At 55.8% G+C, this 138,441-nt stretch overlaps 6 protein-coding genes across 7 annotated transcripts; 1 reads left to right on the forward strand and 5 right to left on the reverse strand.

Moving 5' to 3' along the window:
* Positions 1-14,633: 14,633 nt before the first annotated feature.
* SHCBP1 (SHC binding and spindle associated 1) lies at positions 14,634-28,788 on the reverse strand. The gene is made up of 13 exons (XM_090260420.1): positions 28,662-28,788; positions 26,359-26,526; positions 26,111-26,226; positions 24,741-24,949; positions 23,479-23,571; positions 22,443-22,676; positions 22,123-22,291; positions 21,757-21,877; positions 19,303-19,434; positions 18,331-18,449; positions 17,515-17,601; positions 16,905-17,046; positions 14,634-15,676 (listed from the first exon to the last, which is right to left on the reverse strand). The coding sequence occupies exons 1-13, from the start codon at positions 28,768-28,770 to the stop codon at positions 15,369-15,371; spliced, it is 2,007 nt and encodes a 668-aa protein (XP_090116546.1). The 5' UTR covers positions 28,771-28,788; the 3' UTR covers positions 14,634-15,368.
* A 1,507-nt stretch (positions 28,789-30,295) lies between these two features.
* On the reverse strand, positions 30,296-50,783 carry VPS35 (VPS35 retromer complex component). The gene is made up of 17 exons (XM_090261356.1): positions 50,700-50,783; positions 45,851-45,949; positions 44,977-45,073; positions 44,329-44,452; positions 43,688-43,870; positions 42,247-42,460; positions 41,247-41,330; positions 40,730-40,839; positions 38,708-38,804; positions 38,471-38,619; positions 37,105-37,312; positions 36,632-36,787; positions 34,800-34,922; positions 32,981-33,160; positions 32,287-32,526; positions 31,268-31,411; positions 30,296-30,660 (listed from the first exon to the last, which is right to left on the reverse strand). Exons 1-17 carry the CDS (start codon positions 50,700-50,702, stop codon positions 30,481-30,483), a joined length of 2,391 nt encoding a protein of 796 aa, XP_090117482.1. The 5' UTR covers positions 50,703-50,783; the 3' UTR covers positions 30,296-30,480.
* An 84-nt stretch (positions 50,784-50,867) lies between these two features.
* ORC6 (origin recognition complex subunit 6) lies at positions 50,868-55,471 on the forward strand. The gene is made up of 8 exons (XM_090261357.1): positions 50,868-51,322; positions 52,316-52,445; positions 53,201-53,364; positions 53,558-53,647; positions 53,955-54,067; positions 54,574-54,585; positions 54,686-54,751; positions 55,239-55,471. The coding sequence occupies exons 1-8, from the start codon at positions 51,258-51,260 to the stop codon at positions 55,364-55,366; spliced, it is 768 nt and encodes a 255-aa protein (XP_090117483.1). The 5' UTR covers positions 50,868-51,257; the 3' UTR covers positions 55,367-55,471.
* A 3,714-nt stretch (positions 55,472-59,185) lies between these two features.
* Positions 59,186-78,950, reverse strand: MYLK3 (myosin light chain kinase 3). The gene is made up of 13 exons (XM_090259423.1): positions 78,286-78,950; positions 72,904-72,994; positions 71,727-72,126; positions 69,906-70,360; positions 68,206-68,311; positions 67,624-67,717; positions 67,121-67,230; positions 66,349-66,490; positions 62,985-63,055; positions 61,627-61,755; positions 61,197-61,349; positions 60,190-60,322; positions 59,186-59,344 (listed from the first exon to the last, which is right to left on the reverse strand). Exons 1-13 carry the CDS (start codon positions 78,760-78,762, stop codon positions 59,285-59,287), a joined length of 2,421 nt encoding a protein of 806 aa, XP_090115549.1. The 5' UTR covers positions 78,763-78,950; the 3' UTR covers positions 59,186-59,284.
* A 14,528-nt stretch (positions 78,951-93,478) lies between these two features.
* On the reverse strand, positions 93,479-115,580 carry HDIP1 (HDAC and MIER1 interacting protein 1). 2 transcript variants are annotated; one of them, XM_090259449.1, is made up of 4 exons: positions 115,419-115,580; positions 109,929-110,025; positions 100,339-100,521; positions 93,479-94,489 (listed from the first exon to the last, which is right to left on the reverse strand). In XM_090259449.1, exons 1-4 carry the CDS (start codon positions 115,482-115,484, stop codon positions 94,371-94,373), a joined length of 465 nt encoding a protein of 154 aa, XP_090115575.1. In that variant the 5' UTR covers positions 115,485-115,580; the 3' UTR covers positions 93,479-94,370. The 2 variants fall into 2 exon arrangements, with proteins under 2 accessions (XP_090115575.1, XP_090115574.1); XM_090259448.1 differs by lacking the exon at positions 100,339-100,521 and having other exon boundaries at positions 115,419-115,506.
* A 3,842-nt stretch (positions 115,581-119,422) lies between these two features.
* On the reverse strand, positions 119,423-126,328 carry LOC149993915 (histone-lysine N-methyltransferase SETMAR-like). The gene is made up of 3 exons (XM_090259447.1): positions 126,188-126,328; positions 124,061-124,157; positions 119,423-121,005 (listed from the first exon to the last, which is right to left on the reverse strand). Exons 1-3 carry the CDS (start codon positions 126,251-126,253, stop codon positions 120,623-120,625), a joined length of 546 nt encoding a protein of 181 aa, XP_090115573.1. The 5' UTR covers positions 126,254-126,328; the 3' UTR covers positions 119,423-120,622.
* Between the last annotated feature and the right edge of the window lie 12,113 nt (positions 126,329-138,441).

The following is a 138,441-nucleotide window of genomic DNA, read 5'->3' on the forward strand; positions in this document are numbered from 1 at the left end:
AGCACATCCGCAGTCCCCATGTGTCACCCCTGTCAAGAGCTGTCACCTCGTGTGATACCATGAGGTTTGGTCCTGGGGGCGGGCATGCCCAGGGCTCCCGAACGCCTTCCCAGGGCGCCGGCTCCACGTTCCCTGAATGCTTCCTCGCAGCGCCTGCTGAAAATAAAGTAGCATCTTAGTAACCTCGCAGCCTGCGGCTGTGTCCGCAGCAAGAGACGGAAATTGCGCTCACGCTCCCTCGCCCGGTCGGCAGGGCTGGGCCGGCGCGTCTTGACAGATGTGATGTCCTCCTGGGCAGAAGTCAGTTTCAGCAAGAACTGGGTCACCTGGGACGCAAGGACCTAAGATGACTTATGGAGGTCATCTTCGCTCTGCAAATGGCAGGTTTGTCATTTGAGAGGTTTACTATCATGGAAAAATCCTGCTTCTCCTCTTTTTTAAAAAAAAATTCTTAAAAACTGCCATACCGATGCTCTCAGAACAGAGGCTTAGAAATGAGAATAATGGCCTGAACTTCAGAGAAACAGACTCATTGTTCTCCGCACAGATGCTGAAGAACCACGCCGGCACCAAGCATTTACTTCCCCACCAAACCAGCACGTGCAGGCCGAGCAGCGGGCCCACGTGTCGGGCACAGAGCAGGCGTCCAATAACCACAGAACGGGAGGGAGGAGAGAAGGATGCGGGGGGTGTGTGGGGGGACAAACATATGGGCAGAAACTACGGCGGAAAGCCCAGCACCCTGTTGGCCGTCTTTCCCACACACCAGACACCCGACAGCACACAGCCTTTGGTCACAGTTCTCCCGTCACGCGTGGGGGCACCGGCAGGAATGGGGAGCCCAGAGACGCAGGCAGCACGCGTCTGGAACAAGAAGAACGGGTCAGGGGCCGGGCTCCTGAGCCAGTCCCACGTGTCCCGCCCCTTTTCTTACCAGCTGGGTGACAATGGGTAAAGGTACTTCATCTCCCTGAGGCTCCATCTCCTCCTTTAAAAAACTGGGAGGGTGACTATTTTGCTAGACACTGTTAGTTCCCCGGAGACCCATTCCTAGCCTGCCTCTCCCTTGTCCTTCTCCGTGTTAAAGGTAGAAAACTCAACACTCCATCACTCGTCCTCCAGCGGCAGCCCACTTCCCCCAGGCCCGGCGGCCTGGCTGCATGGGGCGCGCTGTGGCTCTGCGTCCGCCGGGGTTCTCTTGGTGGCTTCATCCTGCTTCTCAGCCCCACGGTAACGACGTACACACACCAGGCTTCTCTCGGGCTCTGCTCTGGGAGGGGATCCCAGGCGCAGGCAGGGACCCGGGAATTTCTGGTTAATGTCACAGGTGTGGCCCTCTATAGACATTGAACTTGGGGTTCTGAGACCCAAATAGCATCCCACGTGGGCAGAGGCCGGCAGAAAGGTTCCGGGTCTCCCCGTAGCTTCTTGGTGTTCTCGTTTGCCCCTGACACCCAGCCAGGTGACTGCAGCAAATCACTTCTGCCGTTGGTGGTGCATCTCCTCAAAATGCGGGACCTGGGGCCACGTCTGAGAAACACAAGGGGGCTCCTGTCTCCGACCAAAGTCAAGTGGAAGCATCTCGCCTGGCGGCCTAGCAGGCATTTTATTTCCTGACGCTGCTCCTCCCGCCTGAGGGCGATCTCGGCAAATGAGAGTCCAGCAGCTGCAGGCGCAGGAGCTGAGGGCTGAGAATAGCCTCACTTGTCTTCCTAAATCTTAAACAACTTAAGGAAAAACACCATCCACGGGGAGGGAGAGAACCCCACGCAACGCTTACGCCTACGCTGAGTCCCATGAAGCTTTTCTGCCGGCGGCGGGAGACGACGAGGTACCAGGATTTCTCAGGGACCGGCCGCCCGCGCCTCCTCAGCCCCTCACATCGTCCCCCGACTGTACTCCTCAGACAGCCCCTTGGGTGGCGCCTGTCCTCGTCACCCCCGTTTTGTGGCTGGGGAGCTGGAGGCCCAGAACGATGGGGCCCGTCCACCCACGCGCACAGCCGGATGCGTGCAGGGCACAGGCCCCCGCGCTGCCGTGATTCAGAGTTTGCCTCATCCCGCGGCGTGACCGCCGCCTCCCTTCCGAGCGGACGACACGGGGTCGCGGAACACGGGGCTGGGAAGCAACGCCCGCGGGCATTATAAGCCGACCCCAGTGCGCCCCGGGGCCGCTGCGGCGAGAGAGACCGGCTAGAAACGGAGGCCGGGGGGGGCGCACCCAGGAGATGAGGTCAAGGGGGCCGGCGAGGGCAGACCTGCGGAGGGGTTTCTCCTGAGAGGCAGCGTGGGGGGGCGGGTAAGGAGGAACGTAAATTCTTCTCGGGTTTTCCACGTGGGCAGGAACACCCCCTGCCTCCCCTCCTGCCCCCTGAGCCTTATCAACAGCCGCACGCACTAGACCTTGCTCGGTCTGCTCTCGGCGGGAAGCACCCGAGCTCCTCTGGAAGAAGGGGGGTAAATTCGTGCTTCTAAGGCCACGCAGGGCAGATCTGTTACTAAAATTGTTCTTAAATGGCTCGTGCCGCTTCAAACTGTTAAAAAATTGATCACAGAGGTAGTTCGATGCCTTTCAACAGGGACAAGACAAGAAGCACCTGGGTCCTCCGGCTGCCTGACGGCCGGCGTCAGCGGATTAACCCGCACTCAGTGGCGGGCGAGCTCCTGGGACCGACCGCCCACGCTGTGCGTGCAGGTTCCGGACCCGAACCTGCAGACAGACCACGGCCCGCATCCCAGACGCACGCGCAGGGCAGAGCCACAGGACGGCAAAGCCTCCAAAGGGAGCCCACGTAGAGACCACAGCCCAGGACACTCGGCGCGCCCAGCCTGAGCCCGAGCAGGGCAAGCACCTGCTGAAAGCCAAACACCTGTGTTCTCCACAGGCAGAAACCAGACCCAGCGTTGTGTGGCCGCGTTCAGAGTGCCGGGATGCACCCCAAATTACCCGGCGCAGGAGAAACCAGGGTCACCTCAAACCGCGCGGGGGAAACGGTGAACGGGTGCCAACAGGGGGATGTCGCAGCGCAGTGTTAACCGTGTCTGACAAAGATAACGGCCCCCCTACGGTAGGAAAGTACTCCTTTAAAGAAACAAACTCTAGAAAGTCTCAGCCAGAAATAAAACAAAACGTACATAACCACATAGATCACATATAAAAAATCCAAACAGAAATGTTAGAGCGACAGGGAGCCGCGGCGCCCGCTGGCCCGCCCGTCCCACGAGCACGCTCGGAACACACCTGAACAGGGAGCCGTTACTCCTGGGGACACCCGAGCGCTGAACGCCCAGCTCCTGACACCGAACAAAAGAGGCCGAACGCAGACACTTGGGAAGGAGCGGGAAGTCCCCAGCCAGAGGAGCAGGGCAGCACCCCTTGATTGCGGCCCCCACCCCTCCCCCACAGGGCAGGCGGTGCTGTACTCGGGGCGCTGGCCTACCTGCCCGCAGGTCCCCGCAGCCGGCATCGCCTGGATCCCCCGGCCTCCGAACCAGGGAGCGGGAGCAATAGGACGGCCCCACGCGCACCTGGCCCACCCGCCTGCTCCAGGCAGAGGCGGGGCCCACGCTCCGGAGGCTGCAGCTCCTGCCCAGGTGTCGCGGGCTCCAAGCCGCTTCCCAAACTACCCGGCACGAGGCGCCTGCGCAGGGGCCGCTTCTGCGGGGGGCCGCTTCTGCGGGGGCCCACTTCTGCGGGGGCCCGCTTCTGCGGGGGCCCACTTCTGCGGGGGCCGCTTGCGGTACAACGGACGGACGAGAGACCCCAGGAGAAGCCTGGGAGCCGCAGGAGCTCTCCAGGGACTGCGGGGCGTCCCGGGCCCCAGGGGCGGATGGGCACCATGGTTTAGTCCTCTCCCCTCCACAGGCCAGGCGGGGGCCCCAACCAGGGGCTCTGGCCTCCCCAAAGGATCCCCTGGGTGTGTTCACAGCGACGTCACCGGGAGCCTCCTGCCCCGGGCAAAGGAGCAGGCAGGGCCCAGGGCAGCATCACTGCACGCACCTGCCCTCCCCACCGGGAGCTGCTGCGGCTCAGAGGCCTTAAGCACTGCTTGGTTCTTACCGGCCTTCCAAAACCACCCAGCTCACACGGGTTAATTTCTATTCTTCTTAAACTATTTTTAAACATTGGAGAGGAAGCAACGCTCATTTTGTAATATATTTGTAATATTACCTTGATACCAAAACCAGATGAAAGACGTCACAAAAGAAGAAAATTACAAGCCAGTATCCCTGATGAACACGGATGCAAAAATTCTCAACAAAATATTATTAAACCAGATTCAATAACACATGAAAAAGATTATGCACCATAAACAAGTGGGATTCATTCCAGGGTTGCCAGCTTGGTTCAACATCCATAGATCAATGAACGTGATATATCACATTAATAAAAGAATAAAAATAACATCGTTCTCTCAATACATGCAGGCAAAGCATTCAACAAAATCCAACATCCTTTTATGATAAAAACTCACCAGCGTGAGTAGAAGGGACAGATTTCAGCGTAATCAAGGCCACGGATGACAAGCCCACAGCCTACATCATCCTCAGTGGTGAAGAGCCGGCAGCCTTTCCTCTCAGATCAGGGACAGGACAAGGAGGCCCGTCACCGCCTCTGTTCAGCATGACCCTGGATGTCCTGGCCACAGCAATCAGACAAGAAAAAGAAATGAAAGGCGTCCGATTGGAAAGGAAGAAGTAAAACCCTTATTACTTGCAGATGACAGGATCCTATATGGGGGGAACCCTAATGACTCCGTGATAAAAACGATTAGAATGAATACATGACCAGTGAAGTTGAAGGACACAGAATCAATACACAGAAATCTGTTGCATTTCTATACACCAGTAACAAACGATTAAAGAAGAAATTAAGAAAGTGATCCCATTTACAAATGCACCAAAGGCATAAAATACGTAGGAATGGATTCAGCCAAAGAGGTAAAAGACCTGCACTTGGAAAACGATAAGACACTGAAGGAAGAAACGGAAGAAGCTATGGATAAACGGAAGGATGCGCCTAGCTCGTGGGTCGGAAGGAGTAATGTTGTTCCAATGTCCTTACCACCGAAAGCCGTCTGCAGACTCAATGCAGCCTCTACGAGCATCCCAATGGCTTTCTTCTCAGAACTAGAGCAACGACCCTAAACTTCATACGGAACCACGAAAGCCCACCCCAATGAGCCCAAGGAATCTTGAGGAAGTGGAGAGCGGCAGGCATCCCGCCCCCTGGTCTCAGAGCGCCCTGCGAAGGACAGCGACGAAGCCGGCACTGGGGGCGGGTCTAGGACTGGAGGGCGGCCTGGCGCCTGCTTCCTCCCACGGGGCCACGCTGTGGAGCGGGTCTGTGTACTGTCCAGGTCATGGCTTCAGGGCTTCCAAGGGACAGAACCAAAAGCCACCATCTCTCTGAAGGCTGGGCCCGCTCAGATCCGAGGAGGGGACACAGACCACTTCAGTCCTGTTTGTGCCGGGAGGGGAGGCGGGGGTGGCAGGCCCCCTTGCCGTCCGTCCACGGATAGATTAATGCAGGCCCGGAGCGCGCCTGCAGGAATACACAAGTCTGCCGGTAAGGACGACCCCGGGGCCGGCAAGGAGGAGGGGAGAGCACATTCTTACTCCCAACCGCGGGCGCCCAACACACCGTCGGAACGACTGGTTTGGGTCCGCAGCTGGTTGAGTCTGCAGGTGGGAAAGGCCAGCCGCAGAGTCAAAAGTTATACGCGGATTTTTGACCACGTGGGGGTCAGCGCCCCTAACCCCCAGGCCTGGCCATGTGACGCGGCCAGAATCCGGGCTCAGGCAGCAGCCGGCCCTGGCTCTGTCCCCGCCTGGAGAGGTTGGCTTTGTCACCCCCAGCATGAGACAGGGCAGCTGGGCGGCCTTTCCATCCACCGGCCTCAGACTGAGCCGCCCCTGTGGCCTGGGCGGGAACGGGGTCTGAATTGTAGGTGAGCAAACGTTTTGGTGGGGTTTCCCCCATTTCCCATCAGCGGTTATGACTCCGGGGCGGCCGTGACCTGCTTCATCTCCTCCGTCAGGAGCTGCCTCCATCTGCTGGGGCTGTTATTCCGCTCCCCCCCCCCCTCCACACTGCCCCGTCCCCGCTGAGGTCCGCACCCACCAGCCCTGTCCCCGGAAAGCAGGAGGCAAACCTGATGTGCGGGTGCCTCCCCGCATCCGAGGGCGCAGACGACCTGCCAGACAAAGACGACAATCCAGGGTCCAGAGCGCGGTATACACAAGCCCCGCCTGCCCTGGCCCATCCACAGCCCAAGCCCAGATCTGGTCACATTCCTTGTCAACCAACACCGAGTCCCTTCTGGTGGGCGCCGTCGGGTCCTGCCGCCTCCTCACGAGTTTACCACGCCTTCACCTAACGGGTGAGAAGGTGCCCGGTTCAACCGCCTCTGCGCCTCGCTCTGTGATCCGAGCACTGTATCCCGCGTCTCCCGTGCGCGCGTATTGAATCGGACGTCCTGTTCCTCCGGGCTGTGCCAAGCTTATCGGCGTAGGGCTGGTGCCCCGGTGAGAGCGGGCCTGGCACAGAAGCAGCGATTCTTACGCACGGAGAACCCCATTAGGGCTCTGGGCCACGGGACCCAGCAGGCGCGGCCCCGTCACTTTATGGCTGCCCTCTCGGTGGCCTCTGCATGCTCCGAGGTCCTTCAACGTCTCTACGTGGCTGGTGTCGTTCCAGATGCGACCTCGGATGCGCGTGCGAGGCCTGTCTCTGTGCTTTGGCAGACCCTCCCAGCAGCCGTGGGGGGCAGAGCAGGGCACCAGCCTGTGGGAGGGAGGAGACCGAGACCCGGGGAAGTGGAATCAAAGGGCCCCCGCAGACACTTGCTGCCCCAGCCCCCTGCTGCGCTCCCTGCGGAGCCCTCCTCTCATGCTCCCAAATGTAGTCTCATGAGTGTGCGCCCCAAATTCAAGCGTCAGGCTGATAGTGACCCGTTGCTGCGTGTCTGCCCGTTAGAGGGTGGCAGTCCCTCACCCGGTCATGCCCTCTTCCCCCAAAGCTGTGCCGTGAACTGAAGAACGTGTTCTGACGTAGCCAAGAAAGTGTTGAACCTTTTTAATGGTTTATTGATTCTCAAAGCTTGGGTTTCACCAGAAGATTCCGATTGCGACATTAACAACCTCATTGATATTCTTTTAACAAACCCTCTGCGGCTGGGGCGCAGCGTGGGAGAGACGAGGCTCCCCCCCGCCGGCGATTGAAGCGCCCAGTGCGTCTGCCTAGAAAACAGGTCGGTGAGGACTGGGGTCTCTGCCCAGGTCCCCCCGGGGGCCGGGACACCCAAACCTGGTCAGCAGGGCTGCCGGAGCCTGGGCCCGGGCCCCCTTGGGAGAAAGTCGGGGAAAGAAGGGAAATATTTTCCTGCACGTCGCCCCCTCTAACCCCTTATAACCAGTGCGCTCCTTGCAAAGTCAAGCTGGGCTCTTCACAGGCATCTGGGCGCCCTCGGGTGGCTTCAGTCACAGTTGAGACCTAAAATCCTGGGTGAGGCAGGCGGGCCGGCCTGTCTGCGTGGCAGCCACGCTCAGCAGCTCCATCTGAAGAGTTTGGGGTGAGCTGTGAAAGCCCCCGGGGTCACTCCAGCGTGTAGCCACGTTTGAGAGGGGCTGACATACAGGTGCGCTCAGAAAAGCGATAGGAATCAAATGTGGAAAACGCAGGAGACGTCGCACACAGAATTAGAAGCAGCGACGGAAGTCCTGCCTGGAGAGACCAGAGAAAGGAGGAAATACTTTTTCAAACGGGGATTGAGAAAGTCTAAGAAGAAAAGAAATATTCAGGACCTCGGGCTGATATACAGAAAGAGCTCAAAAACATAGATTCTTTTAAAAATTACACACGGAAACAGTATATTGGTATCTGGGAACATTAAGGGCAAAGAGCGACCTTCAGGAGCAGCAGAGTGAGAAGGCAGGTCGCCCAGACATGACCGTGAACGAGGGGCCAGGTGTCTCCCCGGCTGCGCCTCAGGGCAATGCCAGGCCTTCCAGGCATCAGAGGGGTGAGGAGCAAGGTCTGAACTCAGCACTGTGTGCCCCGCTGAACCAGCGCTTAACCACGAGGGCCACAGAGCACACGGCCAGCCGCACGGGCCTCGGGGCTCCCCACACAAAGACCCCACTTGAAACAGCTGGGTCGGCTCAGGCTCAGGCGCGGGCGGGCAGGGCTGGGGGCTCAGGGGCCGTGTGGGAAGCGCCGGGAAAGCCGCCTCGGGGAAGGGACAGACAGAATGACAGCAGGGCAGGGCCAGGGCCTCGATGCACAGGAATGGCCGCCATTGTGCCCATCGTGGACTTTTTTGTGTTGACTTGATGTTTAACATCGCGTTAAAATGTTGCTCGTCTTTGCGGAGTCCTTGGACACCCCTCTAAATTTTGCGCCCGGTGATGGTCTCACCCACCTCGCTTACCTTGCCCCAGCCCCGGCCCCGCTGCCTCCAAGCCCACCAGGATGGGATATTTGCAGAACCGCCCCAGCCCATCTGGGCCTCCTACCCAGAGACCGCTCAGGGCCTCGTGCTGCTTTGTGCGGGGAGTCAGAGACCAGGGAGCACCCAGCGGCGGGCCGGGACAGCCACCACCCGGCAGGCTGACATTCAGCTCAAGAGCTCTGTGGTTGGAGTCGCGTCCTGCAGCGAGAAGGGACTATGACAGATGGCAGAAGACATTACAGCAATTTTACTGACGAAGCACTAAGCGTATCACAGAAGAAGTTCAAAATCGATTCATCTGCTTCCCGGCAGCGGCGAGGCTAAGGGGCAGCAAGGCGTACTCTTGGTAATGCCGTTGTTCCGAAAGGAGGAAGAATTAACGAGGCTACCCTAAGTGTGTCTGTGTGGCGCTCTCTCTGCTTCTATCTCCCCGATAAGGACTGGAACCCCATTTGTATGGAAATACACCGAGGTCTGCAGTGAGACTCCAGTTCTGGGGCGAACCCTCGGGAGGTCCCCCGCACTCCTCTCTGCAGCTTCAGCTTTGTCGTTCAGGAATAAAACGCACTCTTGTTCCAAACGCTCCAACGGCGGCTTCCGTGGGCGCCGCAGTCTTTAAGGTTCCTTGATGGCAAAGAAAACCAACTCTGAGCTGCCTGGTGCCCTTCCAGTAAGGTCTTTTTCTGTGTGAATGAACCTAAGAACCAGCTGAGCTGCCGAGCCAGGTTTAACCAGGACGTGGACCACGTGGTGCGCGGGGTGGACAGGGCAGGCCCGGTCTAGGCGGCCGGCGACAGTGGACAGCCTGCTCAGGGCCCGTCAGTCCAGCAACGGGCCCCAGTGCTGTCTTGCATTCCTGCACCACTTCTCCGGGGGGTCAAGGTCAAGTGCCTGCACCGTTTCTCCTCTCCCTCCCCCTCTGTCCCCCTTCTCCACGGAGTGCAGTGCGAATGGAGCGCGTCTGCCAGGAACTTTGTGACAAAGAGCACGTGGGTCTTACACGTCTAAAAACATTCTTTTTTTTTTTTTTTTATGCCCTCTGGTTCAATTTTGCTCATTTGTTTGTGTTGTTCATTAGTTTCCTGTAATAGGTGACAGCATAACGTATTTTTCTTTCGTTACCTGGCTTATTTCGCTAAGCATAATTCTCTCTAGTTCCATCCATGTTGTTGCAAATGGTAGAAGTTCCTTCTTTCTTTCTGCTACATAGAACTCCATTGTGTAAATGTACCACAGTTTTTTGATCCACTCACCTACAGATGGGCATTTAGGTTGTTTCCAGCACTTGGCTATTGTAAATAGTGCTGCTATGAACATTGGAGTGCATAGGTTCTTTTGAATTGGTGTTTCAGGATTTTTCGGATATAATCCCAGTAATGGAATTGCTGGTTCAAATAAAAGCATTCTTAACCAGTCCTTACACTGGCCCCATAGCTTGGCTGGAGGTAGAATTCTAGGTTGGGACTCCTGACCCCCACAGCCCCGCCCTGATCTTCAGAGACCCTCAGCCAGCGTTGGCTCCCAGCTTCCGGTACCGCTGACGGAAGTGCGAAGCATGGCCCCTTCCCGCGGGTGGCGCAGGGCACAGCCTCTCACTCCCCAGGCAGTCCCGGCCCAGGAGTGAACAATCGGCTCAACCAGGACCAATCAGAACCCTTCCCTGGGACTAGTATATGGTGCTGGGGAGACCACCTGCCTAGAAAAGGGGCTTCTCAGAGGAAACGGGAGCAACTCAGAGCTGCCAGTGGCTCTTTCCCACCGCCCACAAAAGGCCTGGATGCAGTGAGGAAAAACAGGGCCAACTAGAGAGGAGAGAGACGGAGACAGAGCAAGTGGGCCCCGGGCGGCGGCACGGAGGCGGAGCAGGGGATTCTGGGTGAGGCAGGAGGACGTCTGTAACAGACTAGTGGCTGGTGTCTGCCGGTGGGAAGCGGAAACGCCAGCTGAGCTGAGGCCAGGGCCCCAGGTAACCGGCCCACGGGTGTCAGCAGCCGGGAGAGCGGAGGATGATGGGAGGCCCAAGAGAGCGGGGTCTGCAGACAGAAAAGAACGAAGAGCAGAAGGAGCTGAGCTTCACTGTCTTTCGCCTCTTTGCCTCCATTAGCAAAGCAGAGCCCCCAAGGCCGTCAGGCGTCCATTGTGAGCCGAGCTCCCTCCGCTAGAGAAGGGGGTGACCAAGGACACCGTCGGTCTCCCCAGTGGTTCCCCCGAGTGACGACGAGTCTCACTGTGTCCTGACGGTCCTGACGCCGTGTGCTCTGTCCGTGAGCGGCCCCTCCTCACGCACCCAGAGAAATTACCTTTCCCTCCACAGACTCACACACCAACGTTGAAAACCACGGACTTGGCCCGTTGCCGCAGTAACCAGCGGCGTTAACGCCTGCTGCTGAAATTTCATGAGCCGATGACCTCAAGTATTCACGCATAATTGTATCACCTAAAGAGAGGTTTTCTTTCGTATCCAACGTGACCGCGTCTCCGGTGAGATGGGTGTTTACAGCACGTGGCCGTCCGACCAACGGGGCCCCTGCCCCGCCCGCCCGCCCACCCTCTCCGCCCTGCGCATGGCGTCCAGGAGGAAATGCAGGCACAGCAGACAGGACAGGCCGCCCAGGAAGCCCCTGGCCCGACGGAGGCAGGGGTCCTTCCGGGGACCTTCAGGGGCTCCGGGCTGTCTACTTCCCAGATTGAGGGGCAATTCCTGTTCACTTCCACTTGTACGACCTCGGGCATATGCTGGTCCCTGTGATGGGCAGGTTCCTGAGCCAGAGGCATCGCCCAGCACATCGGCACGGAGGGGCTCACACACGGTCAGAACCCTTGGTTTTGCAGGTGCTGGGTGGGGAGGGGTGGGAACTGGATGTTTCTGGAGGTGGGAGTGGCCAGGGCAGGTGGCTCAGTCATGGGCTTCCTGCTGATATTCTAGAGTCGCTTCCACAGACGGGCTTCCTTCTGGGCAGGCTGTGCAGGCCCACACCCGACAGCGACCCAGCCCTCCAACACGGAGCACTGCTGTGACCACCGCCACACAGGGCACCAGGTGCCACTCGGGGTCTCAGCAAACTTGTGAAAGAGCCCCCCCGTCATCCAGCACTCGGTTCTCACACTCAGGACCAGGAGCAAGAGCCTCATTCAGTAACTGAAGTTTCATGATGGTGTCTTCACTCGCATCTGCCAAGAGCTTCCCAGGGAAGGCAGAGGCATGAAATGAGAATGTCCTCATCCCCATAATTCTGACCCGTGGCCAGGGTGACACTGTGTCGCAGGGGCTGCCCCTCCTCCTGTGCTGTGGGATGGGGGGGTGGACAATGGTGGTGACAGCCCTCCATTGGCAGAAACACAGGGATGGATGAATGAATGAGTGAGTGAGTGAATGAATGAGCAATGAATGAATGAGTGAATGAATGAGCAATGAATGAATGAGCGAATGGAATGAATGAATGAGTGAATGAAAAAATGTGGAATGAATGAATGAGTGAATGAATGGATGAGTGGATGAATGGATGCATGAATGAGCAATGAATGAGTGAATAGTAAGTGAAGGAAGAAGTGAGTGAATGAGCAATGAATGAATGAATGAATGAATGAGGGAACGAATGAGTGGCCTAAGAAAGGAGGGAAGGACTGAGGGACAGTTAGAGCCCAGACAACCCTGCAGGAACCGGGCAGGCTTTGTGGGGCACTTCCTGGGTCCAGGGCGGAGCCAGCTGCAGCCAGCCTGCCCTCTGCCCCTGCCCCGCCGCAGCGCGCTCTGGGGCCACACGCACCGCAGCACCTCTGCCCCCCGAAGCTGCGGAGCCCCGACTCAGCTGGGCGCCCTGCTTCAGTGCCAGGAGGGGAAATGAGAAGAGAAACAAGACCCAACATGATTTCCACTGCTGGAACAAGACAGGTGCGCCGGGGGTCTGTGCACCCAGAAGGGAAGTTGCGGGTCACGGCTCAGGGACAGAGCCGTTTGTTGGGCACCTGCCGGGGGCCTCACTGGGCCTGCACCTGTGGCGTGAGGCCCTCAGCCCACTGAGGGCTCTGCCCAGGCGCCCCCTCCCCCACTGTGGCACAGACCCCCCCACCATGCCCCAAAACTGCAGTGGCTCCGTCCCTGCGCTGCCCAGAGGAGGCCCCCCTGACTCCGGCCTCCAGCACCCTCTTCCTCCTCCTCTGGTGGCCCCCGCCCCTGCCCACCACAGCACGGCACGTCCACAGACCTGTCATATGTGCTCCGGCCAAGACCAGACGGTCAGCCAGTCTGGACATGCGAGTTTCACACCAATTAACATAAGAATTACCGCTGTGGACCCTGCTTTTCAAATTAAGGGACAACGTCTATGTGATATGGAAAGACGGGCTCTTGGCTTAACAAAATGGTGATTTAAAAGAACCGGAAATTGGCTTTGGAGGAAACCCCTGGGACCAAGACCGTCTGTTAGCCCCTCCCAGCCCCTGCAGCCTGAAGGGCCCCAGGGGACCTCAGCTCTGACCTGGTGTCTGCGCGGTGTTGACCAGCCATTTCCTCCAGCACCGAAGAGGACGCCTCAGAAGCAATTGTCAGATGCGAACCCCCAGTCAAAGCGATGCTCTGATGACCGAGCATCTCGCCAGCGGCAACCGACTGAAATGCGCTTTAGAAGCAATGACGGGGGGCTAAGCAGATTTCTGGGGCTGGAAAGCGTAACATCGCTTAGAAAGTGTGAAACCGCCCGCCCCTTCGCCGCCTCGGAAGCGCTGAAGGAAAGCTCAGTGCGGGGCGCTGCAGAAACGCACCGAGCCGCCGCGGCGGGCCTGGCGCCGGGACCTTCCGCCTCTGAGGCTCTGGGAGGACACGGGCGCGTCCCGGCGGCCCTGACTCGCCCGAGCACCACCTGGGGCCTTGGCCGCCCCGAGTCAGACCCCCTGACCCTGTGAGAACATTCTGGCTGCCATGGGTGATGCCTCCCCTGAAAATAATGCAAAGATTCTCATTAGCTCTTAATTGCTTGCTAAATTGGTCTGATTTTTATTCAAAACGGATTTTAACAAGCTCCGCACCAAGATGCTTTCCAACATTTTAGGAGAATGCGCGCCCTCCGCCCACCTGGCCCAAAAGCAGAGCCCAACGCCGGAGACCTTTTTTGCCAACCAGTCTTGACCTCACTCCCCTTTATTTAAATGTTCCAGAAATGTCCTTATGATCCAATACCAACTGTTCTAGCAAAGCTTCAGACAGAAACAAGCGAGTTACTTGGAAACGTGACCTGGTCAGCAACTGGATACCGCTGACAAGGGAGTCCCCCACTTCCTTTGCAAATGGTTCCGACCCAGAGGAAACCGAGAGGGGGCCATTCTAGAGTCTCAAAGAAAACAGTCCAGTCAGGGAACAAGACTTTGCCACCAGCCATATATCCACGGTCACGCCAGGGCAGAGAGCAGGGCAGGTCACGGGGAGGTAACCCCCACAGGAGACGGTCCTTCCTCACGTCTGTGTTGGCTCCGCACCCCTCGGCCTCCGGCCCCGCTCCCTGCACCCTGTCCCCCTCGGGGCTCTGCGCTCCACCTCCGAGGCACAAGCGATGCCAAGTCCCTCAGCGAGATCCCGGGCTTGTTCACCAGCACGATCACGTGAATAGAAAAGCCGGCAGAAGCCTGATTTGAGCTTAGAAAGGAAATCTGAAAACACGCAAGCCGTGAAAAGGCGCGGAGCAGGCGCGGACGTCACGCACCTGCTTCTCGTCACCGGCGCGGCTCTGCAGCAGGCCACAGGACAGCATGCAGGGTCTCAGTTCCGGGAGGACGTGGACATGCCAATGGAAAGCCAATTCAGTGTTTTTAAGTTGGAGAAATGGTTTTTAAGTCAGTATTTGGCTAAGTTGGTGCAGAATTAAGGAGCATTACTTTTGCAACAGGATTTTAAAATTAAAAAAAAAAAAGCCTCTCAATGGTCAAAAAGTCTAATGTGAATTCTTTCACATTTAGTAGCATCTAAAAAGAATTATATTCAAATTAAAAACGAACAACCACACTAAGGAGAAAATTTAATATCATCTGAAACACCAAAAAGTCATCAAACCATTGTTTATACTTCAAAGGATACGCTGGCCCATAATGCATTTGGAAAAACACAACAAGATTCTATTTATTAGCTTATCAGCATAATTTTAATCTGTAAGCATATTAATGTCACATATAATCTCTTTTAATATAAATATTTTTAAAAGGTGGGATCTACACGTGACGTCAAGAGCACAGAGCTGACAGTCTGCATAGGCTGTCATTGGTAAGGGGTCTGATCAGAACACTGTTACGGTCAAGGAGCACCTGCTGTTTGCCTGTCACACTCAGGGACACGGCCCACGGACACACTGGCCCCGAATAACACGCTTCACTCCTGCGCAAGCCTGCTTCACCGTCTCCTCCGTGTTCATGGTGACACCGCTCAACACAGAAACACGGCCCTGCAGACCCTCAGGCCGAACTTGCGAGGCAGGGAACAGCCCGGTCAGAACAGCTGCCGAGACAAGCATGGCACCAGGGACGCCAGGCCCGCCGTCGCTGGAAGCAGAAGACGCCGCCGGCTGCATGTCTGTGCCCCGTCCTGCGCTCTGGACGTTCTCTGCCTCTCTGAAGCGCTGGAGCAAAGTGCAGCCACCCTGGGAAGTTACTACTAGGCTCAATATCAGAGAACCGTGCAAGCCTTTCTAGATACGAAATCCCCAAGTGTTTCCTATTTCCATGATCTCCCACCTTTCTATAAAGATGGAATGACCCATGTGCACCTGCAGGCAGAAATTCGCACTTCGCTCAAATGCAACCGAGTGGATCACGTACGGAGCCTGGACAGGAAGCGGCGACAATGGTGGTGGTGGCGGGTAGCGGTGGCGGCAGCGATCTCGGGCAGACAGCGTGCGCAGGAGCCTGCGTGCGGCTCTCTGCTGACGTCAGGTCAGAAGAGAAACGTGCCAAAGCTGCCCTTCCCATTCCACCTGAACTGGTTCCCCACGATGTGCACGAACATCTCCTGCGACATCAGGTTGTCGTCGGCCTGCGTGATCCCCAGCTCACTCAGCCTCCGCCTCTCCATCTGGCCTTTCTGGGTGCAGGCGGCCACCAGCTCGCTGACGATCTCACAGTTGCCTGCGGCCTGCTCCGGGGGCCCTGCCCTTCCGGCCCCACACCCTGTCAGCTCCTCCAGGTCCACTCTGGCCGCTGAGTCGGCCTCTCCGCTCGTCTGGGTTTTCAGGGCTTTGTTTTCTGGAGAAACACACAACGTTAAATACACAAAAGGACCCAATAAAACCCGCATTTCCACAGCTGACTAGAGCTTCCCAGTGTTTCCTGCTCGGGAACCCTGCTGTCCCCTCACTGGGAGTGACGAGCGGCGTCGGTGTCACGAAGAAACGCGCTCTGACCCCTGCAGCAAGGCCCCCGCCCTCGGGCAGGACCACCGACTGAGCTGCGTGCGGCCCTCTTATCCTGGAGGCTGTGCCCACCAGGCTGCCCACACGGCGCCCTCTGCTCAGCACTGTGTCAGCAGCTGAGTGGCTCCCAGGATGCTGGCCCCCACGGCCACCTTCTAACAGCGAGACAGCAAAGGGGTAAGCAGGTGTGACCGAGGGGGACGCACCGTGGCCCTCAGCAGAGAACCCGGGGCCGGTGTGACTTCCACACATGGGCCTGCACGGGCAGCTCCCTCCGGCCGGATGGAGAGGAAGCATGGGGACCGCAGCGGGACAGTGCCAAGGTTGGCCTCTGGCGCCGACAGGGTCCCCGCCAGCAGCCAGCAAGTACATGGGGACATCAGTCCTGCCCCTCAAGGACACGGATTCTGCCCACGGCTTGAATGAGCCCAGAAGACCCTCTGCTAGAGCCTTCAGGGGAGTGCCCTGCCTGGGGACAGCTCCACGTCACCTGGTGAGACCTCGAGCCCCCCGCATGGGAAAACAGAGCCGGCAGACCTGGCTGGAGCAGACCCTGGTAAGGGGCCTCCCCACATGAAAGCTCGGCCCTTCTTTACGGCTGAGACCCCACAGCCATCTGGGTCACGGCCTGAAAGTGATGAACTTCCCACTGGGGCAGCTCAGCTTTGCCGCCGAGGACAGTCCGCAGGAGGCCTGCGTGTGGCCGATAAGGAGCAGCGGCAAACCCCACGGCCCCCTCCAGGAGACCCAGCCCCCCGCAGCCTCTGCCTTTCACACACCATGCAGGGGCCCCGTGACTCTGGCCGGGCACCCTCCTCTGCACGGTCACAGAAAGCCCAGCGCGGTGTGGAGGGGACCGCGGGGCCCGGAGGCCGCACAGCGAGGTCCTGAGTCGTCGGAAGTCCCTGTCACCCCAAGTTCCCATCGTGCTCCCCTCTGCCAAGCAGCCCGCCTCCACGCCCAGCCAGAGGCCGGCCTCTCATGGAGGGAGGAGGCTCGGGCCCCGGACCCGAGCTCAGAGCTGACACAGCCCCAAGGCCCCCCGGCCCGGCGCGGCACACCTTCAGCGCCGTCGGGGGCGCCCTCCTGCAGGTCGGAGAGGATCGTGGGCTTCACCAGGACGACACCGTAGCCCTCATTGTTGTGGACGACGTTGTTCACCAGGGAGATTTTGGGGAGGTCGTAATGCTCGTCTAAGAAGTCCTGTGGCGTTGGAAACAGACGTGTTACCGACGGCGAGTCACAGGGCTGGCTGTACACCCGAAACCTGCATCATGTCATAAGCCAGTGCCACCCCAGTACGTAACAAAACTGAAAAAGGAAAAAAGAAAACTGATGCTTGAAACAGCCGTCACGTGCAGCCACCACGGCCTGCCTTGAAGTCGCAGTTCTCCAGACGACACTAAACACTCGGCCGGAAGCTGTGCTTGTGCCATGGGGCCGCGGCCCGAGCGCCGGGGGACGGGCGCCCTGTCACTCCTGCGCGTCCGCCCGCAGCACAGCGCTCCCGCAGGACGCCTGTGACCACCAGGCGCGCCCATCATCAACATCCACGTCCTGCTCCTGCTTCTCCAAACCAGAAAGCGCCAGAACCCGACCCGGGAGTTCAGCAGACACAGCCAGCCCGGGAGGAGCCGTCCGAGCCCCTGGGGTGGGGGACGGGGCGCCCACCTTGATGAGGATGCCCTCCTTGCAGTGGTGGATGCCGCTGTCGCTGAGGGCGCAGGTGCTCCCGGGGTAGATCTCCACGCCTGCTCCCTGCGGGGCGCAAGGCGGGGCCGTGAGGGCTGGTTCCCAGCGACGGGGCCCCACCTCAGGCTTCCATGCAGCGCAAACGCAGAGTGCACACAGAACGCGTTTTACAGAACACGGCCTCCGTTTCTCTAACGGACACTCCGTTTGCTCCTCTTGCAGCAAGCTGTCGTCTGTCACCTCCAGAAACCCGTGTGCACGGGTGACGCGCACACAGCGCTGGCGGGAGTCTCAGCGCTCCGTTCTCTGACCCCGCCCACCCGTCAGTCAGCGAGCACCATGTGACTGTATCAGATAATGCCAGGAGGCTGACAGACGTGAACACACACACATCACAACAGTCCTCAGAAATCAGAAACAGAGCTTCCTCAACGGGATACACGGCGCCTACGGGGAAGCCACAGCGGACCCCCGGTCAGAGGACAGTGTGCTGCACCCCCCGTGCACCCGCCCTCCCCGCCCTCACTCAACGAGGAGCCGCAGCGGCACGCCGACCGGAAGGAAGAAGCAGGACTGTCATCACGGAGAAAGCACGCGGTTACTGTCTCCATCCCTAACCTGCTTTGCCAACGGTAAACTGGGGTCTCACACGCTGAGTCTGGCTGACTCCGTCCCGAATGTTGGGACGTCTCTGAGAGGCAGCGCTGGAGGGCGCATTCCCACCTTCGCCCCATATCTTGTGGCACAGGTACAGCCTCAGCCCGATGACCCCCTGAAAGGCCGGAGACGACCCACCTTGGCCCCATACAAGTCCGAGGTCTTCATCAGGAACTCGGCGGAGGTGCGCACAGTGACGCCCGTGGTCTCGCACTGCAGCACGCAGTTCTCCACGGTGGTCCTGCCCCGGTGGATGACTGCGAGGAAGACACGGAGTCAGGCGCTCACGCGGGCAGTGGCCCAGGGCCGGCGCTGGGTGGTCTGCATGGTCCCAACAGCTACCACTCACACGTGGTTACTAAAATTACAAATTCAGCCCCGGCTGGTGTGGCTCAGTGGATTGAGCACCGGCCTGTGAACCAAAGGCTCCTGGCTGGACTCCCAGTCGGGGCACAGGCCTGGGTTGCGGGCCAGGTCCCCAGCTGGGGGGCACGTGAGAGGCAACCACACATTGATGTTCCTCTCCTTTTCTCCCTCCCTTCCCTTTTCTCTAAAAATAAATAAGATCTTTAAAAAAGAATAAAATGACGAATTCAGAACATATGAAGCAATGACTACTTTCAGCTTGTGTCTCAGATCTAAAAGCAGCACGCTTGAAAAAGAACCACCTGACCTCAGAAAAGAAAAGTCACGTTAAAGAGCACTTTTCATTACACAAAAACAGGGTATCCGACATCCCTCTCCTGGGTGCGCGTGCAGGGGCCAGAGAAAAGGAGGCGCAGCCCCAGGAAGGGGACGTGGGTCCCGGGGAGGCGGCTGGTTTGGGTCTAGGGCTAAAACCGACCCAAGAGCACAGACAACGACCTCGGAATGTTCTAGAAGAAAAAAACGATCTCACAGAAAGCAGTTGCTTTACAAACCAACTTCCAAAACAGGCTGAACTACCTTTCCCTTGGGCATCAGCTTCCCAGTCGTCACACTGTGCACACCAGTGTTTAGTCAGCCTCCCACGCACCCCAGAGCGGTCTTTCACTAACTTGTCTCTTCCAGGGGAGTCACGTGTCCTCCAAAGCCAGGAACCGACCACGCGCGAAGTCTGCGGCTACTCACCCAAGATCCCCTCGACGGCGTCATGCTGAATAAACTTTATGTTGGAGATTCTGACGTCCGCGCCCGTACAGTCCACGAAGGTGTCCCCCTTGCCCCTCTTCTCGATCACGATGTCATCGGGGAGGCCGTACCCTGGGAGAGAGGGCCGGGCCGCCTCAGACAGGCGCGGGAGACGCCTAAACCCAAACCGCCACGGTGTCCCCGTCAGGGAACTCGCAACAACGCCCGAGACCCACCGAGCCAGCTGCGCTGAGATAAAACCTGACTCTCGCCCCACGTGGCGTGTTCAATTTGAACCAGAGCACACAACTTTTAATAGTAAGCCTCGGTTTGCTCGATTTCAGGGATACCACCCAAAAACCCACCTCGGACCAGCTCAGCACCAAGTCCACTTACAAACCTGCTGTTAAAAAGCCATCATCGTCATCGTCCAAGGTGCTCACAGCTGGGCCCCGGCGCTTTAAAGCATTTCCCACTTAGAAGTTTTTTTCCCCAACTCTAAGATTCTACTATTTTAATATAAATTAGGGTTCAGAAAGCCAGAGCATTTTTCAAGTTTATCTAATTTTCATATTCTCTTACACAGACTGACTTAATATTTGACCAACTGACTTGAAACACTTTTAGCTACTGGAAAAACAGGTCTGCCTTGTTAGCCGGTGAAAAACACCGGATCCCCACAAATATCTTAATCAAACGAGTAATGTGGCCGGGCCTCTGCATGCGCTCGCGGAGCTCGGGGCGTCAGAAGCCTGAGGCCCAGCCTGACTCTCCTCCCCAACAGGACCCTGCAGACGAAGCCGCACGAAGGGCCCCGCGGCATGAAGACCACCTCGCCCTACCGGAGGGAAAGCAGCGACCACACTAACCGCCCAGCACACACACCCCCCGCCCTACCCCCGCCCGCTGCAGGGCACAGGCCGGCCTTCGGGGTGACAGGAAAGGCCGGGCGCCCCCCGCGGAGCGCCGCCCATGGCGACTTTGGGGGCTGCGTCGTGAGCGATTTCTTTCTCACTCATGCGTCTGCCTCTAAGTGGCGCATTTTCCACAATAGCCATTGTCTTTTATTCTCAGAAAAATTAAAAGTGATTTTTGAAGTGCCATATTGAGGAAAAAACTGAGATTCTGGGACACATAAGTCACGCCTTCTTAGCAGTGTCAACTACAGAACTGTCACCCCAGTGAACGGAAGCTCTAAGCAAGGAGGAGCCCGAGCCTAGGCGCTGCAACCCCGCACCCAGGACACCGGCTCCTGGTCCCCAGGGTCCCCTGCAGGCCGGCCGGCAGGTCAGCTCCACCCCGCTCCCTTCTCACGCCAGGGCCACCACCGCCAGCCCAGACTCTCAGAGATGCCCTGTGAGCAAATGCGCCGCTGTCACGGGCACTGGTGACCCTTGGCCATCACGTTATCATGTCCTCGCCGACCTAGGAAGAACTCCTGTTCGCCATATGGCTGGAATGTCAGTGCTATTTCCCCCACACCAAACAACAAAGTGTTTCTATGGCAGTGGCCGGTCCTGCAGATCTGTTCTTTATACACACACCTCTGCGACATATGAAACTCCGGAGACGAGAGAATAAAAAACACGCACATAAACAAACAAGGGGGGCAGTGGCGTGCGAGGGAACAGCAGGAAGTGAATGCGGCCTCATTCGCATGGAGGAGTTTTGACAAAATAAAGGACGCAGCTGACGCAGCTCGGAGCCGCTGCACGGGGCCCAGCACGTGTGACAATTTTTGGCATTACAGCTTGATTGCCAACTTGAAGCTCTTCCGGTAAATAGTGGAGCAGGTGCGTCTAAACCGGACACATTATGGAAATAAACGGACGGAGGGAAAGACGGCCAAGGAACCTGGGTTTAGGAATCATTCTAAACGCACAAGAAGGCTGTAACCTCTAAAAAGTTATTTCTAATAGAATCCTTCAACATTAATGTTCTCAAAAGTACACTCTGGTTAAGATCCAAAGGGGAGAATTTGTGACATTCAGCAAGCTCTTAAAAAATTAAGGCTTTTGGTTCAATTTCACAAAAATAACTTAAATTTTTAAAAAAGGCACTGATATAGTCACAACATTTACAAAATAAGAATAACCATTAAGTAAGAGTATTTTTAGAATATATTGCTGGGGGTATCTTTTTATTCTAGAAACGAGGTCTCCTTTCCTTAAACCACGCACGATCAGGTCGCACGCTCCTGACGGCCCCGCCCCGCCCCGCCCCCCACAGCCCGCGCAGGGTCGCGCAGGGCCGCACAGCGCCGCAGGGAGGCGCCCACGCTGCTCGCCCCACAGTGTCCGCGCCAGCGCCCGATGCCGCCAGTGTGCGCGACCTGTGCGCGGCCGGACGGGCCACAGCCGTCCTTACCCCGGGAGCACCGACGAGACCGGCGGTCCGGTCTCCGAAGCCCACCCTGCGGGGCCGCGGCAGGGCGCCGTGGTCTGCGACACTCACCTTCCAGCTCCAAGGAGTCCGCGAGGGCGAAGGCGCCGTGCACCACGTAGTGGCCGGGACAGACGATCACGGTGTCGCCCGCGTAGCAGGCGCCGAGGGCCGACAGCGGGTCCCTGTGGAACTAGAGGACGGCAACGCCACGCTGCCCCCGGGCCACCTCCAGGCGCCCCACGCCTCCGAGGAGCACCGCGCTGCCGCCCTGCGCCCAAGGCCACCTGCGAGGGGCCGGTGTGACCCCAGGCAGGGCCGTCGCTCCTGCGCCACAGAGAGCCGGCTCCGGGAGGCCCTGCTACGCGCCGCGGAATTCAGGGCGCCCGCCCCGGACGACAGAGGAGGGAGCCGCGCGAGCAGGCGCGCCCCTCTCACCTGGACTTCCGTGTCTTCCTGACCCGGCTGCGGGCCGAGCCTGTCCCTGAGCAGCGACTGCAGCAGCCCCGTCGTCATCGGGGAGGCGACCACGTGGGTGACCTTGTGGCCGTCTGGGCGGGCGCCCTTGGCCTGGATGTTAGAATTCTTCTGGTACCCGAACACGTACCTTGAAGAAAGCAAACAGGGCCGCGCGCGCTCAGTGCCCCGCGGCTCAGCAGGACGCCGCGGGCGGGCAGGTACGTTCGCAGGAGGGCGGGCGGGCGGGCGGTGGGCGCGCGGGGCGGGCGGGCAGGTGTGTGCGCGGGGTGGGCGCGCACCTCAGCAGCGGGCTCTCGATGAGCTTCAGCTTCTGCTTCAGCTGCTCCATCTCCGAGTACAGCTGCAGCCCCTCCACCATGGACACGCTCTCCCGCTCCGTGTCCGAGTCGCAGGCCGACAGGCTGCTTCTCAGGTTCAGGAAGCTTCTGTAGATGTCCTCGCACTGCGATAGCAGGCTGCGGTAGTCGGCCACCAGCCCCGAAGGCACGCAGTCCTCGAGGATATCGTAGTGCCTGAAAGTTGAACGGCGGCCTGAACCCTGTGCCCGCGGACACGGTCCCCTACACCCGGTGGGGGGGCGGGGGTGCCCGCAGCGGCCTAGGTGTGCGGGGCACTCTGAGCTGTGGGGAGTTACCGCACCACTTCAGGGAGCTCCCCAACTTTTCTCCTTTTGAGAAGTTGCTTCCTTTCCTTAGATCCAAGCATTTGTGCTATAGAAACACTGAAAGTTCATGTCACCATTATTCAAGAAGAAATTTTCTTCTCCGCCTGAATGGTGGGGAATGGGGGGGTCCTTGTATATGGAGGGGCTTTCCTACCAAGTATGATAACACAGAAGAAGGTGTTTAGGGACTTCGGCCATGCAGGCTCACTACCACGAGCTGTCCCATACTCTGTCCCCACGTCAGCTACACTGTGGGGACAGGGACCTGACGCTTCATCCCAGGCAAGTCCACTGGGGGTGCTCTCCTGTGCAAACTTTAAAGTAAACTGTGCAAGGACGTCCTATGTAATTCATTTAAGTCACTGTTTTTCCAATAATTGCCTTTGAGTTTAACAAAGATTTTTTAACACATGAGCTCAAGTTTAACTCAGGTTTACAAGCCCCTGAGCTGGTGACTCAGGCGTCACCAAACTTGGTGAGCTCCCTGCTTCCAGACCCAGACTGCAAACGCCACTGGCCGGTCTCTGTCGAGGACCGTGCGCGCCGGCGGCCTGTCCCTGCTGGGCGCCTGGAGCGCACACACCGCTCCGGCCAAGGCGGACCACAGGGGCTGTTTCTGCCGCGTGGGCAAGGCCACGAGCGACACTCACAGTCTCAGGCGCGGCTCCACGCATCTGACAAAATAGTCATACTCATCCTCCTCTTCTTCATCCCAACTCCTCCAGATGTGCTGGTAGAAAAACCTGGAACAGAAATTAGTGCCATTCAGTCCTCCCTGGCTCGAGGCGTGAGGGTGTGGCGGGCGGGCGCGAGGGGAGAACCAAAACAGTGCATTCGCTGCGGCGGGACCGGGCTTTGCCGCCCGCGTGGCCGCGCGTCACAGAGGCCCTGTTCTGAACTGGCTCTGGGCGCTGTCCACAGGACTTCCCTCCTCTCGGCGCTGGTCACTGACTTCCCGTGAGGGGGCAGGAGGGCCATTTGCTGGGGGGGCGGCCACTTCCTCAGGAAACAACCGCAGAAGAGCCAGACGGGGCCTGGTGACCTTCACTGCACTGACTGCCGCCCTCAGTGTCCCCTGCTCCCTGGCCGGGGACCCAATGGGAGCCTCACGCTCAGTCGGGACCCAGGGATGAGTGACCGAATGGACCCTCCTGACTCGGCCTCCCCGGGCACTGGCCAGAGGCGGAGCCCTACAAACGCAGGGCAAGTTCAGCAGGCTCGTCCCCGAAGGGTGACATCACAACTCCCCGACACGGAGGGTGACGTCACTAATCCCAGACACGCGGCTTTGCACCAGCTTCCACGCAGAGCTCCGCTCCCTGGTCCCCAGTCCCCTCCAACACTTCAACTAACGCAGTTTTTAAGTGAGACACAAGGGACTGGTTTTGGTTCTGGACAGAAGCCGGTTCTGGAGAAGTCATGGCGCGGCCTAAGGCTGACCAGGTCAGGGCAAACGTTCTTGCCTACGGTGGGAAGCTGTCCGTGGAACTGTCTTACGGAAGGTTTACCTGGAAGGAATTTAAAAGCGTGCGTGGGAGCCCGCAGTGCCGGGACAGCAGGCCGAGGAAGGGCCTCCTCTCCGGCCAGGGGCGCCGGGCCCACGGCTTGCCTCTCCTCGTCCACTCGAGGGTGCTGCCCGCAGGCTGGGCACCCGGACCGGATTCAGAACCCCCATCTCTTGCTGACACACGGGGACACCGTGGGAAGGCTACACAGGAATTCTCTGTACTTTTCTCAACTTCCTGTATGTCCGAAATTACCTCAAAACAAGAACTTTAAGCATCTCTTCACACTGCTTTACTTTAGAAAAGGTTCACCTGTCTTTGAGGATTTTAAAACCGCAGCGACCGAGGCGACGGTCTGCGTGCCAAGGGCCACACCCGAGCGCAGCGCAGCCCGAGTCGCCGCCTACCTGACGTGCTCGATGGCCAGAGCCGTCTGGTCGAGGGCCCCCGAGTCGTCGAACGCCACCCACAGCTCCGGCAGCGGCAGCCGCCACGCCTTCAGGCCCAGCAGCTCCCGCACGCACTCCGGGGTGAAGGCGCTCACCGGGGACTCGCAGAGCAGCGGCTCCGCCAGCCGCACCACGGCCTTCAGGGCGGCGAAGTCCACGTCCGTGACCTCGGGGGAAGGGCGGGCTTAGCACACGGAAGGAGAGGGGGCACCCCAGCGGCACTCCCCGCAGCCTGCCGCACTAAACCTGAGACGGGAGAGGGAGCCTCCTCCCCAGCCCCGAGGGCGAACAAGGCGGGCCTACATTCGAGGGAACAAGTAAACTGACAAGATGGTGACAAGCATGTGACAGAGAATCGCCGGCAGGGCGGGAGGTCAGGGGCCACTGCTGGGAGCTGCAAGGGGAAGGCGGGGACGGGAGCGGCCGTCGGAAGAGCGAGGACGGGCAATGGGCCCACAGGCAGGGCACGAGGCGGGGGACCAGGACGTGAGCGCACGGGCAGGGGCCCGGGCTGGACAAGCTCTCCAGCGGGCGGGAGCCGGGAGCCGGGGCCGGGGGCTTCGGGCCGAGGAGTGGCACTTCTCCCTTAGAGCAGTGACCGCGGCTGCTTCCGGGGAGCTGGCTGGGGCAGGGGGCACGGCGGGTCGGGGCGGGGGGGCCCTCCCCACCTAACCTGCAGGCCAGAGCTGCGGCCACAGCAGCACAACCCAGAACCGGGGAGTCACAAGGAAGTGGCGGCCCGCTGCCTGCCTGCGGTCGCTGCAGGCGGGACGGCCCCACCCACGGGCCTGCGCCGTGACCAACGACACGCCCGGCCCGACAGCTCGGGGTAACGGGGCTTCTCCGTGGCCCAGCCAGCGAACGCTGAGCGCCCGCAGCTACCGTCGAGCGCGGGCTCCACGTGAGAGGCCCGGCCCGGCGAAAACGGAGGCTGCTCTCCTCTCCGTGCCTCTGTGCCGCGGTAGCAAGAGCCTCAGCCCGGGCCGCGGTCTGTGAGGCAGAGGCCAGGCGAGTTTTTAAGATGCCTGTTTGGCTTGAGCTCTTAAATAGGCTGCCACTAAGGTAAAAAAATTAACTGGAACTCCACTGACCTGATGACTAGGGCGCACCCTCCCCACTCCAGGCCCCAGCGTCAAAGGACATGGGAACGAAAGCCACCCCGACTCCCCGGCAGCCCCTCCTCGGGTGTCTTTAAATGTGCGGAACACTTCACACTCCCTGGCAATTCCATGTGAAAAAGCCGCTATTTCCAATCAGCTCACGAACTTTAAAGAAAGGAAAGCGCTCTCGGCGCGGGGCCGATGACGGCGCCACGGGATTGACCTTACCTCCACCAGCACCTTGAGCATGTCGGTGTGCCAGACCGCCTGCCATCCGGACGGCTCAAGGACCTTCTCCAGGAACTCGGCCGTGAACTCCCGCACCTCGGAGGCCTTGCAGTCGGCTGCGGACAAATCCAGCTCAGTGGGGGCCGCGGGGAGCCCCTCTGCTCCCCCTTGCCCGGAACCAACAGCGGCGGCCCGGGGGGCGAGGAAGGACCGCGCCCTTGCAGGCGAGAGGGGAGAGCGGCGCTCACCTAAAATGTAATCCTGGTAGGCCGCGAACCGCTCGTAGAACAGCAGGTGGCCGGTCTGGAACAGTTCCGGGAAGGGCGTCTTCCCTCGCAGCACGAAGCTGGGCAGCCGGGACCCTGGCTGCCCGTCGCTGCTGCAGCCGCTGCACGAATCCCCGTCTTGGAACAAACCTGAAACCGCCACCAGAGTCAGCCAGCCGCCCAGCGGGACGCTCGGGCCTCGCTCAGAAACCCCGAGGACACACAGACACGGGCTTGGAATGACACCCCCGCTCCCCACCGCCGCCGCCAGAAGCGGGCAGCTCACTCAACGCCAGCGTCCCGCGCACCGTAAGAACGCGGGTGCGTGAGCGGAGTGGTTCCGAGGATTCCCCGGGCGCAGAGCGGGGCTGCCCGGGGCTCAGGGGCCGGCTCCCTGCCCTGGACAGCGATGATCCTCACGGCCGCCAGCCACGGGCCACGGGCCAGCCTTGGTCCCTTCTGCCCAAAGCAACTCTAGAGCGGCCTCGGGTCAGCCGCGGGCTTCCTGTGCTCGCTCTCAAACGAGCCACAGTGCCCGTTATTTTCTACAACGCGTCTGCCAACGGCGCCCCCGCACATGGCGGGGGCGAGGGCCCAATGCGCATCGGGCCTGCTTTGCCAGCCACCAGGCCCCTCCTCGCTCACTCTGTGGCTTCGTCGGAGGAGAGTGGGGAACGCTGGTCACCCCCGCTGGGCTGTGGGCAGCGAGCCCGAGGCAGGACCCGGCCAGCTGGTTCCGGGGGCTCTGAGACGGTTCCAGAGACGGCCCCCCCCCCTCCACACCGTTCTGCTCCCCCACTTCCATCAGCCTCTCGGTCCCTGTTGAGGCCACGGGACCGACCCGCTCCCACCGATGGCCAAAGCGCACGGGCTCAGAGGACACCCACAAGGACCAGCTGTGACAACCGAGTGCGGGAGGGGATGTAGACACGGGACGCCCGTGCACTCCTGGTGGGCACGGCAGGCGGGGCAGCCCTGTGGGGAGCAGTGCGGAGCTTCCTCAGGAACTCAAGTCCAGCCCTGGCTGGGGCGGCTCAGTGGACTGAGCACCGGCCTGGGAACCAAAGGGTCGCCGGTTCGATTCCCAGTCAGGTCACATGGCTGGGTTGTGGGCCAGGCCCCCGGTTGGGGATCAGCGAGACGCAGCCACACATGGATGTTCCTCTCGCTCTCTTTCTCCCCCCCTTCCCCTCTCTCTAAAGATAAATAAATAAAATCTTTAAAAAAAGAGAAAAGAAACTCACAAAATACAGCTGCCACAGGAGCCAGCAATCCCACTCCTGGGTTCTGTCCCCATAAGAACTGAAAGCGGCATCTCACAGAGACACGTGCGCACCCGCTACAGGGACGTTAGCACCGCAGCCAACCGCGGAGGCCGCCAGTGTCCGGAGGCAGACAGGCGGACACACGACCCGTGGTCCGTCCACACAACGGGAAGGCAGTTCTGCAATCGGCTTCGGCGCGGGTGACCCTCGAGGACACCGTGCCGACTGACACAGCCGGTCACAGAAGGAAACCACGGGGACTTCCCGGCATGAGGGACTTGGTCAAACGCACGCAGGCGGAAGGGGCGATGCTGGTGGCCCGTCAGGGGCGACGATCAGACGCCCCGCGAGGCTGCTCTCCGTAAGCCGCCGGTGCGCCCGCAGGGCGGTCAGGCTTAGACTGAAGAGCTCCGGGGGTGGACCCCCGGGCACACGTACGCGCGGCTACGGCGGCAAGTCTTGCGTGGTGCGTGTCAACACAGCGAGGGAGGAACACCCGTCTCCAGCGCAGCTCTTTGCAGCCGCTCCGAAGGGCCCCTCCCCCCACGGGGTGTCAGCCCTCGGGGGACCGCGGGGCCAAGGGACTGCGCCCGTAGTCGCCTACGCGTCCCCCCGCCCCGGCTCTGTCCGCTGCGCAGCGCCGCGGAGAGCGCCACGGAAAGCGGGCGAGTCCCAACGCCGGGAGAAGAGACGCGGGAGCCGCCCGGGCAGGACTCAGGGCTGAGCAGAGACCGGGCTGTCTGCTGCCCCCGGACTCCGGGCGTGTCGCCTGCCCTCGCTGCTCGGGGAGCTCCGGCAGAGGACGGGGCTGGGCGGTCACGCAGACACGCGCGCCCGCAGCCCGGGGAGCCCACGCACACACGCAGCGCGGGGAGGCTGGCCTGGCCCACCCGCCCGATCCTCGGAGACCAAGCCGGGGCGCGCCCGCCGCCGCCATCGGCCGACCGGAAGGCGCCCTCGGCGGGCCGCGGACACGGCCTGCCGCCCCAGCGGCTCCTCGGGCCGGCGGCGGGCGCTCACCTTTCTCCAGGGGCGCCGGCTCCTCCTCGGCCGCCCAGGCCGTGCGCTCGGGCTGCGGCTCCATCGCCTCGGACCCCAGCCCGACAGCCGCCAACCACCCGTCAGCCATTTCAAATTTCCGCGGGCACCGCCCAGGCCGGTAACGTGATGACGTAGGCGCTCCTGATTGGACAGGGGGCCGCGGCGCACGGACCAATCGAGGGAACGAGGGAAGGCTTGCGTGGCGCCCACGCGCTCGAGCCCCACCCTCTCCGGCCCGCGTCCACGCCGGTGACAGCGCCCGGGCGCCACCTGCTGGACAGGCGGACCGTTGCCGTCCAGGTTTACGGGAACGAACTTGGACGAAGTGGAACTGGGTCAGTGGGGGTGATTTCCGAAAAGCTGACGAGCCGCGCCTGGCAGCGGGGTGGCGGGGAGGGCCCAGCACACAGCACGCAGGCTTCTCCTGCCGCCCCCGCGCCTCCCGCCACCTTCCGCGGCGATGCCCGTGCGCCGGCCCGGGGGCGCCGAGCCTCTGACCGCCCACGCGCAGGCGCACACGGCGTTTTCAGAAGTGTCCCTTTCAGGTCACCAAGGGGCGTTTTGCCCGCACTCATCGATCAAAGGCGCGGTGGCCTCCAGCAATGGCGGACGTCTGCTGAGTGCTGTGCGCCCGGCACCCCGCGCGCTTGGCCTGCGCGCTCTCCGCCTGCGACCGCCGCCCTGGGAGGCCGGGAACGCCGCCAGCCCGCTCCGCAGACGAGGAGGGAGTCGTCGGCAGGGCGAGAAGGAGACAAGGAGCAAACAGAAACGGAGGGAAGGGACGCCCCGTCGGACCCAGCACAGCGGGAGTGAGGACGCAGCCCGCCTCCAGCAGCCGCCCCGGGGCCTCAGCCGGGGCCGGGCGCCAGCAGCGGTCAGCGGAGCACCGGGCCCGAGTCCCAGCGGCCGAGCGCGCACAGCGAGGCCGCCTCGCACGTCCGCAGGAAGCGCGCCCCCACTCTAGGGCACCCCGCTAGTCCTTTCACGAGCCAAGTGCGGAAGAGTCCACAGGTGTTAAGAGCAACTTTATTTTCACTGGTGCAAAAAAAAAAAAAAAATCGTGATAATCGTAGGATGCATTTCCCCCTAAATTTACAATAATGAAGGTTATACATAAATTATATAGTTCACAAATTTTCTGTTTCATACTATTTAGAACACAAATTAATTTGATAAATATGTCAAGAGGGCAACATAGGCTCTTAATGGACGGCTGAGTCCAAATACGCAAAATACAGCCTCTGGCCTTGACCGTGGTGCTGCGGCTCTCCAACATGCATTAACGTCGTCTGGGTTTAGGGAAACACTATACATGGCCTTGCTGTGCATTTAGGGAAAAGCCCAAGCTGAATTTCACATACGGTAATCCTTCCGTCTAAATTAATCTCAAACTGGACCAGGGAACAAAGAGACAGACACTTCCGGGTTAGTGCTCCCAAGTGATGCAGGAAAGTACAGTCAGCAGTGAAACAGAACGGGAAGGAAGGAAGGAGAGTCATTAGTAGCTGTGAGGAGTGGTCTTGAAGTATTTTTGTTTGTTTTTTTAACAGATCACGGGAATTTTAAATAGCAAACCAATCATGCTACTTTGGGCAATCAGACCACCTGAACACTTATGAAGTGAGTAACTTTATTAAGGTCTTGAAGGTGAGTCCGGAGGTGCTGGGTCAAACACGTCACAGGCAAGAACGGGAAGCCTACCTCAGCATTTCTGAAAGGCACAATCTATGGAAGGGAGGCCTAGTGGAATCAAACCCTCACTGGATGCCCGTGGGAGGGAGCAGGGCAGGCTGCTCCCCTAGAGGACGAGGCCTTCGTAAATGGGCCCCTCAGACTCGGGGGCCTCCCGCCGCAGGCGCAGGTGCTCCAGCGTGTTGTGGAAATGCTTGTTGATCTGCTCTGTTTCTTCACTGGACTCAAGATTGGGGAGGTCCTCTCGGATCTTCTGGATGAGCTGATTCAAAACCTGAATCGTGACCTAAAAAGATCATGTAGAAGTTCACAATCAAGCATGTACCACAGGGAATTAAAAGATAATTTAATAAAAATGTTTTGAGGAGCATGTTATTACTCTCATCAATTACCAGAGTAATTACGAAAAAAAAGAGATGAGACCAGGGCTCCTGGTTTGAGCAACAATTGGCTATTCATCGAAAAAAAATCGTTAATAAAAAATACAGAGCATCATGAACCAGTAAGAGAACAATAGCACAGTACTCTTTAACCTGCAAATCTTGATCGACACTGTACTGTGAGAAGCACAACGCACCATTCCTTCTTTAGGGTTATTCTAAACTTGTACGTGATGACAAGTCAGCCTACTCTTTATCTTTAGCGTCTGTACACTATTTTGTATTTTTTAAACTGACTTTTTATAAAATACTCCTAAGCAAGAGAGAATTTCCTCGCACATAATGAACTTTCCCCTTGGAGGTGCACCTAGATGGAGTATTTTTGCAGAACAGAGACCAGCAGGTGAATTCTCCCAGCTCTGAGTCTTGCAAACAAAAAAGAAAATGTCAGAATGATGAGCTTCCGTCTGTGTCGGACCTGAGAGCAGGGAGGGAAGACGGCAGCTCACTCACCGCATTGCTCTCCTTCTCGTAAAAGTAGATGTGTCTGTTGAGGATCTCTATGAAGAGCTGCACCTGCAGGGATGGGTCCATGCACTGGTTGGCCACCTTCAGAGCTTTCTTCAGGCACTCCATCACCCTCTTGCCTCCGTGCAGCTGGAGTGGGGAGGGGTCAGAGACAAACAGGTCACAACGTCCCACCCACACACGGAAATAAACACCACAGCACAGCACCGCGTTCAGGTTGTAAAGGGACACAATGAACTCAAATCACTTTTTAAAGTATACAGTTATATTTTAAAGTAAATATGCTATTGTTTTATATATTTATATATGTCTTATATTTATACACAGATACACTTCAGAAATAGTGTGGGTCTGGTTCCATACCTCTACCATGAAACGAGTATCACAATGGAGCGAGTCACACTCATTTTGTGGTTTCCTGAGCGCTAACACACTACATTTGCACCATACTGTAGTCCATCAGTTGTATCACAGGGAGGCCGGGGAGAGGGAGGGAGGCCGGGAACAGCCAGCCAGTGCCGCAGTCAGAACGCAGCCAACGACCAAGTCCCCACCTTATACGGGTGCAGGTCACGGCACCCACAACTATTATGCAGTAACGGCCAAGGTCACGGGTCACGAATCACCGTAACAAGTACAAGAATCATGGAAGAGTCTAACCACTGCGAGAACGAGCCCACGGTGGCAGAGACACAAGTGAGCACAGGCTGCCCCCATGTGCACCGTGTGCGCGGCACGGGGTCTGCGAACGCAGCAGGGGCAACACAACCAGGCACGCCTGTGCCAAGCAGGCCTCTTAAAGGCAGGGGTTCACGCTTGCTGGGTTACAATGGTCTCCAAGTGGGGGCTTCACTAGAGGTTTAACTCTCTACACGTTCCTTTCCTGTGCATTTCTTGTGACAGAACAAAGCCCCTTTCTTGGTCAGGTGACCGAGCACTCCCAGCGACCCCCTGCAGGGTGCGGGCCCGCCCCTCCCCCAGGCAGCTCAGGAAGCGCCCCTTACCTCCTCCCCATTCCTGTCCGTGTTCCTGCCGGACCAGAAGAGGTGGGCGCAGGTGCTCACGGCGCGGCCCTGGTCGGGCTTCTTCAGGAGCTTGGACGCGGCGAGCGCGCACTGCGTCCTCAGGGGCTCGTGGTTCTCTTCGCTGAAGCACTTCATCCTCTCAAAAGTCCCAATGATCAAGGTGATGGCCGCCAGCTGGGCTTTGGAGTCACTGATTTCATCCTCGTACAGAGAAAACGCCTGGAGGACACAGAGCAGGGTGACCTTCAGGGACACCCAGCGACTCGGCCTGTCGTCCACAGCAGCCCCCACCAGCCCCCGAGCCTGGAGGCCTCTGCAGGCCCTTCGGATCAGAGCGTGGCCCTCGGGAGCGGCCCGAGCACGGCGACACAGTGAGGGCGCCCACAGCTGCAGCAAACGGGTCTTGACGGTGCTCAACCTGGGCCTCCCAACTGAACTAAGGGCCTCTGTCTCCCGTGGGAGCTTGACGGTGACATGAGTCTCACGGACACTGGCAGGGGTTCAGTCTTCCGTCGCCAAGTCAGTCTATACGGCTACCGTGCTCAGCAGCCCCAGGGCAGCAGGCAAGGGGCGGTGAGGACTCCGTGACTGCGAGCCCACGGGCGCTGCCGTCAGAACAGCAGGCAGGACCCCGCCCCCGCCCCCGCCCCCCGAATGGCCAGCCGCCCGGCACCTGGGACATGAACTCGTAGGCCACGGTCTCGTGATTCTCGAAGCCGATCTCGCCGGCGGCCAGCGCGCCCTGGAGGAAGAGCCGCAGCGGCAGCTCGGCCAGCTCGGCTTTGATGAGCGCGCTGATGGTCTGGTGGGCGAACGAGAAGATCTTCTGGCACTTCTTCTCCCACTTGTCGTCCTGCGGCGAGAAAGCCCAGCGTGAGGACCTGAAGCTCGAGACGAGCTTGCGCAACGGCATTCACGGCCCATAAGACCCCGACAGAGCAAGCAGAGAGGCGGTAAGGCTGGGCTGTGCCCCGGGTCCTCCCTCCGCCTCACGCACGAAGCCGCGGGCGGACCCAAGTGTCTTCTCCGGTGGCCCCCCGAGCGCACCGGGTACTGGCTTCTTCTCCCCAACTTGGGCAAAATTAACAGAAAAGTTTTAAAAATTGAAACCGTCCCTAATGCTACCACGCAGCACTGATCAGGGACGGCCCGCAGCTCACGTCACGCTTTCTCTCCTCTCCGCACGCGTCACGGGACGGGGGTCTCTTTGCAGTCTGTTTTCCACGTTGCGGGAGCCCACTGAGGGTTAAATCGGCTCAGGCTGCACGTAACCTGCATCCACCTTCCTTCCCTTCACTTCCGTTGTCACAACAATTCTCCTCGTGACGCTACAGTTGTTTAAGTCACTTCAGTGACTAGAGTAGATCCCACGACCGGGACGTGGCAGACGCACACCGCACAGAGGAAGCGGATGACTCCCACACACAAAGCTTCCTTCAGTCCCTAACCACCTCCCCAGTATAAACCCTTGAAGCGCCTTTATTGGACCTCTGAGGCTCTCGTTACCGCCAGTTTTCTGGCGAGACTAGCTAGTAATTCACATTCCCACAATGACCAGGTGAAGGGGAATGTCCACCCCCTGCTGCCACGGCTGAATTTTATCTTTCTTTTCTCTTGACCAGTTTGATTCCTAAAACCGTTCCTTGTTGCACTTACTACTGAGGTTAAACATTTCATCCACGTCCTTTTCATTTTTTAAAGAGAACAACAGTTCACGGACTCTTACAAGGACTCACACGTGACCCAGGTGTACAGCCCGGCACAGTGGAGGCACATGGTAAGTACATGCCAGTTCCGTGGTTACTGACAGACTCACGTCCACCCACCCATAGAGGGTGGAAAGGGACTGAAGGAGAGGCTGGCCGGGCAGAGCCTGGCCACAGGCCTCTGGGCCTTGCGCTGGCTGCGGAACAATTCCACTTCCCCGTGATGGAAAGTCAGGCTCACTGAGGTGTGCTCAGCAGCATTCCCCTGGCGGGCCCGCTCTCAGGCCCACGCAACTTAGGAGCTTCTACAAAACCACATCAGGGGGAGGAAAGGAACACGCTCACAAACAACGGCCACAACTCAGAAAACGACTCACTGACGGGCTCTTGGACGGGGCAGGGCCGGCGCACTGACTCGGGCTGCATCCCCCCCCACCCCCCACCCCCGCGTGACAGTGACCCGTAGAAACAGCAGCACTTGGAGCCAACTAGGTCGTGAACTTATCAGGTCTCACAAGTGACCTCCACACGCAGCAGAAACTTCGCACATCAATTTTAAACTGGCTCCATCTTTCGTTTCTAAGAGCTTCCACGGGCCCGGTCCCTCAGCCAGGATGCGCCCTGCCAGCTCACAGTTAGGGACACTGAGCAGCCAGTGACACAGGGCCCTCAGGACACCAGTGTCTATGTCGGTGCACACGTGGAATTCACTACAATCACACACCACAACGCACACGCAGAGGGAGGCCCACGGGAGAAGCAGAGACGAATTCACAGCACACCCACCGCTTTGGAGTTCTGCTTGTAGCGGAAGGCCAGCTGGTAAGCCGCGAACACCAGGGGCGGCAGCGTGAAGCGGATCCGCTGGTTCCCGCCAGCTCCGAAGTGTTTCCGTGCCGTGTTTAAAATCTGAACGAAAAACCCACAGAACCATTAATCGTCTCCGCACGGTGGTTAACCGCATACAGAATCACGCGGGGGCCCCGCACCTCACCTTGCTGCCAGGCCTTCCGGCGGGCACTGCACCTCTCTGATCTCGGTCTCCCCCGTCACTGAGACACAGACGAGGAAGCCCGGGGACCAGAGAGGCTGCGTCACCCGCCCAAGGCTGCACAGCTGGTCAGGGCAGAGCGACCTGCACATTCTCCCACAGGCAGAGAGCTCTGAAGGCCCTTCTGTCACCTCCTTGTGTGGCCCTGGGCAAACTACTTACCTTCCCTTTGCCGTTATTTCATTGAAAATGGGGTGGGATGTTTCTCCTAGGGTCACGGGGACGATCAAATACTGCAGCGGAGCATTACCAGGACCTGACCCCAGGGCGTGTGCGGCAGTGCTGGGCATCACTAGGACAGCAGACCTGCACGTCCACCCCCACTCAGGGGACAGGCCACTGGGAGAGAGCCACCGTGAAACCAAAGTCTGGTTGTTTCAGAAAGTGGCACGGACTCATGCAATGCCTTTCAGTACGTGTGACACTGCGGATTTCCCCGATGTGCAGGGCAGAGGAGAAGAGGACACGTTCCCCCGGGAAGTCAGAGAGAAAGACCCCTGCCTCACAGGTTCCCGTGCCTGGGCGTGGCCCCAGTCACAGGGGACGGCCCAGCCCCTGACCACCACTCGCTGGGCGACCAGAAACGAAACAGAATCAGGCAAGGGCGTGTGATGCAGGGACAGGAGGGAGTCGGCTAAAAACGTCAGCACCCGGCGGGCCCTGTGGACAGTCCGCACACAGTGCCCAACGTGTCTGTCACTAGGCCAAGCCACACTGTCACACCACTGAGAGGTCAGCTTCCTCTTCACATGGGTCACAAAGGAGCACAGGCCGTGACCGAGGAAGCCGTGCAAGGACCGAGTCGGGACCCAGCCTTACGTGAGGCCTCGGGCTGTCAGCCCAGCACACCCCCAGCAGGGGCGCAGGCCCTCGGCCCACAGTACCGGGCCCAGGGTCACACGGCAGCAGGTGTCAGAGCAGATTGGGCCGCCACCCAGGCACACGGGAGTCACCCCACAGAGATGCAGCGGGGATGAAGGGAGGACCGCAGAGGGCTGCTCCTCCCCGGGAGGGGGTGCAGGGCAAGGCAACTGGAAGTTTAAAGCCCTTCTCAGTTTCACAGCAGCGTGCACACACCTTACACTTGGAAACCTTGGAAACGTAAATACAACTGAATACACAGGTTGTTGCCTCTACTTTAACCCTCTGAGTGCCAGCGTCACTCCCAGCCACCCTTTCTCCAATGGCTATAAATGTAAATAACAATGGAATGATTGGCACTTTGTTTTGTTCTCTTTTTTTGTACCTCAGGTTATATACTGATGTAAATTTCAAATTACACATGGCACTCAAAGGGTTAAAAGCAACACAGAGTTTTAAAAATCTGAGCAGGGAATGGTTACTGGACACCCCCCCCACAGCGAGACAGGCTTCTCCCCAAGTCCTCAAAAGAAGCTGGAGCAGCCAACGTGTTCCTCACAAGCTCCAGAAGGTGACAAGTAATTATGTGCTTATAAATAAAGGAAAGGTCTACAGATGCCACCTAATCTCTCCTCCAGTTGCAACTCTTTCGAGACCTTCTAAGACCACAAGCAACGCTGGGCCACGGGGCCGCGCCGGGCCGTACCAAGTACTGTTGGTCGGGGTCCTCGGACCGCAGGAGGTGGATGAACCTGCCCACAAGGCTCTGCTCGTCGGCAAAGTCCTCCGGGTCGGGGTCCTCCGCGGGCTGGTCCGGCTGGTCCTGAATCAGCGTGGACACGAGGTTCATTGTGGAATCCACCTGGGACACGGGAGACAGAAGCCCATGGGGGAGGCCGTCAGCACAGAGAGCCACGGTCAAGGGTCCCCGGCTGTGCCAGGGTACAGAAGAGCAGCGACAACGCCGTCCCTTTGTATGAGCAAGCCGACGCACGCCGACGCACAGCCCACAGTCTGGAAACCGGTGCAGCGGGTGTTGGCCCGCGCTCTCTGGGTCATTCTCCTGCTGGTGAGACCACGGCTGTCTTAGCGTGTCTTCCTCAGGCAGGTCCCGTTTCACAGTTTATATAACGAACACGCTACGTGCACAACAGAGCGGGCTGGCTGGCGTTCTCTTACCTGGTCTTGAGAGACGATCTCTGTGTTATAATCCAGAACATTACTGAGCACGTAACAGCTCATGCTCTTTCTGGACTCGTAGTCAAAGTACTCGAAGAGCGGGTGGAAATGCTTTAACTTCAGGACCGTTAAAATATTGTTGTATGTGTCCACGGGGATCTTCAGGAGCCTGGTGAGCTCCTTGGAGACCGCGCTGCTGGTGGCGATGCTGCAGGAGGGACAAGAGCAGCCCTTACCGAGGAGGAAGAGCCCCTGCCCCACAGGCAGCGCTGTGTCGGGAAGGTCGCGTGGAGCACAACCCCCCCAACGCCCCACACCTCCTCCCGGAGGCCTGCTTTACCACATCCACTCACCCAGTGCGCCCCGGGGACACAGAATGAGAGACAGTGCCAACACATGTGTCGCTGGGGCTAAAAGGACTGGGGTTTGCTGCCTCTAAAAGTACTTTCAGTGGCAGGTTCCTGGGGTGCCCATAAGTGCTGTGCATTCACGATGAAAACAAGCAGAAAGGAAGCCCGTGCAGAACCAGCAGGTCCACAGCACGGAGGGACACACGCCACTGTCCGCCTCGGCGATGCCGGGCGCTCAGGAGCAGCAGGCTGACCGAGGGAGCAGCGCTGGGGTGTGCTGGGGGCGGGGGCACACCCGCTACTGGTCAGAACCCTTCAGTCTGGGGTTTCTAATTCGTTATTTTGTCTAACTTTACTTTAAAAATCACTTAGTAAGGAAACATACAGAGACGTTACCGTTATCACTCAAGTGCTGAAATGCGTTTCAGTTCACAAAAAATGGGACCAGAAGAAAAGGGGGGATAAAAAGAGGTGAAAGAAAAAGAAATCTTCCTGATGCCAGGCCCACCCAGGGGTGGGGGGGCGGGGAGCAGGGACAGGGGAGGGCGGCACAGTAGAGAGCAGGGGGCTGGCCCAGAAGTGCCCGCAGCGGCCACCAGAGGGAGCCCCGGAGCCGCCGAGCCAGGAGTCCTGGACGGTATCAAAAACCAAAGCTCAAAACAGAACGTCAAACGGATTCGTCCCGCGCCTCAAACCCTGGCACGCCCTACTGCTCGCAGTGCTCTCCCCCGCAGGAAACCCCCTCCCACGGAAACGCTGCCTGACGTCGCTTCCCCACCGGTTTAAAAACCGGTCGTGCGCACAGACACTGGGGTCCCTTGGACCCACGGGTGCCGGACACGGCCCCCCCTCCAGGGCCGCGCACAACCATGCACCGGTGGCCGCGTTCTGCCTTGACCAGCCCCAGACGTGTCCATCGGACGATGCTCACATCTCAAAAAGGGGCTGAGAAAGAAGACCACGCGTGGGCAGAACACCCCCAGGAGGGGTCTCACAAGGGGGTGCCGCGGACTCACTGCTCGAGGTTGAGCTTGTTGAATATCTCCACCGTGGTCTCCAGGACCTTGTCGACGTAGTCCACGCGGTCGGGGTAGCACTTCATGGCGAGGTTGATGAGGGAGACCTGCAGCGACACCACGTCCTCCGGCGGCATGTCCTGCCTGGACTGCGGCGTTTAGACAAGCACAGAATTGATCATAAGCTGTTCCCAAAGGGTCGCCCAGCCGAGGACTCAGGAGAAAAGCCACACCCACCTGTATTACTGTGGCCACCTGCTGTGAGAATATATCAAAAAGCTTAATATCAGCTGGGATTCCAGGTCCATCCTCGCGGTGAGCAAATAAAGCTAATCTGGAAAAAAAAGCCTTGTTTTAAAAGATACAGGGAACTGGGTAGAGGAATCATAGACGGCGTTTTATTCTTTATGCTTTTCTGTGTTTGCTACAGTGTATTTCTTCTAGAACGTTAAAAAGAGGTCTGTGAAAGGGCCTGGGCGTAGCCGCTCCCTCCCTCAACTCGCTTGTAACCAGCGGTGTGCCAGCCATGCCTCACTGAGGGCCACACAGACATGGGTTTCCAACAGGACAATTGTGCCAAATCCTCTGAAACCTGATTAAGCAGACATGGACAGAAAAGGCACTCAAGTGACAAAGGCAGTGAACAGCCATGACTATGAAAACCACCTTTAAAAGACCGGCAGGGCTGCCGAAGTCACCGCATTCTTACTGCCGTCAAGTCCAAAGCACACGAATTCCCAACGCCGGTGCGCTGACTTCTACTTCCCCACCACAGCCCGCGCGCCGGTCACGTGACCACCACGGGCTCGTCCTGGCTGCACTGCTCTGCGGGACGCCTGCGTGGCACCGCCCGCGCCCGACCCCGGGAAACCCAGTGCTCGGCTCCCACTGGAGCACCGGATGCCCAATGAACATGTAGTTCTTCGTGCCCAGGGCTGGGCTGATGATTCGGAGAAGTCTGCCATATAAAGCCTCAGACTTTGAAACTAACAACCTAGGCACTCAGAGCACAGTGCTGGGAAGGGAGCGTGAGCAGAAATAAACGGTCGCCAGTCGCTGGTTCCCCGTGACAAGCAGGACGCAGGCTCTGGGCTGGCCCTGGGCATGGCCGACAGACCTGTACTAAAGCCACAGTCAAAAGCCAAGTTTACCTTTTCTTTCCTTCCAATTTTATTTATTTTTAGAGAGAGTGGAAGGGAGGGAGAGAGGGAGGGAGGGGAACATCGGTGCAAGAGAAAAACATTGACCAGCTGCCTCCCACATGTGCCCCGACCAGGAATCTAAGCTGTGACCTCTCACTCTGCAGGACAACCAAGCCAAACCAGGGGAAGTTTTACACTTTTAAACAAGACCAAGGGCTACAGGAGTAAAGCTGAAATCTACAGGGAACTTATTAACACAGTGATACTTTAAAATTCTTTTTTTTTTTTTTTTTTTTTTTTTTAAATGTGATGGCCTAGCCGGGTGGCTCAGGGTCACCAGTTCAAGCCCAGTCAGGGTGATCACAAGAAGCAACCAATCCACGTCCGTCTGTCTCTCCCCCCCCCCCCACCCCTTCCTCTCTCTCTAAAAATCAGGAAACATATCACCAGGTGAGGGTTTTTCAAAAAGTGATGGCAGAGTGATTACCTGAGCATTTTTAATCACCTATATCTTAAGGCTACTTAATGGGGAAGACTCCCAATCCATCGGTGCCCCTGAAAGATAACTTTTTCCTTGGTGAGAAACAAATTTCTTTCTTTTGTGATCTTTGGATTTATAAGATTTAAATGAAGGGCCTGTATAACAATATCTTTAAATGGAAGCTCAATGAAGAGCTAAAAATATTCACTATTCCCTGGCCTGTGAGCCAAGTGTCGCTGGTTCGATTCCCAGTCAGGGCACATGACTAGGTTGCACGTCCGGTCCCCAGTTGGGGGCACGAGTGAGAGGCAACCGCACAGTGTTGTTTCTCTCCCTCTCTTTCTCCTTTCCCCCTCTCTAAAAATAAATAAACAAAACAAACTAAATAAATAAATAATTTTTTTAAAAACGTCACTATTCCCACGCTTCCAGCCACAGTTAAATGCTAAGCCTCCTTCATGGCTGAGTTAGGCAAGCACTTAGTAGATACCGACTACTGATACTTACAGAACTTAGTACAATTACATTAAAATCATTAATATAACAAAGACGCAACAAAAACAAGGAATTCAGAGAAAGGTCGTGGGCTTATCGTTCCGAGGCCAGACTGTGTGCCCCAGGGCCGGAGACCCTCACCGATCAATCAGAGCGATGATGATGTTCTTCACGTTCACGTTCTGGTGCAGCTCGGCACAGGCCCGAAGAAAGGGGTTCAGAGTCTGCAGGTGGAATTCATCAGGGAACACCTGAGAGGCAGATCAGAATTGACACACACAAGTCAACACACTTCGTACTGGATTCTGGACTCCCTTACGGCACATAAAGTTCACGTCTGCGAGGAGAACAATCACTTTACTCTCACACGACCACACTACAACACCTAACTTTCAGGTCTCTCCAAACACAGCCCACACAGAAACATTCCACTAACCAAAGCACACCCACTATGACCTAAAACGAATGGACCTAGAAAATGCGGGGTGGTTGTGCCTTCTGACATTTGGGGCAGAAAAGCACAAAGACCACACTACTAGCAGAAGAAAGGTACCCTTTATTCAGGGAAGTTTATTTTCTATTCTAAAAAGATTTTTTCAAAACAATGACAATTAATGATATAAATGGGTCATTTAAAAAACGACAGCGTCCTCCCTACCTGAATGATGCACTCCATGAGGTACTCTTGGGCCAGCGCGTCCCTGCAGTTCACGACCTGCTCCAGGATGCCCGTCAGGACGATCTGGGGGGGACACGAGAGCTGAGGCCACTTGCAAAGCCCCCACGCACCTCTCCGGGAGCACATTTGGACTCTTACCCTGAAAACCCTCTGAGTTTTCTCACCCAAACTGCGTTTCTGATTGCAATTTAGAACTTTACAGAAACACTTTTAAATAGAAAAAAAATCCTGTGTTTCTATTTAGTAAGTCACTTGCTAATTTATCTCATTAATGTTTTATCTTTCACAGTTTGTACTCTGTATCCCCTCAGAAATTTCTGTCGAATCCAAGGTCATAAAGAGTTCCTTTGCGTTTTCTCCTGAGTTTTCATAGTTCTAGATTTTAGATTTGGGTCTCTGATCCATTTTTGAGTTGCTCTACATGGTATAAAGATGGGTCACAGTCCAGGAGTTTTGCCTGCATACCGATGTCCACATGCCCAAGAGCCACCGGCTGAAAAGGTCGCTTTGCGCCGTCATGAACTGATCACACACACTGCACGTGGGTCTGCTCTGGGGGGTCTGTCTAGCATCTGTCCCTTGCTCCCGTGCTGCCTGTGGCCCCTTCAGCACCATGCCGCAGGCGCAGCACCCAAAGACCATGCGGCTTGCACAGCCAGGAAGCAGACACCGCATGGTCCCTTACCAAAGGTCTGCGGATCCTCACTTTGTTCTCCTCCCCTGATCATTGTTTGTCCCTTTCACCAACACATTACCTCACCTAGCTTTAGAGTAAATCTATAGCAACATACAGTACATCTCAATTTAAAAAAGGAAATTGCTAGCAGTCAACCTTCTACTCCATAAGCAAAAACTCAAAATGGACCTTCAGTTTATTTATGTCTTTGATTGGCAATGCTCTGCAATGTAGTATCACTTAACACAAATGTTTCGATTTAAGAACCAGCTCTCAGCTGTAAGAGGGGACAAGGGAAGACACCTGTTTGTAGCGCTCCACGTTGACCCCGTCCAGCTGACTGAGGCGCACGAGGTTCGTGCCCACCAGGATCCTCAGCTCCTGCCTCTCCCGCTCCCTCTTCTCCCGGTCCCGGCTGTGGCCCTGGTGCTGCATCCGCACCCAGAGCTTGTTCATCTCCGCAAAGTTCAGCAGCACAAAATCCATGGAGTCGCTGATGTCACCAGTTGTCTCTTCACTGCAAAGACACAGGTGGAGAGACGCTCACACACGGCACCCACGTCGGGGGGACGCTCACGCCTGCCTCCCCTGCACGTCCTCCTCCTCTCGGGCACACCAGCGCCGCAGAGGAGATGCCTGCAGCTTCCCCAGCTCAGTGTTCACGGAAAAAGCACCCAGGAGAGGGTGCAGCCCAAGCCCACAGGGGCAGACCCTTCCCTCACTCCCTGCCCTGCGCCCGCCGGGCCCGTTGTTCCGACAGCTCCATTAATTCCAAATGTCTGAGACACCTGATGTGACGCCCTGGCAGCCCCGACATTTCATGGTTAGACATGTTAGGTTTTCGATGGGAACATCAGCTTGTGAAGGAGGGACGAAATCATGTATTTCCTGCTCATTTTTACACCCAAGATGGGGAACTTAGGAGCTTGCAAAATTTTCTTACTGATTGCCTAATTACATGCTCAAAACTGGGAGTCAGATCGTAATAAAGCAAATAACCTCACGTTCTTCTCTACACTGTTAAGCTTTTTCTACATCATTTTAATTTTTGTCATGTGCATTGTAGAAATGCATATTTTTTAAAAGGATGCAGACATACTAAAAAACCCTGAATTGTGTATCTTAGAAATAAATGAATAAACTTTAAAAAAAGCATCACGGTCCCCTGTGTAGGGAGCCTGGCCCATGCACAGGTCACCTAGCCCACTGGTGACCACCGCCGCCCACTGCCACTGCTGTGGGCGGGAGCCCAGGGCACGTGGGTGCTGGGTCCTGCTCACCCAGGAGACAGGCCCCCTCCAGGGCCCCCGCTTTTCTGTGTGGGTCGGCACCTAACGCGCGTGCCCCGATCATCACAATCACTTACACTCTAGGGTCACTGCAGTCCAGCCCAGTGATTATAAAACTGATGGACATTCAAGAAACAGTACGGAAACTGGGCAGCTCATGGGAAAAGTTGGGCGCACACCATTATTTCATGGTTTCAAGACTACTCGTGGTGGGGGAAACGCCTGCATTACGTGAAACAAGAAGCAGGTTCTCGCCACGCTGACACCGCCCTCGTAAGGGGCGCTGCGCCCGGCGCCCAGACGCCGAGGGGCCCACAGGCACCCCGGGCGGGGAGCGACGCCAGCAACAGACTGTGCAGGGCACAACCGCCGCTCATTTCCTTCCAGACACTTCTTCCACCCCGAGGAGCCCCGCACGGACGCGCCGCGCAGCTCCGCGAGGGCAAAGCGCTCACTCGGCCGGCTCCCCCTCATCGGGCAGGATGTTCCTCGTGCACTGGAGGAGGTAGTTCCGGAGGAACAGGCCCCGCAGGGGGTGCTGCACCCCGCGGCACATCTCCACCAGGTCCTTCAGGATGTCCTTCCGGGACTGCGGGAACGACTTGACGTAGACCACGCCGACCGTGATCAGCAGGTACCTGGGGGGAGGGCGAGGAGGCGGTCGGGAGAAAGGAAACATCACGTCAAGCATTCGATTATGGCCAAACATACTGAGTCCAGGCGCATTAAATCAACGGGACGGGGACCTGGTTTTCTGCTGCACGATGGAAAAAATCATCTGATATAAACTACAACCACTGATGCCCCAGACTTACACACACACACACACACACGTGCATGCAGTTGCCGCCTCCAAACATGCTAGGACAAGAGTAACCGTCCCATCCATTTTTCTAGCAGTCAGGACACTGGACAAAATACGTCCATTTCCTTCTATTTCCAAAACTCCTCAATAATCTATATAAAATGCAAAATTATACTCTAAAACCTTTAAAAGCTCATTATCTACCAAAACGTGGATCACATCTGTCCCGGGATCAATGGCCTCACAACCGGTCTCCAGCCGCACCACCACCACGCCGCCCCCGGGACTTACAGCCGGGGCACGATGTTGCCGGCGTACTGCACCAGCTCGTAGAGGTCCGCCACCTTCCGGCCCCTGGCGAACTCGTCCGTCAGGTAGGCCTCCAGGTAGTGCAGCTCGTCGGAGATGGCCATATCTGCCCGCCGCGGTTAAGGGCTCAAACACGGCTCGGCCACGCGGAGCGGCTCTCGGGGACGCGTCGGAGCCACGCGGCTCCTGGGCAGAGGCCTTCACCGCCAGCCCTGTCCCAGGGCGCAGGGGTAAAGGCAGCATTCCGGGGCCTTCCCTCCTCTAACATAAGGGCTTTCAGATGCCTGGCGAGGCCCAGCGGCGGAGCAAGGGCTGCCCGTCCGACGGCGGCGGGCCCAGGGGGCACCCCGCTGGGCACCTGGCCGCGTGGGGCTCAGCTGCCTGCCGGTCTCAGCAGCCGCCACGGAGGGACGGCAAAAACCCGCGGAAAGGAACGAGGGCACGGAGAGGGGTGTCTGACACTAAGTTCTCCTTCCGTCCCTCAGCACATGTGCTGCAGAAGGAACCCCACCTGTGAGACACCGCGGAGCACCTAGAACTGCAGAAAAACTCCCCACGGAACCAGCGAAACGGGGCCGCGCCAAGGAAAATGACGGCCAGCACGCTCCTCCTCTGACAGTCAAAAGATACAGAGTTCGTAGTAGCTCTTGGGGGACAGCATGGAGGTCCGGAGCTCCCCGAGCATGTTAGAGGCGTGCTTCAGCGCGTCCATGAGCTTGTTCTTGTCCTACGGGAACAGCGAGAGCCCGTGAGCCGCTCACCCGGGCTCAGCATGCCCCTGGGTGATCGTGCGCTACATGGCGTTGAAAGGAAACAGCACGAGCCACTTCGGTCACACAAACTGAGCTGTACGTCACCCGCCTCCCCGGCCTCCAGGGGGCGGCGCGGGAGCCCGGCCAGCAGGGCAGAGCCCGCATGCTGTCCTGCCCGCGGCTCGGTCCCAGGTTACAGACTCCGCTAGCTGCAGGGAACACTTCCCACACAGAGGGGGCAGGAGCCGCGACCGCCAGCCGCACGCCCACCACGGTCTCCACGCCGCCCCCCCCCCCCACCGGCTCCCAGGGAAGCGCGCTGACAGGCAGCCGTGGTCAAAGGGCGCGCATCTCCCCTTCCAACCTGCGCAGCACGAGCACCAGCATCGCGGCAACCTGTGACCTGAAGGACCAGCCCATTCGGTTCCCCTTCTTAAATTTTAACCCAGAGAATCTACAGTTCCTGCACAGATTACCCCTACCCTATCTAGAGTGATTTTAGAACTTGAAATAAACAGGTGTAAGTTTTTAAGCTAGTGTCCACAACATGTATATGTACACAAATATACATGTATGTGTACTTACACACAGACACACACGCATATATTCAGGACAGGAAAAAAGCCTTCAAGACCAGAACAGCTGAACAGCCCCGGCGGACGGCGTGGAAGGGCACTCGCTGAGCGCCCCGCCGAGCCCCGGTCTGGGAAGGGTGCACGCGGCACCGCCCGCCACCCCGCGGCCCCCCTTACCAGGCACCTCTTCATCTGGAACGACTGCACCTTCACGGCCTGGATCGCTTCGTCCAGGAGCTTCTCCTGCTCGTCCTGAGGGGACTGCTGGGTCGTAGGCTGGAAAAGTAAAAGCGCCTCCGTCAGTGTCCCAGCAGCACTGCCTTCGGGCGGCTCTGGCACTTCCACGGCCCCAGCCCCGTTCCTCCCCGAGGCTTTCCCGGAAGGCGCAGCCCGCCGCACGCCGCAGCGCGCTGCTCCACGTGGACGGCTAACGGACAGACAGCTGTGCCCAGCCCCTGCGCCCGCACAGCCCTGAGCAAGGAGGGCAGTGACGTGGCCAGAGCACCCCTTCGCCCCCAGGAGCTGGCTGAGCACCGCCCAGCAGGTCAGCCTGACAGTCACCTGCGGGGCAGCCGACGGGGCCTACGCTCTGCTGATGCACTCGCGGTCCGCCCAGAACGTAGCCCTCAGCCCGCCTGACTCGTGTGCAGGTGTACAGTCTGCCCAGAGCCCCGCAAGCAGCCTTTTCAGGGCCCCTCTTCACCTGCCCTTGAGCCTACTCCTGGACCGAGCGCCTGGCGCACGGAGCCCGGGACTACCGGCCTGGAGCTGCGCTGGCGGGAACTGCCGGGACTGACCTGCAGCGGAGCTCCGTAAAGAGTGCTCGCCCCAAGTGCCCAGCTGATTATCTCAAACACAGGGAGCTACTTAGAATGAAGAAAACACCGTTGTTTGCAGGGAAAGTTACACAATAATTAGTAAATAACGATACAAGAATAAACTGTTTCGCATACTCCAAACTGCAAACTTTCGGCCCACCCTGTGTATCTACATTCCATTTGCCATCAGCAAAAACCTGCTCACAAAATCAATCAGATCTACCTGTCCCACGGGATTAACACGGGGTTCGCACCTCAACCACAGCAAGCACCACGTCAGTTTGTAAGCGATGGTCGTGTCTGCATCCTTGGGACCCGACACACTGCTCGGCCCATAATGGACGCTTCACAAATGTCCCGTGAATGAGTGCATGAGCTGACGCTGGAGTGTCTAATTATGTCCTTAATAAAAAGTGACTAAAGCAACAGACGGGTGAACAAATGGCAGCACACATCAGCGGTGGGACAGCATTGCGTCACGTGCTCTGTGAACGGACCTAGAAAACATGAGACCAGCGACGGAAGCCAGACACAGCCCGCAGCCGTGTACGGCTCCGTCTGTGAGAAACGTCCAGAACACACACAGCGCCCATCGGCACAGCAAGCCGGCTGGGGGCGCCGGGCGCGGGGATGCGGAACGAGCACCATGGGGCTCCCTCCTGGGGAGACAACGCTGCCCTGGAACTGGGCGGAAGTGGCAGCGGCACAGCACGGTGAGCGTACTGCCACCCAACTGCTCTCCGTAAGACAGTTAGATTGACGTTAGTGTATTTCACCTTAACAGAAAATGACTGCAGACAGAATGAACGCCTCTCACGCAACGCCTGGAGCGGCAAAGGCAAGGACTCACAAATGAACCTGAACGTTGACTTGAGTCTATTCCATACGGAAGACAATCACAACCCTTGATTCTGAGATCAACAAAAATTCCATAAAACTCACTTCTGAGCTAGAACTGTTTATAAAAATCGAAAACTTTCTTGGTCTAAATTTGGAAAGAGAAAAAAGTTAACTGAATAATGAGCAATGCCAGGCATCTCCCTATTCTCTCCTACGGCAGACTCTAGTAAAGCGAGCTTCCCTACAGCCGTACTTCAGAAGCATAATAACGTCAGAGGAAAGGGTGTGTCTTTTAAACTAAACTGAAAGGGGACGCTAACATGTGTAGCAGGACTGCTCGTATACCGCAGCGGACTCAGAGGCCAGGCTGCACAGCGCGAGGGGACCCTCCTCGCGGAGACGGGCTGTGGCCGGGATTCCTCCCGTTACCTCTGGGTGCCACAGATCTCACAATCATTGGAATCAGTGGGTTTCACCAAATTCAAATGGTCAACTTACAGACAGCAGTGCTGCACCAGGACATTTTCATAGTTACCGTTTTACTGTATCAAAATACATATATGAAGTCTGCCACGGTGACCGTTTAAGGTGTGTTCGGTGGCACTAGGCACACTGACGCTGTTTCCCATCGTCACCACCATCCACCCCTCACCTTGCCGAGAGGGAACGGTGCCCACTGGGCACTAACTCCCTCGCCCCCTGCCCCGATAAGCCTAACTTCTCCAGGCTCCTCCTGAGAGAAACCTGACAGGACTTGTCCTTCTGTGCCCGGCTGACTTCACTGAGCACGTTATCTTCAGGTTCGTCCACGCTGCAGCACGCCTCAGGGTCCCCCCTTTCTAAGGCTGAGCAACACACACTCCATCGCAGGGACACACCATTCTTGGGTATCCATTCATGCGCCGATGGACACCTGGGTTGCTCCCACCTTTTGGCTGTTGTGCATAGTAATTACCTTTCTACAGCAAATAAAACTGTTTATAAAGAGATTACAAATAATTCCAAAAACATTTGTACAGAACTAACTAGGTTCAGTGATCCATAAACAAATAAATAAATGTTTAGCATAATTTTTCTATTTTGTATCAACTTGGTTTAAAACCACGGACTTATAAAGTAGGCTGAAGGCGAAGAGACAAAGCTTTCAGGAAGAAGCGTGTTTTCCCGTGTCCCCTGAGACAATGTCCTTATTACACAGACGTTTGTTCCAAGGGAATGGCGCCGAGAGCAGAAGCACTTGTACCACGAACGTGTCCTCATCAAACACAAGCCACGTAACCAAGGTCTCCTCGCTCGTGAACGTGGGCCCCCACCTGCAAAGGACTCTGTACTGAGCAGCTATGTGCGTGGACCAGAGGAAAATGGAAACACCACGGAACGCAGACCAGGCTGCCCCCAGTGACGAGGCCCATCTCACACGAGGCCGAGCCAAGGAGCCCTCCCACGTCTGCACGGGTAGGAGGCGCAGGGAAAAGCAAGGTTGTGGTGAACCCGCGGCCCGTGCGCCCCTTGCAGGAAGCAGGAGTGTGGGCGCTTACACCCCACGATGAAGAGTAAGAGGCAACGGCGCAGAGGACGCCCAGGACCCGCTCTGCGCTCAGCCTCGGCACGTGCCGGGCGGCACCATCCAGGACACGTTACTACATGGACACAGCCAACCACCCCTCCCCTCTGCCCCGCACTGGCCCGCCCACCTCGCCACGCACAGGCCGCAGGGGCACCCTGACCACCCAACCCCCGTCAACGGCCACACGGCAGGGGCCGCGCTCACGAAGACACAGGACTCCACCGCGGCCACGCCGTGCTGCGCCAGAGCCGGCTGCCGCGGGGGCGCTCAGGGCGACGAGGGGCCGCAGCTTCTGAGGGACTGTCTCCTACCTCATTCCCGGGGCCCCGCGCGCCCGAGCGCTCCCTCGCCCAGCCGTGTCTATGGCAACAGCATCCTCCTCCCGGGGGAGCACCTCGCGCAGCCTCCTGCGCCCCGGCTCCCGGCACTGTCCTCCCGGTCGTCCCCAGGCCCCCGCGCCCACCGGGACCGCGCCGCAGAGCTGCCGGGCTGGTCCACGACCCTCAGGCCGGACTGCGTCCTGTCCCCCCGCACGCCCCCCTGCAGGCCCCCCCGAGCTCCGCGAGAGCAGGGACCGCTTGCTCCCAGGGCCCACACACAAGGCACCCAGGTGCTGCGTGAACTGACCTGGACCCTAAAATCCCAGGGTCTGAAAGAGCCCGAGAGGCCGACCCTTGTTTTCAAATGCGAACGTCAGACTCCCAGACGACGGGGTGACCTGCCCAAGGCGGGGGGAGCGACTGCCACCGCCGGACCCGGTGCGCTCTCCCAGCGAAACTCCCGGGGCGGGGCCGCGCGCCCGGCCGACCGCTCGGACCCGGGGCGTCAGCGCCTCCGTGGAGGTTTTCCATGCCAACGGCACACGCCGGGAAGCAGGTAAACCGCAGGGAACTCCCACACCCGTCCTCGCAGCACCTCCCGAGAAGGGAGCCGCGTCACCCGGCCCCGCGCCGCCCTGCGCCCCGCTCTCCGGTCCGGCCCCACGGAGAGGGAAGCCGGCTCCCGGCAGCCCGTCCGCACCACCGGGAGGGCGAGCGCACGGAAGCCGACGCGGCGCCGCGCCGCTAAAACGCAGGGGACCCCCGCCTTTGTGCACGGCGGACACGCGGGGCCCCGCTCTGAGGAAGTCCCGGCGGCCGGCGCCGCCCCCCCGCAGGCGGAATCCGCGGGTTTGCCAACGGAGAGCCCGCGCGGGAGCCCAGGCGCCCGCGGCCGGACGTCGCCGGGTATCGGGTGGCACGAGTCCTTCCAGGAAACTCGCGGAAGCGCGTCCCTAGAAATCGCCGAAACGCGCCGCGAGCCAGGCGGCGACCAGGGCGACGAAGGCGGGGGCTCCGCTGCGGCCCCTCCGGTCGGGAGTCCCCGCACGAGACGGGGCGCGGGGCCGGCGGACCCTCCTGGGCCCAAAGGGGCGCGGGACGCCCGCAGGGGAGCCACCCCTCGGCGCGTCCCGACGCCGCGCCCGGCCCAGCCCCGCGCTCAGACCCGGCACTCGGGCTCAGCGCGCACCGGCGCGGCGGCCGACGGCCTTCAGGGGCGCCTGCAGGCCGGGACGCCCGCTGGGAGCGGCCGCCCGTTGCGGAGCCACGGCTGCGGCCGGGAGCCACCGCCCACCCCGGCGCGGGTCGGCCCGCCTGCGGCCTTCCCCGGCCTGCCCCGCGCCCCGCAGGCCACGTCGGGCGGGTCCGAGCCGCAGCCGGGCGACCGGGCCCCGACCCCGCCCGCAGCGCCCCAGGGCCCGGGGAGGGAGCAGGCGCCGGGAAGGGGGTCCGCCCGGGGCCCCGCGGCCCCCCGCACTCACCATGGCGACTCCCCGGCCCTGCAGCAATCAGCAGGCTGCGCGCGCCGAGCCTCCCGCGGTCAGGTGACACGACGGCGCCTCCAAGCCCCGCCCTCTCCAGCCCCGCCCACGGGGCCGCAGGCGGCTCCTCGATTGGCCCGCTTCTAAGGACCCAAGTCTCGCGTATTTATTGGCCCTCGCCCCGAGCTCGGGCGGGACGGACCGAGGCGCCAGCCAGTGTCTCCACAGTGTGGGGGAGGGCGGGACGGGCCGAGACGCGTGGACTCGCTCGGAGGCAGGAAGGAGACCGCAAGAAGGAAAGGCCGCGCTTATCGAGTTTGTGAGGAACAGGATGAAAGGAGAGCTGCTCGTCCACGTTCATCTACCCGGGCGCGTGCATTCTGGTGCGCATGCGCATAAGGAAGAAGCGGATTAGTCTGTGAGGCGGCCTCACGTTCCCGTCCAAACCAATCCGGGTGCAGCAGAGGGGTGGGGCCCACCCGTCATTGGCGGGCGGAGCGTCTGCGCGCGCGTTTCGTCGCTTCACGGCAGTGCCCGGGCGGCCTCCTTGTTGGCGCCATGGAGTCGGGGCTGATCCCGGGTTTAGCGCGGCGCTTGGGCATCGCCGAGCCGGAGGTGCTGAGGTGAGTCCGGTGGCATCGGCTACGGTCGTCCCCCCGGAGCGGCCGGCCCCCCGGGCCGCACGGAGGTGGGCGCGGGCGAGAGTCGGAGGCCCGCGGTCATGCCGTAGTTCTTGGGGGTCCGTTTGCGGCGGCGAAGCAGACAGACGGGACACAGGCCTCACGGAGACCTGCGGGTTGGCACGTTCTACGTAGGAAATAAGACGCGGTGATGGCCGGGACGACGGGGCCACAGCGCAGCCCGGTCTGCAAAACGCCGGGGGTGGGGGCTGTCATTACGCCGAGTGACATCAGGGGCCGCCTTGGGACGAGGGGGCGGGAGGGGACGGGCACAGCGACAGCGACAGCGGCCCCGAGATGGTGAGGACGGAGCGCGCACGGCCCGGGGGTAGGAGGCAGGCCGTGTGGCCGAAGCGCGGAGCGCAGGCTGGCCGGGGCCCGGCAGGCAGAAGGGGGCGGGAGGGCGCGCTTCTCAGATGTGAGCGGAGGCCGCCGGGGCTCGGCTGTACCTGGGACGGCGGTTCCCGGAGCGTGCGCGCCAGTGTCACCCGGGCACGTGTTAGAAAAGCGGGGTCGCGGGCCCCCGACCGGAAAGGCCAGGGATGGGGCCCGGCATCCGGGTGCGCAGGCCCCGGGGTGGCTGTCCCCGCACCAAAGCCTGGGGACCGCGGGTTGGAGGAGGGGGTGGAAGGGAGGACGCCGGGCGTACCCTGCCGGCCTCCGCCCTCCTGCGCGCCTGGTCCAGGAACCGGGGAAGCCGGGGCGTATTTACAGGGGACCGAGCAGGTTCTGCGTAGAAGCGGGGATGGAGCGTGGTGGTTGGTGTCCGGGCCCGGAGGGCCCTGCTCCCCAGGGGATGGGGGTCCCCCGCGGCCCCACATCTCGGTGCACAGGACTGGGGCTCAGCCTCCAGCCCGCGGGGCTGTGGGCCGTGGGCCGGGGCGCCGGGCGGGCTTCTGGGGAAGACCCTGAGTGGGCCCGTGTCCCTTGTACCAGGAAGGCCGAGGAGTACTGGCGGCTGTCGCGGGTGAAGTGCGCCGGGCTGTCAGCGCGCGCCACCGAGACCGGCCGCGCGGCCGTGTGCCTGGACCTGGCGGCCGCCGGCGCGCGGCGCCCCCTGGACCGGGTGAGCGGGGCCCCCCTTGGCCGCTAAAGCCAGCGCCTCACGTGGGCGGGGAAGGGTTTGCAGCGCCCTCTTTCCTCTGCGCTCCGGCGTCCCGGGTCGCCTCCCGAAGCACATGCGTGGGGCCGTGGGCTTTCCCTTCGCTGTCCCAGGGGGAGCGCGCACGCTGCTCCGGTCACACGCGGAGGCCAGAGCTCGCCTCCAGCACTTGCTGGCCCTGTGAGCCTCGGGGCCTCCTCTGGGGCAGGAGTGGGGACGCCCGTCTCACCAGGTCCCCGCGAGGAGTGGGCAAGGCCACGTGTGGCACATTTAACACACCTGTCACATGACACGCTCGCAGAACGGGGGCACTAAAACCGCCCCTGGCTCCCAGGGGGTCAGCGCAGCGCCCGCTCTCAGGCTGGGGCGCGCCCCGCCGCTCCTGTCTGAGCCCCCCCTGAGGACGACGCTCCAGGCAGAGCTGGGTTTTCTCCGCTGCTGGCCCTCTGTTTCTCTCGGGGGTTCCCGGTTTCTCCGTCCCTCCTCCACGCACGCACTGCACTCCCCGCCCCGCGCCCCTCCCTCTCCCGGGGGCCTGCACTTGGGCGCCTCGGTGGCGGCGGGTGGCTGTGGCGGCACCGTTGTGTGCGGGGTGGCTGGCGTGGTCGCCGACGAGGACCAGACAGGGCCAAGCCCGGGCAGAGACGCGGGCCCGGAGCCCCCGGGCGGCGCGGCGGCCTGACGGGCAGCGCCGTGACGTGCGCGCGTTCCCTCCAAAGGCTTACCTGACCCAGCTCTCCGGGCTGAACAAGAGGACGTATCAGAGCTGCCTCAAGGCGTTCGAGTGTCTGCTGGGCCTGAAAGCGAACGTCGGAGTCAGAGGCCTGGCGGTGCAGTTCGGCTGCGCGGGGGCGGCGGGCGCGGCCGCGAGGCTGCTGCGCAGGTATGAGGCCCGGCCTCCCCGAGGACGCCCGCGGCGCACAGGGCAGTCGCCCAGCGGCCCGCCGGCCCGTGGTGCGGAGGAACCGGCGCGCCCGCCTCACGTGTTTACTCAGCTTGTGACCTCTGATCTGGGTTTTAGTCCCTTTGAAGCACCTCTTCCTAAGGACTAACCCTGCCCGCCCCGCCTCCCGCAGCTACGAGTCCGGCCTCCCCCCGAGGCAGCGGGCGGACCTGGACCTGTCCCGGCCGCTCTTCGCCGCCGCGGCGCTGCTCGCGGCCTGCAGGTGGGTGTCCGTGCCCCCCACGGCGCGGGCGCGCTCCCGGGCGGTGCTTCCCTTCGTCGCGGCTCGGCCGCTCTTCCACGTGGGAACAGGGGCCCCGCACCAGGCTCCGTTTGTCCCATCACGTAGCCGACACCTTGAAAGTGTGACGGCGGCCACGGTACCACCGAGTGTGCCCCTTTCGGGGTTTCCCTCCTGTAACTGACGGAGCCTGTCGCTCGAGCAGTGGCCGCCTGTGATTTCCCGTAAAAAGAAGATGGAACAACAACTGTGCTGGTTCTAAGAGCAGCAGTTTCTCCAATTCCTCTAGGATTTTAAAGCTCAAGGTGGATAGGAAGAAAATGGCAGCCGCAGCCGGTGTCAGCAGAGCCATGTTGGACCGGCTGTGCAGGCAGCTGGAGAGCCTCGGGCGGCAGGCGGGCGGTGAGTCTGAGCCCCGCGTCTCAGGGCCCTGCCGTGGGGGGCGTAAACCTGCCGGGACGAGTCCGGGGTTTGCAAACTCGCGAAATGGCTGCTTTCGGAATTCTGCGCTCAGCGTTGCTAGGGAGAAAATTTTTCTTTTGTTCAATTAAAGTAGCTTAATACCTTTTTTAAAGCCTCTGATCCTGCGAGCCCTGCTAACACGCCTCGGGGTGACCGCAGCCTGCACGCACGAGGGGGAGCCTGGAAGCGACTCTCCAGTCCGACCAGCAGCGCCAGAGAGGAGAGGCGGCAAGATCGGTTGCCTTCTCCTTTGTCCTAGTATTTAGTCCGTCAAGGAATCTAGTTTTGTGTTGTTTTTGGTTTATTTTTAAATTGGTTTTAGAGAGAGAAAAACATCTACTTACTTCTCCACCATCCAGGCACTCACTGCTTGGTTGGTTCTTGTATGTGCCCCGACCGGGGATTGAACCCGCAACCCTGGCATGTCAGGACAATGCTCCAAGCAGCTGAGCCACCCGGCTAGGGTGGAGTCTCGTTTTTATCTGTCATCCAAAATATGCCCAATTCTACAGTGGAGAATAGGAGAAATATTAACCTTGACACTTTTTCTCGCAGGAGATCCTCAAGATTCAGATACTCCACCGTGGAAGACAAAAACGGCCCTCGAACCTCCAGGAACGAGGGGTAAGATGTGCTCACGTGAACGTGGGCGGGTGTGGAAGGTTGTGCCCAGGGGGCACATGCAGGGAGCAGCCTGCGCATCAGCGAGGGGACTGCGTCATTAGGGACACAGCTGAAGCCAGCCTGCCTGGGCCCAGGTCCTGCCTCACGACTCCTGGCAGTGCCTTTAGGAATGTCGCTTATTTCTGTGCGCCTAGACTTCCCAGTCCATGACTGCTCGTTACGTGGGCTCCCGCTGCTGGGAATCGCGGTGAGGGCTGCGGGGGGTGACGCGGTGCCAGTGCTTGGGGAGGGTGGCCTGTCGTCAGGTGTCTCGGTTGCTTGGGCCACAAGAGCAGAAGCCTGGTATGTTCGCCGCTGCTTCCGCTCTGCATTTCAGCACCTTTTTCCGTTACCTTCACAGTGAGACCGTGAAAGAGTGGGCTTTTTTTTTCTTGCATCATTTGTAAACATAGGGATTTTTAAATGCTTTTGAAATTTCTCTCTCCAGAAGTAGAGGCGGTAGTAGAGGTCCCACATAAAGCGCAAACCAACGAAGACCCGATGCTGGACTACGAGGAGTGGAAAAGGAGGATCTTGGAAAATGCTGCCAGAGCTCAGAAGGCTGCAGCCAAGTGAGTTCAGTGTCCACACTGCCGTGCGCTGCACGCTGGCCACGCGCCGGCCGCTCAGCGAGGGTGCACGTGCTCCGGGGTTTTATTTCAGCTTTGAGAACAAGGATCCTAAGACCGTCGCCTTAACAGCAAGGGCCCCGGCGCTGGGGCTGAGTTCCAGGCGCCAGGCCGGCCCTGGCTGGGGACACACATCACTGGATCAGCCCAGGGCTGGTTGGCACAGCTGGGGCGCCCTGCCAGTCCACATGCCTACAGGACGGGGTGGGAGCCCTGTTAACCTTGTATGCAAAAGACGAGCCTCCTGGCCTGGCCTGGCCCAAAACACTCAGGCTGAAGGGAGCCTTGCAGGTTTTGCTTGAGTTTCTGTGTAAATTTCTTGGTTTGACTAAAGCGATATATGGTACAACCTAGTTAATAAATGTTATTTTTAAATTATTCACGTTGCCTTTGTCATCGCTTTGGGGGAGCCCGTGCCATGTAGAAGCCACACACTGTGGCAGGAAGGAAGTCCAGGCGACGGCAGGCTCCGCAGGTGGTTGCCTGGGCCAGGGCAGGCTCCCTGGGCTTGTGTCTCATCCCTCGGGGGACAGAAGGTGGGGTCCGTGCTCATCTGGAGGAGGGTCTGAGTTAATGCATGTAAATCGTTTAGCACAGCCCCTGTCAGTACTCAGGGAACGTTACAACAGAGAAGCTCATACACAGTTCTCGCGTAATGAATTACACATGCGCACCACGGTAAAAAACCAAATGGGCCAAGGTTTATTTTCTTCGATACCCACTTACTGAAAAAATGTCACCTTACCCCATACTACTTACTTTAAACTTCTGGGAGGGTTACCTTGACAACAGTAAACAGAGCGGCGCAATCAACCCTCGAGCCGACCGCCAGACCCAGCAGGCAATAAGCATGCCACGCCCGCTCCACTAACATCTCCCTTTTTCCTGAAGGCATTTCAGCCCCAATAAGGCCAGCCTCGTCACCACCGAGCCGCACAGAACTAACAGAAATCCTGTCGTCATCAAACGTGCAATTGAAAATTACATCTCCCTGGACGTCTCTCAAGTATCTTTCTATTGATCACTCAAATCAGGGTCAAAACAAGGTCCACACTGGACAATGGAGTTGCTACTTTTTAATTACAAAGGCAATACATACACATCATAAAAAAACATCAAATGATAAGAAGTGGAACCCCCCTGCCCCCATCAGCCACTTCCCACAGCCCACCGCTCAGTTCCTTGCACACCGTAGAAACCTGAATGCACGTAGAGGCCTGTGCTGCTCCCCAAGTGGGAAGACGCCCTGTCCGCTCGCATCTGCCTTTAGCTGCAGGGGGCTCCCCCACGTGGACCTGGCAAAACTTGATTTAACTCAGCCCACGCTGACAGGCACGCGGAGGGTGTCTTCTCTGAGCCGTTCGCACAAGCCTCTGTCCACTGGTTCAAGGTCAGCCGAGGGGCACGCTTCTGGAGATGGAGCTGCTGGACGAGTGTGAAGGCCTGGCCTACTGGGTCCATATCGTCAAAAAGGAAAAAGGACTCGGCGTGGACCACAGCGTGGTGACTGCCGGGGGAGGGGACGTAAGGGGACTAAGTTGTAATGGGGGAAAATGCAAAAAGGATAAAATTTTTCTTAAAAAGTGGAAAAATTATTTTCCCATACCACGCCCCACCCCCCACCCCCAGTCTGCTCGGTGAAAACAGCTTCCAACAGCCTTGGAGAGTCTCCTGGCCAGCAGTTTCCAGCCGCTGTGCGTTCCGTCCAGTGAAAAACTCCCACGAGAAACAGTGGGTACTGGTCATGGCCATCTGAAAAAATGTTTGAGCTGCGTACACACCAACCAGCAAAGTATCTTTCTATTGGCCACTCAAATCAGGGTCAAAACAAGGTCCACACTGGACAACAGAGTTGCTAGTTTTTAATTATAAAGGCAACACATGCTCATTGCATTATTAGAGAACTAAAAATCTCCAGAAAATTAAAGCTTCATGAAAGCTTTAGAACTTCAGGTAAGGGGGGTGAAAATCCACATCCCCGCTCACGTGTGTGGGCCGCAAGGGGCCTTGAGAGAGACACTGTTTCTCTAGGTGAAAAGGGACGACGGCCTGTCGGGAACAAATACAATTTGGTAGATCAAGGGTTCTCCATCTGCCCCGTCCGGTACAGACGCCCCTAACCACACGTGGCCATTAGGCGCTTAAAATTAGCTAATACACCTACAGAACTGAACTTCTAATTTTATTTTAATTAAATGTAGAAGTGGATACTTAATTCATCTATTAGAAAATGTTAACGATATTTCAAACAACTCGAGTGTTTTCCCACAGTAAATTTTATAAAACCTAAATACCCATTAAGTACGTCTGAGGAAAGCCTAGCCTGTGAATTGAAGTGTATTTTAAGTGTAAACCATACACCAGATTTTAGAGACTTAGGATTTTAATATATATATATAATGTGTCTCAATAAATGTTCATTACATATTGAAATAATGCTTTCGAATCATTGTGTTAAATAAATTACTAAAATTCCATTTTGAAGGAACTATTAGAAATGTTTTAATTATGCATATGGCTTGCATTCTATTTCTGTCCGACGTGCAGCTGTGGGTCAGGGGGACACACGCATGTTTCTGGGGACGAGATTCAGCGCATTCTTAAGAACCTCAGTCCCACAGAGGCGGAGAATCACCCGACTACAGGGAGCTGTAAGGGACCCTCTGCAGCCAGTGCCTTCTGCAGGCTGCCCTCCAATCAGCCTTCTTCAGAGAGGTAACTGAGGCTTCAAAATCAAGCATTTTACCAAGTTCTGCTCACGGGAGGGAGGTTTCCCGCAGCCACGTCTTCCAAGGTGCGTGCTGGCCCTGAACATCTCCGTTCCCAGCCAGGAACGCGCGCCGAGAACCACCGTGGCAGCGGGAGCCTCCCTCCCCTCCCCACGCCCGTGTCTTCTGCCACAAACAAGCCTTCATTCGGACAGAAGTCCTGAAAGCCTAGGAAACTGTTGGCTAATTAACCACACGAAACAGCGACTCCAAGGAAAGCTGCTGCCCCAGGGGCAGCGGAGGCTGCGGGAGCAGAACCAGTCAGCCGGTTAGAAGTGAGGGAGTGACAAGGATGGCCGGCTTTCCAGTGATGGAGGGATGGAGTTCTCCTTCGCCACGGCCTCGGCCGGTGAATGGCAACGCTGCAGGGGGCGCGTCCTTACGGACGCCTCCGTCCCTCTCCAAACATGGCGCGTCCTGCCTTCTCCTCTCTCCCACGTCCCCTGTCAGTTCCCAGACTTCCCAGACCCTCGGTTCGTGGCTGAGGGAGGGCAACGGGACGGTCCGGACAGGGCAGAGCAGGAGCAGTGCGGGGGCTTTGAAAGCGCATTCACAATGGTTGGTATATTTTAAATTCAAACACGTAAAGGGTGCGCGTTTTGATTCTCAAAAGGGAGCACGAGTGAAAGCGAGTGGGAGGCTCCCTGCCTCATGCCCACAGCGCAGAGCCCAGGGAGCGGCCAGGCAGTGAGACACCAGCGGCCCCCGGGCCACATCAGCCCGGCGGGAAGTCTCTGTGCGCAGCGAGGCCCCGCCGACTCACTCGCCCCTGGTAATGGTCTGTCGGGCTCCCGTCCGTGTGGCGGGCACTGTGGTCTGACCCATGCGAGGACGCACTTTGCTGCCCACCCACACCCCCCACCCACCCCGCAGGGTCCTGCCCTTGGAGAGCAAACATGATTCCAAACTGAGGGATCTGCTGAGGCCAGAAAACGCCCTGCCCTCGCTTTCCTTACCGCTCACCAGAACCTTTCTTACAAAATAAGTGGAACCAAAAGTAGCCAAAGGCCAGATGGTTTATGGTTTAAAGTCTCGAGTCCTCACGCCACCGCCGGTCCCGGTAACCTCCCCGCCCACGTGAGCCGCGGGGTTCAGGGTTAGGAACAAGACGGAAGCCTCCTTAGCCTGTTGGCAGCGGTCACCACGTTGAAATGTTTCTTGAGATGAGGAGAGGAAAAAAGGGAAGAAAGCATATTTTTAGACTCAAGTGTTTTTTAAAAAAGGAAACAATAAAAGGACTTAAGTTAGGCTTGAGTTTCTTTAAAACCAATAAAAGGGGAAACAGAGATTCTAGCAAACTCCAAGGAGACTGATCACATGACTTTCAGGGGCTTCTTTGGAGCAAATAGGAATTGAGATCCTGTGTGACCCTTTCCACATGGAAAACGGAGCCCAGCAGGGGGTCACGTGACCAAATCCATGGGTTCGGGCCAGGACGCTTTGGAAGGAAAGCAAGAATCAGAAAACCTCAGCATGCCCCAGTCTGCGAAGCCAGGGTGGCGTGGGGTTCGTGTGTGTGCGGTTTGTGTGTGGCACATGTGCAGCTGCTGGGCTGATTCTCCTGCTAGTCAGCATCAAAATGCCGCCACGCCGCGTCCCTGGGGACTGTGGTTTTTAAGATAGATTTTATGACCTTCGTACCAAAGAGTTCTGTCATAAACAAATAGTATACAAAACTTTGCGAGTGACCTTTCCCGGCCTCTCTTTCTGGCACGTGGAGAAATCCGGGCCTCGGGCTGCAGTTCACTGAGGACATGCTCTCTGACCTCCTTCTGTCCCCTCAGGCGTCCTCCTAAGTGCGAACTAAATGCCACTGCTGTGCCCGGTCATATTGGGTCTGTGGCCTTTTTCTAACTGAAGCTAACAGGTTTAGACTTAAAGAGGGCTTTTTTCCCCTTAAACAATCTTTCTTTTTAGAACCAAAATAAGTAGAAGCTTCGCTACGATTCCGTCACAGGCCATGTCAGGAAGACAAATGCCGTCTCTAGGAAGAGCAGGGTACCTTCCACTTCCTCTGCGCCATGTACTTCTGCAGCAGGAGCTGGGACCGCAGGCAGGCTTTGGCCTTGGACGCTCTGGCCGGCAAATTGCTCAGCCACTCATGCTTCAGGCACTGGGTGGCGCTCATTCTGCAGCTGGGAAACCAAACAGCAGTAGCAAGGTCAGCGGGCGCTGGCGTACCGGGTGGGGGCCTGAGTCCCCGGACTGGGTTAATCCCTGAGGCAGAGCCACGCCACGGCCCTCAGAGGGGGCGCCCCAAGTCTACAATGCCCCCTGGGAGGGCAAGGAAGCGGTCAGCACAATGTCCGCAGGCCTCCGTGGAGGGACTGTGTCCCGGGGCAGGGGCAGCAGCAGCGGCGAGGCAGGGTCACAAGGCCAGCCGTGCCCAGAGCAGCTCTTAAGAAGGAAAAGAACGTGAGCTTTGAAGGAAGCTCATCTCCCACTGCACGGGAAAATGCCAGCTTGTTCGTCTGAACTGCAGCCACCTTTCCTCCCAGAACCTTCCACGGTCAGAAAGAAACAGAGTGAAAAGGCCGGGGAGCCGAGGGCCGTCTCAGAGCCCCGCCCCTGGCCCCCGCCCTGGGTGGCTCCCACTGTCTGAGAACGAGAAAAGGGAAGGGCCCCCGACGCCGCCACACTCCTGCTGAACACCGAGGAGGCCTTCCGCACCCCGGGAGGAGGCCCTCGCGCCCTCACTCCAGGACACAACGTTGCACAGCTCGGCTTCTTTCCAACATGGGTCTGCAGACACCCCTAACTTGGAAGTGGGGCCGATCTGTAAGTAAAGCCCCTTCTAAAACTCCCTCTCGATGTTATGCCGCTGGGTGTTGTTTTTCATTCTTTCCTTCAGCGCTGTCCCTGCTACCGTTTTGCCCCAAAGAGGTACAGGCTAAGCAATCCTGGCAGAGCGCTCCCAGGAAGCACGGCCCTGCCCGGCCCCCCTGACTGTCACCGTCTGCGGTCGGCGGTCACCATCAGAATGCTCTGAGCGACAGGCAATAAAGGTACCTCTTCTCTTTGACCAGCAACTGGGAAACGAAGTCCTTGGCGTCTTCCGACAACCCCTCAAAGGTGTCGGCGTCGAAATCCCAGCTGCAGTTCACAATGAAGTTCATGGTCTCCGCGTCTGTTTCCCCCAGAAACGGGGACAAACCACTGAGTCTGCGGAGGAGAGAAAGGACCGTCAGCACGTGGAAGCCACATCTGCCGAACACGCAGCGACAGGACACAGACGGATCCCAAAGGTTCGAGCAGAGCCAGCCAGACCAAGAGGTTCCACGGAAGGACAGCCCCTGCTTCAGCCCCAAGGGGGTCTGGGGAGCAGCAGGAGGAGGGGCTGAATAAATCCCGCATGCTCCCCGCTGACTGGCACTCAAATTTTCGCTGTTTCTAAGGACACCCAACTAAGACAGATGGCCTGTCCCCGCTGGGCACTCACAGCATGTAGGTGATGACGCCCACACTCCACATGTCCGTGGGGAACGAGACAAACTCGTAGTTGACGACTTCGGGGGCCAGGAACTCGGGAGTGCCGAAGTTCACCTTCAGCTTCTCCCGGGGCTTGTACCTGCGGGGCAGGAGGAGGGGTGAGAGGACCGTGGGAGTCAGCCCTGGGAGAGGGCGCGGGACTGGGGCTCATTCCCGGTGCCGGCGAGACACTGCCGGACCCCGCATGCCAACACGCACAGTGGACCCGAGAATCCTCGGCCCCCGGGCCCCAACCTCAGCCACCAGGGGAATCAGGAACCCACGGCCCCCTCCTCTAGGCCTTCACAGCCTGAAAAGGAGAGACAGCCCGCGGCTAGCGCCTGAGCCCCGGCCGGGAGGGACGGCGTGCGGTGCGCGCTCCGGGACGTGTGGGGTGTGCTTGGACTCAGGTGCTCCCGTGTGTCCCTGTGGGCCCGTCGTCTCGATAACGGGACAGGCTCTGCATGCGCGGGCCAGGGGGTCTGTGGGAAATCTGTTTCCTCCCCTCAGTTTTTCTGTGAAGTTACAACATCTCTAAATAAAGTGAAGTGCCAATTTAAAAATTCTAATGGAACTTCACTTGGCCAGGCACCATGTGACTGAGAGACAGGCTATCCAATGCCAAAAGTCTGCTGCCGCAACCACTGGGAACCCGCCCACTGGGTGTGCCAGCCTCGGCCAAGGCCAGGAGCCAGGGCAGAAGCTCAGTGTCCCCCGCACACGTGACTGCGCAGGACCCAACGGTGAAAGGAGGCCCCACCAGGCATTCGGCATTTTGCTGGGACGTTAAGATGGTTTAAGATGACACAGGGCACTCGCTCTCTGCCCGGGCACTGGAGACCTGAGCCCCTCCTAGGATGGCTCTGCACGGTCCTGTGCTACCTCATCCGGCCTGCAGAGCTGCCTGTAGGCACGGACGTCACTGCATCACCCTGTCCCCAGATCCATCCCCGCCCCGAGTGGCCCAGCCCTACGCGGCCACATAGGCGCTCCCCTATCCACCCTCGTCCTTCCTGGGTGGGCAGGCTGGTGACAGGCCTCACACAGCCCAGCACAGCCGGGGCCCAGCAGGCCGGGGGTGAAGAGAATCACGCCGCCCAGCACCCCGTTCAGTGCCCCCTTCAGCCACCACTCCCCTACCTGCGCACACAGGTGGTCCGAAGCAGGAGCAGAGCCCGCAGCACAGAGCAGCCCCTGCAGCGGTGACAAGCTAAGGCCACAGGCCCCCTCGAGAGAGAGCTGTCTCGTGGCAGCCCCGAAACTGCCCCCGGTGGCTGAGCCGTGGGTAACCATGCCCAAAGAGCTCCCCCGGTGGTTCTGCCCCCTTACCTTCTGGCCAGCCCAAAGTCGATGATCTTTATTTGATGGCCTGTCTGACTGACACACAGGATGTTCTCCGGCTGGGAAAGAAGGAGAAGTCTGCTCAGGCTCAATCAGCAGCTAAGGGGGTCTGCAGCCCCCATGCTTGTTTGTCAAAAGGCCTGTGCTTCCCAGCCTCCCAGGGGAATGAGTGGCTCAGGGCAGCCCTACAGGGATGATGGATGGGTGGATGATGGACGGATAATGGATGATGGACGGATGATGGATGATGGATGGATGGATGGATGATGGACGGATGATGGATGATGGATGGATGATGGATGATGGATGGATGGATGGACGGATGATGGATGGATGGATGGATGGATGATGGACGGATGGAGGATGGATGATGGATGGATGGATGGATGGATGGATGATGGATGGATGGATGGATGGATGGATGATGGATGATGGATGATGGATGGATGGATGGATGGACGGATGATGGATGGACGGATGATGGATGGGTGGATGGATGATGGACGGATGATGGATGGATGGATGGATGGATGATGGATGATGGATGGATAGATGATGAATGGATGATGGACAGATGATGGATGATGAATGGATGGATGGATGGATGGTGGATGGATGGTGGATAGATGGATGGATGGTGGATGGGTGAATGATGGATGGATGGAGGATGGATGGGTGGAGGATGGATGGATGATGGATGATGGATGGATGGAGGATGGATGGATGATGGATGATGGATGGATGGGTGATGGATGGATGGATGATGGATGATGGATGGATGGATGATGGATGATGGATGGATGGAGGATGGATGGAGGATGGATGGATGGAGGATGGATGGGTGGATGATGGATGGATGGAGGATGGATGGATGGGTGATGGATGGATGGGTGATGGATGGATGGATAATGGATGATGGATGGATGGATGATGGATGGATGGAGGATGGATGGAGGATGGATGGATGGGTGATGGATGGATGGATGATGGATGGATGGATGGATGATGGATGGATGGATGGATGATGGGTGGATGGAGGATGGATGGATTGATGGATGGATGGATGGATGATGGATGGATTGATGAATGGATGATGGATGGATGGATGGAGGATGGATGGATTGATGGATGGGTGGATGGATGATGGATGAATGGATGGATGGATGGATCCAGGATGGATGGGTGGATGGATGGATGCCGGTCAAGAGGCTGAATCGGTCACCAAAACCCTCCCGATAAACAAACATCCAGAACCAGATGGCCTCACTGGTGAATTCTACCAAACATTTAATGAAAAATACCAATCCTTCTCAAAGTCTTTCAAAAAAACGAACAAGGAGAGAACACTGCCAAGCTCACTTTTTGTGGCCAGTATAACTCACAGACCCAAACCAGCCAAGGACGCTACAAGAAAAGAAAACTGCAGACCAATATTCCCGATGAACAGAGATGTAAAAACCCTCAACAGAATAGTAGGAAGCCAGATTCAACAATCCACGAGGGACTGTCCTCCGTGGTCAAATGGGATTCATTCCAGGGGCGCAAAGGTGGCTCAGCGTTCGCAAACCAGGCCACGCAATATGCCAAAGTAACAAAAGGAGGGATAAAGTCACATGGTCGTTGCAACGGATGCAGAAAAAAACACTTAACAGAATCCAACATCCACTTCGTGATAAAAACTCTCAACAAATTTGGTACAGAGGCCACACAGCTGAACATATGAAGGCCGTGTACAACACACTCTGGTGGAAAGCTGGAGGCTTTTCCTCCGGGATCAGGGACCAGACAAGGAGGCCCGCTCTCGCCACTCCTGCTCAGCACAGTATCGGAAGTCCCAGCCAGAACAACCAGGCAAAGAGAAAGGGAAAAAGGGGAGGGGCATCCAAATAGGAAAGGAAGAAGTAAAACTCACTGTTTGCAGATGGCATGCTATTACACATAGAAAATTCTAAAGACTCCCCCACACAAAACAGTAGAACTTAAAAACGAATTCAGTAAAATGTTAGGACACAAAAGCAGTAATATACAAAAGTCAGCTGCATTTCTGTATACACCGAGAAACCATCAGAAAGTGAAATTATGGAAGTAATCCCGTGTACAATTGATCAAAAGGAATACATACTTAGGATAACTCTAGCCAAGCTGCTGACAGATTTGTGCCCTAAAAACTGTAAGATACTGATGAAATTGAAGAGGGCACACTTTGTGCTCATGGATTGGAAGACTTAATATTGTTTAACTGTCCCTATCAAAACTCCAATGGCATTTTTCACAGGAAGAAAACAAACCATGCTAAAATTTGTGTGGAACCACAAAAGAATCCAGATAGCCAAAGCAACGTTGAGAAAAACCAAAGCCAGAGGCAGCATCGCAAGTCCTGGCTTCAAACTATATTACAGAGCTATAGTAGTCAAAGCAGCGTGGCCCTGGCTAGGGTGGCTCAGTGGATTGACCGCCAGCCTGCAAATCAAAAGGTTGCCGGTTCAATTCCTGGTCAGGGCACAGGCCTGGATTCCAGGCCATTTCCCCAGTGGGGGGCATGTGAGAGGCAACCAACCTCACACCAATGTTTCTCTCCATCTCTTTCTCCCTCCCTTCTTCTTTTTTCTCTAAAAATAAATTTTAAAAAAATCTAAAAATCAAAAAACAAAAAACTGTGGTACTGACATAAAAATAGACACATAGATCAATGGAATGGAATAGAGCCAAGAAATAAACCCATACAAAAGGAAGGAAGGGAGGGAGGGAGGGAGGGGAACAGCTGCCGGCATCAGGGATGCTTTGTGTTGGGCAGACACAAGAAAATGCACTGCACTCATTCAGTGGAGCACCCACGGCCCTTAAGGAGAAGTAAAAAGGACGCCTGCATGTCTTGTTGGCTCAGAACGGCCGCTCCCCGAGGAGGCGCAGAGCCGGAGCCCCTCGGCCCGTGCGCTGGGCCGCATCGTTACCGCAGACAACCTCTGGGCAAGGAGACTGGGGGGAAGCCTTCCGCTGTCTGTTCATACATTTCTACGCGGTCTCTACCTCCTACCAGAAGCACACGCGCCTACGTTCATTTTCCAGAAACTAATCTGAAAGATATGTTTCAAGAAGAAAGGCGGGCGTGCCATTTAGTCTCCAAGGATGGCTTACAGAGGTATGTCGTCCGCACTTTACGACGGCAAAGCCGAGGCTCAGAGCGCCGGCAGGACTTGCCCCCTGGACTCCAGACCTGGGAACTGGCAGGAAGCCGGGGGTGAAGGCCAGGTTGCCTGCGGTTAGAGCTCTCCAAGGCGGGAGCAGCAGAGCCGCCCCCTCACCCCAGGCAGGACGCCCCCCTGCCTGCCCGCGCGCCCCGCTGGGGCCTCGCCTTGAGGTCCAGGTGCAGGATGTAGTGCTGGTGGAGGTAGTGGACGCCCTCGCAGATCTGCCTGGTGAACAGGATCACGTCCAGCTCGGTCAGGCGGCACTTCTCATCTGTGATCCGGTCAAAGAGCTCGCCCCCGTCCACGCTGCCGGGGCAAAGGCGGAGCCGGGCGCCGGGCTGAGTCGGGCCCACAGGGATCTGGTCCGCTCTCGGCGCCAACCCCGGCGAGCCCGAGGGCGCCTCTGCTCGGGCCCTCCCAGCTCAGAGTGCGGGCGGTAAGAAGGAAGTGACAGGGCCGCAGGGAAGGCGGGACTGTGTTCGGGTGGACAGTCGGGCTCCGTCCGGATACCCGAGACCGAGGAGGTAAACCCATCAGCCTGCAGGCCCGTTAGCACCTACAGGGCAAGAACCCCCAATGGGCAAATCGGACCCATTCCCAGCAGGAAGCACAGGTCCGGCACGACCAGATCTTCAAGAAAAGCCAGACACCCAGGTTTTGATGGGCGGTTTCCCAATTTCCCACCAAATCAAAACCACTAAAAACTGTGTAGACCCAACTACGACCCGCAGGTCAAATCAGGCTCACGGCTGCGTGTGACAGAGGCTTTGCCCTCCACACCCACCCGTCTCTGTGGAGGTCCTGATGGCCCAGACCCGGGGGCTGGGCGGAGACGGTGGTGGAGGGGGCGCGGCGGGGGAGCTCCACCTGGGACCCCCGCGGCACGCCCGGCCCCACGCCCGGCCACGGGGAAGCGCCCACCCGCCACACACTCACTACTCCATGACCAGGGTGACGCTGGCCTTGCCCTCGAAGGCGTCGTAGAGCTGGATCAGGTTGACGTGGCTCAGCTGGTTCATGATGGCGACCTCGTTCCTCACGTCCTCCTTACGGAGCCAGAGGGCAGGGCAGTTGCCAAGAAGCAGGTCGGGAAGGGGAGCCGGCGGCCCCTCCCGAGGCGCCCGCATGCCCACCCCACACTGTTCCTGCTCCCACACCGGGTGGCCTCCGCTCACCGCCCCAACGGGGCTCCGGCAACAGAAGGGACCTCTGTCAGAGCCGCCCGTCTCACGGGGAACCTGAGGCCCGGGGAGGACAGCCACAGGTCCAGGAGGACCGTGTCACCTCGGTACAGGTGGCCTGCAGACCGGGATTCGGGGCTCACGGAAAGGCGGGCGCTGCCCTGGCATGGGCGGGGCGGGGCGGCCGGGGCCTGGGGGCCCAGGGGACGTGAAGGGTCCCGAGCTCGGCCCGAGGCCGCGGCCAGGGCGCTGCCTCACCCGGTCCTTGGCGCTCTTCACTTTGATGATCTTGGCCGCCAGCAGCAGGCCCGTGGCCTTGTCCGTGCACCTGTGGACCTGACCAAACCGGCCCCTGCAGGCACGGGGACACAGCTGAGAGCCCACGAGGCTCCCCCGACACGCAGGCCATCCTGTCCCTCCCGTCCCCGCTTTCTGGTCCGCCCTCCTCCACACACACCATGGGCACTGTCTGCACCCGGGGGTGCCCATGCCCTCACCCCCACGCCACAGGGCTCCCCAAAACCGAGACAGGAGCTGCTCCACCCCACCCCACCAGCCGTCCTGCGCCCCAGGGAACACTCCCTCACCCCACCCCGTGGGGTCCTTCGTACCCGCCCCAGGAGGTGCCCCCGGCCACCTCAGTGCAGGTCCCCATCTCCGCACAGTGGGGGCCCTCCTGCCCCCCAGGGGCTGTTCCCCTCGCCCTCCCTGTGCACTGTCCTCAGCCCACGGGACTGTCCCAGCTTCCAAGAGCCACCCGGCAGCACCCGAGCCGCGCCCCCAGGTGCCTGTGTCCCCGCCGCCTGCCCCTGCCGCCATCGGGGCAGAAAGCCCACCTACCCTCCGAGGACTTCGTGCTGGCACACAGCATAGCCCGCCGAGGCCGAGGTATCCTTGACACTGACCACCCGGTGCTCGAAAGGGGCTGGCGGGGCCGGGCTGTCATCTGCTCGGGAGACAACAGCCCGTGACCTCCGCTGCGCCACCGTGCCTCTCGGCCACCCGCCCCAGGGCCACCTGGTTCAAGTGACAAGCCCTGCACCCTTCTCGAGGGTCATCCCATCCAGGTCCCCCATTCGGCAGAGGAGAAGGCTGAGTCCCGGAGAGGCGCGGGGACCGGCCCCAGGCCACACAGCGAAGCAGAGACAGGCGGGATTCCGGCTCGGGTCTCCCAGCACCCAGGACAGTGCCCTCTGCAGGGCGCGGGGGGCCACGGAAGCCGAGCAGGGCCCGGGTGCGTCAGTGTGACGGCGGGGAACGGAAGTGCCATTGAACGGGGGTAACGGAGCAGCTTAAGGAAGGACTGTGTCCAGCGGGGCGGGCGGGGCCGCGGGCGGAACCAACGTCCCTCCTCTGCGCGCCCTTGGACGTCCCCACGGGCACACAGCCCGTGACACAGCCGGACGGCCACGGCACAAGCCCGTTTGCACACAAGGGCAGAGAGTCCGCGCGGGGGCTGACACGGTTTGGAACCTGTCCCGGAAGCGCACAGTGTCCCGGGGACAAGCCCAATGCGCCCGACGCTGCGACCGGCTAGGCGTTCTGCCCCCGGAGGAACGTCTGAATTTGCTTCGAGAGCGACTGGCTCCTTCTTTTCCGTTTCCGCCAAGGCCAGCCCTGAGCCCCGGGCTCCCGGGGGTGACAGCTGTGGGCTTTTGTTGTTTCTTCTTTCCGTGGGCCCCTGGGAGCGGTGGGAGAGCCCAGATTCCTGGTGCGTGGAACGGACTCCAAATCTGCCTGTCCACGCAGGTCCCAGAGCCAGACAGCCAGGGTCAGCGCCGACCGCAAGGCCTGGAGTGGGTGTCCCCCCCTCTCCAGGGTTTCCATCAGCCCCACGCCGCAGGCCCACGAGGACAATGGCCGTGGCTCGGTACAGGGGTCCTCAGTGTGTGCTGGCCCAGGAAGGCCTCTGAAGTCACAGCCTGCCCTCAGCTGTTTCGGGAACCAAGGGAGGCCTGTGCCCTCCCCTGGACCAAGCCCCACCAGGGGAGAAGCAGCAGCCGGCGACAGGGTGTCTGCGCAGCCCAGAGCGGCCAGAGCAGCAGATGACTGCCGGGCACACAGCCCTTCTCAGGGAGCCCCGGAGACCCCAGGGCAGGGACCGGCCAAGGGTGGCTTTCCTGCAGCCACACGGGATGCAGGAGTTGAGGGCCTTTGCAGCACAGAGCACAAGGACACCTCCCACAGCACTGGGACAGAAAGCAGGCCAGCACCTTGCCACCCCGGTCCCTGTCCTGGTGACGGGGCTCACGCAGACACTGCTCTGTACCAGGGGCCTTTTCTGTCCTTCCAGAAGGACAGCAGAGGTGGGAAGCTGAGGCAGGCGGGCGCTCTGAGAACTCCCCGCGGCTGCGGCCCAGCCAGGCTCGCCCGAGACGTCCCCAGCCCCGGCAGCCACCAGCAGCCGCCAGCAGGCTATTCCAAGTCTCGGGCTCCCCCAGCACTGCATTCTGTCTCCCTGGAAGCTGCAAGGCGGTGGTCCCCCAGGAGGAGGCCCGCCAAACCCATTCTCCTTGGGCACACGGCCACACCTCACTCACCCAGAACCAGGCTGCTGGCCTCGGCTCCATGGGGCGTCCTTCCTGCCGCGGCTCCGCCCGGGCCCCCGGCACTGCAGTCCTGCCCAAGCTCCGGGCTCCCTGCTCCAGGGTCTTCGACCTGCTGCAGGCCCAGGGCCCCAGCATCGTCTCCCGAGTCCCTCCTGGCCCCGCTCGGCCCCGTGGCAGGTTCAGTCGCAGGTCCCTGCTTGTCATCAGCTGTTGCTCCCCCATCGCTGCTCCGCGCAGGCAGCGGGGAGCCCTCGCTGGCTCCTTCTGGGATCTGTCTCCCCGACTCAGTCCCAGGGGCCTGGGGACAGCACCTGGGCTCAGGTGGGTCCTGCTCAGCTTGCTGTGCAGGTGCTGGAGCCACCCCGGGGGGAGTGGGTCTGAGGCCGTCCCCTTGTGTCTCTGGCAGCTCCCCAGGGGAGCCCGTCTCCTGCACGTGGACCGAGACCCTGGGCAGAGAGAAAAAATACAGCCCTGAGAAGGCCAACGGCCACTGCTACCCACTGTGGTCTCCCCACCCAGGGACTGGGGGCGCCCACAGGTGCACCGTCTGGGTAGGCACTGCCCATGGATGGCCACACCCGGGCACCTCGGCCCCGGAAACTCCAACAGGGCGGTGGCCGTCCCCCAGAGCCCCTGGGTGCGGGCCTCTGCACGGCCTTTGAAGCACAGCCCCGTGCCGGCTGAGGACGGGCTGGCGGGGACCTCCTTGCTACCTGAGTGCCTCCGGCAGGGCTGGTGTGCCTGAAACTCAGCTCAGGGCGGAATCTGACCTGGAGACCTTTCCCCCTCACTCAGAATCTTTGGGGAGCCCCTTACAAGTTCATGGAAAGTGCCCCTGCCATGCCCAGATTCCACACTTAGAACCCAGGCCGCGATCCAGGACGCCTGCCAGGGATCCTTCCCTCCGCTGGCCAGGACTCCGGGAGGCTCTGTTCCTCGCAGAGCAAAGGCAGGCGAACGGCCTGGGCTTCTCTGCCCATGGCCACAGCGCACGGACGCCAGCGCCCTGGCCAGGCCTCCGGGGAGGGCTCCGAGGCGGGTCAGGACATCCCGGGCCAGGTGCAGAGGGCACCGGCCCTCACGAGGGAAGCCCAGAAACACGGTGCCCTTCGGTGACTGCGGGGGCGGCGGGGGGAGGAGCTTGCTGGCCACGGCGCTGGGGAAGGCTGGGAGTCAGGGGTGCTGGCCCTGCATTGTCCTTCGTCCCCAAGGCCACGTCCTGAGGGCCGAGCCCCAGCCCCACCTCCAGGACCCCAGGAGCAATCCTCCTGGAAGCCCCGTCCTCCCCTCCCACCATACATTTAGGACTAAACTAAGCATGAGCCGAGGAAGCAGGATGGTGCAGTGGTTAGGCCCAATAGCCTGGGTCAGGTTCCAACTCTGATCCCTGGCTGTGTGGCCCTGGGGACTCTGAGCCTCTTTCCTCATCAACAGCACGGGGAGGCCAACTACACTTGCCTCCTGGGCACCATGAGAAGAGAACGAGGTGAGGCCTGGTGCGGGGACGAGCTGGGCGAGCCGCAGCCTCACTGCCATTGGACGCGCAGCCCCGTGCTGGAGTCGCCTGGGGACTCGTAGAAGCGCAACCAAAGCGAAAACACCCAGTGCCTGACCCCCCTCGGGACTGCACGCCTCAGAGTCTCTGGCACCGGGTGAGACGTGTTCTGAGGTCCCGAAAGCAGGGCAGGGGCCTCGGGCTGCCGTCTCTGCCTCCTCGTGACGCCAGCGCAGCGCTGCGGCTCCCACGGGCGGCCGAGCTCCCGCAGAGGCTAGCTCAGGACCCCCAGCCCGGCTCCCGGGCGCCCCACCTACCTCGGACGCCTGTCTCCACCTCCAGGAGTGGCCTCGGCCTCGGCCTCCACCTGGGCTGGGGGCCCTGAAGTCAACCTAACGCCCTGCTCTGTAGGCTGAGTCTCAGCATCGCGGGATGAAGGTCCTTGCCCTGCGTCTGGTGCAGCCTCCTGGCTGGCGGGGGCCTCGCTGTCATTGCTGGGTGTGGCAGGCAGTTCCAGGCTGGTCCCGGGGTTCTCACCGGACGCCCCAGGAACTTTGGCTCCTGCTTCTTCAGGCGGCGGGAGGTGTCCAGGAGGAACACCGTCTCCCTGCCCTGGCAAGGCCTCCAGCTCAGCCAGGACGTCGGGTCCCATCCCTGAAGTACCGACGGCGGGCAGCGTCTCTGGTGTCCCCTCTGGCAGGTCAGCTTTCTTGCCCTCTGCAGGAAAACAGTTGGGCAGAAAAGCAACCCCATTGGAGGGATCCGTCCCAAGGATATGACAAGGACACAAGAAGGACTGCGCAGAGGGCCACACAGTGTGGCGTGTTTGTGGGAGGCAGAGTGGAAACAGCCCAAAGGCCATCGCAGGGATGGATGGACGGGCCCGGGCACATCCCACGGACAGAGCGCCATGGCCATGACCATGAGAAACAGAAGCCTATGCGGGCAGCTCGGGGGAGACCCCGGGATATGCTGCAGGTGAGCAAGACACGGGGTGCGGGCCGAGTCTCTTCCATCTAAGATGTGTGCGTGCGTGTGCACATGCATGTGCGTGGGCAGAGCACCCTACAGTGTGGTCTAAAGACACTGGACCGCAAGGGAACGGGAAGACAGAGCTTTGTACAGCGGTCGTGCGGCGGGAGAAAACAGGACAGGCACTCAGCTTCCGTTCACACCGCGTGTTGTCTGCCGGACGCTGGGCCGTGTGAGTAGCATGCAAAACTGTAAGGGAAGCTTAACCTTGATGAAGAACAGTCTGTAACAAGTTAGAGCAAAGTGGAAACATCAGCCTTGGTACCGGGCTGGCGGCACCGGCCGCAAGAGTGGCCATTTCTCCGTGACCAACACAGCAACGGGCGGTCTGTCCCTGGCGGGCGTGCGGGGAGGGAAGAAGGTGCTCACGGGTTTGAGCGATGACAGTGTTGGTGGCAGAGGTGGCTGCCGTCTGAAGCGGCGGGTGTGCCAGGTGGGATGCAGCGAAGGGGCAGCACTCACCTCCCTGAGGTCCCCTGAGCTCAGCCTGCACGTCCCCGGTGCTCGGCGCAAGCTGCGGCTTGGCTCCTTCCTCTTCCTCTCTCTCCTTGTTCTAAAAGGACAACCACAGACACCGTCACTGTCATCATCGGCATCGCTCGGGCCACAGAGAGTAGTGCACAGGTGGTCCCACAGGTGGGTGAGCGCGGCTCCGTCACTCTGGGCATGGGACACGGGGGCTTCCCCTGGGTCCCCTTAGTGAGTCGCTGCCCTGCTGCCGAGGGCAGGCCCAGCCCCGGACAGGGGGTCTGCACGGCCTGGACCTCCAAGGACTTGGACCAGGGATGGGAAACAAGTTTAATCTTAAAATGTCAGCTCGGATCAACCGGCCTTGGCTAGTGGAGTGCAATCGTAAGACAGAGGAGTCCGCGCTTGCCGGGGTTCATGTGCCACAACCGGTTAATTACGCCTGCCTGGGCGTCAGGCGGCTGAGTCCGCATCACCCCAGGGTGTCACAGCAGCGTGACCAAGAGCACGAACTTGCAGACCCTTGCGTCCACCTTCACCGCTTGGCCAAGATCCTTAACTTCTCTGCACCTCCCTTTCCTCGTCTGTAGAATGGGGAGAACACTATGTCTACTCACAGAGGCAGTGGGGTCTGGGGGAGTTCATCTGGGGACCGTACTGAGCAGGGCCCCCAGCACCTGGAAAGTGCTCAGGAACATGGGTGACCGTCCCGCCTGAGCCAGAGAGCAGTCTGCGTTCCGTGAGCCCTTCGTTCGAGGGCGCCGGCAGTCCGGCTCAGCGGCTTGGCCTTTGCTCTGAACCCCCCAACAGCTCGGCGTCCTCGGGATTCCTGAGTATAAACATTCCTAGGTGCCCTGGCCCCTTGCTGGGCCCCCCTGGTGCTTCTGGGGGTCCCGAGCCCTGGGCTGGTGAAGCAGCAGACCCTGGCACAGCCCGGAGCCTGGGCAGAGCCCCCCCCTCCTGCTTGGGCCCCGTTCAGGAGCCCAGAGGCCAAGCACAGCCCGAGATGCTCGGCTGGTGCACCATTGTAAACGTTATGTAACGCAGGCTTTAAACTAGGAGACTTTTACGCTGAAACCCCCAGCTCCCTCTTGGAGGGGCAGAGCTCTCCTGTCTGCACTGTGGTGTGGCTGTGGGCACGTTCGTTTGTCGGGCTGCATCCTGAAGCGTGCAGGGGAAAGCGATCGTATGCAAACTGTACCTTAATACATGCAATGAGAGGAAAAGTCTAAGTTCCCAGCTTTTCTCACTGGTAAAAAGTGCGACCACCTGGCACGTGGCACAAACCATCAGGAGCAAGTCCCTCTACCTGGCCCGAAATGAGGGCTGGGCCCACTGCCGTCCCTACCCTGCACGCACACCCCCCGATTCTATCTGCTCACACCTTTGAGGTTCCAGGACACCGAGCGTTGCTCTCTCAGTGGCAACGGCACACGCAGGGCCAGAGCGCCCCGTGCCTGGCGTGTGGCCGGCACGTAACACACAGTATTGGCCAGCAATTTTCTACAAAAGCTACCCCATCCCACCGGCTATTTTTCCGTAATGGAATATGGAAACAAAACAATTTACAAAACTTTTTTGCAAAATCCTATATTACTCTCAGTGTTAAGACTTCTATAAGCGAATGCAGGTGCAAACATGAGTTAGTGCATCATCAGTCAGCAACATTTGGGCTGAAAACACAGTTTTTTGTGACTGGTCAACAAGGTGTTAACAAATAAACGCTGCCCGCTGTCATCAGGATGCGCAGCGGGACCATCGTTGTGGCCCAGACAGTGGCTCAGCAGACACCTGCCCCTGGGCCGCCTTCTGCAGGCTCTGTCCTGCCGCCCCCAGCGCTGGCGGGGCTGGAGGCTTTATCACACACTGCCTGCTGCGTCACCCCACCGGCAGAGGGACACGAACAGGCTGTCCTTTGGCAGACCTTGTCAGGCTGACTGTCCTCTCCCTCCCTCCGTCTTCAGTGTGGGCATGCCACACACATACACGCCCACACGTGTGCGCACATATGCACACACACATGCGTACACACATGCATGCACACATAGGTTTTGTCTTCAAGGCTCGATTTTCTGGCCCCTGCTTTGTCCGATGCATCCAAGGTAAGGAGAAGGGACCCCAACGCCATTCTAGAGGAGTGATGTCTCTGAACAGGTTGGCCATGGCCAGACCCACCCTTGGCGGAGCCTGAACCCGTCCTTCCTGAAGACCGCCAGCTCTAGTAATAACTGAATTCATTTCACAACCGAATGGAGCGCCACGGGCCTTTCCAAAGACCGAGGGAGGGCTTGTGCGAGCTCCTGGCACGACTGTAAAATTTAACACCTAGTGCGAGGGTCTAATTGAATTCCACAAATAGATACTATGCCCCTGGTTGCTTTGGAAGCACAGAGAGGTCTCCAGAAAGTCTTCATACGGCACAGTTTTCTCACGCCAAGTGTTAGCTAACTGGGGCTGTGTCTCCTCACACCTCCTGTGTGACCAGCCCTGGCTGCAGGGCACAGAGGGGCGTGGAGGCCCCCCACCCGGGCCAGTGTGCGCTGACCACCTGTCTGGGGGATCAGACCCAAACCCACAGGCAGCGACGGGTCTGTGTGTTACCTGGAAAGACCAGAAGAGAGAGCAGTCAGTGGGGAACAGACAGGAAACGTGCAGACTCAGAAAAGAGGGAGCTCTGGGAGTTCCCCACCCAGAGACGCCTGACTCTGCAATGTTCCACTCACAAGGAAGAGCTCTTACAGAGGAACAAGAGCCGGGCCAAGGGCCGGCATGGAAAAGGAGGAGAGGAAAGGAGAGGCAGTTCACAGAAAAGTGCGAAAGGTTTTAAATCTATAAAAGATGCTCAAATGTCTAGAAAAGAAATACAAATTAAAACGATAGTGAGATATATAATTCTACCAATTTTTGGTTATGTTTGACATTTTTCATAATGGAAGTTCTTTTTTTTTAATCCTCACCTGAGGATGTGTTTTTACTGATTTGAGAGAGAGAGAGAGAGAAACATCAATGTGAGAGAGAAACACTGATCCATCGCCTCCTGCATGCGCCCTGACTGGGTGGGGATCGAACCCACAACCCAGGCATGTGCCCAGGCATGTGCCCTGACCGGGGATCAAACCCGTGACCCTTTGGTGCGCAGGACGATGCTCCAGTTAACTAGGCCACCGGGCCAGGGCCATAAGGGAAAGTTTAAAATTTGTTTATGACTTAAAGAAAAAGTGTTAGCTTTAAGAAGCGTATAGCCAATTGCCTTATTTGGAGCTTAACTCAAATACTGTAAGGGACGAAGAGCGTAAGACAGGTTTGGGGGGCGGGGTGAAAAAAGTGAGGGGACTGAGAAGCACGAGTCGGCGGTCAGGGAACGGTCAGGGGGGTGCAGGGCCCAGCACAGGGAACACGGGCAATAACGCTGTCACGACTGGACGTGGTGGCTGGGGGCGCTGGGCTTGTCGGGCGGCCGCTCTGTAAAGTACATGATTGTCTAACCGCTCCACCGGGCGCCTGACGCCAACACAAAATGACACTGCATGTCAGCTAAACGGAAAAACAGAATTAAAACAAAAGCGTGTGAGCGGTCAGGAAACCGTGGGCACTGACTTCGGTGATATTAAGTTCCTGTTTACATTTTAGGTGTGATAATAGGTCAAAGAACCCTTCTCGTTGACAGAAAAGTGCTGAAATGTTTACAGATGAAATGATCCCGTATCTCAGCTTTGCTTCAAAGCGTCCTGGAGAGAGGAGAGCGGGCAGGGAGCGCTGGCCTCCAGTTACACAGCTCACGGGGCCTTCCCTAAGCTCTGTTTTCATGAAGGCGTGAAAAAGTTAATACCAAAGGGCGAAACACACACACACGTGCACAGTGAGATTTCGGTTTTCACTCACCAGACAGGCGAAGAATCCAAAGGTTAGGGCACATGCTTCGGTAGTGAGCAGCGTCCCCATGTGTCACGAACCGCGCACGGTATTAGAACCCTCTCTCAGGTCTGCCTTTCTCAACGGGACAGGTCTGCCCTTGGGCTTAGGCCTGCCACGTCCAGGAGCATGTCAGACAGAAAGCCTCACGCCTGGACGGACAGTCCTCGTGTCATTTTTATGAGTAAAAGTGAGAAGCAAGGGGAACCAGCCACAGTGTGGGCAAGCGACACCTCTCTGCGCCTGACCACCAGGAGCGGGGGAGTGCGCTCAGCACGAAGGCCCCAAACGTGGAAACTGAAGAACACTCCGGGCCAGAACAATGCAGATAATAACTGGGTGGAAACAGAACGAAGAGGCTGGTGTGTTTCACAATGTGCTTCTGGAGACCAGGCTATTTCTGGAAGGTTTCGCAGGACACTGGCACCTGTGCTGGGGGCGTTGTCCTGGGGCCTGGGGAACGGAGCAGGAGAGGTCTGCCCTTCCTGCCCCAGGAGTGGTTGTCACCCTGGGCACACAGGGAACGAACTCTCTTTTAAGGCTGAGGCTGGTGATCAGTGGCAAGAAGCAGTCCATCTCCCCTGCAGGTGGGCTGGGGTGGAGGGGGCACTGGGCGGGGAGCAGCCGGGCAGGGAGAGGAAGGGTCAGCTGGGACAGCTCCAGCCAGCCCGAGGGTGGGAAGGAAAGGCACGCGCCCCGGAGACCCCAGCTTATCTGTCGCCAGAGGCTGGATCGGAGATGGTGGCCCCGGGCCGATGAGCGTTGCTAGGTGGCCGCCCCTTAGCTGTTCCCAAACAGTGTTGCCCCTACACACCGTGCGCGCACACACGAACATCCCCACCCCGGCCAAACTTCCATTAGCCAGCGGGCGTGATTACGCAACCCTCGGGGAGGGTGGCTCCCAGAAATGCCACACTCCACCCCCAGGCTCCGGCTCCCGCCTGGCCTGTCCCCACCATGGGTCACTGTCAACACTCGTCTCCACGGGTAGCTGGCACTCCACACTCCACGCCCTCTGGGACAGGGCACAAGGTTGGGGACAGGAAGGGCGGGGTTGGGGTTCCTGAATGGGGGGCTCTGTCAGGAGAAACTGACCGCTCCCCACCTGTTCCCCACAGGGGCACAGGGAGCCAAAAGAAGTCACTGGATGTCCAGGAGGCTTCCAGGTCCCCGTGCCCCTCGTGGCCTGTTTGCCCCCAGCTCTAGGTGCCCCAGAGAGGGCTGCCCGGGCCCCACAGCCTTCACCAGCAAGGCCTCTCCCTTTCCCTGTCTGGAAACCCAGCTAGGACCTTTACGGTTTGTCTCTCCTTTTCCCGATCCACAGGTCACACCGGGGGCGCAAGCAGGGGACGTATGACAAGCCCTGGCTCTCCTAAGACTAGCCACCTGCTGGCCTCCCCACCAGCCCCTGGGCTGCTTGCCCCTCCAGTCTAAAGGGCACCAGGGCAGGGGTGCGGGACCCACCTCTACGGGGCAGTCAGCCAGGCTTCCTTTCCTCCAGGGCGCACTCCCCTGCGAGGTGGAATCCGCCGCCTTGGAGTTCTGGAACACGGCCCCCACCAGGGCTATGGCCCTGTCCACGGCCAGCACCACCCTGAACAGGGCTTCCAGCCGGGCGCCATGCTGGGCGGCCTCCTGCCGCACGGCCCGCACCAGCTCCAGCACCTCCGGCCACCCGGCCTGCACGTCTGCTGCGGGCGTGGGGCCGGCCCCGGCCGGGCCCGGGGCTCGGGCGGCCTCCAGCCGGCGCAGACCCTGCTCCAGGTGCCCCACGCCCCAGCACACGCGCTGCAGTTTCTCCGCGACGTCTTCTTGGAAATGCAGCAGCTGGTCAACCTTCTCGCTGAGCACGTTCAGCTTTTTGTCCATGGCGGTTAAGCAGGCCTTGCCTGCCCCCGGAAGCCCTCGGGCACCCAGACTCTCCTTGGAGGCACCTGACATCCTGACGCAGGCGTGACAAGGGGGTGCGGTCAGAAGAGCGTGGCGCCCTGGTTTTCACTGGGGCGGCGCCGTCTGCAAGTTCATGGTTCCCGGTCACTGAGAGCTGACAGCCGGGCCCGCAGTGCCGCCCCGCAGGGACCGCCTGGGCTGTTCTCGGAGCCCGAGGACCTGCAGGCTCTCTTTGACCCTTTGCTTATCTCCCAGGGCACCGTGAGCCATGAGTGACAGGCTGCGTTTGGCCCAGGCCCTCACCCTCACAGCAACACTGAACATTCCTCCCTGAGAGGGTGCTGACGGCCAAGTATTTTAAGAACCTGCCGCCCATGGCAGGCGGGTGTTTGTGGAGCTGAAACTGAGGGTTAGAAGAAGGGGCTCCTCCAGGCCAAGAGCCGGCAGGGGGTCTCAGGAGTCCCGGGCGGAGTGAGACCTTGGGGGTTCCAGAGCACCAAGGAGCAGATGGGGTCCCCCCCGCCGCTCACACGGCTAATCCACGGTGAAAAGCGGGACCGAAAATAAATGCGACGCCCCCTGATTTCCGCCATGATCAACCCTGGGGGCTTCTGCAAGTTACACACGCGGTGCCGGTGCTCCGGCTTTGCCCGTGTCCCAGGCATGTGTCAGGCTGCCTGTGGGGAGAGCCTGCAGGTCCCTCCCACACCAGGCCCTCTGTCACTCGTCACTTGTACCTAAAAATAGGAGCGAGGGGCAATGGCCTCGGCGACGCACCAAGTGCCGTCCTGCTGGTCATGCTCCACGCAGGACGCCCTGGGACACAGCTGCCCACGCCCCCTGCCCCCCGACAGCCGCCGCAGCGAAGCAGACGCAGTTACACCCGAGAGGCCGAGGGGCCGGGCTTCCTGTGGCTCCCAACGCCTTAGCCTCGAAGCCCGGGTCTCGACTGAAGCCTCGTTAAGCAAAGCAGGAAAACACTCCAGGGGACGTGAGGTGGGGCGCGAGGGGTGCCCCAGAGCCCGGAGGCAGCCCTCGGAGGGCGCGCGCAGGGCCAGAGCCGGCCTGTACCCAGGGCGGCCCGCACACGCCTCCCCAGGGCAGCTCAGCTAGAGGCACGGCCGGGGCCCGCGACGGGGACCTGAGTGTCCGTCTAAGCTCTCCCCTTTTGGAAAAAGACGATTAGGAGAATAAACTTTGACCTGGAAACCTGACACCCCAAACCAGCGGGCCGTGATTTTGCTCCTTCCAGCTCTGGAGGACGCCTAAACGCGGTGCTTACAATGGGAACGCGGCTGGGCCTCAAGCCCCTACCCCCCCTGTCCCTTATGGGAACAGCGGCCCTGAGCAGCCCCCGCAAAAACCCAGACCCATTTCTGGGGGTGTGGTCCCGGGCATCGAGGTGCTGAAGGCTGTTGCTACACCCAGTTATACACTCTGTGCTGTTCACTGTGGTTTGCAACAGATACGCAAAACAACTCACCTTTAGAAAGCATCTGGGGACCACTGTGCTCCGGCGGCTCTCGGGCCTCACTGGTGCCCCCCCAGGACCTCACCTGCCACGGCAACGACCAGGGAGTCAGTTTTCCCCGCACTTCCCACAATACTCCCCGAGGGAACTGGGGTTCCCTGGGTCCAGCCCTGGGGAGTGGCTGCCGGTGTCTGTCCCGCAGTAGGCACCAAAGATCACCGTGGAAGGACGCGCCCACTGTCCACGGAGACGGACGCAGGCCCCGGGAGCCCCCACCGGCGCACACCACCTGCTGCTGCAGAGATCTGCGGGGCCGCCTGGTCCGGGCCAGCCCTGGGTTCACGAACCCTGGACCGATGTCTAGGAAGTCCAGGTGAACCCGAAGGAAAACAAACGTCCCGGACACACATCTCTATCAAAGGCTAACTAGTTAAGTGTGAAGGGGTTTGCCCGGGTCTCCCTGAAGCAACAGGAAGTGCCAGGCCAGTTCAGACACGCGGCTGCTCTACCGCCCCTGTCCCGGAGCCCCCTTCCAGCTCCCGGAGGCCAGCAGTCCTCCCAGGCTTGTCCCCGTCCCCGGACACAGCAGCAGGCCACACGCGGGGGTGTTCACCACAACTGTCTGAAGGAGCGACTGGCGGAGGCCCCGGCAGGAAGTGGGAGGCTGGGCTGGCCCGGCCGTTGGAGCCCAGCAGCAGGAGGCAGCAGCTGGGGTTTCCCAGAACGACAGAGCAAACACAGGCAGGAAACCACGACAATTCCCACAAGAAAGCAGGGGCTCCTCTGGGACGACAAGCCCTAAGGAGCAGCCAGGAGGCCCTGCTGGAGATCGCTTCATTCCCGTGTGCGAGCATGTGGGGACCTGAGAGCTGCGTCAGCATGGCCTCCGCATGCCCCGACACACGGGGCCCCGCGGCAGCCACGGGCAGCTCATTCTGGCAACGGTGCCTGCTCGGAGAATAGGGGAGCCATGCGGCCTCCCAGGCCAAGAGAACACAGACCGGAGACGCGGCAGCAAGCGGGATGGACACGGGGTAGCAAAGCCAGTGACACCTCATCCTTTCTGGGTGAGAACAGGCAGCCGATCCACTCCCAAAAAGGCGCAAGCTGACCTCTGTGTGCCATAGCTGGGGTCAGCACGCCCTGCACCCCAGGGCTCCTCGCTGGCCTGTCTGTGATTCCCAGGTGGAGTAAGAAGGGAGAGGATATGCAAAGCTCAGGGGTCCATCCCAAAGCAGTGGCCCCCCTCCTTCGACGGGCATGGCGAGGAGAGCCCCCACCTTCCCTGTAGATCAGAGGACGATTTCCAGAGAGACTGAGGGGTCCATGCAATAGCTCCATGTGCTGGCTTTGGAGGCCCCTCTGCTCATCCCCAACAAAGCCCAGCAGACAATCCTCAACCACCCACCCATTTTTTGGTGCCTTATTCTGAAATACGCACAGATAAAAAAGGATAACCGGGTTTTCAAAGGAAGCTCCCCCCCACCAATGCAAAGGGGAGCCCAAAATGAACCAGCAGAAGCATCAGTTGTAGAGGAAACAAGAAAGTTTTTAAAAGCTCTCCGCCGCAGAGGAGTGTGGGACATGGAGGAAAGGACAAGCCTTGGAGATCAAAACTACAAACACTAAAGTTTAAAATGCAGGGATTAGAAAGGAGAAGCAAAGGGTGAGGCGTGTCCGTTAGGGGAGAAACCCTAAGGGGGCCGCTGGACGGAAGTACCCGCAGGCCCACATCGAACACAGGGGTGTTTCAGGAGGAGAAAGGAAAGGAAGAGGGAAGGACCTTATCAAAGAAATGCTACTCTTTAGGCAATTCTAGGACACAGGCAGAAAGAGTCTCGTCTCCCTGAAATTTAAGAGAAAAAAGTCATATGTCAAAGAACTGGATCCGTGTAACATCAGACTTCACATCCTCAAAGCCCCTGGGCGCTGGGAGACGGGTCGGTTAGACGCCAGACTTGAGACTGTGAAGACCCCGCCCCTCCGTCCGAGGGCAGAGCGAAGAGCTCTAAGACTTGCAGAGACGGAAGAAAGGTGGGGACCCTTCCTAAGAAAGCTGTTTTGAGGATACACTCCAGCAGAACGAGGGGCCGAACAAATTAAACACTTAGCTCCAGGAAAGAGCAGCTTTGACCGAGGTCCGAAGTTGAAGCAGGAGGATGGGGAGCCCCGCGGGGAGGACTCTGGGGGTTGCGAGGGGGGAGAAAACGGTAGACTACACGACACCGTGAGGACACGCAGGACGGGAAGGGCGTGCGGCCCGGCGTCAGGCTGTCTGGGTTCCGTCCCTGCGTCCGCCAGCTCCTGGGGGCGGACTCGTGGGCCGGGCCTGAGCCTCGGCCGCGCTTCCTGGGCTGTAACAGGAGAGCGGGCGCACGCTTCCTGGCGGTGCCGGCCGGTTACGTGAGAAGGTTTAGGGGGCGGTTTACGAGGCCCCTGGAGCCGTGCTTGGCACATGGTTAGGGCTCAGATTTAGCCGCCGGCCTGATGCTGGCTAATAGGGCAAAGGGGAACAAAAGAAACCGGAGACTCCGTGAAAATCCCCGTTCTTCTGAGGCAGAAGGAAACTGACGCGCACCAGGGGTTTCTCAGTGAGCAACGTCCACACAATGCTAGTGACACAGTGCCGTCACAAGGTAAACACCCAGGGAGAACAGGGACCCTTGGCTGTGCAGGTGGGGGCGGGAGCACGGGGCATCTGCCTGACCAGGACATCGGTGAGCAGGAGGTTGCAGGCAAACACGGGAGAAACAGCTGGAAGGCTTCAGGGCGTGTCTGCCGCTGGGGAGCAGGTTTGGCAGAGGTCAAGGGCACAGCGTCGCCGGGAGGCCCACTCAGATAGGTGGCAGTGGGAGACTGTTCTAACAACATCAAATACGGGGCCCACTCCCTGAGAGATGGAGGCCGCCCGTCCCGGGGGGAAGAGGGACTCTCTGGGCCAGCGGCATGCCAGGCGTGCCCCGCATCCCTCCACACCGGCTTTCCCCGCCTGCAAAGGGGGCCAGAGCCGCAGGGCCTTCTGGGGATTCACAGAGGACAGCACCTGGCACAGCGCCCGGCCCACGCTGACACACGACCACCGCACAGGTCAGAACGCACCACCGCCCGCCCACCCCACCAGGGCAGCCGACAGGATGGCACGTGCTCAGTCGCCTCAGCGCAGGTGGGGTGAGGAGGGGGCGGGCCACCTCCCCGGCCTTCCTCAGGCCCCGTTAGCTGAGTGTGCAAACATGTCCCCCATCAGGCTGCGCTAACTCGGGGAAGGACACCAGAGGTGAGCCAGAGCCCGGCAAGCCTCACGGGGCCAGAACAAACAGCTCCGGGGTGGGCGCCTCTCAGCCTCGCCCGCCCACGACACCCTGCGTGTGCCGAGAAGGACCCAAGCTGACCCCCCTCGGCTGGACCCAGCAATCGGAGCTCCCTGCTGGGTTTCTTGGTCCCAGAGGACCCAGGTCTAGGTTATGACTGCCACCCAGGCTCCCTAACAATTGTCCCTCGGGCTCCCACTTCAAAGCACTCCGGCCAGAGGCTGCCCTTACCGCAAATATCTGGGTGTAACCTGATGCCCGCTCCTGGCCCCCGGCACCCGGGGAGGGCACAGAGTCCGCGCCCTGCTGCGGCCGCCTCGCCAGCGCTGGGCTTCCTCCGCCTGCGGCCGCCTGGCTACCCAGGCCCGGGACGAGGGGGGCCGGCCAGGCCGATTTCTCTCACACTCAGGAGCCCCGATAAGCTCGGCATTCCGCTTATCTCTGACCCTCCCCGGGCCCCGGGCCCGCACGGAGGCTTCACTCGGTTATCTGCTGGGCTGGGCTGTATCTGCTCCCGGGAGGCCCACTTCCTGCATCACTTAGCAAGTGTCCAGCTGGGAAACAAACATCTCGGCCTGAGGAGGGAGGGGAGCAGGGAGGGAGGCTGAGGGCAGAGCTGACCTGAGGTCAAAGCCCAGAGGCCTGGAGCAGGGGCCCAGGAGACAGGCTGGGAACCCCTGCTAAGGCACCCCGGGGCAGAGGGCGGCCTGACCAGAAGACACACTGTGCCCCAAAAGACAGGAACGTGCTGCAGTTAGGGACAGGGGTGGGGGGAGATGCGGGCTGCAACTCAGCACCTGCCCTCGGGGGGGCTCCCCGGCCAGACCTGCGCATACCCAGGAGAGGCCAGGCCCTGCCCACACTCCGGCACGCACACACGGACGCACACTTCACTGCGGGACCCCAGGGTGGGGCAGAGGAGGGGTGCAGACGTGACTGAGCTCGCTTTCCAAGAGGCTGCTCAGACTGAGAAAGCACTTGGGCTGTGATGTCTGATGCAGACCTCGCTACGACCCCACAGGGTGAGGGCCGTTTGCCACCCCGTTTCACGGAGGGGTCTGTCCGTCCACCCACTGCACGGACGCTGCTCACCAGGGGCCGCAGGCAGAAAGCGCCGGGAGCCAGAATCCCAGCCCCCGGCTGGAAACTCACGGCAGGCTGCTGACCCGAGACGGGGGGCGTCACAGACCACAGGGCTCAGCTCCTTGTGTTATAGACGGAGACTCCGAAGCCCAGGGAGGGGCAGGGACTCCTGAAGGTCACAGCGTAAGTCGATGGCAAAGGCAGGAGCAGGGAACACAACGGTTGCCCTCAGAATGGCCGCGGAACTCCCCGCCCTGCTCGGTGGGCGTGGACAGGTGTGTGTCCCCGTGCACGGCCCACGGGCTCAGCTCTGACAGTTGTCTGAGGAGGGGGCCCGGGGCAGGGACCCCCAGATACAATACCGGTTGCTTCGCCTTCATAAGAAACTGTCCACACAACCCAGAAAGATAATAAAGCAGCAGCCACGGCCTTGCCGGAATGGATCCAGGGACTACACTTGGGAATAAATCGAAGCCAGGCTGCCTCTGAAAAAGCGAGGGGACCGGTAGCCACGGGGAAACCCGGCCTGGACGCGGGGGAGGCGCCGGCCAGCTCTCAGGCGGCTTCACTCCCCAGCCCCCACTCTCTGGTGTGGTCAGCACTGCTATCCCTGCGGGGAGATGTTTTATTTCTGCAGTTCCATTCCCGACGTAGTCACACTGTTCCCTGCCCGCGTCAGGTCAGACACCATCAGCCTGAAGGTGCTGGAGAGCAGGAAAAGCACCCCCAGGAGCCGACCCCAGACCAGCACCCACCCACTCGCTGAGGACGCCTCGTTAGGAAATAATAAAAGCACTAGTCGTGAGCACCTTCGTACGCCCGGCACGGCGCTACACCTTTCCAGGAAGCACCTCTGCCCCTCAGAGCAATCCCCAGGGCACGGGCTACTGTCCCACTTCACGGACGAGGACGCTGAGGCTTGACCTGAGGATGCCGCTCCCCAGGCAGTGGCAGCCCCTGCGCAGAGACGCCGAGGCCGGACCCCAGGCCCGCCCGCCGCTGAGAGGCCTCTCATGAGGAAGGTCCGTCCAGGACCCGACGGTGTCTCGGGGCTGCGTTTGCCCAACGCCACGCAGAACTGCAGTCCTATTCGCAGGCTGAAGCTCGGTCACCCAGGGTCACGCCAGCGCGGCACCGCCCGCCCTCCGGCCAGCGCGCACGGGTAAGGTGCCCCCCGCAACGTGCTGGGAGGTGGCTCACGTTCACGCCCGTCTGGAGAGACTGGGGCTCCCAGTGAGCCAGGCCAGAGCTGGGCCTGCGTCCACGGCAGCCGGCAGGGTGTCCGGACGCCTCCCCTCCCCCACGCATCACACGCAGTAGGACCCCGGCACGCCTGGCCCGGCCGACAGGGTCACAGAGGGGCTGTGACTCGTAGTGGCAGCTCCTTCCCTGAGCCGGACTGTGTGGATCCTGTGGACAGCGCTGCAGCTCTGAGTGATTGAATCCTCAACCGCGCTGACTCCTGGGAGCTCAGACCTTGACCTGTGCCACGGGAGCCAGTCTGGGCGGCAGAGGTTCACACACACCCGGGACGTGGGGGTGTGCAGCCATCACCAGCTGCCAGGCACTGAGTACGTGGGCAGCAGGGGGCCGATCAGGGCCGTACGCCCGTGCTTCCAGCACCCCCGTCTTCACCAGCTCCGATTCTCTCCCCTCGGTGTACCCGTCCCCTCTGGGCTCAGGGCTCAGATCGGAAGAATGGGTTGGTGGGACCTGAGGTCTGGGGAGCGGATGTGGCTGAGCAAGGTGGTGACGAGCTCTGAGCAGGAAAAGAGGGGGAGAGACACCGGGAGGGTCTGGGGTTGGGGAAGGGCAGGCCTGGAGATGTGCCAGAGCAGGGGAGAAAAGGGGGGGGTTGCAGAATTGTCTGCTGCAGGACAGAAAGGTCATCGGGAGCCAGAAGCAGGGGCGGCATCGTAGCTGGGCATCTGTCACCCAGAAGCCCAGTTACAGTGTGTTGGCCGATTCAGGGTGTGGAGGGAGGGGAAAAATTAGAAAATCTTTTGGCAAAGAGGGAGGACTTCCTGGAGGAAATGGGACCTGAGCTCAGCCTGGGAGGTTGGGTGCAGGTCGGGGAGACCAAGGCCAGGGCAGTCCCAGTAAAGACACAGGGAATGGAGTTCCCCATGGAGCCCAGCAGGCCGGCCTCGGGTCCACGGAGGCCACACTGGCTCAGCAGGCAGGACCAGGAAATTCAGGCAGACACCTGCAGGCCCAGCGCGGCAGGACAGGGACAGCCACGCTACTGAACGTCTTCAGGTGGGAAGGAGCGTGATGACACTGGTGTGTCAGATGAAATGGTCGCCGGCTGGGAGGGCGCAGGAGGCCCCTGCGGGGTGCTGGAGGGGGTCCCGGGGGCGTGCGTGGGCCTGCTGCGTGCGGTTCCCCGGCTGTAAGGCCTGTGCTCGTACTGCACCTGAGCCCGTGCAGCCGGGTCCTGTCGGCGGGCCTGACAGCAGGGACAAACGGATGGGGAGGCACAGGGTCGTCCCCCACACAGAAGCTGACACCAGCGAGTGTTTACAGCTCTGGGGTGGACGCTGTTGCCAAAACACGGGGGCGCTAAGGAAGCGGGGACACTTGAGAGACCTCTCTTGAAAGGTTCTCTTCCAAGTGCCGGCTGCAGCCAAAGCAGGACCCCACCCGCCACAGCGGCAGGCCAGGGACCCTAAGGATCTGTGACGTTCTTTCCAGACCCACAGGGGAAGACCTCACCCCAAAAGCGGGTGGCAAAACAGTGGGCGCAAACAACAGAATCCCATTTTTGTTTAAATACACCCAGATGCCAGGGTGGCTAACTCTGGACCAGAGAATTGCAGGAGATCGTTATTTCCTGTATCGCATTTATGTAATTATTCTAAGTTTTACATGTGTATTATGTGTGTTATTACACATTTGTCTTTCTGTAATGGTCGCCCATCCCCCAGACCCACAGGAGTTATTCCAGACAGACGACGTGGACCTGGGGGAGGCTGCAGTAGCCAAGGGCAGAGCAGCAGGCCTCTTCAGGACCCCAGCTGACAGAAAACAGCACCTAACAACCCTCTCGGGAGGCCTGAGGTCACTGCTCAGCCTTAAATGGACAGAACACACGTACAAACTCAGGGCTCTGCAGAAACGGCAAACCCCCGGGAGAACAATACCCCTCCTTGTACTTTGTTTTAAAATAGATTTTGCCCCCCTCCACCTTGAAAACAAATCTTCCAGCCTCCACGGGCAACTCAGAAACCGCACAGAATTAACAGGGATGTTTTGTTAGAGAACATCATCAGGCTGGGAACGACCCCAACTCTGGCGTTCCCCAATGACGGAAGCACCTGCGTTATTACCCACAGCAGCTGAAAACCAGTGCCGAGGACTGAACTGCACACGCGAGTCCCCCAAACCTGCCCAACACCGAAGGCCAAACCGACCACTGAATAGTGACCGTTGTCACTGCGGCTTGGTTTGACCAGACTCTGAAACTTCCCAGAGGATCCGCACACACACACACGCACGCACACACAGGACGCTGTCATGTGCACTTACATACCACCTTCTATCCATGGAGCCCAACGGTCTGTCAGAAGCTGGTGCTCAGATCCCCAGTGCGACGTGTGCACGTCCTGACCTCCATCTCACACACAGAGCAACTCGCACACGGGGCAGGCGGCTCCGTGGCCGATCAAGGTTACAAGCCACGACCAAAATCCACGCGGGCCGCCTGCTGCTCTTCCTCCCTCCCTTTCCCCGCGGCTGTCCCTCTGAGCCTTCCGTTGGCCCGGGTTTTAAATCCTGCACGCAGACCATTGTCTCCCTGGTGATGGAGGTGGCACTCTGTTTCCTGCCCTGAAGCTGGCCCGGTGCCCCGGCGACACCACATTTAGCCACAAGCGCATCAGCCCTGCGTGAGCGGGACAGCCTGGCTGCTTGGAAACCCTAAGTGGTGCGTCAGCTGGCCCGGGGCCGCCAGGGCCGCCGAGAGCCGCTCCAGGCCAAGCCGCTCACGCCTCCATCACTAGCCCGGAGCAGCCCACAGGCAGGCGGCGACGTCGCCGGGAGCTGGGCGGGCACGTGGGCACAGCCCAAAGGCAAGCTCGCCGGCCACCCTGACTCGGCCGCAGGGAGAAGCAGTCCTCACACGGCCGCCCTTCCCCAGGAAGTAAATGCCGTTCCTAACCGGGTGCACACCCTTGACTCTTGCTGACAGATTGATGTATCTGTGTCTGTCTGGTTCTCAGGGGTCTCCTGAGGTAGGGTCGACTTTTTCCCATGGTGCTTTGTGAACTTTAACTTGGCTACTTGCCTTGGATAACTGTCCACATTAGCAGATGCAGAGCTATCGTTCTGTCCCCTACTGGCTGACATTTTAGTTTGCAGTTTTTCCTTTTTCTAAAAAGGCAAAATCTACTATTCTCTGTTTCACTGACCCTTAGCATACATCCCACCCAAAGTGAGAAACCCTTGTCACATCTGTACAGAATCTCCGTGGATTCCACTTAGAAACCTAACTGGATGAAGTACAGCAAGTCAAATATTAGAAAAGTCAACATCCCTGTACAGGCCACACGCTTTTATTTGCATTTTCATAAGGAGAATGCTTTTGTGCATTACTAGTACACGCTTTATTTATATTTATTTTTTTAGAGAAAGAGGAAGAAAGAGAGAGAGAAAAAGAGAGGAAGATCAATGTGAAAGAGAAACATCAATCGGATGCTTCCTGTATGCGCTCCCACTGGGGATCAAACCCGCAGGCTAGGCACGTGCCGTGACCAGGGATCGAACCTGCAGACTTTCGGGGCACGGGATGACGCTCCAACCAACTGCACCGCCCGGCCAGGGCTGTATACTTTTATTTATTTATTTTTTTTAAGGAGAGGGTTTCTTGTATATTTTTTAAGCAATAAAAACAATTATTTATTTCAATGGAAATATTACAGTTCTGTTGCTAGAAACGCTACTTATGGGATATCAGTGAATGTATGCTGTCCTTTGACCTTTGTTAATAAACTACATGCTCTCTGCTTTAACTCTCTGCAGTAAAGCAGGAGCAGAACACGAAGGAACGGAGCCATGCCTGAAGGAGGATCAGGCACCTGAATGTCACGGAGGGGGAGAGAGCTGACACTTACTGGAAGCCAGGAAGTTGATGCGACAGTCCACAGATAAAGGGCACCTCAGAGAGGGCAGGGCGAGGGATGAGGGCCGCAGGAGGGCCGTCACTCAGCCCCAGGGAGCCTGGGCAGGCGGCGGCGCCACTGCCACACACACACCCAGCAAGTACAGGCAGCCGGCACTGACATTCCAGCACACACACACACACACACACACACACACACACACACACACGTCCCTGACAGCTCTTCTCTAAAGACATTCAACAGCCCACACCGATGACTCGGACGTGTGGTAGCCACCAACCCAATGTCTCCCAGTCAGGCTGCCATTCTGGCCATTGGGGGGCCTCGCCTAAAAATGAGCTCACTCACCATCCCCACCCCACAGCCAGGGCACCCAGTTAGGACTGCCACTGGGAGACGCCGCCCCAGTCCCATGGGCCTTCTTTCTTCAATGAAGCCAGACAAGCAAAGATCAAGGTATTAGCAGATCCAGCAGCTTGAGAAAGAACGACCAAGATGTACAGGTGTAAAAAAAATCTAGCGGAAACAAAGATAATCAGGGAATAGAAGAAAACTTAGCTCCAAGAGATTTTTAAAAGATCTTTTAAAAACCAGAAGAGGTTGATTTGAAAAAAAAAAAAAAATCAGAGAACAGAGATGTGATCAGAGATTTAAAATAGAATAACTGAAACAAGATGTTCAAAAGATGAATCATAGAGGAAATCTACCAGAGCACAGGATAAACAGAAAACGTGAACAGATAAACCCCAAACCCCAGTGATCCCTAAATGGAGGCCCAGGAGAGCAAAGGGCCGGGCGGGGAGGGAAAGGTAGACGGACGCAGCCACTCCATCCCTTTGTCACCCACCTCCCAGGGGAGCCCCGATGGGACGCCCCGACCTTACCACCCCACCACTGGGGGACCCTATGCTCAGGAAGGGGAGCTGGGGTCCAGAAAATGACGTGACTACCACCTTGTTCACGTGACCTGATGGCCCCAAGGAAGCCAGACCCACAGAGCCTCTGTTCCACTTGCACTCTGGGGACAATTCATCTGAGTCACTGCGAGGAACGCTGCTGTCAGGGCAGGGGGACAGAGCCCTTCAGCTCGGCTGAGGACCTGCCTCCAGGCTAACATCAGTCCCCTCTGTGGATACAGTCGCTCAACCGCTCCCACCTGCACCCGGCTCCCCAGGCCCCGATCCTGTTTCCAAGGACATCAGGACGTTTCTCCGTGTCTGGGGGGAGTACCTGGTTAGCTGACATTCTGCCATTTCCAGAAGGCCCCTGACACAGTCTGTCAACATCAGCAGGCCCCTAGCAGCCACGTGTGTACTATGGGATTCTGACCGTGACCGGCTGACACAGGAGTAAATTTCTGACCGATCTGAAACAGTTGGGTCTCCCCCCTCGGAAGCTGAAAATTGGCCTGGTCAGAGTACAGACAGTCTTCAGGCCTCAAGCTAGAGAAGGGCCGTGACCACCCATAAATAGAAAGGACAGGATTTAAAAAGCCGCAGAAGAGGAAGTATAAGACAAAAGGGTCCAAAGTATGTTTTTTCAATATCCAAGAACGATAATGCGAGCCAAGGCAGACTCCCTGGAAACACAAGCTTCAAATGGGGGCGCGGCCCAGGGGAGCTGCTGAGGCTCTGGGCTGAGAGAGGAGGCGCGGTAAGAACTCTCAGGAAAGGCGGGGTCCCCAAGCGTGACCCACACGACAAGACCTGCCTGAGCTTTCCACGTAACACAGGTGGCAGACGTGGAGGACACGTGTGGGACCAGAGCTTACCAGTGCGGGGTCGCGGCAGGAGTATGAAGTTGGATCGGGCTGAACGTATCGATAAGGGCTCACTAGGGGGAGAGCCTGAGTTCAGCCCTTAACCGCAGGGGGCTGGAAGGGATCCGACAGTCTGGCCAGTCAGCTGACCCAGGGACTCAGAGGTCCCCACGACACCGAGCGGCGCTGAGGCGTGCGTGCCTTGGTCTGTCAGAGCGGGCCGCCTCGGTGCCCTGAAAGGCGGGGACAGTGTGTTAGTCCCTCTCTTAGCCCCTTACAGTCTCCAACACGAGATGTACTCACCATAGTTAACGTACCGGGTCAAAGGCGAGGAAGAAAACCGTGCTCCCGTGGGCCCGGCCGGCACGCTCGTGGGTGCGTGGAGGGCAGCGCAGTGGGCCAGGGAGGAAGGCCACTGTCACCACCGTTCTCTGAGTGAGGAGAGCTCGAGGAGGAGGGCAGCAGACAAGGCACAGGCTGCGCTCTGCGCGTCCCTTCCTAGGCTCCAGTCCCTAGTGTGAAATACTGACCTAGGTGTTGTTATAGTGACACTTCATAGGTACGACAGTGTATAATCAGGCTTCTGGTTTCAGCCGCAAAGCCATCACTGCCATCCTTCCAGGAGGAGAGTTAAAGACGCGGGACAACCGCCGGCCCTCTGGGACCTCCCAAAGGACCGCGGCTGTGCGGCCTGCGCAGGCAGGGACGGGCCCGGCGTCCTGGCGGGTGCTGGCGGCCCCCGGGGCTGCGGTCCTGGTGGGCAGAGGCGCACGCTTTCCCGGGCACTGCTACCATCCCGCCCGCTTCTCATGGGTAAAACCCAAGAAAAGTCCCCTCGTAGCTCTGGCAGAGAGAAGAATGAACCACCTTGAAATACACCCACGCCCTTCTCCAGAACAAAGGCCTACTGCCCACAGGAAAAGCCTTTTCCAGGGCATTATCCACCTAGAGGGAAAGAAATCGGTTGAGTTACCTGACAAACGGGGGCAGCTCATTTCTCCCCCTGCCGAAGACCTTTTTAAAATAAGCCAATGACTTAACAGTATGAGCATCTGAAATAAATTACTTTTCTATGTGGCAAGCTCCAGCCTAGTCCCCAACTCCCTCATCCAATGACTCCTGTAACAGCACCCTCCTCCATGGGGCTCCGGCTTCAAAGGGACAGACTCTGCCACCAATGTTCTTTAAAGGGATGTCTAGTCCGTAAGCTGCCCTTGCTTTCTCTGAGAACATATATTTGGTCACAGCATTTTTAGATGTTAGCCATTTTGGTGACTTTTTTTCTCAAATGAAATAGTTTTCTTGTATTATGCTTCAAAGGTAAAATCACATTAGCAATATTAGTAGGGCTTTAAAATGCACACAAGAAGCCCTGGCCGGGTGGCTCAGTTGGTTGGAGCATCATCCTGTACACCAAAAGGTTGCAGGTTCGATCCCTGGGCAGGTCGTGTGTGAGAAGCATCCAACCGATGTCTCTCTCTCTCACTCCTTCCCGCTCTAAAATCAATAAACACATCCTCGAAGGAGGATTTAAAAGAACATTATAAATAAACGAATAAGATGCATCCAAGAAAACTGTACTCGTACCTGCAGATAAATATGGGGATTGATAGAAAAGGAATTCTTAGGAAAATCCGCCTTCCTGCCCAGCACACCTCTGAAGCCCCCTCTGCGGGCCCCCACTGAAAGCAGGGAGCAGGCAATCCTCTGTCTCCAGGGGATGCTGGGAGGTGCAGGCCCCGCAGAAGGGCAGTCCTCTCACCGCAGCATGACCACTGACGCTTCCCTACTGGGCTTCTGGAAGCCCCGGCAGCTTTGGCCATGGCTGGCAGGCTTACAGTAAGGAAAGGTCCTGTCAAGTCTGAAACCTGTTAATCTTTCAATCCATCTGCAAAACTACAAAAGCATTTAATGCAAAATAAAGCAACTATAACCAGTTATCACTTAACACTAGAAAAATTAAGAATTTAAATATGTTTCACAACCTTCGCTAGAACAAAAAGTTTATAACACACTATTTAATCTATTAGTTTCAATATTAAGGTTTATTTTTTTCTTCCAGAGTGAGGTTAACAATTTAAATAATTATCAGGATGTATAAATGAACATTCATTCAGATAAAACATTACTGCTTAAAAGTGGCTAAGAAATATTTCGCATGTAATAAATATATTTAATGTTTAGGTTAACAGGCACCATCTTGAGAGCAGAAAAGTGATTTTTTTTTTAACCGATAAATAAATTACATTCAAGAAATCAAGGTGTTTATATCTGAAGTATCATATATCCTTAAATGTTTTTAATATAGCACCCAAACTTCCAAACTGTCTAGAAAGTATCTCCCAAAATATAACTCATACCTCAAGTCATAAAAATAAAGGCCAAGAAAAAATCAATTTAAGACAAAATTTACAATTTATATTAATTCCCCATTCAATAAAATATCAATTGCCAATTTGTTAAAAGTAAATGAACTGTATATATGCAATTCATTAGTGCTGAAAATCTGAAATATATATTTTTAAAAGTCATTCTTTCTCAAAGTACTTAAAATATTGCATCTCTGGTGGCAAACCTGAAAATTATCAAACATTTTATTTCCGTCGTTTTCATACTCCTGCTCCCATCCTCCCCTTAACCTTTAACAGTCACCCAGCTTCTTCTTCTTCTTTTCTTTTTTTGTAAATACACTTACTTATATCCCAAACACAAAACACTGACGAGACTCCTTGGGAACCAGGGAACCCCCACAACAGTCCAAGCCCACGGCTTTGCGCCCAAAGTGCAGCCCAGGCTCAGAGACGGGGCCGTGCTGGGCCCTCGCTGGTGCTGTCGGAAGGCTCCTGAGAGTCCACGGCCGTTTGAACGTTTGCTGATGCGCTCCTGAAGAAAGTTCCAACACATTCTGCAGACAAACATCAAAGAATAAGTCTTTGATTGATAATTTTTCTATTAATTTCCGCCAAGGCGACTGAAAACACGAATGCCTTTTCATCGGAGAGGTTAGCATAGATGTCAACTTCCTTCTCCTGTTTCTCTGTCAGAAGAAAAAGGGAGAGCTTAATATCAAGGCGGCAGGTGCGCTGTTTTTGCCTAAAATTTCTAAGCTTTCAAGTATTTCTTTAAATGACAACCTTATACATGATACTAAACATATTCTAATGTCCTAAAGTATTATGCTACTGAAGTAAGTCTTTAAAAATATGATAAAGGAGTTATTGCAATGCCACGAACTACATTCTAAAGACTAATTGGAGACTACACACATTTCTACGTACCATCTACTTTCTACACCGTTTCCATAAGAACCTCAGATATTTCTCTCTTCACTAGTATGAGCCAATCAAATGTCTCAATCAGAACAAATCCCTCACCCTCAAGACAGTCCCTCCTCAACATCAGTGGTGCCTGTGTGAACATGTTTACTTCTTCACCTCAGCCTGCGACCAGAAATAAGAACGGACATTTATTTCTATTTCTCCCCTCCCGACTCCAAACGCCCTGCAAGCCCGCGGCAGAGCAGGCTGAGTGCAGAGACAGGTCAGGAACCGTCTTCCCCAGAAGCCGGCTGAGCGCGCCGCTGACACCCCCGCGCACAAGCTTCCGGAGGGTTCCGGCTCTGCCGCCGTCCCACTCCTGTCTGTCATTTCTGATGCTCTGCCTTTTCATCCAAGTTAAACACACGCACCCCTTGCAGTCAGGTCACTGCCAGCAAACTGGTCACCAAGCGCAGACGCCCCCCCATTCCCCACTCTCAGGAGGCAGCCACATGTCCTCTCGGCCCTTCCTCTTGGCTTTCCCCTCCCTGTCTCTAGGCGGCCGTTCCCGGGGCGCTGCTCCGTGTGCCTGGGTCTCCGGCGTCACTGCCCGACCTCCCGCGGCGGGCAGTTAGAACCCTCCTGCGGCCCGTCTCCTGGCCCCACCGCACACCTCCCCTGCCCCTTCCCACGCCAGCGGGACCGCGGCGGCGGCGGCGTCACCGGCCCACGCGCGCACGACCCCGGCTACGGGAACGCCCTCACTTCCCGTGCGAGGACTTTACGCCCGCTGACTTCCCATCGCCCGCTGGGCCCCGGCTCTCTCCCCGTCGTCCCGCGTCTCCAGGACGTTTGCACGCGTCGGCACAGCAGGTCCATTTTCCTGAAGAACCCTCTCCGTGTCTCCTCGTCTGCTCCCGCCCCAAGCGGCTCTCCCCAGGCCCGCCGCGCGGCTGTCCCCGGGCCGCTCCTCGGCCTGGCGCTGCAGAGGCTCCTGCACCCGTGGCCCGGCTCCGTCTTCATTCTGCTGGCGCGCCCTGCAGCAGCTTCCTGGGAAAGGGGGTGCAGGCGGCGCGTCTCTGGGGCCCCGAACGCTGAGACGCGCCCCAGCCCGCTCCCCCTGACGCGCAGCGCGGTGGCTGAAGACGCAGGGTGTCCTCTCAGCGCTGTGGGGCAGAAGCTGGCCTCCGTCAGCCGGGGCTGCTGTTAAGAAAGCCCGATACCCCTGTTAACAGGAACAGTTTTAGTCCCCGCTGCATCTACGGTGACCAGACCTCGGAGAGTCCCGACAAACGCAGGTCCACGCCCCCCCCACAAGCAGGCACAGCAGACCCCTCCCTGGGACGCCCGCCCCGCGCGTCGTGTCCACGGCACCGTCCGGCGCGCGCTGCTTGTGTCTGAGCTGCTTCCGACCAGCACGTCCCTGGAGCTCGCTGACGCTGGTCACGTACGAGAAGTCCGTGCCGCTGCGTGATTCTACTCCCACACCGACTCTTCGTCTTTCTTCCCTGAACAGCGGAAGGGTTTCTCCTGAACCAGAGAGGTGATCTATGACAATGTGCTTTGGCGGAATCTCTGCTTCGCTTGTGCTGAACCAACTCAATATGGAAACCCGAGGTTCTTAAAGTCTGGGAAAGTTTCTTGAATTAGTTCACTGATGACTTCTTTCTAGAATCTTCAGCCGCACTGTCAATTATAGATGTTGACCTCGAACTGGTCCTCCGAATTTCTTACCGCTCCCATTCTATTTTTTAAATCTCTTTTCCTATTGCTGTACATTCTGGTACATTTCTTTAATTCTGTCTACAAACCATTATCGTTTTCCGTTTCTGCAAGTCATATAACTACATATATATCTTTTTGAGATTCATATTTTAAAGTTAATTTTCCAGGTACTTTTGACACCTGCAACTTCCTTTTAAATATCATTTTGTTCTTGCTTTATGACTATAATATTTTCTCTTACTAAGAATATTTATGAGAGTCCTTAATTTTTTCTTCTCCCTGCAAAAACTAGTTCCATCCAAGTTTTTTTCTTCCCGGTGATTTGGCCTGAGCCCTCCATCCGAGATGCTTTCTTCCGTGTACCTGGGTAGCTCTGGGTAACACGCGCGCACTTAGAAGGGGAACCCTGCCCAGCGTGTCAGCGCTGTAGGAGGATGTGACTGGGCCGTTTCTTCGTGCAGTCCTTAAGGAAAATGTCTTTATTTTAGGCCTTTTCTCCTGGGTTCCTCAGAGTCCCTAAAGAAGAGACTTCTAATCTCTTACCTGGAAGATATAAACCTGACCTGGAAAACGCAATATTTACCATCTCCAATTTCCACCTAATCCTCCCGATCTTCACACAGCACCCCCGCCCTCAATGAAGCCTGGGGTTCCCTAGACCAGAAACTGTTTTTGCCTTACCTGTTTCAAAGGATAAATGTGGAGAGAGGGGTGGACGAGGAGAACAGCCGTAACAGCATTTTTAAAGAGTCTTTCAAACAATATTGTTTTGAGCCCCACTTTCACCTCTACATTTCCAGACATAACGGATGCACTAACCCCTCACCGGAGGGCGTTGCATAATCAAGACCAGTTTCTTTCTCAGCTTCCTTTCCCCAAAGGAGCTTACAATTCAGGTTTCCTAGGTGTGCTGAGCAGTTACCATTTCCCAGAGTTTTGCTGCTCCTCCCACTCCTGATCTCTGTGGGACTTTGCCATTTAAAAACATACCCTTTTACTAGGATTTGGGGAGAGTGCAGAGCTCAGTGTGTTTTTTCGGTTCACTGCCTTTACTTTGGAAGTCCACATGAGTGCTACATGTTCATCAGTAAGATACTCAGAATTGCCCAATACATTTTAGTCAAAAATGTCACTGCATCACTAATATCCAGAGAAATTATACTCTCCACATATAAAATGAAGACTTATCGTAAACCAAACAATTATTAAGTTTAATGAGATTTTTTCCTTCTTTTTAGGGCAAAAGGGGGGAGGAGGGGGTGGAGGAAAGAGGAAACTCCCGGACCAACTCGAGGGCCCGTAGGAGCAAAGGGAAAGGGGGAAGGGGGAGTGGAGACTCCTAGTCATCCAAGCAGACTGTAGGAATTACCTCAATGAGATTTTTTAATGATTTTATAAGGACAAGTTGTTATCTAGATGCCTAATGAACTTTTTCATTTTCTATTCTTTCTTCCTCCTATTCTTTTTAAAAACACAGAAAACAAAAAATTCAATTAAAAATGTGATTTTAGACATACTGTCAGGTAGGCCTTATTAAAATAATGGTAAACCTTGCCTCAAATTTTCCAAGTGCCCTATGCGCAGGGAGTCAATAAAAACAAAATTCAACTAAATAGCTCCATAACACTAAGAAGCATATCAGAGAAGCCTGTTCTAAAACACAGAGACACTTCAGAAGTCGCTTTCCTCTCTCTATTGTATTTTGAGAACTTGGTTAGCGGAGTGCGGCCTCGGGGCCAAATGTGGCCGCCACCTGTTCACTTCCATGTGGGCTGCGAGGCTTTCCAGCCTCCATGACAGAGCAGAGCAGCTGGGACAGACTGGATGCCCCACAAAGCCTCAGCTATTGACCTGGCTCTTTACAGAAGAAGCCTGCCGTTCCCCACCTCCACCCAGTCTATATTAAAAGGTTTGTTGTTTCTACAAAAGTTGCTTTGAAGACTTTCTTGTTTGTATTAAAAGCAAATAAATTAAAACATATTTTACTCTAGAAATAACTTTCTTAAAACTTTTTACAATAAACTGTAAATACTTGAAAAAACCATAGCCAAATAAATGCTTCTCTCTTCAGGTGAACAGGACATGATTCAACTGCAGAGCCTCGCACAGCACAGCACAGCACAGCCCCCTCCCACCAAGGCCGTCCTGTGGGCTCCCTCACCCCCCCGCCCCCGCCCCTCATCCCGCACCCCCACCCCCGCCCCCAGCACGCCCTCTCCATTCTCCCAGTTACATCCCCTTTACTTCAACTGAAAAGAATGTTCTGTTTTCTGGGCCAAGCACTACTGCCCTCTCTCCTTTTTTCTGTTGACTTTTCTTTACCTAGTTTCCCTTCTGAAAGTCTTTGGCATAGATTTCCTGATCCCACTGTTAAAGCAATACATTCAAATTAAGAAAATAACTCACGCTCTCTGGAAGAGCAGCGTAACAGAAGGAAAAAGCAGTAAAATTATCCAAGGAATTAATGAGTAAGCACAGTCTTCATAGAACACAAACACAATATAAATCTTGTTCCTCTAGCCATACAATATTAAGTCTTTACTTTGACAAAAGGGGAGAACAGCTCTATCAATGAAGTCATTTTCCCTAACGGCAGGAAATTTATTCGGATAAAAGCAGAGAAAAGTGGTAACCAGGTAAAAATTCTCCGTGTCTAAAGTAAGAGAAATTTACTCTTACGCTTGAATACTTGAATACCTCTGACTGAATACCTGAAAAAGCAGCACATAACTCACAAATAACATAAGAAATTATAAAAGCATTTCACTGAAGATGAAATGATTTTGATAGAGGTTTTTAAAGAATTATGAAGAGCAACTATCCCTTTTTTCCAGTAACTACTAGCTTAAAAGTCTGAATTAAAAAAAAGATATTCATGGGGATAAATATAGGGATTCACTATACTAGTCTCTCTACTATTGTGCAGTTGCTGACATTCTCCATGATAAAAAGTTTTGTAGAAGCTCTATCAGCCTCTCCTAGTACCCCATGCAGAGCAGGCGTGGCCGTCAGCCTCTGCGCACAGGCTGCAGGCACTGAAGCGGGTTACATAGTGGCAAAAAAATAAAATAAAAAAGATGTACAAATCAAAGAAAAAGAGCAGCTCAAGTTTTAGTTAATAATTAAAAACAAGTTAATTGGTTAGAGCATCATCCTGACGCACCAGGGTTTGGGCTCCATCCCCAGTCAGGGCACACGCAAGAGTCAATAAGTGAAGCAACAATCAGTGTTTCTCTCTCTTTCTCTCTCTCTCTAATCATTTTTTTTTTAATTTTAAAAAACAAGTTACTGATAGATACACTATCTAAAAAAGGGAGATCTGTAAGGAGAAATATGAATACATTCTGGACCAAGAAGAATGCACTTGACTATCCAAATAGCTGCCTCCGAGTATGGAGCACACAATGAGCAATTAAAAACTTACAATGGCCCTGACTGGTGTGGCTCAGTTGGTTGGGTGTCGTTCCACAAAGCGAAAGGTCGCAGGTTTGATTCCAGGCCAGGGCACACCGCTGGGCTGTGGGTTCGGTCCCCAGGTGGGGCTCATATGGGAGGCAAACCAGTTGATGTTTCTCTCTCACACATCGATGTCTTTCTCCCTCTCTTTCTCCCTCCCTTCCCCTCTCTCTAAATAAAAATAAATATTTTTTAAAATTCACATTGAAGAAAAGTTTTATAGCAAGGTGAGCAATTACCTAATTTAAGCCTTTAGTTTCCAGTAATAAATTTCTGGGTTTTTTTTAAACAACCATCTACCTTACCTTAGAGGAAATGCTTTCAAACTAAGATATGAGTGGCCACTTTAGCCTGGGAGTTCGGCGCCTGCCGAGCCCTACCTTCGCTACCATCTAATTGCGATCTCAGAAAATGTAGCTGGAAAGAAACTGCTTGGATTTAGGCATACCTCTTTCTTCCTCATGCTTTTTGGCAGATGCACTTTTAGGTCTTCCTCTTCCTCGTCTGATATGGTCTGAGTGGCTGTTACTCCGAGGCCTCTTTCTGTTCTCTAAGTCCTTATTTCCTGCGGAGTTTATCTTCTCCCTCCTAACTCTCTCTGTGCGCCTCCTCTTGGCCTCATGCTTGTTTTCTGTATGGATGAACAACAGTGACAGGTTTTAGGGCTCAGCGGGAACCGTCTGCCCGGGGCGCTGTGCTCCTCACCCCCCGGGAGCACTGGCGTTTGCCGCCTGGGGCGCTGTGCCAAACCGCTGCGCAGCCACGGCGTCGATGCACCGCACATCCACACAGAAAAAATCCCCCAGGACGCAGGTGGTCCTCATCCGCCACGAGGTAGGCGGACTCTCGTAACAGAAGACATTCCTTTACTGGGCGCCTTTAATTTCAGCCCCTACAAGTCTGCACAATTCCACAGCAATCTTTCTGCCTTTTACTCTCTGCTTCCAAGTTAAAAATGGTGAAGTATTAGAAAAGGAAAAAAAATCCATTTTTCTTTGCCACTACCCAAATTATAGACTGAAATATGTCAAATATTCAGAAGCAAAACTGACCTTGGCCATAATATATTAAGGTTATCAATAAAAAGCAAACAGAAAGCATCCAAAGAAAATATAAAACACTAGAAAAGTAAGTAGTTTTCACTTGAGCCACAGATGAGGTTACTTCTGACATTCTAAGAACATGCTGATCCCTATATGGAATAGCAATAGAGAAACCTTACTCAATATGGCAAATATAATTAATACAAAAAACCACCCTCTCCAAACAAATCAAAATGGTGGATAAGAGAGACAAAACTTTTTAGAAAACAAAAACTTGCTTTAATACATACTTGAACTCCAAAGTAAAAAACAAGATTCCCCAAATTCTTAAAATCACAGTAGAGAAGAGGCAAAACAATAAGAAAATTTACTTCCCCAAAACTAAAGGGAACAATTCAAAAGACTGTAAATAAGTGTGCTTAATAGGCTGCTGTAAAATCTTTTAAAAATTTAAAATAAAATATTAATAGTTATTTACAAACACCATATTCTCAAAGGGCTAATTAAGTCTAAGTCTCAGACTAGTCACGCACCATAGGACGCAGTACCATTTCATTATCCCAGACTGCAGGGCAGGTATCAAAGGCAACCAGGGTCCTGCTGAAAGACTCAAGGGCTAACTTAAAGAGGCTCCCACTGGCCGTTATAGGACAATAGGAACATCAACAAAAAAACAGTAACTATAATAAACATATCAAATAAATACACTTAAACCACATTACATTAAATACATAAAAGCAAAAACTACTTGGCCACAAAAGGAAGATGCTAAAGAACCAACTCACTATTTTGAAAACCTAAAAGGGAAAGAATAAGGCATTTATCCTGCCTTTTCTGTTGAATAACCACTCACTGAATAACCAAAGGACAAACAGAAGTTTCTCATTTTAGAATTATTGCAGCTAAAAATGGAAAAAAAAAAAAAAGATAAAATCAGAGTATCACCATTTTAAACCTGAAATGAACTCAAGAATCGAAGTGCTAAGTTATCATATACAAAACACTATATACAAAAATTAACTCAATGAATTACAGACCTAAACGTGTCAGCTAAAACTATATCATGCTTAGACAAACAGGGGACCGCTGCATGACACTGGCCTTGGCAGTAATGTCAGGGCTGGGACACCAAAAGGATGGGCAATAGAAGAAAAAATAGACACCTTGGACTTTATCAAAATTAAAAATTTTGGGGCTTCAAATGACAGTATCAGCAGAGTAAAAAGGCAAGTCAGGAATGGGACAAAATGTCTGTAAACACAGATGACCGGTTAATATGCAGAAGAAAAAGAACTTCTACAACTCAGCAACAGAAGCCAACCCAACTCAGAAACGGGCCAAGAACCTGAACAGACACTTCCCCAGAGAAGGTATACGAACGGCCAGGGAACACACGAAAGGCGCTCGACATCACTGAGCACGAGGGAGGGGCACGGCAAAGTCACAGAGCACCCCTTCCTGCCTGAGAACGGCCGCGGTCAGAAGCACGTGAAATAACATGCGTCGGTGAGGACATGGGGACACCGGGACACCCCTGCGCTGCGGGTGACGGAGGGCCACGCGGCCGCCGCGGGAAATGCGGCGGGTCCGCACCCAGCAGGGCGTAGCTGTATGATACAGAAACTCCGCTTCTGGGTACACAACCAAAGACACGGAAGGGGCAGCTAACAGGCGTCTGTGCACCCAACCTCCCAGCTGCGTTATTCCCAAAGCCGAAGGGGAGCAACTCGGGGGCCCGCCAACATACGAAGAGACGAAATAATACTCGGGAAGGAAGTGCTGACACACGCTATGACACGGATGAACTTGAAAAACATCAGGCTAACTGAAATAAGCCAGGACAAACCCTGTATGAGCCCACGTGGAGGAGGGACCTGCAGGAGTAAAACTCACCGGCACCCAGCGAACAGAGGCTGCCTGGGGCCGGGGGCGGGGCGAGGAGTCCCTGCTTAGCGGGGACAGGGTTTCTGTCGGGGGGTGGGAAGAGCTGGGGGGGGGGCAGGTGAAGTACACAACATGGCTGTACTTAATGCCTCCGAACTGCGCACTTAACATGACTAAAACAGTAAATTTTGTTATGCAAAACTTACCACAATGAAAAGTAGGAAAAAACTTTTAATGAAAAAGAAGAAATTAGGAAACAAGACGAACGCTAAAAACTGAAGAGCAAAAGATATACTACATAATGGACGATGTCTGCAGACTGAATTGCAAACACAGGGAGGGGGATCAATGACGTTTTTTGGAACAACGAGGGAAGCCAAGAGAGAATCAGTGACAGTAAACGGAGAGAAATGAGAGCGAGATCTGAGAAATCTACTACTGCTCGCTATGCCCACCCTGCTCAGTGCCGCCCCAAGATCCTCCTCCCTCTTTGTTTCGAACAGAGTCCTGCTCTGTTCAGGAGCGCAATGTGCGCAGCTGAAACACACACATCCCCCAAAAAGAGAAAACGAAAATAAAAACAGAACATGCAGACACATTCCAAGGCTCCTGCAGGTGACGTGGCCATGGAATTAGTTCTGGCCAATGACAGGTATTAAGTGGAAGTGAGAAAGGGCTCCAGAAAGACGTTTTAAGGGGCTCAGAACGGCTGTCAGGCCCCTTTGTCCCTCTGTCCTTCCCTCCTCGTCCAGCGTGGCATGCCCATGGGAAGCCCTGCAGGTTCCACGGCTGCCTCACAGGAGGCTGGCAGCCCCATCTCAGGGCCTCGCTGCCCTCAGTAACGAGGGCGGGTGCACGACCTGCCCCATCCCCCGCCAGTCAGCTCTGCTGTGGACCGCGATCCGCACACTCCGCCGTCCGCCCGGTGTGTCCGAAGGATCACGGAGAATGGGAAGGAAGTAACAGGCAAAAGCTGCCTTATGCTGCGTCCTCGAGACTTCAGCTGGGAGCACGGGACGCCAAGGGACAACGGGAACACCTCCGTGCGAGTGCAAAGTAGAGGCATCCCCATGTGCAAGACAGGAAATGTTTGCTCTGAAATTTTTTCCCCCATCTGAAACAATTTCTGCAAAATTTGTTCCAGAAATAAAAACACACGGGTTAAAAAATGGTCCCTAAGAGGAAGTGGACTTCCCCTCGGAGGACAACGGAAAGAGGCCCAGGTGTCACTGACAGCTGAGCAGCAGTCCTGACATCGGTGTCCGCTAGACGTCATGGGACTCTATTCAAAAAGGCCTCAAAGACGAAGAAACCACTACAAAACTCATGATTAAGAACCTAAAAGTACGGGCGCAGAGGCCAAGGATACATTTTTTCATCAAAGGGCAAAACAACACCTCGATGACAGCCAGCCCTGCTCCCCGCTGGAGCCATGGTGAGTGATTAGCAGGAGGAAACAATGTTTCCGAAGCAACAAGGCCAACCCCCCGCGGGTCTCTAACAGAGGGCGGGCGAAGACTCGGGGTTTATAAAAGGTACTGGCGATGGTGTTTCTCCGTTTTAAACTGAAAATGAATGTCATTTAGAGTTCGTTGCTTATTTATTAGCCTTGGCCTGTTAACTTAATTTCCATGACAGATTTTACTTACACATATTTTCAGCTAGACAAAGTTCCCTACTTCTGGTGTCCTACTTTCCTATTTCTAGATGTTATGATGATACAAAGATACTAGTATATATGAAAAAATGTGAGTTTGAACAACTCAAACCTAGATAAATCTACTTGATTTAACAGATTTTCCTTCTGCATGTCACAAAGTTACAAATAATTTCTAAAAAGATTTCATCCCACTGAAACTTAAAATAATCTTTTATAGGTTTGATTTCACGTTTTTATTTAGTGCAATTTTAGTTTTAAAGATGGTTCTTTTTGTTTCAAATGTTAAATTACGCAAATAAAAGTCTTCCTTGATTTCACCTGGTTATCCAGTGGTCTATCCATTTCCGCGTTTACTGTCTAATACTGCATGTAGAAATCATCTTGTGGGGTCTTAAAGACAAAGGGAAAACGCAATTCCCACACGACCTAGCATCCTACTTCTGGGCATTTACGCAGTGAATACCAAACGCTAACTCGAACCCTGACCAGTGTGGCTCAGTTGACTGGGCGTCACCCCACAAACCAGGAGGCAGGTGCACATGCCTGGGTTGCGGGTTCAGTTCCAGGCTGGGGCACATACGGGAGGCAGCCAGTCGATGTTTCTCTCCTCTAAAAATAAGTAAAATCTTAAAATTAAAAAAACAAAGCAAACTAACTCGGAAGATGTACGTACCCCCATGTTCACTGCAGCGTTATTTATTACACAACCACCAAGCTATGGAAATCACCTCAGTCCCACTGATGGATGAGGGATAAAGAAAACAGAGCTTTGCTCAGCAATGAAAATAAAATGAAATGAAGCCTTGCCATCTGCGACGGCATGGATGGACCCGGAGGGCATTATGCCAAGTGGTCAGTCAGAGAAAGACAAACACCATATACTCTCACTTACGTGCGGATTTTAAAAAATACAAACAAACCCTGAGCTCACGGATACAGAGAACAGACGGCTGGTTGCCAGAAGCACAGGTTTGGGGGTGAGTAAAATTGGTGAAGAGATTCCAAAGGGTACCGACTTCAGTTATAAAACTAAGAAGTCCGTAGGACGTAATGTACAGCCTGGTGACGACAGTCAATAGCCCTTGTATTACATATGTGAAAGTTGGTAAGAGTAAATCTGAAAGTTCTCGTGAGAAAAATATATTGTAATAAAAAAAAAAAAAAACAAGCCCGTACAAATGTTGTTTTGCACTTTTTTCTTAATAGTGTTTTAGAGGTTTTTTGTCAAGTCAGTACCTAAAAAACCCGCCCCTTTCAATGAGCACATCCTGCTGTTCCCATACGCACCCTGCCCGGTTGGCTGCTCCGTGATCGCGTCGGGCTTCGCAGCTTTCTGCCGTTACCAAGAGCGCTGTCTGAAAACCCTACTCGGCACTTAACTGTACACTGTAAACAATTACGTCTCTAGGCTGCACATCTATTGACAAAGCGGTCTGGATTCTGGGTTACGTGCATTTAAAACAGTTGGCAACCACCGGCAGGCGCTCCCGGAGAGGCCGGGCCCACTTAAACTCACATCGCCAGTGCAAGGACCCACTGTGCCTTCTCCTAAAAGTGCTTACAAATCCTTCACGTTTGTCAGAACGTTGGCAAAAAGGATGGTATTTAATTTTGACTGCATTTCCCTGACTGTTAGTAAAGTTGGTTACCTTTCCAGATACTATATATTACCCACTTCCATTTCGTTTATAAATTCTCTGCTCATTTAAACTGAAACGTTCTAGATTCCACTGACGACATTCACCAAGCACTCGGTAAATTATAAATTTGAAAAAATCACACTTCTCTCAATGTCCTACATGCGATGGATGTTAGTGAGTTTCACTGTGAGCAGGAGCACGTGGCCCGGCTCTGTCCCCGGGAGTCAGGCCGTAGCCCTCCCATACACGGCCGACAGCAGCGCTCACAGGCTTTGCTCACAGGCTTCGGGGACCCGTGAGAGCGACACGCCTGGCTCTGCGTCTGAGGCCAGGTCTCCGGGCGCCACGTCTGCAGTAGATCAGACTGCTCCCAGCCTTTGAACACTCTTAACCATTCCCGCCTTTGGTTTCTATGGCCTATCCCTGATGTTTCTCTGTCCTTTCTAAATATTCTTCCTGTTTCTTTTGCTACTTCCTCTTCTCCCTCCCTGGGATTGCTAGGCTTCATCTTTACTTGAAGGTCACAAGGCCACTTATTATAAAACAAGAGAACCTCAGGAAACTCCCACTGCAGAACAGTAACGAACTGCTGCTCACTCAGCGCCACGCCTCCCCCAACCCACCTCCGCTGGCTGCCCTCCTGCAGCGGACACGTCTCAGCCGCCGTGACCTCCCTGCCACTGCAAGCCACCAGGACTGGAGTTCACCAGAGCTCAGTTCTTGAACTCCTCCCTCTTCCTACCCTGCAGACTCTCTAGCACAAGTTCATCCACTTCCATGAGGTCAACTACCACCTATTTGCTGATGGCTCTATCTCCGGCTAAGGCCGAGCTTCACATTCTATGTCCAAGCGGGGACAAAAATCCATGGATATTTCACAACTATTGTACATCCAAAATGAAATTCCCTCCCTACCTCAAAACTTGTCTTCTTTTACATTCCCTTTCTAAGCAGTAATCCAAGTCAGAAATCCGGGAGCCATTCTAAATTCTTGCCTCTGGTTCGAACGATTCCGACTCCTTAATGGCTATAGCATCTGTCCTCTCTCTGACTTTTTACAGTGTTTCTTCCGTACCTGGTTTCTCAGCTGAATCATGTCTATACAGGAGGTCAAAAATCCTGTTGAATAAAAGGAATAAATACACTTGTTCCACTCAGGACATGAACCATGCCTTCTTCATTTTGGAGACCCAGAACTGCGCTGACATGCCACCCCAGTGTTATCTGCTAAATGAATCATCCCACAGTTGCCACACCTGAATCAAACTCTAGCAAATAAGACCCAGGAGTCCATTTTTAACAAGCTGTCTTGGTGACTCCTATAACCAATCCAGCAACAGCCCTTAAGAACCATAAATTAAGTCCATTCTCATGATGAAAGGAAGGAGCCTCGAAGAGAAGCAGAAATGGAATTAAACAACTTGCCTGCCACCTCTGTGCAGACCTAGGATAAACGGACCACTCACAGACAGAAACATAAGCAACTCCTGAACTATCTGCTGCTGTAACACCTCGTCTACATCAGCACCCTCGCTCAGTTAGCACACTGCCACAGCCTGCTTCCACCCTGCACCCCCACACACTATTCTCGAGTACCCAGAATGATCTTTTAAAACAGCTAATCAGAGCACGCCGTCTTTCCCTCGCCCCATCCCACGCCCTAGCAATAGTCTCCCCCCACATTTTAAGAACGAAATCCAAACTTCTTATTCTGGTTTACAAAACCCTACATGATCTGGCTCCTGCCTGACCCTCTGGCCTCATCTCCCACACTCTCCTGACGTCTACATTGCAACCACAGTGACGTTTTTGTTCCTGAAATATACCGGTCTTTTCCTGGCCCTTGAACGTTTGCATTTGCTATTTCGTCTGTCAAGAATGTCCTCCCTAATCCGATCATGACGAGCCCCTTGTTCCTACTCGGCTTCACCTTAAATGTCACTTCTCGGAAGCCTTCTCCAACCACAAGTAGCCTTTTAGTCGCACACTGGGACAGCACTCCATCTGAATTTCCTACAAGGCATTTACCACAAGTCGATATTCTCCATTTATTTGTTCATTGTCTATCTCCTGCCCACAAGAATCAAAGCTCTGCCCTGACCGGTGTGGCTCAGTTGGCTGGACAGAGTCCCGCAAAGCGAAAGGTCGCCAGTTCGATTCCTAGTCAGGACACATGCCTGGGTTGTGGGTTCGGTCCCCCTCTCACATCAATGTTTCTCTCCCTTTCTCCCTCCCTTACCCTCTCTCTAAAAATAAATCAATAAAATCTTTTTAAAAAATGAATGTAAGCTCCATGACAGCAGTGAATCTGCTTTGCTAGTACATTCGTTCATTATTTTATCCCCGAGGCTTAGAACAGTACCTAGCACACAGTAGGTGCTCAATATTTGTACTCAATCTACTCTTATTTGAGGATCATTATTATATGAAGTTTTGACTGTAGCAAAGAATGTATAACAAAATTTCATACTTTTAATAAGTATATCCACTGAGTAAATCTAATTTGTCTAATTAATGGGAAAATAAAATCACATAAAATTATCTTTTAAATCTTCTAAATCAGGGAATTATAAACAATAATTAACATGTCTAAAAATTATATTCACACCAAAATCAAGTTATCTTTCCAGCCATTAATTTAAAAAATAAACTTTAAAGTCGTTACAAATTTTACCAGCATGAGAGGAAAAACCCCCAACTGTCCATCAACCAGTAAACAGATAAACAGATAAATAATGGCATATCCATACAAAGAATACCACTAAGCAATAAAAAGTAATTAATTCTTATACATACAACAATATGGCCAAGTCTTAAACTATGCTCAGTAAAAGAAACCAGACAAAAATAAGTACATATTATATGATTCCGTTTATATAAAGTTCTAGAATAGTGACAAAAAACAGATCAGTGGTTATCTGCGGGTGGGGGTAGCAAGAATACAAAGAGGAACTAGAAAACTTTTTGTCATGAAGGACATGTTCATTATCTTGATTGTGGTGATTGCTTGACTGGTGTAAGCATTATGACAAAACTTATCAAACTGTACACTTTAATCTGGCAAAGGTCGTGGTCAAAAAAACAGAACATGTTACAACCAAACTGATGGCTTAAAGTTACAGCTTGACATTAGTTACATACAAATGTGCAGCTAATCATGACCTTGAACCTGTGCACCCAATATATGTAACAATATTTAAGAAAAGTTTGTTGCCCTGGCAGGTGTGGCTCAGTGGATTGAGCTCCGGCCTGGGAACCTAGAAGTTGCTGGTTCAATCCTGGTGGGGGCACATCGGGGTTGCGAGCCAGGTCCCCAAATGGAGGCGTGAGAGGCAAGAGATCCACGTGTCTGTTGTGCACTGATGTTTCTCTCCCTCCCTTCCCATCTCTCTAAAAATAAATAAAATCTTTTTTAAAAAAAAGTTTCTTCGTATCTCTCAGATCAGCCACGATCAGTAGCAACCTCCATAAGGTTAAATATGTGTGACTTATTAAATGTCAATTATACCTTAAACTTACTTATTTTTAAAAATCAAATCAGGTATATATGCTTGCATAAAATCCTTCAATGGCTCTCCATACTCCAAAATCAGAAAATGTGTTACAAGCTTTATTAGCATTATGAGGGATAATCATTTAAATGGAATGAACAGCAAACTAATGTCATAAGCTGACTTCCAGTAGTGAGTAAAAACCAGATATATCTCAACAGATTTTAATTTTTAACTTCAACAAAAATGTCAATAGTAAACTTACAAAAAATGTAAATGTCTACATCAAAAAGCGAAAAATGTGATATACTCTCAATTACCTGTAGAAGGTGGTGATTTCTCTGGGTGCTTTGCATTTAAAAGTTTTCTGCTAATAAATATGTAACCACAGGGACATGATTTACATGCAACAGGAACCTGTAGGGAAAAAGAAAAGAAAAAATGTATCATTAGTCTTTTTCTACCTGAAATAAAAACCAGATTTATTTAAGCCCCACCTCCTTACAACAAATTACCGAGGTGGTACTGTGCCCTATGCATTGTATTATAAGGCTTTACAATACCATCACTACGGTAAATGAATGAAAAACATACACAGATGTGAGTGACCAATACAAAGGCGTAATAGTATGAGAGCCAGGGAAAATATGAAGGGAAAAAAAGGCAGAATTTCTTAAAAGATTAGTTTACGAACAGCTCATATAGAACAAACTGGAAAAGGGAACATTGCTGGGAAGTCATTAAAGTTACCCCAGAGCCCTGGCTGACGTGGTTCAGTGGAGTGAGCACCAGCCTGCAAACCAGAAGGATGCAGGTTCGATTCTGGGTCAGGGCACCTGCCTGGGCTGTGGGCCAGGTCCCTGCTTGGGAGTGTGCAAGAGGGAACTGATCTATGTGTCTCTCCCTTTCTCTCTCCCTCCGTTCCTCTCTCTAAAAATAAATAAATAAATAGTTATACCAGCATAACGCCACGAGGGCCCAACTGGAAACAATAGCAAGAACGGACGTGGAGAAAATGTAGCTCTCCGCCAGACATCCCAAAGGAAGAACTGAAAATGACTGACGTCCTTACAATACATGACGACGTGAGATGCCAATTACCACCGACAAGAAAAGAAGAGTTCACCACAACCAGTTGGAGGGGCAAAGGTGTATCACAAACAAAAGACGCTGCAAAAGAAAGCAGTGGCCAAGATCTCGCGTCACGCAGCCTCAGCCCCATAAAGGACACTGGTTAACACAGTGTGGACCCCGAGGAAGAAGGTACCTCCTAAGAAGGGCTCGAGGTAAACCCCGCCCAGCCGCTGTCGCTACACCAGGGCCTCCCACACAGGGGCGCTTCGGGAAGCCTGCGCTGACCGGCACTGAGCTGCTGCCCGCGCCGTGTCCCTGCCCCTGGGCCAGCCCTCACGAAGGGTCTCCTGGAAAAGGACTAGCCATTCCGGAACAACCCGAGCTGTGCAGCTACATCCCCTTCAGCACCTTCCCCCACCAATCAGAGCGGCTCCGTTCTGACCAATCAGGACAGTGGCTTTTGGACCAATCAAACTGTGAGGACTTGTAGTCCTCATCTGCATGAAGATGAGCCAATCAGGGGCTGGGGGCGGGACTCCTGTCTATATAAGCCAGCTCCCGCGCTCAGGAAGCGCACTTGCCCTTTCCACGGAACGGGTGGGGCTGCTTGTCCCCTGCGGGCGCTGCCGACCAACCCGCGAGGAGAGAGGCTGTACAGGTCAGGACGGTGCTGCTCCATACCTGAGCTGTTTGCACCGGATCAAGTTTCTTCCTTCACCACACCCCAAATTGGGGATTTCTGTTGGTGTGGAGTTGGCGCCAGCAACTATCGGTTGACAACACTTAAGCTCCTAGGCCTTTGACCTCTGGATCTATAAAATACAAGAGGCTCTTTTCTCCAAGTCTATCAATATTTTTTAAAAGCCCTTGAGAAAAATTTTAAGTTCCCACCAACAATTGCTACACTAAATTAACCTTAAGGATTCTCGGATTTAAGACATATTACTCAAACACCAGAAATTAATCTCAACAAAAATCACAGAATAATTAATTAGAAAATTGCAATTCCCTTTCTAAGATAAATTAATTTGCCCATTGTTCCTATTAAGATTTAGTTAAGATCATAAATCTTTTTATCCATGCCATGTACAGAATGCCTGGCATTCTAGAATGTAAATACTAGATCTAATTAAGATAAAATTTTGGCAGAATTCTTTTTTGTTTTAAAGATTTTATTTCTTTAGAGAGGGGAAGTGAGGGAGAAAGAGGGAGAGAAACCGATCTGTTGCCTCTGGTTCACGCTAACCGGGCCTGAACCAGAAACCCAGGCACATGCGGGGACCAGGAGAAACCGGGGACCTTTCCCTTTGCGGGACGAAGTCCAACCAACTGCCACACCAGTCAGGGCCAAATTCTTTTTCTTTGCATAAAAGTACTGAACAAAGGATATCTAGTTTGTTTTTAAGAAATAACAATTATAAAAATAATCAAACTCATCTGATATGTCTACCACCTTGCTTTATTTAAAAAGTGATGAGATCTTTAAAACCAGAACAGAAAATGTAACATTACATTTTTTAAGTGTAAATCCGCCCAAAATAGATGTTTGCCATTTTAAAAATTTCACATCTTCATAGAAACCAAGCTCAAAGGTGCTGACTCATTTCCCTTAAACTTAAACACATCATGAAAGGCATCCACAGTAACATAAATTATTTAAAATTAATGCTATTCAAAAAACTTGGAAAACATGATGTTCTTACTCAACAGATCTGCTACTCAGGAAGCATTTTCTTTCAGCTACCTACACTCAATACATTTAAATTTAAGTCTGTCTTATACACAAAAGTTTTGCCAAGCCTTATCCAGAAATAACGCAGTGCTACGGTCAGATGGGAAACGCACAATTGGCTTTGGGACGGAGATGGCAAGCACTGACTGGTATAATTTGGTTTTCATTCCTTAATGAAAGCATTTTATGTTCAAGAAACATTCAATGCACCCGAGCTAAGTCACCCTGAAGTCCTTTTTAAAATGGAAAGTTCCTTCCCTGCAGCCCCAACCCACCACCACCGCCACCCAAATCCTATAGAAAGAATGATTAAATAGGGTGGACAATCTCAATAATATGAATCTCTTAAATCATGGTATAATTTGGCTCTGGCTGGGAGGCTCCGTGGTTGGAGCAATGTCCTGTACACCAAAAGGTCATGGGTTCGATTCCTGGTGAGGGCACAAACCTAGGTTGTGGGTTCAATTCCCAGTTGGGGCGTGTACGGCGGGGCGGTAGAGGGGGAGACACCACTCCATGTTTCTTTCTCACGCTGTTGTTTCTTTCTCTTCCTCCCTCTCTCTAATATCAACAAACATATTCTTGGGTGAGGATTTTTTTTAAGAGATTTAAATAACAGTATAATTTGGATTTTAAACAGCCTAAAATTCCTTCATATTTCAGTTGCAATGCCAAAGATAATGGTAATGAAAGTTCTTATGCTAGTTTCAGAAATTTAAAATAGGAAAACAAAAATCCAAAATCTTGTTTACTGATGGCTTACTGCGTATCAATTTACTTCTTGAAAAATGTATTTCGGTTGTATGTTTTACAAATAAAACAGGTAAAAATAAACCGCAAGAAACAAAACTCCGGTCCTATATTGTTTTGCTGATTTTAAAAAGCTCTAAAATAACCGCATTTTAGAGAACTCATTTATATTCTTTGCAGCTGGAAGAATCAAAGTTAACTATAGTGGATATGTTTGCTATATGTCACATAAAATTTTCTATAAATGAAAAATAGAAAAAAAATCCAGCTGCTCTAGTTTTAAAAATTAAGGCAGAACGGAACATACACAAAGACACCAGGAAGTTAACAAGAACCGTGAACAGCACCCACACAAAATGGCTCGGCCATCCGGGGCGGGGGACGGGAAACGCCCGTGGGCACGGAAAGCGCGCACTGGTTTAGAGTCTCAGAACCACGTTTCCAGCAGCCGCACGTAGCAAGGGCGCTCCGAAGCGACTAAACGTCGAGGTTTCGTGTTTGCTGCTCTCGGTGCCTGTTTTTAAGCCTCCACGCAGAACGCGTGTTTCTCTCTTCAGCTGGGGCGGTCTCCCCTGAAGGCTTCCCGTCTGCATTTAGGAACTGCCCTCGCGTCTGCCAGGCCCCTTAGCCGGCACGGGCAGCGGCGGCGGAAACCCGGATTCCTGGGCTGCAGCTGTTTGCTCACCCACGAGCGGCCTGCGCTTCCGAGCCCCGTCGGAACGCCAGCGTGACTATTCCTCACCGCCGTGACGCGAGCGAGGATAAGTCCCCTTTAGGAACCACGGGAAGGTTTCGTCGGTCCCGGGTCGCTGACATTCCCCTGGACACTCGGGGCCACGGCGCGGCCCGCTGCGGACTGAGCTGTGCCCCCCCCGCCGCCCCCACTTCACCCGTGAGGCCCGAGCCCCAGGCACGGGGCCCCCCGCACGCCCGCGGCCCCTCCTCTTCCCTTAGCGGGGTACCAAACCCAGGCTCTTCCCCCGATCGCCCCCGTGCCGTCGCCCCGGGAAACCAAGGTCAGGGTCGGCAGCACCGCGTGCCCGCCGGACGCCCCGCAAACCGCCCTGCTCCCGGCAACCAACGGGAGGGGCCGAACCCCCGAAACCAGCCCTCCGGAGAAGCTGAAACGGCCAAGCCCCTCCGGCCGGCGCGGGTCACCGCTGGGCTGCGGGTTAGAAGGGAGCGCAACCCTCCGCCTCGGGGAACGCGGCGAAGTTATGCCCAAGTTACTCCTGTGACGCACGGCCTCCGGGGACGCCGCCGAGGGAACCCACGCGCGGCCCCTTCCGTTACAAGACGGGCCCCCGCCACGGCCACGCGGGAGCGGAGGCACCCAAATCAGTGTCCTCGGAGGCTGCAGGCACTTCACGTGGCTCCCAATTTTTTTAGAAAAAGGGGGGAGGGGGCAGAGGGAGGAGAGACGTCGTCATTCTGAAAAAATTCTCTCGGTGGAAAAGGAAAAACCACACGCCCAGACCCACGCGGGCCCGGACCGGGCGCTTCGGCTCCCGCGACGGCGCGGCTTCGGGGCGCCCCGACCCGAGGCAGGAGGCCGCTCCCCGCCGGACAGTAAGGGAGGGTTCTCAGGGGCGCCCCGACACCGCGGCCCCGGGCGACCGTGCCCACCTGAGCCGCACGGAGCCCGCACGCACGCCTTCCCGAGGCCTGGGGGCAGGACCGCCAACGGCTTCCCGGGGGGGCGCGCGGGGGGGGGGGGGGCGGGGCGCCCGAGGGCAGGGCTCCCGGGGGCGGCGTTCGGCCACGATCCGCGGACCCCGGCAAAGGAAGACCCACGGCCCCTCACGGCCCGAACACGGGGAGGCGCCAGCCGCCGAGTTCGCGGGATTTCCCACCATTCCACGGCGGCCCCCCGGCCCCGTCCCCGCACCCGTCCGTCGGGAACAAAGCCGCCCTGCGGGCCACGGCGGCGCTTCCGGGGCCAGGACGCGCCTCCCCGCGCGGCTGGAGGGCGCAGCCGCCGCCGCCGTCCCGGAGTCGCCGGGAGACCCGGGGACCAGCCCACGCCCCCCTCCGCGCCGCCGGCCGCAGGGCGGACCCTCGCCGTCTCCCCGCCGCCAGGGGCGCGCCGGCCCGGCCCCGCCCCCGGCGCCCCCCGCCACCCCGCCTCGGCCCGCGCTGCGGGTCCCCCGTGGCCGCCCGCCCCAGGGCCGGCGCACCCTCGGCCGCTGGGACCCGGCGACGCGGCCTCGCCGCAGCCAACCGCCGCGGCAGCGGCCTCCCGCGCGCCGCCCACCTGTTGGTCGCATTCGGGGCACGACTTGGTGGCCATCTTCACTTTCTTGGCCCGACTCGCGGACATGCTCCCCTCCGGCGGCGGCGGCGGCGGCCCGGGCTCCTCCCCTCGCACCTCGGCGGCCCGGCCTCCGCCGCCCGGTCCCGCGGCCCAGACTGAGGCGCTGCCGGGGGCGCGCGCGCGCGTGCGCGAGGCAGCGCGGAGCCTGCGTGGAGGGGGCGGGGCGCGGCGTGGCGTGCGCCGGCTCCGTGAGACCTGAGACCGCGCTCCCAGCCCCCCACCCCGCGCCGGCTCTCGAGCGCGTCCGGATTCTCACGAGAGCGGCCGGGCCGACCCTCCGGCGAAACAATGGCCACGCCTTCTCTCTGTTCGGAGGCCTGATGAGGGCGTGGCTCAAGCGGGGCAGTGACGGGCGTGGGGATCGACCAATGAGGACACAGGATGCAGATGGCTGCTGGGCACGCCTCCCCGGAAGGAAGGAGACCGCGACGTCGACAGAGGGAGTGGACAGCAAAGCGCCCAGCAACGCCCGGCGTTCCCCCGACCTCGGTAACTGTCAGCAAGCCTGATCATGGAGCACTCGTGGACATCTGATTAGTCTCCTGTAGATCAAGGCCCGGAGTCGGCGCCGCGAGATATAACACTGGTGATCAGATATTTATTGAGAGCCGATTCCGCGCCCACGTGAAGGCTGGGAAGTGCTGCCCTCAAAAAACGCGAATCCAGAGGGGTTGGGTTGTTGATGGGAAGAGTAAATCGGTTGACTAGAACGTTCTACCAAAGTTTAAAATACTCCTAGCCCTTGATCTAGCAATCCCAGCCGCAAGAATTTGAAGAAAAGATAGTCTCCACCCGAATCCGTTTGCACAAAGATGTGCTTGCCCTTGGCAGCCTTGCTTGTCAGAGCAAAACCAGGAAGAGCCCAGATGCGCATCGACCAGCGGCTGGAGCAGAGTAAGCTATGCATTCGACAGACAGGCTCCTCCGAAGAATTAGACAGATCGATGTGACGTGATGTGATGACGTCCAGAATAGTGCATTGGAAACCAGGTACCGAACACGACAGGGACAGAAGAGAGATTTGTATTTCATCCCATAGCCTATGAATTGTCCACGAGCTCAACCTGGTATTGCCGTTCCCGCCCTCCCCCCCACTCCGCACCCCAACAAAGGAGAAAGGATTTGTACACAGTGACTGAGGGTGCCACCTAACCCACCGCGGAGGAACTGGGTGGTTCTAGAAGGCTCTTTAGAAGAGTTGCCTCCAAGGCTTAGGGTGTCAGGTGGAGTTGCCCAGTCAAAGGTGAGGATCTGGGGAAGGTGGAGACCCGCGGGGCAGATGGGGCAGATGGGGCAGTGAGCGAAGGCAGTTTGGCCGTGCGGGTTACCCGGAGGGCGGGGCAGGGTGAAGACTGGCAAGGCGGGCCAGGTTCAGCTCTTTAGGGCCTTTGCCATCCTGGAAAGGAGTCAGAGCTTCATCCTGAGGGCAAGGGTGCAGTAGGGGCTTTAAGCTGGAGAGTAACAGGAGTAAATGTGAAGCTGAGAACCTAGGTCCAGCAGATGCCTCGGGGGTCGGCCCTGAGGCACAGGGAGAAGGGGACAGACAGTCAAGGAAGGGGCAGGACTTTAAAAATAAGGCCGCAGGGGGCATTTGAGGTCCTGCTCCCCAGCATATTGTCAGTTTTAGCTCAGACACACTCTGATAAAAAATATAAAGCCATGTTAGCAAAACGTCAGGAGCTATTTTCTTGGGAGCTAAAGGAGGTGGTCAGGGACATTTCCAGGGTGACTCTCAAGTTCTTATTGCAAAAGACTGGAGGAGTGGACTGAGCCAAGGAAGGAAGGACCTCAGCTTCCCCTGGAGGAGAGTGGGCAGGGCCTGAGGCAGGAGCCAGACCCTGCCGTCCAGGCCCTGGGGGATTTTCTGAAGGTTCCGTTTGGATCGACCCCTTTTCTGGAATCTCCGCAAAAGATCCCTTGGCTGGGTGGGTGCATGCTAAGAGGCCTTAAACTCCACGGGGGTTTTAGCAGAAGGTAGGAAGTGCCTGGGGCCCCAAAAGCATTGTCAGGGAGCTCCCCCAGTCATGGCCTGAACCCCTGAGTTCCTTACAGTGTGAGAGGAGGAAAAGAGCTCAAAACAAGAAACAGCTCCACACCCACCAGGATATTATAAAGGCTAACAACATCAAATGCTAGGGAGCAGGGGTCTAAAATGGTGCCGTCGCTTTGGAAAAATGTCTAGGAAAACTAAATGTACACGTAGCCTATGACCCAGGTTCTCCGGTAGTGTTTATCCAAGAGAAATGAAAACGTCTGTCCACAAAAGATTGTGCAAGAATATTTCTAACAGTTTATAATAGGCCCATCTTGGGGGAAAACACACACAAATGTTTATCAAACAGATAAGCAAATTGTGGTCTATTCGTTTAATGGAATACTGATCAGCTTATAAAGGAACAAATTATGGATACACACAACCGAATGGATGACCCTCAGAAACATGCTGAGTGAAGGAGGAAGTCTCACACAAGGGCACAGACTGTACAATTTCACTGAACTCCGTTCTAGGACGGACCCAGCCATGCTAAGGCAGAAGAAACTAGCGCAGCGTTTGCCTCCCGGTGGGTGAGGGTGAGGATAAAATGAAGGGTTCCGTGAAGGACATTTCTGGGCTGGTGGGAATAGTCTGCCTCTCCGTAGGGGTTGTGTCGCACAAGGGTTTGCATGCGTCAAGAAATATTGAATAATGCACTTAAGATTTGGATATTTTAGTGAATTTAAAATTTACCTCAACGGGAATCTTAAGTAGATGTGCTGAAGTATTTAGGGTGAAATGTACTAATGTCTATGCATCAAAACAAAAAACAAAAAAACCAATAAAAAATTGTTTAAAAGAAAAGAAAAGTACACAGGTAGATAACTAAAGCAAGTATAGTAAAATGTCAATGGTACATCCTCGGTGGAGAGCATACAAGTGGTCACTGTATAATTCAAGTATTTCGTATGCCTGAAGATGTCCATGTTAGAAAACAAAGCCTACTTATTTCAGCCACTGTTCATTAGGTTTTTAATTTGCTGTCAAACATATCCCTTACTTGCAATGATAACCAAGCAGGGGTTTTCTACAAAGTGGATGAAACAGGACCTAGCATTTATTCCTTCACTGAACATTTACTAGGTACCTGCTATGTGCTAGGTCTTGTGCCCTTGATGGGACATGATCTTGTGAGCAAACAATGAAGTCCCTGCTGTTGTGATCTTACAATCTAGCAGAGATCAGCAGACACATACTATCATACAAATAAATAGATTACTACTGTGATCACAATTAGGGAAGGAACAACACTGGGGCTCTGTCTAGGGGACCTGACCTGTGGTGCAGTAGGGTTGGGTTGGGACAATCAGGGAAGACTTCCCGGAGGAAAAGTGCATGATGTATAATTAAGAAGGTGAAGAGGAATAGTAACTATTGAGACCCAGAGCATGTGCTGGGCACATTAACTGAGGTCAAAGGAAATGAGAGGAAGACATAGTGGCAGAAGCACTGGAAGAAAAAAAAGAGAATCCAATATACTGAGGACAGGTGCTTGGAGAGTCCATTCTCCCCCGGATTTGTTTTTCAACCTCCCCCAGGACATTTTTTCACCGCTCTTACGAGAGAAAGGTCATGAAAGATCGGTGTGAGGTAGGAGCATTGATCAGCCGCCTCCTGGATGCACCCAGCGGGGGGACTGGGCCCGCAACCTAGGCGTGTGCTCGGACCAGGAACTGACCCACGACCTTCCCGTTACAGGACGATGCTCCAACAACTGAGCCACAGCGGCCAGGGCTTCACCGGGTTTGATGCTCTTTCCAACGTGGCTCAGCATCTTGCGCATGCTGCCTGCCGCAGGGGCTGTGTGCGCCCCTGTTTCACAGCAAGCAATTAGACTGGGCGGGAGCTTCTTTATTGACAGGTATTACGTACTTGATAAATCAAAATGGCGATTCAAAGCCACAATATATTATTTTTTAATTGAGTTTACTGGGGTGATAGCAGTTAACAGGATTACATAGGTTTCTGGGGTAGATCTCCATGATACATGCGCTGTACATGGCAGTGCGTGCCCCTTCTTATTCCCTTTATAATTAGGGCGCACGCTGCCTCCGGGAGATGAGGGGTGGGAGGTGCAGCCTCCACATCGCCACTCCTTTCTTTATTCTAATACTCAAACCAAGGTTTCTATCAAGGAGCCTTTTACAGCTTTTCTTTCTTTCCTGGGGAAAGGAGAATGGTTTCTAAACATATTCAAATACATGTTCTGTGAGCCTGAGTGCTGATCTCCGGGACACGCTTCACCTGGGTCTCTGTGTGGCTGACCCCTGAGCAACCGCTCACACACACACACACACACATGCACGCACACACACGCACGCGCTCCACATCCCTCCCATGAAGAAGCCCCACCCCTCAGATGTGGTTTGCTGCTTTTGGTATCTGACGCACTTTTCTGTCTCCGTGTTCTGCCAGGTCTGGGAAATTACCAGGTTAAACCATATGAAATTGCCTTTTCCTAGGTCAAAATGAAAATGTTACACTTTTGAGAAAAACAGCTTTATTCACCAAAATATGCACTATTAGAATTAACTGCTTTTCCCAAATGTTAAGTAACATATACCACATTTATAAAATTCAGTATTGCTAAAATATATTCAGATCCTTCAGTCCCTGCCTCTCAGCTGGAGAATGCTGTTTTCAGAGCCCCCAACGACAAAAAGGGTGACCGACCAGCTGTTGAAAAGGCCCGGTGAGCGTGGCGGACGTGCACAACTCCTGGCCCGGGTCAGCTGGCTTCCCCAGGGCGGGCTGTGATGTCTGTGGTCGAACATGGTCATGGGAAGATGCAGTCCGCGTCTGCTGACCGCTGCCCTGATTTCAGAGCGACCTGGATGCGTGACCAGCTTCCCGACGCTGCTACTGTTCGCCTTGAAGGCTACTGTTCGGCTCAAAGGGCAGGAACGAAGCGCCCTTTGCACGTGGCCGCTGGTGGCCACCAGACCCTCGTTTGGCCGAATGCTGGTCTCACGTGTCTGTGACCTGCACCAGCATCCAGCCGCTGTCCAGGCCAGTCTCGGTCTCACTTCCTGTCACAGCTCATGCCGCTCTCATAAGGACTCTGCTCTTTCGAGGCCAAGGGAGGGAGGAGCCTCTCGAACTGTGCAGCCTATGATCCTCCATCAACTGGTGTCACCCACTTGTCCAACTGCTTCACCTTCCCGATGGCGGCCAGGTGTCGAGAAATAGTTGTGGGAGAAACCCCGAGGTCTGCCGCGAGGCCTCGGATGGCTGCTTGGGGGTTGGCCTCCACCCTGGCTCTCAGCTGATCTTCATTTAACACAGACCTGGGTCTCCCTCGAGGCTCATTTCTCAGACTCAGGTCCCCGGAACGAAACTTTTCAAACCACCACCGGACCGTCCTTTCACTAACAGAGCCTTCTCCAAAGACAGAAGTGATGTTTCTACTTGCCGTGGCCGCGCTATGTCCCAGTTTAAATTCGTATAAAAAGAGTATTCGCAGATCTTTCAAAGACATGGTACCGTTCCCTTCTGCGGAGAAAACAAACAATAAAACGCAGCCGTCAGAGGAAACACGAGCGCAGGCTCACCGTGAACGGTGAACAGCGCGAGTGCAAGCAGACCTGTCCGACCGCCACCCAGGCCGAGGCTCACCGGGTCCCCCACTGCAACCTCACGTGTGGGTCTGCGTCCCGGTCACGGCGCTCCGCTGCCGTCAGTTTCACCCGGCGGGTGTTACCTTTCAGTCTTCCGGTTTCCAGGAGGAATACGACTGCCGGGACTTTTATAAGCCTCTACCACAGAAGCGACGCTTCTGAACTAAAATGCGAGCTGCGTGTGAAGTCCAGGCACTCAGCGCCTAACAAGGCTTTCAGTGCCATTAAATTAAGATCTCAGATCAATCTGAGGCACGGAAGACAATTCTCCCAAAATGGGCTGATAAACACCTGGTTCTTATGTTCTGAGAGCTTTTAGGCCTCCCTCTTCGCCAAGTCATGTGACCTGAATGACGGCTCCTTCCCGGCCTCTTTACCTTCTTTTGCCTCCTACCTCTCTGCTCTCGGCGTCACACTAAATTTGGGTGTGGATGAATAAAAACCACGCATTTAGGGGAGAGAGAGAACTGTCTGCCTGAGGCTGCATCACTTGCCACCCCCACCCCCTGCTGTCACGTATTCTGAACGGCACTGGAGCACACTGTCCACTGTGTTAACACACAACTGTACCATGTTTCCTAAACCCACCAAAGATTTAAAAAAAAAGTCAGGGAGCGATTCAGCAGAACCCAGCTCTGAACAGTGTCTGGGAGAACGGTGGGCAGCAGGGGAAGGCTTCTTTCTCCCCAACGTTAATCCCAGCCCCTTGTAAGCACATCTCCCTCTGTGTCAGCTTCCCTACTTCAGCTCTAAACGATTGATCTCCTATTACAAGAGCAGAACAAATCTGACTTCAGCCGTAACATATAATCGAAAAACAAAAATATACACATTGCAGCTATAAGATAAATATTAGGAAAATGAGTAGCTTTACTTTAGTCCCTAATATACCAAAAGCAATTTACCCTGTTATTCCCAAATGGAAATTTGGGGAAAAAAAATTTCCCATAGATATAGATTTAACGGATGCAAGAAACCACCTCTTCCACTTCAAACAAATATGCCAGTTAAGATAAAACCAAAAAAACAAAATTCATTTTAATACAGAGCTAAATCCCAAAGCAAAAGAATTTCCCAAATGCATAAAGGTGGGGTGGGAGGCTCCAAGTTACTGTGGTGAAGGGACACAGGAAGAGAATTCATATCTCAAAACTGCACGCAGCCCTGGCCGGGTGGCTCTGCTGGCTGGAGTGTCATCCCCACAGGCCAAGGCTGCCGGGTCCAGGTCCCACCAGGGCACGCACACGAATCAACTAACGATGCAGAAATGGGGCAGCAACGAAATGAGGTTCCTTTCTCTCTTCCTTCCCCGCTCTAAAATCAATAACTAAAGAATTACGGGGTCATATCTGTAACTGCGTAACCATGAGGAAAAGGCCCATTGATTTCAAAGCAGCTGCACTATTTTACGTTCCTATCGGAGCTGTATGAGTTTCAGTTTTCTGCTTCTTCATCAATACTTGCTATTTTCTCTTTTTTATTACTGCCATCTTAGTGGGTGTGAAGCAGTATCTCGTGACTTTAGTTTGCATTTCCCTAATGCTTAATAATGTTGACCATCTTTTCATGTACTTGTTGTCCGTTTGCATATTTTCTTTGGCCAAATCCTATTAAATCCTTTGCCCCTTGTTTTAATTGGGTTATTTCTCTTCTTATTACAGAGCTGTAAGAGTTGTTTATATATTCTGGATACAAGTCCCTTATCAAATATGTGATTTGCCAATAGTTTTTCCCAGTCTGTAAGTTGTCATTTTACTTTCTTGATATCATTTGCAGCAAAACAAGTTTTACATTTTGAGAGTCAAATTTATTTATTTTTTGTCACTTGTGCTTTTGGTGGCACATTTAAGACAACATGGCCCAGCCCAAAGGCATGAAGATTTGCTGTGTTTTCCTCTAATGGTTTTACAACGTTATGAGCTCTGAAGTTTAGATTTATGATCTATTTTGAATTAATTTTCTGTGTATAGTGTGAGACACGGGCTCAGTTTGAGTCTTTCACATATAAGTATCTAGAATGGTGTCCCAACACCATCTGTTGGAAAAAAAAAAGTTCCCATTTCATTTCCTTGTGATCCTCATTGAAAGTCAATTGACAATTTTCCGGGCTATTTTTGCATGTTTCTTTTTCCATAGCAACTTTAAAATCAGTTTTTCCAACTAAAATAACTTGTTACTGAATTAATCTCGATTTGTCTACTTTAAAGAGAAAGCTACAGACTCAAACAAATTTAAAATCAGCAATTTTCTAGCTAGTCTGCATTAGTGAATTGAACAAAATAACTGGTACTTTAAGAAATTATGTCAAGCCCCGGCTGGTGTGGCTCAGTGGACTGAGTGCTGGCCTGCGAACCAAAGGGTAGCTGGTTCGATTCCCAGTCAGGGCACAGGCCAGGGTTGAGGGCCAGGTCCCAGTTGGGGGCCTTTGAAAGGCAGCTAGTTGATGTGTCTCTTGCACATTGGTGTTTCGCCCTCTCTTTCTCCCTCCTTTCCCATCTCTCTAAAAATAAATAAATAAATAAAATCTTTTAAAAAAATTATGTCAATACTAAAACCAAGGTTCCTTTTCTTCCAGTTAGTGTTTTCAAATTACAATTTCTAATTTAAATTTACTGCCAAATGTATCAGTATTATGGAGCTAACATTTAAATTGTATAAAGAATAAGTATTTCTGTTGGTGGTCTTTTGATTTGAAACCTCCTCGGTATTAATAAACAGTCCATGACCCTTTCTCTTCTTCAAAAAAAAAAAAAAAGAATAAGCAATGTCATAATCTGACTTATATTATCTAATAAAAGCCAAAGATGTACTTTAACAGATTGTAATATTATAACTTCACCAGCAAACAAAATTTTTAACTCATGAAAATTAATTTTTAGTCTACATAATAGAAATCATAAATGAAGAAAGGGTGGTAAACTTGCAATTACCTGTAAAAGGTGATGATTTCTCTGAATTTTTTATCTGCAGATATTTTCTATTAATAAATAAATAACCACAGGAACAAGATTTACATGCAACAGGAACCTGAAGGGGAAAAAAGAGAAAAAATACATTAATTTTACTGTTTTATTAAACGTCTCACCCTGGCCAGTGTGGCTCAGTTGGCTGGTTGTCATTCCACAGGGTGAAAGGTCACTGGTTCGATTCCTGAGCAGGGCACATGCTTGGGCTGCAGGTTCGGTCCCGTCAGGTGCGTGCTAGAGGTGACTGATCGATGCTTCTCTCCCTCTCTCCCTCCCTGTCTCTCTAAAAATAAATAAATACGATCTTAAAAAGTAGAGTATACATTTGACTAACATTTCCAAGGAAGCAAGGAACAGGACTGGGACACAAACTAATTCCTGATATAAAGTGGAACTGAAGTGACACCGAAGGTGCCGCCAGGAGAGGGAGGCCACCAGGCAGCGACAGGGCAAAAGAAAAAAGGAAACACATTGTGGGGAAACAGGAAAACACGTAATATATATGTATATATATCTGCTCCCAGTTCCTGGCGCACAGCTCCCAGAAGCCGTGTAGCTTCCTATGCACTAAGGGCCCCAGAAGCGTCCTCTAACACTTGGTCTTTGATCTCAGTCCCCGACCAAGTCCCTCCATCCCCTGCTGAGAGCGGCGTCTTTCGCCTCCCATGGTAAAACACTGAACAACTGAGCACCAGAAGGGAACCTCCTCAGCATGGTAACATGCACTTGCGACCAAGCCACACCTAACATCATACTCAGCCAGGAAGCCCGAAACCTTTCTTCTCAAGACCAAGGACAAGCCAGGTGTCTCTGCTTCTGCCGCTTTCATTCAACACTGTCATGGGAAGCCAGAGAAATTAGGCAAGAAAAAGAAAGTAAAGGCACGTGAATTGAAAAAGAGCAGTAAGTCTCTATGGATTTGCAGACCACATCACCTTATATATAAAATATCCTAAATAAACACACAATATATGAGGCCTAATGAAAAAATTCAGCAGTACTGCAGAGTACAAGACCAACAAATATCAGTTTTATTTCTATGCAAGATCAATCAACAAACCAAAAATGGAATTAAGAAAATAATTCTATGTGTAAGACCATCAGAAAGAGAATAATTCGGAATAAACTTCACCAACAAGATGCGAGACTTATACACTGAAAACTGTACAGCGCTGCTGAGAAATGAGAGTCCTACATTCACGGGAGGACAACACCCAGGGACCGGAGGGCTGAGTACTGTTAAGACGACAGGACTTCCCACATCGATCTACAAACTCAGTGCAACACTGATCCAAACCCCAACGGCCTTTCTTTCCGGAAATGGCAAGACTAATTCTAAAGCTCACACGGATCTGCAAGGCGCTCTGAAAAGCCAAACCAATGTTAAAACAGAACAAGCGGATTTCAAACGTATACAAAGCTACGGTCACCAAAACCCCGCGCGCTCCCGGCGGCCCGTCCCCAACGCGGAGCACGCGCGCCGCCCCTTCCGGGCTGAACCAACCGGAAGATCAAAAACCCTTCCTAGGTCCCTAAAACAAGTGGGGCGCCAGGCAAGCCGCGGCCCCCCACATTGGACGGATAGGTCACTCAGCAAGGTAGAAATCCGGCGTCAACCAGAACCGCCAGGTCCCTGGAGGCCCCGGGGGGTACCCGGTCCTAGGGCGGCCCTCCCGTTCCCGGAGGGGCGGGAACCGTGGGAGCGCAGCAGAGAGCCGGCCTCTGGGGACTGTTTGCGGGACTCACTGCACCCGGAGCTTAGCGCAGCAGAAGCTGGGTCCAGGGTGCAGACCGGCCCGTGGCTCTGAACTTAGGGCTCCGCAAACCGACCGCAGTGTCGGGGGCCGGGGTGTATCTGAAGCGCTCATTCAGCCCACGCGGGGGGGGCTTCCAGGCCGGCTGCATCAGACGTTACCTTCACTCCCGGAGCCGCTGGGCGACGCGCGGACGAGCCCACGCCCCCTTCCGCGTCGCCGGCCGCAGAGCGGACCCTCGCCGTCTCCCCGCCGCCAGGGGCGCGCCGGTCCGGCCCCGCCCCCGGCGTCCCCCGGCCACCACCGCCGCGGCAGCGGCCTCCCGCGCGCCGCCCACCTGTTGGTCGCATTCGGGGCACGACTTGGTGGCCGTCTTCACTTTCTTGGCCCGACTCGCGGACATGCTCCCCTCCGGCGGCGGCGGCGGCGGCGGCGGCTCGGAACCCTTCGCTCGCACCTCGGCGGCCCGGCCTCCGCCGCCCGGTCCCGCGGCCCAGGTGGAGGTGTTGCCGGCGCGCGCGGCAGCGCGGAGCCTGCGTGAGGGGGCGGGGCGTGCGCCGGTCCGTGGGACTTCCGACCGCGTTCCAAACCCCCTGCCTCCACGCCGGCCCTCGAGCGCGTCCGGATTCTCACGAAGCAGCCGGGCCGACCCTCCGGCGAGACAATGGCCACGCCTTCTCTCTGTTGGGGAGCCTGCTGGGGGCGTGGCTCAAGCGGGGCAGTGACGGGCGTGGGGATCGACCAATGAGGACACAGGATGCAGATGGCTGCTGGGCACGCCTCCCCGGGAAGAAGGAGACCGCGACGTCGACAGAAGGAGCAGCTGGTGGCGTTTACGTGACTGCAGTGACTGTTAGGAAGTCTAATCATTGAGCAGCTGTAGACCCCAATTAACGTCATGTACCCCGCGTCGGGGGTTGAAAATGCGTTCCTTTATTTAATGAATAATTGCCTAAGGCCCACTGTCAGGTGAACTCGAAATGCAGCAGACTGGTGACACTTAACTGCCCACCGTGAATGACCTGCGTTTGTAACCCGCCAGTCGCTGATCTTACTAAATTGAGATAAAAATAAATAATTCGGAAAGTGAAGTGAAAAAAAATACACATGCAAATTCATTTTTTAACTATGGAATTCAACCGACATAAAATTACATTTTAATAAACAATAGAAACAAATAGAAAATAACTTTGCTCAGAAAATATTTGCCCATCAGTGTTTATGACAGACAATGGCTGTTCCACTGGCAACTTGTCTTTCTATTGTAACTAGAACACTGTTATCAGTGACATTTTTATTCTGCGTATTAAATGCCTGTAAGCACACTTTGAACGAATACAATGTATATGAATATTTAACGCTTTCAATGAGACAGATGAGATTGTTTCTTCGTTGGTCATTTACCTAAACAGGGTTGGAATGATAAACGCATTACTTGTAGAGAAAAATATATCTCTAAACTATTACTAAGTTCTCACTGTCAGTAAAATAACATCCAAACCTACAGAAAAGTTTTATAGGAGTTGATTGGAGCCAAGTTTTTGAAGACATGCCCAGAAGTAAGATCTCAACGGATTGAGAAAATGCTCCAGTAAATGACAGTTTTGCATTTTGAATCAAAAAAGAAACCATACGGAAGGTGCATGACATTCATTGGAGGTACATTAAGGAGGCAGGAGAAAGCCAAGAAGGGAAGTCTCTAGCAGTGGATCAAAAGCAAGATGGAGAAACGTATTTCTTTGACGTTGGTGGTGCAGGACAGTTAATAATTCACACTGCTAGCACATAGCGATGGTATGAGCAGAACCAGACGACAACGAGGCGTCCTGTGGTGTCCTGTCTGGTGGCCCTGTGCCCTGGGGCCTGCGCTGGCACTTTCCAGGGGTCTGGGAAAGAAACCTCCTCTGACATTTCAAAGGCGTGTCATCCTGGATGCACAAGAACAATGGACGGGGTTCGCTTAAGGGGGAGATGGACGCTTGCTAAGGAAGCTATGGGCCTGGGTCGTGGCTCTCTGCTGAGACCTGTCCAGTTAGGACTTCGTGATCAGACCAGCTTAGTCACTAAGTTTGTCAGCCGTGCCACGGGCGCTAACTCTGGGTGATAACGATGTTCTTCATGATTGCAGTGAGTCACAAGTCCACTCCACACTCAAGGAGTGGAGGGTTAAGGTCCACCTCCTGGAGGGAGGTGTATCGAAGAATTTGTGGACATCTTCAAAAACCATCACTGCGGCTGATGGCAGGAGGCCTCAGTTCCTCACCATCTGGGTGGTCCTGTCTCCGGGCTCGTGACCCGGCAGCTGGCCTTCCACAGAGCAGGTGAGGCGATCCACGAGAGAACAAGAAAGAATTCTCAATGTCTTCTGTGGCCTAACTTCAGAAGTCACTCATTTCTGCAATATCATATTATCACCTAGGTCAGCTTTACTCAGGGTGGGAAGGGATGAAATCAGGGCATGTATTCCAGGAAGCAGGGGCAACTGGGGGTCACCCTGAATGCTGGCCACTACAGGCACCCCCAGGAATCAATGACTAATCCTGCCGGGGCATGCTGGGAAAGAACCAGGACAGGTGTCGGAAGAGCGCACTTCCCGGCTGCGTGGATGCTCTTTTGAACGTTGCTCAGCATCCTTCCTGCATGCTGCTCGGCCAGCTTCGCAGTAAGCGATTAGACCAGGCGGGCGCTCCTTTAATAACAGCTGCTAGGTGCTTGCTGAGCCAGAATGGCTGTTCAAAGCCACTTCTGACCTCCCTGTAATTAGGACAGGAGCTTCCTCAGGGAGACAGACCCGAGATGGAGCGGCTCCGCCTCTCCCCTGTCATTTTTACTTCCAGAACACCAAGGCCCCACCAAGAGCCCTTTAAAACTTCTACGTTTTTTGGTGGAATAAGAGCAGTGGGAAGCTCAGCAGGTCTTTAAATGAACAGATTTCCCATTTCTCTCAGAAAACTGAAAATAGCTCCTGAGTTATATATCAGGGGTCTTTGTTCATTCTTTTTTTCCCCCAAAAGCTTTGGCATCATCAAGAAGGAAGGGCCTGCCTGGAGAAAATACAGAAATAAGGGGAAAGAGGCCGTGGCCCCAGTGGCCCGCGTGAATACATGGATTCCAGCTGGGCCTGAAGCCCGTCACGGGCATGGCTTTCTCGTCACGTGAGCCAACGTGAGAATTCAGATCTGACTGCCTTCTGAAGCTCCCCTTCATCGTCACAGGTATCACCCTGTTCTGGAAATGACCTCTTGTTCTCCTGAGTCCCTCTCAGTGTCTGTCTCCTTCTGGAGTCAACGACACAGCCCTGCCTCCTGTCCCCACCCAAAGCAGGTGTCTTTTGCACCGAGATCCCTTTGGGTCCATTTGTACTGATCTGTAGGGTGCTCTTCTCGCACCCAGCACCGCCGGCCCTCAGAGCCCTGGAGTTAGTGCCTGGTCCCTGGCTGAGCATTCACCAGGGCCAGGGCCTGGGCTCCTCCCCGGCCCCGTCTGAGCAGTGACTGGCTGGTGGAGAGTCTCAATGGCAGGCAGACCTCCCGAGACAAAACCTACCCTCCAAAGTCCTCCCGCGGATCAGGCCGAAGCTGCCCGCCATAGGACTTGCCTGAGATACGCCTGTCCCGGCCTCTGCCATCCACTTCCTGTCTGCCCTGAGAGTGCTTCCCTAAGAAATCCCTGACACGAATCCCCCGCTTGGCCTGCGCTTCTCAGGACCCACGCGGGAGCCAGCACCTGGGGCCACAGCACCTGTCAGGCGGCTGTCCCCTGCAGAGCAGCTCCTGCTCCATCGGGCCTGTGGATGTCACCAAGGCCAGCATGCTCCCCTGGGGCCCTCCCCACTGCTTTGCCAGCAGTCCTGTCGTTCAGGAGTCCCCAGACACCAGCTCGGAGTGTGCTGCCTGTTTCCTCCCGGCGGCTCCGAGCCCCCGAGTAGCAGGGGGGCTCTGGTCCAGCGGCAAAGAAAACCTTCCGCGGAGCTGGGGGGCGGTTCTGCAGCTTCATCGGCGCGGCAGGCGCTGGCTACCCGCGCTCTCTTCGTTCTGCTTCCGTACCACGCTGAAGCCATTTGACGCGCTTGGAGAACTAAGCTGGCTCACAGCCGGTGCTGACTCACGGCCGCCCAGCACGACCTGCTGGGGAACGGGGCTGACTCCATCTTAGCCACAGGCATGCACACCGGGGCCTCCCCTGCCACCTGTCAGAACCCTGAATCATCACCACCCCCACTGCAGGGGTTTTCAGTCTCTGGCTTCTGTGTAATTCCTAGGCCACTAGTGGTTTGGGATGAGGAGCAAGTCCAACGTTGTGGAACGGGCCACCCTCTGCCCCGTCCGGTCCCGTGGCTCTGGGACCGCACGTACAATAAGCTAAAGCAGAGACGGTGTCAGAAGTCCGATTTTGAGGTTCTTCCCGATGTGAAGGCAGAGGCAGTGCCCTCCTCCCTCCAATGGGCCTTCCAGCTGGGAACAGCCAGTAAACAACTTGCAAAAGCAGACACCTGGCACTAGATGGCAGCAGTGACACACCAGTGCCCTTGCTGCCAGAAGCCATCGCCGTCCCAGGCCGTGCAGCCCCACCAGCTCTCCTGCCAGCTTCCCACTCAACTCGGGCTTCCCACACCTTCCAAGCAGAGGTAGCTCGGTGCCGCCCTGCGCTGCCAGGGTCACAGAGCGTTCCTGTTTGCACCTCCGTCTACGCCCGCCCGTCCACTCTGGGTGCCTCTGTTGCTAGACACCCAGGCAGACCCAAGGGTCTGGGTCTCCGGTGGGGGGGTGGGGCGTGGGGGAGAGGCTTAGGAGGAATCCCTCCTGGTGCAGGAAGTGTTGGCGTGTTTGCCGCCCTCCCCCTTGCTAAATGACTGACCTCCACAGTTGCTTTACCTGGTGTCCCCGACCACCTTTGCATTTAAGAAATGAATGACGGGAGTTAAAATCATTGTATTAATAACGACACGTCTGGCTGCAAGTAACCAAAGCCCTGTGAAAATGAGCTTAATTAAGCCAAATAAAAAGATGGGAGAATTGTTTCATCAATAGCTTTAAGAGCCAAACATAGTATGTGAATTTAGAGAGTTACATCCACATGAGTTTTAGGCATGGCCAGATCCAGGTGCAGGCAAAACTGATGAGGAATATATTTGTCTCCACCCATCTCTTCCCTTCTCTCCTGAGCACAAACTCCCAAGTGCTGAAAGAAGTGAATAAATGTTAAGATTGCACAGAAAATGGCCTCTGAGAAGTTGCCCTCTCCTTAGATCTATACACAACACGCAAGTGCATTCCTCATAGCTCCAGGGGTCTTTCTTTGAGATTTGGGTGCACAGTCGTCCCTAGACTGGCACGTGGGAGGAGCCTGGGGATGACAGAGCCGGTTTGGCCAGGCTAAGTGTCTGTCGTGAGAAAGGGACAGAGGTCAGGATGAGCATGAGGGAGGCTGGGCTCTGCAAGAAGAATAACCAGGGTACTGCCACTTGAAGAAGGGGCCCAGGACAAGCCAAGCCAGCAGATGCTCACCTCCCTTCCACTCACCTGTTCACAGCTCAGTCGGCACACACACCTCAGTGTCTCCCGCCTGCAGGGTGTCCAGCTCTGACTTTCCATCACCACCTGTGGAGCAGAGGCTGTCCCATGACACAGCTACTTTCTGTTCCATGAGCTGGGCTCAGTTGCTTTCTGAAAACCCCCCTCAGAGCCCCAGCCGGGTAGCTCAGTTGGTTAGAGCACTGTCCTTATACACCAAGGTTGTGGGTTCAATCCCTGGTCAGGGCACATACAACAATGATGCATCAGTAAGTGGAACAACAAATCAATGTCTCTCTTCCTCTCTCTGTCTAAAATCAATCAATAAGTTTAAAAAGAAAAAAGGAAGTAATCTGTTGAAAACCCCATTCATCCTGACATGAATCAGCACCTCTGCCCTGCCCCCTGCTATGTGCTGGTTCCTAGAACAGGCTGCTGTCCTGACCTGGTCAGGCATGTGGAGTAATTTCCTGTACCTGGTGGCGCTCATGCACTAGGCCCCATGACTCCCCCCCGACCCATCATTCTTTGGCCCCTGCCAAGTGGCGTGGGGATCCGTTTCACCTTACCCTTGCCCGAGATATGCCCCGTGTGCAAGCTTCCCTTCATAAGCCCTGCTACTTCCAGTCTGCTTCTGCGGTCTGGGCCCTCCCTGCTCTCCACTTTTGGGGTAGGTGACGGTCTCCGGCCTTCTCCCTGGGGTTGCATGTGCTGACACTACCCAGACAGAAGCCCTGCTGCCCCACCTGCCCTGCCCTCACCGCAGTCTCCTGACTCCCTGTTCTTTGTCTTCCAAGCCCGGACCCGTTCAAGATCGCAGCCAAACATGTGCGATCCTTAACCTAGTGCGTATCTGCCAGAGCAGCGATTTTCATCCCGTGTGCCCCAGGAATTTTTAAAACATGCAGTAGCTGACTCCTCAGCCAGGGGCACTGACCTCTTTTCCCACAGACTGTCAAATAAAAAAATGACAACCACCAACATAACAATAGCCATCTGGTGTGAATGAATCAAAATTACATATACCTATACATTTTTTGTTAGATGGGCAAAACTATTTTGTGGCGTGCCGCAGAATTTCAGTAATTTGTTTATGTGCCTTGAGATGAAAAAGGTTGGAAATTGCTGCCCTAGAAGCTAATCTTCAAAGGCACAAGATTTCGGTGTCCCTGGAGCCTAGGACAGTGACGGGTGCATAGTGGGTGCCCAGTAAACATGTGTTCCCTCGTTCCTTTGCCACTTCTCTGGTAGACTCTGGGGATGATAAGTGCAGTCGCACAGGGCCCCTGCCTGGCTTCTGCCCTGGCGAGGGAGACAGGCAGGGTCCTAGGACAGCCACAGCCACAGCCCAGCTGCGAAGGTTCTTCCAAGAACAGTGGGCTGGGGAAGCCTGGGGGCCAAGCAGCTGAGTCAGAGGGCCCGGGGGAGTCTCCCCAAGGTCCTGCTGCTGGCAGAACTTCAAAAGACAAGGAGGCAGAAGTAAGGGAGAGGGGGGAAGGGAGAGGGGAGGAGGAGGAGGAGTGGGAGGAGGGGAAGGAGGAGAGGGAGGGGAGGAGGGAGAGAAGGCAGGGAGGGAAGGAAGCAGGAGGAGAAGTAGGAGGCGGAGGAGGAGGGGGGGGAGGGGGAGAAGAAGGGGGAGGGGGAGAAGAAGGGGGAGGGGAGGAGGCAGCCCTCAGGGACCGGCTGGAAAGCAAGGAAGTGACACACAGCTTGGTGTGTTCCGGGAGGACCAGGTGACCTCAGTGTCATGGCATTAACCCTCCAGAACAGGGGGTCACCACACAGGAGCTAGGTCTTTTAGCTAAGCCAATGCTTTTCTTTAAAGGAAAGAAAGAAAAGGCTGTCAAAAGTAGACTTTGGGGGACAAAACATTAGTGTGAAAGGATAGGGAGTAGTTGTTGGATTGTGAGCACCTGGCAGGGCGGCTGCCACATAGTAGGCCCTCAATAAACGTGCGAACGCCTGGGTGAAAGTCACTGCAACCCATAGGTTTTTCTTAAAACAGAGAAGAAAGCCAGCCAGGACCTGGCTCACTGGGAACCCAAGCAGACTCCCAAAGGCCCACGAAAGAGAGAAGGGGCAAGAGAAATTCCTTTAAAATGGGAAGATTTGCGTCCGCTTGTCTGTGCAGAATAAAACGCGCCAGGCTCTGGGCTGCTACTGAGAAAGGAGTGGGGGCGGCTGTGGAGCGCAGTGGGTGGGAGGTTTGAAAAGGAGGCCTGGAACACAAGGCTCTTCTGTTCTCCAGGCTTCTGTTCATGACCACGTTTGAGACCTTGGGTTCATGGAGACAGCGCTACTCGAAAGGACAGTTTCCGCCGCGCGCTGCAGAAAGTCCGGCCAGGGCCCGTTCTCCCCTCGCACTGCCCTGGGCCCCGGGGGGCGCGGAGGGCTGTGAACAGTCCTTACATACATCAGTGTGCTGTGTCCCAGGCTGGCAGCGGAACCCGGGCTCACGGCGCCAGGCTCTAGGACAAGGCTGTGAATCGAGTCTCACAGTGAATGGGTGGTCCTCTGTGAGGACCGTCAGCCCAGAGATCCTCAAGGCGAACCGCCTCCCCACCCCCCAAAACACGCACGCCTGGAAGCTCTCTCATTCCACAGGACAATGGGAGCGGAGGAGCTGAGGAACTGGGTCACTCCAAGCCACTGCCCGTCATGGCTGAGGCAAAGGAGCCTTTATTCAGCTCTCTGCTGCGGAGCGCTTCCCCGAGACGCGCCTCAGGATCCGCATCTTTGATGAAGACAACACCCGATCTAGCTCTTGTCCTGCACCAGTCACTGCTTTGTGCCCATTTAACCAATTTTAGGTCACCACCATCTGACGAGAAGGGGTGCTCTCATCCCCCCTTTAGATGAGGGAGCCGAGGCCCAGAGAGGTTTGGTAACTTGCCCGAGGTCACAGAGCCCTTGAATAGTAAAGAGAATATTAGAACCAAGGTCAGTGACCCTGAACCACTCTTATACGTGGGCTCCCGAGCGGGGCGCCGTGAAGCCAGGCTGCGTGATCCCTCGTTGCAGCCCCACTGTTACCCCCGCCTGACGCCTTCCTCCTTCCCCCTTCGTTCTAGATTCCGAGGATGCTGCTGACCTTGACCAGCTAACCTTGACGAGCACATCCGTGTTCCCCTGACCTCAGTGGCTGGCCCAGGGCTGGGCCCGTGACCCAGTCAGAGCCAGTGAGTCAAGCCGGGACCCTTCCTGCAGCTTCAGTGACAAAGATGTCTTCTGTCCTCTCCTGGTTTTGGTGATGGAAGAAGGTGAAGGGAGACCACCAAGGGGAGTCAACAAACAGGGACAGCAGAACAAAGGCAGGGACCCGCAGCCAGGACCCTGGGCACCGCGCGGTGCTGGCCCCTGCCACCCAGCGTGCCCCGGCCCCGGGGAGCAGGCCATGGCGTGTCTCAGCAAGCTGACCTGACCCTGCATGCCGCGGACCCTGAGGTGCCACACGCCGCCACGCTGTTGGGTGCCGCGAGCCAGCGCAGCCCTTTTAAAAGCCACCATGAGTTGGGTTTCTGCAACGTGAACCCTAACGCATCCTAATCGGAACAATTCAAGACGCCCGTGAAAGCTGAGACAAAAGCCCCTAAGCCAGAGCAGCAGGCTGGCAGTTTGAAGCTGCGGCTGTGACCGGGCCGTGCGGAAGCACCGGGAAAGGGCCACGTTTCTAAAATTCCCGACAGTTCTCACCCTGATCGACATGGCTCAGGGGGTTGGGTGTCGTCCTGTAAAACAAAAGGTCGTGGGTTTGATTCCTGGTCGGCCAGGCCGCGTGCCTGGGTTGCGGGTTTGGTCCCGAGTGGGGGCAGGTGTGAGGCAACTGATCGGTGTTTCACCCCCCTCTTTCTGCCTCCCTTCCCTCTTTCTAAAAACAGATAAAATCCTTCTAAATTCTCAACAGTTCTCCTGAAGCGGGGGAGAAGTGCAGCCCAGTTGGGTCCCCAAAATGGCTCTGAAGGACATTTAACTCTGGTTCATGCGAAAGTGACTAAATGCTCTCTCAGCAGGGATGAGGGGCCAGAAGTATGGGCCGAGGTCAGCCAGGCAGCAGACAGTCACCAGGAGACCTGGGTGGCCAAAAAAGGCTTTAGCCTTATCTCCGTGTTAATCTTTTACAAAGGAACGTATTTGTAAAGTATTCCTAATAGTAAAAATTAACTTGAAAATATTAGGGGTCTGTGACGAGTCATGCAGTGACATTATCTGAGGCGAGTCAGCATTCTTTCCTAAACAAGGACCGGGACCCCCCCAATAAAACGGTCTATGGCACACCGACGGGGGCATCTGTTCTGTTCTGTGTCTTTGGTGGAGAACTCAAAAGTGGGGCGCTGGCTTCCTGAGGACCAGCTTCTCTACCCAGGGCCATGGGAACAAACACCATAAGTCACTTCCCGAGCTCTGCTGGCCCTGCTTCCTTCCCCAGCAATTCTGGAAAGGTTCTCCGTCCCCCTGAATCCTCTCCCCATAAAAGCAAACAGGCAACCCCAGACAGAGCAATGAGATGCTAAAACCAGAAACTACGAAGAGCGTCTACAACAAGGCCAGGTGGTAAGGTGACCCCCCCACAACTCCAGGGTAGGAGCACCGAGGACAGGCAGCAGGGACACTGCCAGGTCTGCGTGGCGGCCGCACGTGCGCAGGAGGAAGCAGAGGGCAGAACCAGGCGGCAGAGCTGGCTGATCCGCGCGAGACGGGGGGAGTGCCGGGGCCGTGGCCGGCGCCAGCATCGGTGAGAGCGGGCTGCAGTGAGACCCAGCGGCGGGCACCGCCCAGGCAACGTGGCCTCCGTTCCACCAACCCGACGAACAGTGTAAACTGGCATTTCAAAACCAGCTGAAGGACCTTTCAAGTGATTACAACATCTCTGAGGTGAACAGAAAGCAGAACTAGGAAAACACAGCAATTAAACGATAAAACTGCAGAAGGAAATTAGGAATAAGTTCAGTTATTTCAGAAGTGAAACTAAACCAGAGCGAAAACAGGAGTGACTACATACTACAGGTATTTCCTTCTGAGGAGTGGAAGGCCAAAGGCCCTTGCTGAGTAGGCCAGTTGGTGGCAACATCAAACCAATACGCCAAGGCTGTGGGTTTGATCCCCGGTCGGGGCACATGCAAGAATGAACTAATGAACGCGCCCATCAGTAAATGGAACAACAAGACGATGTTTCCTTCTCTCTCTCCGTCTCAAAAAATCAAGAAATAAAAATATTAAAAAATTTTTAAATAGAAGGCTAAAAAAGTTTTAAAATAAAGAAAGAAGAAAGAAAATAGATTGCTATAACATCAAGTGATCCCCATGGAAACCTCAAAGAAATTATCTCCCTAACGCACGGCACGGTGGCCGTAGCTAACAATACTGTGTAGTAGACTTGAACGTCGCTAAGACACACACACAGAGAGGTAACTACGTTAGGTGACGGATGTGCTAACTCCATTGTGATAATTGTTTTTTAATATATCTGTATATCAAATCATCACATTGTGCATCTTAAACTTACATGATATTATGTCAGTTGTATCTTAATAAGCCTGGGGGGAAAGGGAAAAAAAACTATAGAACCTAAACAAATATAAATGAGAAGGGATTCACACCATGTCACAACGAAAACCTTAAACACAAAGGACAGCAAAAACGGAGGCCAGGAGGGACAGAGACACCCCTGAGACATACAGAAAGCAAGGAACACAGTGGCAGCAGTAAGGCCTGTCCTATCAGCGACTAGTGTAAATGTAAATGGGTTACACCCCCACTCAGAAGACGCGGATGGCAGAATGGCTTTTAAAAAAATTGAAAATGGAGCACTTTGCAATTTGCGTGTCACCCTGCGCAGGGGACACGCTAACCTCTGTATTGCAGAACAGAACGGCTTTTACAAACCAGGATTCAACCATATGCTGTTGTGCTGCTGGAAAAAGCCCTGTTTGGTCTTTGTCCCCAGACCCCTACACAGAGCTCCCCGAACCGTTGTACTCGTAACCAGCCCCGCTCACCTGATCTCAGCTGATGCTAACAAGAGCCCACCTCCCCCCAGGCCAGGCCTACCCTTGACCCGTTGTCCCCCTGCCCCTGCCACCGCCCCCTCTACCTCGTCCTCCCTGCAGTCAGATTTTAAACATAAATGTGATCGCGTCACTCTCCCTACCTTAAGCCTTCCAGAGGTTTCTGTTCTTAGGATGAAGACCAAAATTCTTACCTTTGGACCCTGGCCCGCCTGTCCTAACCCGGCTCCCCTCTGACCCACCTCCCAGGGCTGTCCTTGCTCTTCCTGTCTTCCCCGACGTCACCCTGCAGCCTTCTTGGAACGCCTGACTCCCAGGCCCGCAGGGGTCCCTGGCCTGGGATGCTGTCGCCTCATGGGGACACAGGTGTAGTCGGGGCGCAGGGTGGGTGTTAAGAGCCAGTCCTGTGGGAGGGGGTGGGAGGGGTGGCTCTGCTGATGCAGGCCAGCCTTCTGGGAAGCCCTGGGGCAAACCCTGCTCCCTCGGTCCTGAATCTGGCCTCGCTGCTGAGCTGGTGCCCTCAGGCAAGGGGGCTCTTCCGGTGAGGCCGCCTCTAATGACGCTGACTGCACCGTGGTTGAAGGCAAGTTCCCGCGTGACAGGGGAGGGGGCACGTGAGGCTTGACGGTACCGCTGTCCCATGTCATCCTGCCAGGCCTCGGGGTGGCTCCTCTGCCACTTCCTAAAGGGAAACCTCTGCTCAGACCTCCGGGTTCTAATCTGCCATAAAACGGCATCCTCTTTCTCCCAGAAGTTATCAGTGTGTCATTACACGTGTGTGGAGCAACTATCTAATTGATCATCTGTCATTCCTAAGAAACTGTACACCGGGGAGTGTTTGCGTGACTCACTGCCACCCCAGAGCTTAGCGCAGCAAAAACTGGTTCCAGAGTGCAGACTGGCCCTTGTCTCTGAACTTAGGACTCTGCAAACCGTACGCAATGTCAGGGGCTGGGGTGCATCTGAAGCACTCATTCAGTCCATGGGGAAGGAATTCCAGGTCGGCTGGATCAGATGTTATCTTTACTCCCGGAGCCTCCTCCTGCCCCACCCCTCCCTGTTCTAGAGGACAC

The sequence above is a fragment of the Furipterus horrens genome, unplaced genomic scaffold (genome assembly GCF_987537825.1).
Source record: "Furipterus horrens unplaced genomic scaffold, mFurHor1.1.pri manual_scaffold_13, whole genome shotgun sequence".
Taxonomy (NCBI): Eukaryota; Metazoa; Chordata; class Mammalia; order Chiroptera; family Furipteridae; genus Furipterus; species Furipterus horrens.

What these genes read in the sequence shown, in the direction of transcription:
- MYLK3 (XM_090259423.1), bottom strand. Translation starts at nt 78,762, where the DNA reads ATGTCAGGTGCCTCCAAGGAGAGTCTGGGTGCCCGAGGGCTTCCGGGG. An exon ending in TCCTGCACCTGGACCTCAAG is followed by an intron (nt 63,056 to 66,348) that starts GCGAGGCCCCAG and finishes CTTCTTTCCCAG; the next exon opens with CCGGAGAACATCCTGTGTGT. An exon ending in TTGCTGGTCAAAGAGAAGAG is followed by an intron (nt 60,323 to 61,196) that starts GTACCTTTATTG and finishes TTGGTTTCCCAG; the next exon opens with CTGCAGAATGAGCGCCACCC.
- VPS35 (XM_090261356.1), bottom strand. An exon ending in CCTACGAGTTCATGTCCCAG is followed by an intron (nt 32,527 to 32,980) that starts GTGCCGGGCGGC and finishes TGTGTCCTCCAG; the next exon opens with GCGTTTTCTCTGTACGAGGA. An exon ending in CGGACAGGAATGGGGAGGAG is followed by an intron (nt 31,412 to 32,286) that starts GTAAGGGGCGCT and finishes TCCCCACTCCAG; the next exon opens with CTGCACGGAGGCAAGAGGGT.
- HDIP1 (XM_090259449.1), bottom strand. Translation starts at nt 115,484, where the DNA reads ATGTCCGCGAGTCGGGCCAAGAAAGTGAAGATGGCCACCAAGTCGTGC. An exon ending in GCCCCGAATGCGACCAACAG is followed by an intron (nt 110,026 to 115,418) that starts GTGGGCGGCGCG and finishes TTTTCCCTACAG; the next exon opens with GTTCCTGTTGCATGTAAATC. An exon ending in AAAGCATGAGGAAGAAAGAG is followed by an intron (nt 94,490 to 100,338) that starts GTATGCCTAAAT and finishes TTCTTCTGACAG; the next exon opens with AGAAACAGGAGAAGGAAGTT.
- SHCBP1 (XM_090260420.1), bottom strand. Translation starts at nt 28,770, where the DNA reads ATGGCTGACGGGTGGTTGGCGGCTGTCGGGCTGGGGTCCGAGGCGATG. An exon ending in TGCTCAAGGTGCTGGTGGAG is followed by an intron (nt 24,950 to 26,110) that starts GTAAGGTCAATC and finishes CCTTCCCCCGAG; the next exon opens with GTCACGGACGTGGACTTCGC. An exon ending in GGACTCCTTGGAGCTGGAAG is followed by an intron (nt 19,435 to 21,756) that starts GTGAGTGTCGCA and finishes CCTCTCTCCCAG; the next exon opens with GGTACGGCCTCCCCGATGAC.
- ORC6 (XM_090261357.1), top strand. Translation starts at nt 51,258, where the DNA reads ATGGAGTCGGGGCTGATCCCGGGTTTAGCGCGGCGCTTGGGCATCGCC. An exon ending in CGCGGCGCCCCCTGGACCGG is followed by an intron (nt 52,446 to 53,200) that starts GTGAGCGGGGCC and finishes TTCCCTCCAAAG; the next exon opens with GCTTACCTGACCCAGCTCTC. An exon ending in CGAACCTCCAGGAACGAGGG is followed by an intron (nt 54,752 to 55,238) that starts GTAAGATGTGCT and finishes TTCTCTCTCCAG; the next exon opens with AAGTAGAGGCGGTAGTAGAG.
- LOC149993915 (XM_090259447.1), bottom strand. Translation starts at nt 126,253, where the DNA reads ATGTCCGCGAGTCGGGCCAAGAAAGTGAAGACGGCCACCAAGTCGTGC. An exon ending in GCCCCGAATGCGACCAACAG is followed by an intron (nt 124,158 to 126,187) that starts GTGGGCGGCGCG and finishes TTTCCCCTTCAG; the next exon opens with GTTCCTGTTGCATGTAAATC. An exon ending in GAAATCATCACCTTTTACAG is followed by an intron (nt 121,006 to 124,060) that starts GTAATTGCAAGT and finishes TTTTCTCCGCAG; the next exon opens with AAGGGAACGGTACCATGTCT.